The following is a 116843-nucleotide window of genomic DNA, read 5'->3' on the forward strand; positions in this document are numbered from 1 at the left end:
AGCAGTCTTAATTTTATCACTTGGACCAATCCCTTTGGTTACAATGTGTCATGTTGACATGTAGGATATAGTTTTTTTTAATTATTGATGTGGTATAAATTACCATATTCATAATTTATAGCATGTAATATATTATTTGTAATGTGGTTTTAAAATTTTAAAATTATTTTTAGTTATCATCAAATTTAAAAAAATTAATATAAAAAACCGCATATCTCATGTAAATCCTACAATCCACATCAATAATAAAAATTATTTTTTTTTAAATTCTAAATAACTTGTTTTTAGGCTTATATGCGAAATGATGAAAACGTCTATTGAAAAATAAACTAAAAAAATAGATAGATACATTAAAAATTATATACATTCTCTTTGTGGTTTCTTAGTTTCTTAATTGTTTCATATGATTGTTAATTAAATATATTGAACCAAGAGTGTCTAATTCTCTGGCAATAGCATTCTTTGAGAATCATTATATAATGAATACTTTAACCAGATATATTAAACTTCTCACTTATGTGAGGGGCAATTAATCCAGCAGGCTTAAATTCTTGTGAATTGAAAATGATTTAAGATTTTTTTCCAAAGCCTGGAGATTTTTTTTTAAAATGCAAATTATTTTATATATTTTTTGTAAAATGAAAAATATTCTGATAGTTGAATGCTTTGACAAATATTTCAAATAAATCATAACTTATATGACTGTAATCTGAGTTTTTTTTTTCTTTCTTTAAAGGTTAAACTATATATATTATTGAATATTCATGAGTTTTTCAATTATGCAGCTTGCTCCTCCTCTATAAAAACTGATGCTATAGACAGCCGCCTTCTTCTACCAAACGGCAGCTACACCCTCACTGCCAACAATTGTATCCTCTGCAGTTGCAGCTCATCAACTTGGCAGTAAGTTATAACTTAACCTTTTTAAGAAAGAAAATATATAAACATGTATAAGTTTTGTTATATGCTTATTCTGAATCTCTACTTTATTCATAGGTTTAATTTGATACATACATGAACTTTGTTAAATTTGGACAAAATTAATCTTTTTGAACAAAATTAATCTTGACTCAAGCTTATCTTCTGGCATAGGTTCAGTTCACCATCATCTAGTATGAGCCAAGTTGTTTTATATAAATTCCAAACTAGCTAGACCGCTGTAGGATATTAAATGAATTGTGATAAATTAATGCAAACATGGGTTTAAGTCAGAAATTAAGCACAATTGCATGCTTCCACTTTTGTCAGCTTAAGGTATACTAATAATACTGAACTTGAATCAACCTCTCATTATTTGAAGCTCAACTAGTTTAATTATCAATCTTAACATTTAGCTTTGTGCAACTTGGTTGGTATTTAGATAAGTTTCAGCATTTAGCTTTGTGCAACTTGGTTGTTATTTAGATAAGTTTCAGCTGGGTAAAAATTCCAATCAAAAGGAACCATTCTGGTATGAGACGTTTACATGAACATGTTATTCAAACTAAACCTGAATATTAGAACTACTTAAATCAGTGTGCAAAATCTTGGGAATGCCATCTATTCAAGAGAATAAAGAGAAGATGTGAAAGAGAATATATATATATATATATATATATGCTATTATATTATATATTTCATTTATGATATTAATTTGGATTTAAGATAAAGCCATGGATGGATGGTTTTCAAGTGAGGTTGATTGTTTGTTTTGGTCTTTCCACACCAATTTGATCATATATGAATTTATTCGTTTTAGTCCCCAACTGACTTGAAACTCACACGGCACTGTATGTGGCCCAAAAACATTGAATTAGATGAACAAGCAACCCTATTTGAAGGACCATTATTAGTGGTGGTTTTAAACATGAATTCATGATTATATAAATTAATTGATATATCTTTAACCTGTATATAAGATACTTTTTAATAATATTATTGTCATATAAAGATTATTTTCATACTCTATTCTATTGATGTCAGGCTTGACTGTCATGCAACTCAAGGGATGAGCAAATCCACATGTCCTGTGACCAAATGTGGAAATCTCTTGATTGGTAACACATCAAACACATCATGTGGAGTTTCATCATGTTCTTACGCTGGATACATAATTAATAACAATGCTAATAACTTTACAATCCTTACTAACCTCACTACTCCAACAACATGCAACAGTAAGTGTTTATACAGTGCACTCATCCATGCAGTTCTCTATCTCTTTGTTTTTCTGCTTAATGTTTGAGTTATAATGTATTGTTTTTCAGATGGTAGCTCACCTGTTTCACAGCCAAGTGGAAGTTCCAAAAGAATAGGGTTTCAGAAATGTATATGGATGGAAGTTCTTGTGATGTTTTTCTGGTTTCTTTTTCCCATGAGAATGATTGGATGAGAAGTGGTTATGCATGCCTTTATTCAGTTAATGTATTTTTACCAACTTGTTTTCTGATCTTTGTTCTTTGTTATTCCTTATTTGTCTTTGTTTTTGTAGGCTGACTGTTCTGCAGCGTTTAATATGTTTTGTTCTCTCTCTCTTTTTAAATTTTTTTTTATGGTAAGGTCAAATCATTTTCTTCTGTTTCTTAATTTAGTACATAACAATATAAAATCATAATATTAATTCATGATTTTTTTTTTTGGCAAGCAGCTGATATGCCTGTCGGTACCATGATAAATATATATATATATATATTACAATATCAACAAGTTATAAATGTCAAAGGCGTGCTCAACTATTTTCATCTTAAAGAAAAAACAGTTCATTGCAAAAATAAAAATAAAAACCCAAGATTTTGGGTCAATATTTAGCAAAAATAAAAATAAAAATTGTTAGGAAAAAATGGTGAACTTGAAAAAGAATCCGAGCAATAACCATTACTTAGTATAGTGGTATGTTACTAAATTAAATGGGTAGACCTAAAATTGAATTCTTGGGTCGACAGTATTGGTACTGTATTGTGCACATACTATAATATATTATATAAAATACTATAACGATGTATATTCATTGTATATTCAGAGCATGCTTATCCCTCAATGTTTCCTAGAGGGAGGTAGTGAATCTTTAGCGTTTTTCATACTCGACTCCGATTTGATTTAGTGTATCACTATAAGCAGGGCTTTTTTGATTAACACTCGATTTTTGTGAAAAATCCAAACAAAAAAATATTTTATTAACAAATATAGCCTAAAATGAAAAAAATAAAATACAACATAAGCATTGTCCATTTGCATCAAATGCATCTCAAGGCAACCCAACAAAGCAGCATTGTGATAATTGATTTAATCATCTTCCTAGCTTTTTGTGGAGCCCATCCAACTCTAGTCTAACTTTTAGGACCAGACATGGTCAAAGCATAGATGATGTCAATGCCGATATTGTATGAGCAGTAGTGAATAATATATTCTTTTTAATTGGTTAAAGAATAGCTTTTTTGGACAAATTAGGGAACAAGTATATTTTTATCCATTACATTATATTTAATAGATTTTAAACTCAACACTCCTCAAATATAAATAAAATAAGCAATCACTAAATTATGTTCTCGCTCTTGGTTAAACAATTGTTTATACATACCAATCTAGATAATTAACTGGGTATAATTATACATTTCCATTTTTAAAATGAAATCATTTATAATTATAAAATTAAATAAAAACACAAAAACAAATTCCAACAACTAAAATTAGATTTAATAAAAATAAATAAAACCAACAAGATCCTATAGTTGGGTATTAATCATTTTGGTTTTTAATTTTAAAAAATTTATTTTAGTTCTTGAATTATTTTTCACTGTTTTTTGCAATTTGAACTCACATAAATGTCTTGTCATAAATTAGCTGTTGGGGTGTGAAAAAAGATAAGATAAATAAATTTATATAATTTATGTATTAAAATAAAGTGAAAATTGCCAAAAACCCCCTCTAAGTTTGCAATATTATCAAAAATACCCCGTTAGTTTTGCACTCCCCAAAAACCCTTTCCTTTTTAATTCCATGTTTTTCGACCCCCCAAGCATGTAACGGATGTTAACGGAGTGATTTTCAAATTTTATAGACGAAAATACCTGCATGGGGGAGTCGTGTTCTAATAATTTCGGTATGAGAGGAAGTGGGGGGTTCAGTGAGTAACCCAGAGAGGAATTTATTGGAGCCTTTTAGTTATTTTTCTCGACTAGCGTCTTGATTTTTCCAGTTTCAGAGCGTCTCGAAGTTGTCTCTACGGTACGACCCTCTGTAGTGCGCTTTTCCCTTTCCACCCGTGTATCTCGAAGGAGAAGTCCCGTAAGTAGTTGGCAGTTTTCATCGGTTTGATCAGGTATTGAGTATGGTTTTTATGGTAACTCATTACATTACAAATAAAGATTTTTCGGTTTTAGTTTTGTGCTCTGTTTTTGTTGGAAGATATTGAAAGTCTGAGGGGGATTTCTGGTGGGGTTTTTGTTGAGTCAGTAGAGGCGATTTCTCGGCTAGGGGTTTTGTGTTGTTTTGTGCTTTTTGTCTGATACACTATCAAAATAGTTTTTCGATTGTTATGATTTGTGTAATATTTATAATGTACATTTCACTTTCGTTTGATATGGTTGCGAGTTTTACTAAATGAGGGTTTCACGTTTGAAATGAGATGTTCGCGTTTAAATTTTGTTGTCTCGTTTAAAGTATTGTTGTCTCTGTTTAATAAAGCGAGGTTCTCGTTTAACAATTGATATCTCCATTTAGGCGAAGGTTACTGGTTTAAAAATCTTATATTTCCGCTTAAACAATTGTCAATCTTGCGTGTTGAATGTGTTGTTATTGTCGCGAGGCTTGTGACTATGGCGGTCGACCCTAGTTAATGGGCGATGCTATTTGACACGGCGGTGGAGACCTTGGCTGAATTGAAAGATAACATGACCCTCGACCTTTGGGGAGATCATCCGAAGGACACCGTTTACGGCAGATTATTTGAGCTAGAAGCTATATACCAAGAGAGGGCCCTTCTTGATTCTCTCTTGCAAAGATGCGATGGCCGCACGATAAATTCGAGGATTGGGGAAAGCTTGCGAGTTTTGAGGCCTCGAGGGATGTGGCCCTCGTTCTTGAGTACCGCGTTGCGATGGCGGCGCGATGCGTGTTCGAAAGAAGAAAACCCGGCTTAGCGTTCGAAGGGAGGTATTTATCAAAACCCTACGAGAGCGCAAAGACTCCATCAAGAGCACTCTTGCGCAACTTGTTCGACGGAGGGGAAGAAGATAATTTTGTCAAACTCGATGGTGTACCTCGTGGAGTGATCCTCTTCCCAAATACATCATGCTCGGTTCCGAGCCCGGATGCGTTGATTATGTCGATGATCTACCCGCCATGAGGGCGATACTGCGTGGGCGCGGGCGACGCGAGTGGGTCGATGGAGGACATTCCTGAGCGACCGCTCGAGTGCAAGATAGATGCTTGAGGAAGAACTAACACATAATATATTAAGGGGTGCTCGGTCGCGCTTAACGTATGGTTTTCTGGTGACTCGGAGCGAGGAAAGAAAGTCCGTTTCGTGAAGATCCTAAGGATGCGTGCTACGGTGAAAGTAGTTACTAGGGAAGCGGCTAGGTTGAAACCAGTTTGTCATCACTCAAAGAAAAAGAGGTAATAAATCATGGACAATGTTTAACAGAAGTCTTTAATGTTTAAACATTTTATTTAGCGTTTAACTTTATTATTCTGAGTTTAAAATTTATTCATAAAAGGTTTAAATATTTCAGTTCTCCGTTTAAATATATTGTATAATGTTTAATATATAAAAAACTACTGTTTAAAATATAATTGTTATAGTTTAAAGCTGAATGATTTCAGTAGAAATTGTTTAGTTTACATATGTTAGTTTCTCGATTTGGTTCGGCGAGTGTTGAAGAAGAAATATTTGTTGGGGTCGACCGAGCGGATGGATGCTATTGCTCCCGGGAACCACTTGCTCGAGGCGGGATGAGAGGGGCGGCCTCTATCGTGGCGCTCAGCGCCGTTTTTCCTACTTCCGAGCCCCATCACGCGCACGCGTTCCTCGGCCGGGAGAAGCCCTCCCCTATCCCGCCCAGATTACGACAACCCCCTACCACGACAACGACGGTCCCCCAATTATGGCGCCCACCGACCATGGCAGCCCCTCCGGCCGTGGCGGCCCCAGCCCGACTACCTTAGGCGAAGATGTCGTCTGCAACTCTTATCGCGAGGCGTGCGGATATTGATGATCGAGTTTCCTCGACTTGTCGCTCGTGTTGAGGCGCTAGAATGGCGTTCGCGATCGATTGCCAGTCCCTCGAAGAAATGAACCACCCGGGACGGACGAGTCGATCGGGATTTGACAGCAGCGACATCATCGGGGTGGCCGTTCGAGACGGCAACATTCGAAGAGACTTGCGAAAAAGAGGAGAACAATCACGCCTCTATCTCACGCGCTACGGGTGACGATGAAGCAATAGGAACACCATCGGGTCGGGCGATGTTGTTCTCGAGTCTGTCGCCGTAGATGACATGGCCATGGCGGTAGAGGACATCGTAGATGATGTGACCGTTGCGCGGTTGAGAAGATCGTTTACTCCCTTGTTAACGAAATCCCCGACTCAGTGGAGCCAGGTGCCGAGATACTGCATCAAAAGATGGACACAATCCCTAAAAACAAAGAACAAGCTAAGGGTGTGTCTCCGGGTTGATGTTGTTGCCGTGCTGCAGCTGAGAAGATCGTTGAATTATTTGCCGTGGTCGTGGCTGTGGCCGACAGTACCGCATCGAAGCAGGACACAATCCCACAACAAAAAGAAGCATGTTAGGGTATGTCTGCGGTTGATCGTCGTGCGTCGTCCCCGCGTCGAAGCTGACACAGTACTAACAACAACAACAACCATGTAAGGATGTGTCTGCGGTTGATCACTGTCGCGTCCCGCGATCGAAGGAAGATGTTGCGGTGCTTGAACACCGTCGAGGCTCAACGGCGATTGCCCATAAAGACCCTGACCGAGCAGCGAGGGAGATGATCAAGGCAATCAAAATTGGGACAAGGCGGCTCGGCAAATCTTCGTTCCGAAGAAGAAAAAATGGGGTGGCCAATCGCGTCTTAACAAATACGAGCAGGAGTTGATGAGGATCTTCCTTAACTGCCATATGGACAGGTAAGTTTAAAGTTTTCATGATAGTATTTAAAGTTTTTATGATAGTGTTTAACTTTTTTGTGATAGTGTTTAAATGTTTATATGTTATCATTTAATTTATCTACTTAACGTTTAATTATTTATAATATCATTTGAACATTGATAATATCATTTAAATATTTAGAATATGGTCTAATTATATCGTTATCGTTTAATCTCAAGACTAGTCGTGTGGAAGAATGATGTCGTCGGCACTCCACACGGGACAAATTATACACTACTGCTGAGGGTAAGGAGATGGTCGCGAGATGGCGTGATGGGACGCTTTTGTGTGCATGTACAAAAAGTCGGCGAGTAGTGTCATATCCCTACAAGAAGCGCGCCTCCATCACAAGACCATTGGCGCTGTTTATGTCAAAGCAGGACGACGCACATGAAACAACTATGGCTATGATCGGAGATCTTTGTCTGGCTTTTGCATGAAGTTCGAGTGTCATCCTCGATAATAATGAATGGCCACTTCCATGTAAAGTCGTTCTTGACAATGACAAACAAGAATACTGGTATTATTCTTCATGCGCGAGGTACGAAAAAGCGCGTTGGACATGGTAAAGTTCTTTAATTATGTCCGATTGATAGTGTTTGTTATTTAATCGGTATCTTAATCTCAACTTGCATATCTCGACAGTGGAATCTATTCGACACGGCTGTCGATATGCAGTTCGGCGAGTCGGTGACCGTAAAGTACGGCTGATTATACGGGAATTTCGACTTGGGCAAGAAAAGATAGTTTAACTTGTTGCGTGATTACGGCTGATTGATTCTCAAGATGAGGAGGATCACGAGACATCCTTTAAGATAGAGTTGATCTTCGAATTTTTGTCTGACTCCAGCGAATATCATACACAGGAAGCAGATGAGGAGGAGGAAGAGGAAGAGGAGGAGGAGGATGAGGAGTGGTTGTCCATGGGAAGGGTTCTTCCTTGTCATTTATGAGTGTGGAGTCCCAGCGAGGTTGGCGCTTCATGTCAAAGAAAAAGTGAAAGCAGTACGAGTGGGACCGAGATTGATCGATGACAGCGAGCGGGTGTTCGGATATTTATGTTACGTGCTTGCAGAATTAATGCCGTCGTTAATTCTTATGCGCGAGATACTACTCTCTTGCCACCTGCCACTGCCACTGGCAGACAATTCGATTCAAAGCGAATAAGATCAATATTTTACGTAAAAGACTTTTGAGAATTTACACGTTAATATGAATAGTTAAGCAGGTTAAAGATAAAAGTTAAGCGGAGGCGACAATTATTAAACATATTTGTAATATATTTAAAGCGAGATAATAGCAAATAGTTAAAGCGATATTTAAAAATATACAAATAGATAACCATAAAGCGAGAAGAACTTTACAATCGAAATGAACTCGTTTTCGATGGGATTCGATCAATGGCACATGGTCATCTCGACAACAAAAATCGACTACAGCTCATTTGAAGATGGAGTGCACTTGACCAATCCGATAGAAATCAACTTCATTTTCTATTGGAAAAATCGAGTTTATATATTTCGGGGTATGATAAAGCTTCACCCTGCGACTGCGTTTCACAAAGCATGATTTACATCTATCATTACCACAAATGAGTATCGCCTAATAAACACCCGTAAAAATGGTCAAAGCGATAGCAGCGAAGAGATTCTCACCGTATTACTGAAACCGTGACTGAAGTCGAACAAAACCAAATGAAGAGAAATGAGGAGAAAGTACAAGATGTAATGCAACTTCAGGCATTGTCTATCGAAAACCAATGACCCTGCAGAAAAGTTGGACGTGATGTGATTTGACGCTTTCCCACCATTTTCAAGGGCAAAAAATGGGATTTCATAACATGGACCCATTTGAAGTGAGCAGTGAGGGATAAAGGGAAGTTAAACACTAACGGAAGGGTTGTCCGGGGTGTGTAAAAGTAGGAGGGGGTTTTTTGGGAAATTTTGAAAATTACGAGGGGTAAACAGTAATAATTATAAAATTAAATAAAAACACAAAAACAAATTCCAACAACTAAAATTAGATTTAATAAAAAATAAATAAAACCAACAAGATCCTAAAGTTGGGTATTAATCATTTTGGTTTTTAATTTTAAAAAATTTATTTTAGTTCTTGAATTGTTTTTCACTATTTTTTGCAATTTGAACTCACATAAATGTCTTGTCATAAATTAGCTGTTGTGGTGTGCAAAAAGATAAAGATAAATAAATTTATATAATTTATGTATTAAAATAAATAATGTTGCTAACTTTAGGAGCCATTATCTTAACAAAAAATAGTTATCATATGTCCATCAAAATTGTAGGAGCATAGAAGAGTTATTAATATATTTTTTTCCTGTTTTTTTGCCTTTTGCAATAAATAAATAAATAATAATAATATACCCTCACACATATACCATAACTATCTTTTTACATGGAAATGAAAAGTCCTGACATTCTCTTTAAATGCGTTTGGATGGAAGTGATCATCCTCATCTAAAGAGGGATGTTTACTGATCCCAATGGAAACCCAAATATAGGGTATCCATTGAGCTAGCTTTATTACCTTTAAAAGAGGGGATTAAAAGTTTCCTCACCAAAGCATTAGCCATTACCCCTAATATTGGGGGTCATGGCCATTCCTAATCCAGCCAACCCTTTCTCCTTTTCCTCCCATCCCAAAAATTTCACCAACCGAAAAAAGAGACCGGATTCCTTACCGTGATTAACCCTCTTGTCGGAAGCGCCGGAATATTCATCATCGACTGGAATCTCCAGATCTGACCAATTTGAGAAGTTAGCCATTTTAGAAAGCTAAGGTTTCAAACATCATTGATGATATTTTTGCTTGGGTATAAACCTTGTTCCTTTTCAATTTTTCTCAGATTTGTTCTTGGTTTCATGTTGTTTCATCTTGTGGATTTCTGTTTGTTCTTGTTTGTTGAATTTGTTGTTCTAGTACATTGTCGTTGTGGTTTCTTTTCGTCATTGATGTTTTGATGGTTTTGGTTGGGTATTGTTGAATCTTTTGGTATTGGAAGGTGGGATTTTGGCTGCTTTATGTTTTTCTCTTATTTTTTTTTGTTTTTGTTTTTTTAATTTTTTTGAGAGTTGTATTGTTTATAGGCATTATTGTATTTTTAGATGAATGTGATGCAACAATTAAACAGGAGATTCTGATCTTGGGTGAAGATCACATTTGGAGAGTCCTTGTTTCCAAATTATCTTAGTTATACTAGATAGAAGGAGATGGAATCTCGTAGAACATGCAGTCAAATTGGTGATGTTTCTTATATTTTTCCTATCATGTACTATAATTACTGTTCCTAATTTTTTGGATATGCTACTTAATTGCAGAATAGTAATTGATTTTCATTGCAAAAAGTATTATTAAATATTTAATATAAAACTAATTTATTGCCTTAAAAAAATTAATGCCATTAAATCTTTTCTATTTATACAGCTATTTTTAAATATGTGTATAGATTTTTAACAAATAATCATAAATTTTATTTATTTTCATCTTTGTGACATCTGGTTTTGGGGCTTATGTATTTTTTCATTTTTCTTATATTTGTAAAATTTAATGCAATGTTACATTTGTATTCATTAAAATTTAAATATAAAATTATAACAATTTTTGAGGAAAATTATTTTTAAAAATATTAAATGATGTTTTTTTAATAAATGTCTGTAAATCACAAAGCCAGCAACTTTTGAGATGGATTCAAACCCTCAATTAAACTAACGAATTGAACTAACGTAAATTAAATACAGTTCTCCATAAAACAGTTAAATAATGATTTTATTTAACAAAATTTTGTTTCTTTATTTTTTTTTATACAAGCCTATAAAACCTGGTAATTACATATATCATCACTCTCTAGAATTTAAAATTAAAATAAAAACTAAGAATAGAGTTTGGTCACCAAAATCTAATTAAATAAATAAAAGAGAAAAAAATACTAAATAAATGTTTTTTTCAAATAATCCAACTAAATCAATTGTATTTCATCAAAAAGGTTCATAACCCATCATTGTCTTACAGTAAAAAAGTGATTTTATTAAATTTTTCTAGATGCAATGATAATAACGGACCTCTAATTATGACTAAAATCTCGCAGCTATTGTTTATATTGTTGCATTTGGAAAAATAATAATAATAATAATAATAATAATAATAATAATAACCAGCAATGAGCCAAAGTGGAGGAAACTCATGTAATGTAATTCCATGGTTTTGTGGGGTCATATATGCAAATACAAGTTTAGCAATAAAAGCATGGAGTGGTGATCACTTGGTTGAAGAATGGACACTGATTTGGTTCCGTTTGCGTCTACGGACGAGCATCGTTGTCATTAGCGCAGCTTCTCTCCTTCTTCATCTCTCTCTCTCTCTCTCTCTCTCTCTTGGTGGTTTCTCTCTCCCCGTTTCCTGCGCTTTGATTCGGTTCGGTTCGGTTTCGTTCGGTTTCTTGAAAGCCAAACCTTGCCCCATTCCCAGAGACGCACGGGAAAGTCATTGATTCGAATCTTATCCGGTTCGCTTTCTCGACCTTCGGTCTTCTTCCACTCTGCTTCTTGAACTGTGTTTTGGTTTCAAGAATTTCGTCGCCGGAGGTAATTTTTGTGTTTTTTCTTTAACCTTGTTTTCTTGTGTTTTAAATTTCTTGGATTTTCGGATAAGTTATTTGGGTTTGCCTGTCTTTTTATTGTTTTGAGTCTTGATTTGACATTTGAGGCTTGTTTTTCACTGTTGTAGATTGCTTTCGACTTTCGTTCTTGAAAGGAAATCTTGAAAGACGATCGATTTTGCTATAAAACCCCTTCTTTTAAGGTTTTATAAGAAAAAGAGAGAATTTTGGTGATTTTAGTGGTGTGATGGATTAGAGGGGCGTTTGATGCATTGTTTCTTGGAAAAAGAATGATATGTTTGAAAGGAATAGTGTTTTTAATAACTGCATAACTAGTAGTAATGATTACTTGGGGTGTGGTTTTGATGGTTTTTCTTCCTCTAGTAAAGATCAAGCAATCTGTTTTGAAGACCTTGGAATTTTGTTATTGTGCGATTTTTTATGGCGTTCCATTTGAAGAGATGCTGTTGTAGTCATTTGGGGTTGTGATTCTCAATTTAGATTATTAACCAGAGAAAGACAGGGAGAAAATTGTTTTTTGATTTGGTATAGTGTATGATGGCTTTATGTTAAGATGCAATAACAAAGATCTCTGAATATCTGTTAGTAAATGATTCGATAGAGTTTGTTTATTCAACTCCCGCTTTATAGGATCATATAGTTGATATTTTGTTGAGTGATGGAACTTGTTTGCTATTGCTTTGGGTCATATATTATCCATCATTTTTTGATATATGATCCTTGATTTTTTAGTCGAGTGCCTGATTTTGAAATTTTAACTGTTTGTTTTTAGTTTCCTGTCAATTGACATTTTACTTTATTTATGTCAAGTGGGCCAATTGAAATTCATCTTAATGAAGGCTGTTCAGCAAAATGGACTTTTCTCTGGTTTGGCTGCTGGTGGTTTTGATGGAGAAGCAAAAAATAAAAGGAAATATTTCCCTGTTTCTAGATGTTCAGTTAACATCAAGAGAAAGGATGTCAAGGGGGTTTCCTCAATCAACACCCTGAAGAGTTCTTGTTTAGGTAGTCACCATTCTGAGTTGTGCTCTTCTTCAGCTGCATGCAGAAAACGTGTTCTGACTGTGAACTGCAGTCAGTCCTGTTCAGATTATGATAAAGGTCCCTATAATGCCAATACCCAGAATGCTGATCATCTCTTTGGTAGCTTCAAGGATGGCATTCTGTAAGTTATATAACAATCATCTTTTTCTCATTTAGTTTTGGTTCTTGGTTTGCCATCATTAAGGTCTTGCAATATGTATTTTCAATATTCTAATTTGTGACTGCTCTTTAGTTGTATGATTTGTAGTTTGAAATTCCATCTGCTTACTGGACTTGTTTTGGCTTTGGTGCTTAGATTTTGTATTTGTGATGATGAAAAATGATGAAAATTTGCATTGCTCTTTTACCTACAAATAAATATCTGATGTCTATTTTCTTAGATAGTTGCTTTCAGCATATAATTCTTTTCTATTTTTGCTATTATTTTTCCAAGGTTTTGAATCAACATTTAATGTTGGAATTAGATGTCTTTGTAGGTGAGAAAAATTTTGTGGTCGAAGCACATAACTCATCCAATATCTATTTTCTTAGATCAGCTGCTTTTAGCATAATTTTTTGTTTAATATTTTCTATGATTATTCCAAGATTTTGAATCCATCTTTGGCATTTGGAATAACATGGCTACGTAGATGTGTCATCATTCTACAACTATAATGTGCTTTCTTTCTTTAGTAAGTTGTTCAGAAGTCCTCTCGACCGAGCAGATTCTGGAGATGTTAAAAGTGAGCTCGTACTTCTTGCGTTACCGGCTGTAGTCGGACAAGCTCTTGATCCACTGGCACAACTTTTGGAGACAGCATATATTGGTAGACTAGGTAACTCACTTGTCCTATGACTTCTTATTTTGTATTCTCTTAGTTCTCTTACCACTGAAATGCTTTATATCTTGGAGAAATCTATATAATTGAAGAATGACGTTGTGCTTTACTCTTATTGGCAACCAAATATTTCCTTCTGATTTTTATTTAAGTCGTTGTTGTTGTTGTTTTTCCCCCTTGTATGTGTGTGTGTGTCAAGAACCAGTTTTCAAATCCTATATCTGCTTTTGGCTATAGGTCCCTTGGAGTTGGCTTCTGCTGGGATTTCAATTTCAATTTTTAACATCATATCAAAGATCTTTAATGTTCCTCTTCTTAGCATCACAACGTCTTTTGTAGCAGAAGACATTGCAAAGAATCCTACTCGACAACATGGTATGGATAAGATAGTAGGCTTGCAACTCATACTTTTCATTTCTATAAGAGGACTTTAAAATTTTTCCATTTTACAATAAAAACCTCTTTGGTCAAATTGATGGGATTTTGTATATCTGGCATCCGATTAATCACTTCCAGTGGAAAATTATGAGCATGGAGAAACTTTAAATGAGGTAGGAGCGAGGATGCGATTACCATCTGTCTCCACAGCTTTACTTTTGGCTGCAGCCATTGGTACCATTGAAGCTTTAGCCTTATATTTTGGAGCTGGTATCTTTCTCAGCATGATGGGCATATCAACTGTAAGTCATAAATTAGACACTGGTGGGACTGAAATGTTCTTTTTGTTAACCAACATAAATTATTCTCAAGTCATGATTCCCAATATATCAATGTTCATCCGTTCCTACATGCCAATAGAAAATCCATATGCATCCCTGAAGCTGGCTGATATTTATTATGAGAGTTGATAATGTTTCATTTGTGCATTTAATTTTATGTTCTCGTAATTATTTGTTGACACGCTTTTTCTGAACAGATTTCGCCAATGAGATACGCAGCACAGCAATTTCTCTCTCTGAGAGCCTTGGGTGCTCCTGCAGTTGTTATTACTCTGGCTGTTCAAGGCGTTTTCCGTGGTTTTAAAGATACAAAGACACCTCTGCTGTGTATAGGCAAGTGTATCAGATAAATTCTTTACTTATTTTGGTTGAGTTAGATTTATATTGACCTAACAGTCATGCTCGCATAATTCCTTATTTTCTCTTATTCCATTGGAGTTAATTCTTGTATGATATGTATATGAAAATTTTGTTTTGGAATATGTCGATCATGCCACTTTGGCATTGTGTTCTTAGAATGCCTAATAACCAGACCAAGCTCTGTGATTATTATCACTCTATATTGCAAGAAAAAACTCCTGTATAGGCTTCTAGCTTACCAGGGTGTGTTTCATGCAAAATCTTTTCATGGTTTGGTTTTCTGTTTGTTTTCCTGAAATCATATTATTCATCAAAAAATATATACTCTTTTTTTTTTAAATAAAAACATAAGCTAAGTTTATCTGAGGAGTATTTAATTAGAAAAAACTAAGGCAAAATAAATTAGGACTTGCCAATAGAAAATCAAACTAAGCACTTTAAATATAAAATATGAAAATGGAAATTAAAACAAGCAAACCAAGTACAACTCTAGTGTTGTATGTTCTCTAGAGCATAATGGTAAAACACGGCCTTCTCAAAAGAGCAACCTTGATGATGTTATGTAGTTCCTATTGGTATGTATTAGTTGGAGATTTCATGGGATCAGATACTTCAGTAAAGGTATGTGTCATAGGTATTTTCTTATGGTTGTATGCAGTTAGGATATACAATCATCTTGATTTTGTAGTATGCTTTGGAGATACAATATAATGCTAAATGCTGGCATACTTCATGCTAGAACTTAGCATGATTCTATTTAATTCATTGCTCATTGGTACCTATTGTTGGAATTAAAAGAAATAGGAAAGAAAAAAATTTCATATTTGTATGGTGCAAACTGCAAAGTGTAACCTCCTTAAGTTTGTTGTTTTAGTTATCTTTTGGACTTTATTCTGAATGCTTAAATCAATCTTCTTGTTCGTTATATACTGTTTAAAAAAGTCATTAACATTATTCCTTATGCAGGGCTGGGCAATCTTTCTTCTGTCATTCTTCTTCCACTTCTTGTTTATAATTTTCGCTTGGGTATAATTGGAGCTGCTTTTGCTACCATTGCTTCTCAGTATGCCTTCTACTCACTTAACCTTTGTATGATTTCAAATTTGTGATTTCTGGTTACAGGGGAATTAAGTGAAATGCTTTGATAATATTGAAATGAAAAACTACTGGTTTTATCCCAACCTTTTGCCTGTATTTGGAGAGCTTATATGAAGATTTAAGTTTGATTTTCGACTTGAAGTAGAAAAGAATAAAAAGGAACAACAATTACGCAAGTGTGATTCATAGAAAGTGTTAGATTTTTTTCACTACTTGGCAGATGCTGCTTGGGGTCCTTTTAAGAATTCGCACATGATTAGGTTCCTAATAGTCTGTTACCTTAGTTTGTAGTAGAGGGTGCATTTTATCTGTGGAATTTATATATTTATTAGCTTGAGCTCAATATTATATTTGGAATGCTTAATTTTTTAAGCTGATAAGTCTGAAAAAGCCATCTTCCTAAGTTTTTTCCAGTAATAATCATATGTTTCCCAAGAGCTCTGTTATAAAATAATGGACATACTGGGCATGAAGTAAGACTTCTGCAATCCAAAGAGATCATATTTTCAAAGTATTTGGCTGCATCACTTGATTTGAGACATTCTTAGTTGTACTTCAGTTATGATATTGACTGTTTATTGAATACCTTAATAAAAAAATGTCTTTCTATAAACTTTGATCACTTTGTGAATCTGTTCAGCTCACATACAATGCCTAGTTTGCGTTACATCTATAAACTTATAGCACATGCATTTCAAATTTTCAATACATTGTTATCCCTAGCTAACTAATTTCAATATTTAGCTTTAGTTTTGACGGGCCTTCTGTATAACGATTTGTCGGGCTTTCTTGGTGTACATCAACATTTCATATTTTGGTTTTCCATGCTCTTTTATCCAATGCATATTTGTGTATCAACATGTAACATTGCACAACCAGTTTTGTTTTAGTTTGTTATTAACACTTAGACCGTATTAGCTTCTAGTGTAACAACTTCTAGTGTAAGCATGCGCTATGAATGTTATAAAGCCAGTTGCCCTCATATTTATGAAGGCGAGATGTTGTTGCCTACAATCAGTCGACAGTCAGATACATTATACCTAAGGTTATCTTAGTCACAAATTTTTAGCTTTGCACTCTGTGTGTGTGTGTAACGTTACATCTTAGGTATTTAACCAAATGAATGCAACAAACAAGTGGCAATAACTTGTGACAGTAACTAATCTCTTGTTTATTTTGTAATTTCTTATTGGTGATTTGTGTGTGTCCCCGCGTACGCGCTCACATGTGTGTAACATCACATCTTAGGTATTTAACCAAATAAATGCAACAAACCAGTGACAATAACATGTGACAGTGACTAATCTCTCATGTATTCTATATTTTCTTATTGGTGATAGGATATTGGTATAGTTATAGTCCTGTGATTATATGCATGCTTTGGTGAACTGTGTGTTTATTTTGCATTAAGCTTTCTTAAATGGTTGATTTGAATATTTTGTGATTGATCTCCTGAAATTAATGTTCTAGGTATATTACAACTCTTTCGCTTATGTGGTGTCTCAGTAAAAGAGCTGTTATTTTACCTCCCAAATTTGGTGATCTACAATTTGAGGGGTATATGAAATCAGGTAAGTCTTATTATTCACAAATTCTTTGACTGTTCAATATCAAAAGCACATTGGCATAAGTTTCAAACTTGTCTCGTGAATAATCATAGGTTCTTTTGCATGTGATACACAGACATTGAAGTTGAGCATTTGCCAATTGGATCTTTAATCTGTTTCTGAATGTAAAATGAATATCCTTTTGCTTTGGTTAAATTAAATTTAGTTAAATCAAGTCATATCTATTTTTTAACCCATAGAGTGTAAAGGGCTTTCATTTAAGGAAAATTTGCAATAATTCAGTAGCTGCCTATTGGGAACTGATATGGGTACTTCAACTGCTCTCATATGAAAAGATTGCAATGGATGCTTTGTGATTAGTTGAACCTTAAGCTGATAGCATTGAGATGCATGTGAACCGGGAGACATGGGCATGCATACCTAGTGTGCATTGTATTGAGATGCATGTGAACTGGGAGACGTGGGCATGTCATACCTAGTATGCATTGCATTGAGATGCATGTGAACTGCGAGACGTGGGCATTTCATACCCACTGTGCATTCAATACATTTGATCTTATTTTAAAATGTTTTTATTAGGTTAATATTCAGTTGAAAAGGACTTGTAGATTGTTATCGTTATAACATGATCTATGTGAATAGTAATTGTGTTGTCTTCACCATTGCAATTTAGTGAGACATAATTTATGATCTGCCTGTCTTAAGCTCTAGCTGTGCTAATTGTGCGCTGACCCATTTTCAAACATAAAGGAGGTGTTTTGTTGGGTTTGGAATAAATTGCAATAAATTGAGGGGTTTTTTTTTTTAAAGTTTTAATTTGGTTTGGAGGAAGAACTTGTATTCAAAGTTGGCCAAGCTTTGACTTAAGGAATACTAATTTAAATAAATAATAGTATATGATTTTTTAATATTTATAATTATTGTATTTTTATTTAATTAAATTTTTTAAGGGTAAAGGAGTGCTATTCCAAGTTATTCCAAAGGTGGTGTTTGGTTGGACAATTTAGAAATGGGTAGGTATAAATTAGTTCATCTCAGCTTATTCCCAAACCAAGCACCTCCAAAATAAATATGAAGACAATATCTATGCCAACAGAGTTTATGTTTGTCATGAAATTTGTGTTAAAAATTTGATGTTACCGTTTTATGTGAACTTAATGTTTAGGCTGAGCTTTCAGTAAAATATATTTAAATGTGCAGTACTTTTCATGGTATTTCATCTTCTTGACTAGCTTATGTGGAGCAGATGCTTTGGGGGGATTTTTCCAGACGAAAAGAGCTTAAGTTGGAGCTTATGTGGAGCATATGAGTTCCCAGAGTTGTTTATGGATTTTAAAGAGTTATAGTTAAACTTTAATTGCAGGACCAAACGCAAATCTCTGTTAAATGGAGCAATACTTTAATTGCTTAATATTTGATAAAGTTGAGTATGATAGGGATTTCAATAAAACAAAAATTATTGTTTATGCTAGTGTGTGTGTGTAAGTGAAATCAAAGTTCCATCTGTCCACTAAATTGGTGAAAATATTTAAAGTATAAAAGATTACTAGCATATCATTGAACTGTAGACATATGTCCAAAATAATTGCCAGGTTAAGTGATGGGCATTTTCTGTTCTCCCTCGGATCCCCTTTTTTTCCCTTTTTTTTTTAATGCATGTAAGCTCAATGATATTGCTGCCTTTGGTGTCTACGAAAAACTTGTACTTGTTATGCAAACTTCATCGTCCTTGTGCCATTGAAACTAAATTTAAGATGGTCATGTTCGTTGCTAATATTAGCAGAATTACATGATGAAGGCTTAGAGATGATAGCACGGTCTATTATACTGCCAAGGAAGCCTACGTATGTGCATTTGTTCTATTCATATACGTTTGCATGATAGCTTAATAATTTGTGCACTATTTCGTTATTGTAACTATCATTTCCTTATGAATATGAATTATCTGTTCTTACCCTATTTTTCCTTTTGGCAATTGCAAATATGGTTACCTTCTAGAAGAGCAAGTCTTGATTTGTTGTTTTGAGCTCAGGGGGTTATATGCTTGGAAGGACTCTTTCTATCTTATTGACCCTAACCTTTGGAACATCAATGGCTGCTCAACTTGGGCCATTGGCTATGGCTGCTCATCAAATATGTTTGCAAGTATGGTTAGCTGTATCCCTCCTTTCAGATGCATTGGCTGTTTCTGCTCAGGTATGCTATGTATTGCACTTCTATTCTATGTAAGCTTATATTTGTACACTTGTGTGCATCTTGGAAATAGTATATATCTATTTATATTTATGTTGAGAAATCTAGTCTATGCTACCACATTTGGGGTGTTTTTGGATGGAGGAATAAGTGATGTAATAAGAAGCTCCTCAAAACTTTGCGAAGCACCCATCAATACCTTATTCCTCTCTATGAGGAGTAAGGACCTTTTGTCCCAAATCCTGGAATTCACCTTCCCTTAATTTATATTTTTGACAGGGTTGGGTCATCTCTACAATTAGTCAATTACTCGAGAATTATCCCAACAAGTTTTCACACAACCCCACACTTTTACTGTCAACCAATTTCACAAGCGAATCAAAGCAATCACATACTTTAAAATGTAGTATAAAGCTAAGAAAACTGAATTAATTTCCTAAAGATTCACAATTAATAGATTGGAGATCTTGTCTATGCAAAGTTTGACCTCAAATAAGATAAGAATTACTTAAACTAGAATGTGTATGGGCTTCTAGATTTATCGATAAACTTAACTTATAATTGAATTCAAAATAACAAACCCACCACATCTTTCACATTTCTACACACCAAAAACTGAAATTATTAAGCTACTTCTAAGACCTAAATTCATGAAACAACATGATTCCATGTCAAATAATAATGCAGGGCTATACTCTGCATTAGCCTTAACTGATAGAACGGCTGAAATTACCACAATGATTGATCTGGCTTCTTGTTTCATTGCAACATAAACACTATTTTAGAACTACAGATCCATGTTAGATTGTGCTTCAAGTCAAAGTAAAGAGTTTAATTAGTTGTTTTTTTATCAATATACTAAAATTTTGCAAAGATGATACTTTTTAATGAATTAATTGTGTTGTCACTTTTAAGATATGAAAGTAATCATATATTTTCATCCCCTCTTGGTGATTGTGTGATTTCAATGATTTAGTGCTTTTAATTATATGTTTAGGTGTTGTCTTGTCTTCTCGTGTTCTATGTTGTCCTTCTGACATATCTTAACTTTTATGGTGGGATTTAATTTGTGATTTACATCATATCTGCTCATGATGCTGTGTCCTTTTAGGCACTTATTGCGAGCTCTATTGCAAGATTTGATTACGATAGAGTGAAAGAGATTACATACTATGTCTTAAAGGTAATAACGATCTATTTTTTTTTCTAAATGCAATTCAGTCTACATTTTTCTTACCATAAATGTCTCTCCAATCAATTTTCCTAATTCATTCTTACATCTATCAATTGTTCATTCTTTCTAATGCAAATGTATTTCCTTTTTCAGTTGGGAGTCTTTGCTGGTATAGCCCTGGCTATAGTCATTAGTGCTTCATATAGCAATATTGCGGAGTTATTCACCAAGGATGCAGAAGTGCTTCAGATTGTTAAAAGTGGTGTACTGGTATGCATTTTTATATTTGATTCTAAATCCCATGGATTGTTTTTCCAAGTTCCCTAATTTATGTTTTAATTTATTACAGTTTGTTTGCATCACTCAACCCATCAATTCTCTTGCCTTTATTTTTGATGGGCTACATTATGGTGTTTCTGATTTTTCTTATGCAGCATATTCTTCTGTAAGTTGCACTTCAGATTTTTTGTTATATCCCTTTTATATTCAATGAAATGAGATTTCACTTATCTCCTTTCTTTGGCTTTGGCTATAATGCTTTTTGCTCTATAGATGATGGTCGGAGTAATGTCTTCAATTTGTTTGCTTTATGCTCCTTCTTTCTTTGGTATTGCGGGAGTTTGGATGGGATTGACCCTTTTAATGGCTTTGCGCATGGTTGCAGGAATTATGAGGTATGCAATTAGCCTTTGACGTTCTAGAAGACTTTCTTTAGGTTTTTGCATTTTTAAATTTGTTCATTAATAAATATCAGTATTGCCTGCTTGTCTATCTTTATCTGGATGTATGCTCTAACAGTTGCTCATGATCTGGATGTGTATTCTCTAACAGTTGCTCTGGTGATTGTGTATGAATTAATCCTTCTTAGTGTTAAGCACAATAGATATGGTTGGTTCTTCACATGAGCTAATTGCTAAAATGTAATGCACTCATTCAGACTCCATATTTTAGGTATTCGTCTGGTTTCCTTTGGGACTAGTAGGAATGATGCTCCTTTCTTTCTCGGCAAGCTTGTAGTATTTAATTTTCATAAGCCTGCTCTGTGATGAAATGAACCACTGGGGCATCAGACATAAAGACATTGATCCCCAGTTCCTAATTGTTTGTAGGGTTGTATGTGTGAAATTTGAATTCCCTAGAAAGGCTTACTCTGCCCCATAAGTTTTCCCATTTTAGTTGATCTATGCCTAACATCCTGAATGTCTTTCTCTTATCTGATCACAGTTATAACTGTCACTAATTTATTACTGATTTCCTTAGTAAGCTACTTACAATTGATAGATTGACAATCAATTTTCTGGGGGATTCACCAATAATAATTGGTTTGCATTTTTTTTAGTTTAATGCAGAATTCGTCATCATCATCATCTTATGAACTGAGCATTGAATTAAAAATGCAGGCGTAATCTTATTGGTTTATCCTCAAAGTTCTTCAGGCTGGCAGCATTGCTGATGCGAGAAAGATCTGAAATAAAAATAAATAAATAAATAAAAAGATAAAAAAATTTAGAAAAGGAGTCAAGAAACATGGACTAAATAGAGGTTATTTGAATTTTTGCTTCACCTGCCTCAGCCAAACCTTTTGTATTATCTGTAGACAATCCAAGTCCCTGTTACTTTCAATCTACCCATCACTCCAAAAATTTTCTACACTAGTGTGCCACCCTCAATGCACTGCTCTGCCAAATGAGCCTCACAATCTTGGAGTTGCTTTTTTTCAATGCTGTTTAAAAAGATGTTACACGAAATTAATTTCTGTCTTATAATTTTCTATTTTATACTAAATATATACTAAACATAACATGTCTGAGCGCTTAGGCTTGTAATGATCTTCTGTTTTGTTCATCCTGCAATAATTCTATTATATTATTTGCCATTAATCTCTTAATTGGCTCCTATAATAGTCCCATGATAAGCAGAGTAATGTTCCCATTATGCTTCCTTTTATACTTGCTATAGGAATTAGAAACTACTGGAAAGTTTCTGTGGCCTCCCCTTTCTGTCACTAGTTCATGTTCATATTTTTTCTAGATTGGGTTAACTTGTTACATGTAACATGTGCCCTGATCGGCATTTTCCTTTTTATCTAAGTTAGTTATATAACATTTGTTTTATTAATGGTAATAAAATCATTTCCACTTAATCACATTCTTATGCATTGTTACCACCTGGAACCAGAGATGCAATTATTCTTTTATCCCGAGCATATACTAAGTTTGGCGTGTTGCTTGTATATGCAATTTAGTGGTATATGCAAATGAACAAAAATGTATTCTTGCAGATTATGCTGGAAAGGAGGCCCGTGGTGGTTTCTGCAGTCGGCCACTGAGGTCTCCAAGGTTGGTAAAAATTTTATTGATAATTACTTCTTGTTTACCTATTTTCTCTGATTTCTAGATATAGATGGCCTTGCTATTCATATTCATATTTGCATGCAGATAGTCCTTGTGAATTTTGTCGTTTTTACTGCTGTAACATACTCTTCGTTCCAGGTTACCAGTTGAAACAGATTAATTGGACAAGTACAAGTACATATCACTTGGACTAAGACGTCTCATATGGGTATGGAAACTATTATTGCAAACTATCAGTTCATTGTTAAAATTAGCTAATTCAAAATTCTATATGTGGTTCTGATGTTGTTATAAATATATGTTAGGAATGTTATGCAAGCATATTAAGTTCTGTTAGGAAGTGACATGCTCCATGTTATCTTTTATTTGGGAAAGTCATAAAAAAACATCATATACAACCAATTTATTCTATCCCCAACATAATAATTGCACAACAATAATTCTCTGGTGAAAATGAATATGTTGTGTGATTCTAGTTAGTTATCTTCTGTGTAGAAATGCAACTACTAATCTACCGCGTTACTGTTAATATCAGATGTGCCTGAGACGGAAACATCCCGGAGAACTTCTTCGGCTTCTCAGATCTCCTGGCGAGCTTTTGTAATGTGAGTCATTTGATTTGCATGATTGCTAAATTATCCGATATTTAACCAGTAGTTCTGAAGTCCTGGGCCATTTCAGTTCACTTTTGTAGCTGTGTTATTTAAGAAGTTGATGTACAAACTTTAGAGTAGCTTAATGATTAAATGACGCCATTTTGATTAGATAACTAATGTTGTGTTAATTATATATATATATATATATATTTTGGGAGAAAACAAATGACAGGATTAAAGAAATGTGATGGTATAAATAAATGCTGGTCGGACAATTTTCAGAGATTTTGAAAGCCAATGGTTCTAAAAAGTTTAGCTAAATTGGATACTGAGGTTGGGGATTGGTTTTGATTTCTCGAAGTGTGAAAATTATTTATAATTGATCTGGCTTTAATTTAATAAAAACTAAAGGAATTATTAATGTAGTATTGACAAATGGATACTGGTATTTATTTATTTGTTATGATCAGCTTTTTTTTTTGGAGGGTTTTGGCTTTTAAAATTTGTTTTGGGAAAAATTTTATGTCAAGCCAATTGGATCTTGTTTTAATTAATATTAATCATAAAAGTATGTTAAAATTAAATTATTGTTTGGTAATATATTGTATCGATAATTGTATGTATTCATTAACTTATTTTTAAAAAAATCTGGTTAGAAAAAGCTTTATGAAATAGCTTAGTTATTATTTTTAAAAAAATATTTATTTCAGTTGCTTTTTGGGTGCTGTGACAAATTTAAGGTTATTATTTTATAAGATGAACATTTTTGAAAATAATTCCCTCAGTCATTTTTTACTTATCCATTTTAATTTATTTATATCAATTAATTGGTAATCTAAAATTTATAAAATGTACAATTGATATGATTTATTGAAATTTATTGAAAAACGTATAGTACATTAAATATAAAAAGATAAATTTAAATAATTAATATTTTAATGCTTTATAAATTTATTAATGGATAAATAAAAAAGACTAGAAAAAAGTTCTCAAATTGAAACAAATAAAAAAAACATGGATTAAAAAAATGATTGAAGTTAATTATCAATTTAAATTATATAAAATCTAAATTTACCCTTATTTAATATATACTTTAAAATATGTATAATTAAATATAATTTATTAAAAATTATAAAAATATATTAAATATAAAAAACAAGTTTAAAAAATAATATTTAATACTTCACAATTTTTTTAAATAAATAATGAAAAAATAAAAAAAAGTTTCAAATAAAATAAATAAAAAGGATTGGAAGGAATATTTGTATAGATGCTTTTTTTTCATAAATGCTTATTGCATGAGTTAAAACATTTAAAAATAAAAATAAAAACCAATCCAATCCGGTCCTAAACCCAAATAAAACAGTTAATGCTGCAGAACTTGATTGCAGTTAAACAGAAAAATAAATATATCAGATCAGTTATCACCAGTGCAATTAAACAAAAAATAGTTCGCAGGGCGTGACCAATCACAAAACCCACATGACAAAAATCAGACCTATGTACCATTTCCAACAAGAACAAATGGAGTGTCTAACAAAGTGCCTATACACCTCTTCCTAATTTTCAATCAACTAACATCAATAAATAATAATGATATCTAAATTATATTTAAAAAAAAATAAATAAGAAATAAGAAATAAGTAACTTAGATGGGGATGCTTGACATTGATGGCCTGCATTTGCTCTTTGATATCCTGGAACAGAACATGAACATTATCAAAACAGATGATAACATAAAAAGCCGGAAATAAGTCCTCAGCTCTTGCATTCCCAGGTCTAGTCCCTCAAGCTTCCCTCCTTTACTACTACCTTCTGTTCTATCCACTGCATTAGCATCTATGGACACCCACTTGCTTAGATCATTAAAGGTGGCCTGACGGGCTAGATCCAGCCAGCCCGGGCCGGTTTGGAAAAGCATTAGGAATGCCGCACACCAGTTTTCAATTACTCTCTGAATGACAGCAAGAAAATGCAGATTAGCTAGCTAGTCGTAATGAAATTCTAGTAAATGCAACCTTTGTGACTTTGTTTTCTAAGACTACGTACATTGAAGGTGGCTTCATCAACTGGGTTGAACATTTTGAAGCAGTCTTTGGAAGACGCGGAGGAATCTCCATAAATCTGCTTGACAAACAAGGAGGAACTTTATTTTTTGGATGATTGGAACATCATCAATAGCAATTGCAGTTTAGTTGTTGAACTTACCTCGAAAGTAAATGCCATTGGTACTTTTACAATGTCATGCATGTAATCTGTGGAAGTCCCATGTGCAAGATAGCTGAAATTAAACATTTGTGACTCTGGTTATTCTTTTAGAAACAATTAGTCTTGCATAGGTGACATCAGTTTTAACGGTACAAACCCAACTAAACCTCCGCCAGACCCAACTAAGCACCTATTTTGACAGTGATGATAGTTCAGGTCGTCCAACAATGATCTCATTAAACGTGATATAAGTCCATCAGGTGTTACATTCTTGTGATCATATGGCATGAAGAGAGCCTGGAACACCACCGATTTAAGATTCTCAGTAGAAGTAACAAATAAAATAAACATGACATCAGATTGCCCTTTTATTGCATATAGGTTGATGTTCAGGCAACTAATCAAAATAGGCAACAATAGACTTGTATAACAATGTCTTAGCTTCTTGTATATGTCATTAACATAAAAAATAAAAAGTTCACAGACTTTGAATAAATATACTGATTTAGTTCAATGAATGTAAGTAACACCTGTTTACGATGACAGGACAGCAATGAAATGGAATCGTTCGTAATGTAGAATAAGCAAATAAAGATACATCAATGTATACTAAATAACATATGCTTTCCAAACTCACCAAACCTATCAATGAGATCCAGGTGAGTAGGCCAATATTACCAACTATGAAACTTTACATGTAACTGCTATACAGAACCACATGCATAAGGCATAAGATGATAGCCATGGCTTCAAGTTCAGTTGTCAATACGCTACAATTTAGTGGATGCCAAGGGAGACAGAGTGACGGTAGATCAAAAGCATTATACTATACTGATGAAAAAAAAGGTAATTAATTGTGTAATGTAGAATACCAAATTAGAGAAGCACCAAGAAGAAAATGGCCTACCTCCATCCCTGAGTGAACATTCACCCATACATGTGGATCAAATGATTGGGAGAGCTTCCGCATTATTTGTGTCTCTGGCTCACTGAAAGGACCAGTCCCAGGATTTTCCTCATAAGGATCATAATCCTTAAGAAAAAAAAAATTATAGTTCATTGCCTGTTAATAATTACATCCCAAATTCATCCTCTGCCATTCAGTAGACTATAACCTCTTGCATAAATTTGATAAATATATTCTGAATCACAACTTGATTCAAAGAAATATTGAAAAAGAAAAACCTCAGAATTATATGCATATGTCATGCTTGATGCATGCACATGGTCAATGATGTCCAAATGTTATATACAAAAATAAAGCCCTTGGTCACATGTTGCACAGAAATCTATCAATATAAAACAAATTCTTAAAGAATATATAGAAAACTGACCTTTTCTTTCTTTCCCCAGTCTACACTCCAATTTCTATTCAGATCAACTCCCCTACCTGCTGACATATCAAACTGATAAGTTCACATCATAGGTTATAATGTTAGAGAACCTTAAAAAGTCAAAATGTATCATACTGACCATTTCTTCTTTCACAGTATTCTCCTGCTTCCACAAGTTTGCAGCCATTCAGATTTTCCATTGGCACCACCTAGAAAGTGAAAACTATATCATTCCCAGTATATTGCTTTCTTTCTGATACGTTACTCCAAAATCAAGCGGTGCATGGCATAAATGAAAATGTGTAAAAATAGCCCAATAGAAGGCATGAATATTTAGTAAGGAAATATGTACTTGTTAATGACTACTGAGATGAGAAAATACAATTTGAAAGACATGCAAAAACCTAGATATATGGATAAGTAGAAAATAAGGGAAGAGTGATCAAAAAGAGGAAACAGGGACGCCAATCAGGTTTTGTCTTGGCCATGTTGACTGGCAGCAGGTCAGCAATCATAATCCTTTAATTAAACCTGGAAAAAGTATGGGATCACAAGAAGATACTATGGGAAGGCACATCTGGAAGATCTATTGTGTTAACTAGGTGGTTAGATGGCTGGTCATCAGCAGATAATAAGCAAACTATAACCTCAAACAAACCCTAACTTAAGACTTCAAAATCCTTACCATTGACTTCTAGTAGGAGAACAAAACTGCAACAGAAATAACCATGAACATTGCAAAGAAAAATGCATGCTAATAAGTAATAAATTACATGTTAAATAGCACACCAAAAACCCCTTGGTATCCTGTTTACCTTTATTACAAGATTATCAAGGAAACTGTTTAACAAGTTTAGGTCTGAGCCTGGCATTGTACGTTCCCCAGTTAATATAGAAATCAGGCGAAGAGCAACTTCAGATGTAATAAGCTCTCTGCCATGCTGCCCAAAGGTCTGGAATACAAGTAATGTTTCTGTCAAAAATATGAGCCATCAAAATGTGAACCAATCCACATTGAAATAACATAAATGTGTCACGCATACATTGAACAAACAAAGAACTAAAGGAAGAAAAGCTGTTTCAACCCTTGAACATAATATGCTTCTTTAACTAAAAAAGGAGAAATTTAAAGAAAATATTTTTTTCAATGAGAATTAATCTATCCAGATCAAACCAAATTAGTAATGAATTAGTAATTACACACTCACAAGAAGGATCCGAAACTTAAAGTTGCCATTTTTCGGTATCTTGCCACTATTGTATGTCACTACTACTATATCAGCAGCATAGCCCTTATCTTCTGCCCTTATCCGATCTACCTGTTCAATGTCACACCAATTCCAAACAGTATGATCAACCAACAACAAGGAAAAAGATAAGCACAAGTAAGAGATTGAGCTGAGCCACATTACTCACAGTTAATTTTTCTGGATGACGACTAACCAAGGCTTTGACATCTTTCAGCAAAGAATCACTACAACATTTGGAAATCATAACAAAGGATCAACTCATCAAGCTTTACAGCCAATTAAATCCATTTCCTTCAATATGGTTGTCACACATTCCAAATTTAAGGAAAAAAAAATTGCTAATTTTTGGCTGATTTATCATTTATGAAATTCCATGGTTGAATTATTAGGACAAAAAAATAAAAATAAATAAAAAAACTAGCCTGAAAAACTCAAATTCAAAGGCGGAATGAACAATAACACCAAAGAAATCCAAAGTTCCTCCAAATTACACAGATGGATCTAGAACGAGATATACCAGGAATGGTAGAGATGGCGCGGGATCGGGGTGAGAGAAAGGTCGGAAGTGTTGACGCCATTGACGAAGCACAGGAGGCGCAGGAGGCCAAGCAGATACAAGATTGGCGAGAGAGGAATGGATCCCATCTGTCACCTCCGCTCAATCAATCACCAAACACCATCTCTATCGTAGTGAAGAGAAGAAGAGCAGCAAATTGGGAATTGGGAATTGGGAATTGAATGGAAATTAGGGCAAATTGATGAAGGTGGATCAGTGCCGCCTAAAACCGTTGAGATCCATCCAGCGGTGAAATTTGGAAGTCTTTGGGTTTTTTTCCTGGCTGGCATCAGCAGCTATGCAGCCCTATCCCACCGTCTATTCAATCCTATTCTATTCTATTCTATTCTATTGTATGATAATTATCACAACACTATTCTTATTTTTGGGCATCCAATCATACCTGATATCTCTATTGAATGTATTATTTTATTTGATTTTTTTTTTTTCTTGGATCCTCGGAATATATATATATATATATATTGATTACAATAATAATTAAGTAGCTACTGTGCTAATTAAGATTTAATATAGTTCATTAATTTTAATTTTGCATAATGTCTTAGTTTTGTAAATTATCTCAATAAATCTTAGTCGTTTAACCCTATTTCTACCGGACTTATAACACTATAAAAAAAAAATCAAAATCTAAAATTAATAATGAACCCTATTAAATTCTAATTAACAATTACTGTAGCTACCTAATATGTATTGTGCTCAATTGCAGGCATTTTACAAATGTCCGCAATTGACATATATATATATATATATATTTTTAATAAGCGCAACAAACACGATTTTATAAAAAATTATAAAAAAAATAAGTATAATATTGTACTAATTATAATAGTTTAATGATTTCTAAAAATTTACTATTTTGAATGAGCTAATACAAAAGAGGAATAGAGGATCCGTGAAAAATGGATGAATACTATAACACAGTAATAAATATTATTTTACAAAATAATGCGGAGTTTAAAGTTTTTTAAAAGTTGATGAACACTATAACACAGTAATTTATAATATTTTACGAAATACATGTTTCGGATGAACTTTCACTAGACTATCCACTGGGTTTATATATGCTATTGTGATAATTTTTTTTTTTTAATGATAGATAAAGATTTGAACTTTGGTGATTGTATGGGTTAATTTCAATTTACATAATTATTAAAGATTTTTAAAATAAATTAAAATTAAAAAAATAATAATTTAGAATGAAATGGGAAATTTATGTTATTCCTTGCTTTGACAAGAAGACCGGGTAGGAATACCGAATATCTTCTTTAAAAAATAAAAAAATAACGAAAATTCAATAATAAAAAAAAACAATCGACAGGCACTAAATAATAAATTAATTAGAAAACCTATTTAATAATTAAAAATATATAGAACAAAATTAAATTAATCTGAATGAGAATATACAATTAATAATAAATAATTTACTTTATAATTATTTACAAATTCCATCAAGAGTAGGCATGTTTGTATACCAAATTTGTGTACGTACACACATCATCACAAATACGTAGACTACATAAAAATACATGCAAAAATCACCTACATGAAAATACATGATCAAAGAAAACCAATACCCATTTTTGGATTGCTATAGATAACAAGGACTAGAATCGCCAACGACCAAATCGTCTATTGATATATGGGTCAAAGATAGACCTCTTCACCGAATGGTGAGAGTTCGATTCTCGGCTGAAGACATATTTCTGAGAGATGTGAGCGGTGGTTGTGTGCAGGTTGTCCAAGCGGCCATATGTGTGCGAGCCCCGCTTTCACTTGCTCCACCGAGGCTTATACACACCCCTGATGGTTTAGCAAGGCCTTCAGGCTGTCTGTTCCTCTTGTCAAAAAAAAAAAAACAAAACAAAAAACAAGGACTGGAATCAAGCCCTGCATTGAAAATTATATGTACATACGCTCTCAAATTAATAGTGTTCTTGTCAACCCTGACAGAGCTATTAGAACACATATTTGAACAACAGAATGTCAAAGGATTGCAGAAATACACAAAATTGTTTGAATTGCTGCAGATAAATTCCACCAATTTGTCTGCAAAAATTCTGGAGAAACCTGTTGCACAAACCAGAGTATAGGCAAGTGGGCAATTGAATATTCTAATAAATTACTGGGAAAAAAATGTATTATTTTTGTTTATTTTTGACGACGGAAAAAATCCCTCATGTGTTGATGTATATCTCCGCGAACAATCAATCTCATCTTCTTTGAATCTTCCCATAGTAATCCACCAGCATCTCTAGCAAAATCGCACGCAGCTTCGAAGACATCCTGTATAGGAGAAGTAAAGATGACTATAAATTAAATTTAGATTACTGGCAAGGAAGTTTGAAAAGTCACCTTGGATGGGAAGTCTTCATAAAGATGAGAAGGAATCATTTCAACCCTATTCCTGTCAGTTTCCCATAGCCTAATCTGCATCAACAAATATTATCAATCAGAGTTCTTGAGACTTCATCAGTAAATCATACGAACATTTCATTTATGGGTTGTTGCAGTGTACCACATAGACAATGTGCAGTCGTATCACTAAAACTAGAATATGACTTAATGCCGCTTAGCGAACACAAGAACCAGATGAACTTGGACAATTTACAGCAATATCACTGCACCAGGAATATAGGTGTAGTTTGCCAAACAAGAAAATGAGATGCACCTAGGCAACTTATAGTCTTGGTGTCTGCTCATGCAGTTTAAATAGAAATTGATGTCGAAAAAATAAGGAAAAGATCAAAATTTTGATTTAAAAAATTTTAAAAACTAAAAAGGCATAAACGAAGGAGATAAGATAAGATGTATAATGAATGTTAAGCAGAAGATGAAGCTCGAAAAGGGCAAGGAAAGAATGTTAAACAGAAGATGGAGCTCAGAAAGAGTAAAGAATGTTAAACAGCAGACAGCTCCAAAAGGTAAGTGGTGGAAAAGCACTTTTACTCTCTATATGTAGCTAACTCCATATCTGTTGTTGCACTTCATATTCCAGCTGAAGTGGAGTGCTTTATCAGAAAAATGGGTTTTTGACTATAAACAATAGGCCAAGTTACTTGGCATGCCTAATCCTGCCTAAATTTTATGCAAATTCCCTTCTGAAGTCACACCTGATCAGTAACGTTCTCTGGGACTGAAGGCGTCTTCTCTGCAACCCGAGGATGTGCGTTTTGCTGAAGGAAGGAAACAATCTGAAGACAACATATTGAACTTCAAGAAGGATGAAGCTATAATAGAATTTATTCAGGGTAATTTTCAAAATATGACCTAATATACACCAGCATGATAACAATGAAAAAAAAAAACTCAAATGTGAAACTTAGTTCAGAGAAGTTTGCAGTGAAAGCAGGATAGATTCATGTCATACATAGGATGGCTGTAAGTTATTTATTTATGAAGTTATCTGGAAAGCACTAGAGAGAATAATTCTTGCCTGCTCAGCTGTGATACCATTCTCAAAAGCATTATATAGACTTTCTTTTGTTATAGCTCCAACAATAAGATTTGGTAGTTGATATTCTACCCTGCAATTGGCAGATCAAAAATTGCTATGACTATTTATCATATTCTACTCAAAGCAAGTTATTCAAGCTTACAATTTTTAATTGACAGCAAGCTAGAAAGAAAAATTAAAATTAAAAAAATTAAAAATATATATAAATTGCAATAACAACTGACCAATTACACATATAGTAAAACATGGGCGATCAACTGGACTAAGTTTGTCACAAGTGAAGGGTATTCACTAAAGGGGCCAGGATCAAACTTCACAAAGAAAAAAGCCAAAAGACTTTTGGAACATTAATCAAAATACACAAAGAAATCAATTGCTCTCAAAGGTGAGTATTACTTGGAAAAATATAGAGTAGCTGGTTTTCTTTTCTTCATATATATGATACATATAATTGAAAATAGGCGCATTCATACATCAGTAAATTGCTTATTAGCAAGCAGTGAGACAGTTTTGAGGCAAGGAAGCTTCATCCATGTGGGAATAAGTTGTGTACTGTGTTGCTTTTGCCACCCAACAGGAGGAAAGCATTGTAAAATGGGCTAATCCATATGACACACAGTAGAAAATAAATGACGTATGCATCAGTTTGAGGATTAAGTATATTGTTTTGGTTTAGGAAAAACTTAATCAAACTCAGATAATCACAACACACTACCAATCCAAATCTGCAGCTCAGAACAATTAAATCAGGTTAAAAAAGGCATCTATAAACGTGAGGGGAAAGAGATTAAAAGGACTCTACTGCAACAAAACCAAACCAAAGAAAAATTAATCTGTATAAACTAAGCCATTTCCATCTCATATTTCAACTCCCCCCTCTTACTCATGAAAATGTATTTTCAATATCATATGATGATTATGTTTGATTAAAGTCAAGTGCAAAGGATAAGAGGTCACTGCAAATCATGAGCAACAAGCTGGTGGATAGCTGCCAGCCTGCCAGTATGTAGTAATCCAATGACTACACTGTGACTAAACAGTTCAGTATCTAACGTACACAACACATAATAAAATTTCTGGATACCATCGCACACTATAATACCTTGAAAAGAGCCGTAGAATTTCACAATGCAATTTGGAGGATGAGTAAGCATACATTCTGAAGTTTGTTTCCACCACAACAAATCCCTGTATGGTTCATTCAAATGGATCCAGTAAATTTATCTTAGGAATTAAACAGAATACATGTTCTAAACAAACTAACACGAGTATCAATTGCATGCTTTTTCTGTTGTGTGTGAACTTATAGCATAATCTGTGGATGGTAGTGGAGGCTAACAAGAAATAACAAGGACCAGAAATCCAGCACAAAACTGCGGTGTGTGAATTGCATGAAGATCTTAAAAGAAAAACATAAACCTGTTTGCGGGAAGATGAATCTGACAAGCTGACTGAAAGGTTAGTTGCCAACTTGGTAGGTATGAACCAGCTCTCTTTCCTGCCCTGCAAAATAAGAAAACCATTACTTCAAACCATTAAATCATACAATATGACAATCAATTAAATTAGAGCAGAACATCATACGCACTTGCTGGAGCTTTACCAATCCAAGGTCTGCCAGGTCTTTAATAGCACTCCTTTGGACGTCAGTTAGCGTATTTAGATTGTATGCCTGCCACATGATGATAATTATAAAGGTTGAACAATCAAACTATAATTATAAAAAGAAAAAAAAAAGAGTGAAGTTCAGTTAATCAAGTAAATTGGGAACTGCATCACATCTCACTGCAACAACAGCAGGATACCTTAAAAAGGAGTTGAAAGCATCTCCAGGTTGAGTCCAATATCAAGCTAGATAATATGACAGATTTCCTTGAAGGTTAATTCTCCAAGTTAAAATCAGATTTTTCTATTTTTCCTTGGATTCTTTTGCAAATATACTCAACAAAAGTACTTGTGCATTAATATCCTCATAATATTACAAATTACACATTCCCACGTAAGCATAAATGTGTATGGACAATATTCTAGAGAAATAATCATCAACTAAAATATTTTCTTCTCTAATTTCAATGTTTTCTAAATGACTTGGGATAAAATCGAGAATCCTTGACCCTGGGGTACATAAGTACAAATTATTATTTCAAATTTCTGCAGCTGTTCATGAGCAAGTGAAAGAGAGTATGATGCAATACACCCTTTCATAAGAGTATATGTGCACTAAAAAAGAACTCCCACCTTTGTGCAGAAAAAACATCAATGTTAAAAAATAGTCACTTATGCAATGAAAGACATCATAACACAATAGTATCAAAATTAGAAGCTTTATGAATGGTTCAAGTGTTCAAGTTAGGCAAAGAGGAGTTCTTAGCATTTTCGAGTTATTTCCCTTCAAGGGAATCATTTGGCAAGCTAATCGAATTCATTGATTACCTCGCCCATTGTATGAAAGCTAAGCTCGAGAAGAAACGAAATCAAATCTGTGGGATCCACTCCACGGTCCTACAAACCAGATGGCAAACCAAGAAAAGAATTTAAGGAAACCTTGAAGATATATTATATAAATAAAATTCACAGATCCAACTAAAACAAGTGAAACAATAGGTAAGCATCACATCATTCTTAGCATCATAGGTATCACTAACCAATCTCTATCATCAATGCACAAACATCATACCTCAGCGGTTGAAATATATTCCCTTATTATGTACCAAAGTTGTGCATTTGTCTCCATCAGCTGCATAAATAACAAAAACAAGTAATTGAAGTAAAATCATAGTGAGATGTTCAACATTGAAAGACAGCTCCACTAAATATTACCAGGAACTGGAAACCATTCTCAGTTAACCTAGGTGCTTCATTCTCCCTACAAATGCCATACCCACTTCAGGAATTTCTAATGAGGACCTTAACAAATAGAATACCAACGAATTAGTAGCAAGAAAAAACCTTGCACTCAGAAGACCTCTCTGGAAAACTCTCATCATAGAAGGACTGAAGCTTGTTGGTCTTTCAGCTTGAGCTGAGCTTATAAGTTGCAGCAAGAAGCACTAAATTCAACACACAAAAAGCCACAGAGAATCAGTATACATGAACGTCTTTTTGAACAACTAAATAATGACCACAAAATACAATCATGGAAAGCAATATCAAAAACAAAATGTCAACATCTAAAAATATGTCAGGAAAAATACAAGGAAGTAGAGCAACCTCCCATTGCTCAAGGGCATAGGCCTCCAGATCTTCTGAAGTCGGCAATCTCACAGTGACACTTGAAGGCATTGGCTCTCTTGGTAAGCTTCCACTGTCGTTACAAATTTAGTGATATAAAACTGGAAGTATATGAGCATTTTAATAAAACTGATGAACAAAACCTAAGTGGTGCCAAAGTGTACAACAAATCAATGTACAATATTCTTCATTGAAAGTAAGGATAGCAAAAACCTCATAACAAAATCAAATGCATTCATGAAGGGGAGAAGAAAGCATCCTCTCAAAAGTAGTAAAAGCAAATGCAATGCAGATGCCAGTGCATTTTATGTGCTGAATATGATCAGTGTCTTATATTATGGTGTGGTCTTATCATTGTTTCAAGCTTCTATGCATTCAAGATACACAAAACTCTTTTAGAAGGAGCTAAAATATATTGAGTTCTGTTAAAGGAATCATTACAAAGTTCAAATCAATCTCAGGTCTGCCATGGGAAACATATGAAACTTAGTCCACCAAACTGCTAAACTAGCATCCAAGATCCGTAGAACATGTGAGAAATAAGATTCTTCAACTGTCATTGATCAGCAGAGATAACATATGATGATTGGTTGAATAAAGGATAGAAATATAAGTGGTTCAATCAGCATTTTAATAAATCAAGTTAGCTAGGCCATAGCCACTTCAAATATACTGAATCAAATTTCCCTAATTTGAGATATACAAAAAAACAGGTGTTTGTATGGAACAATTAAGATAATTCAAGTTCAAACCATTTTGCGCAAATAAAAAAAAAATTAGTCTTATTCTTTCAATAACTTAGCATGTAGATGAACATCATAAGTTCCGGTCAAATCATTATAATCCTGGATGGCTTTACTACCCTTACTAAAAACCTAAAACAATTTAATTTGGAAATATATACTCTACAGCTCTTCAATCCAAACATCTAGGAATTACGTGACAAGTTTTGGGTGGAAGTACATAAATACTAAAAGCTAACGCATCTCAGTATCAACAACAAGAATCCATATACAAGAGCTTTCAGTGCTAGCCATGTTCTTACAAATGGAATATTGGAATAAAGACCAGGAACTGAAGGAAATAAAGTAAGTTACCCATGAACTAAGTATCTCTGCATGTTGCTCTGGAATTTGGAGTTTAACTTGTAACTAGCCTCCTTTTTCCTGTGCACCCAAAATAATTCAAAATCTAAGGAATAGCAAATTTCTTGAAGACCAAAACAACTCTCATGCATAGACTATTCCTTCCCTTAAACATATCAAAATCTAACATCATAAAACAAAAAACAAAAAAGAAATGCTCACCTTAGATCAATAAGATAATGTAAACAAATATTTAGGTATTATGTCACTTAAGAGAAGGCAGCATACCAACGTTACAACGTAAAAATTTCAAAAAAGAATTTGATAAAATGAGAGCAAGGAAATATGTGTATGCTTCATGCTTTTAAAATATAGTTTATTATACTTAACAAGGGATGCTAGATCTAATCAGAGACAACACTTGCATACCTCAATTCCTAATTATGTCAGGTATATAACCATCCTGATTGCCTTAAAATACCTAATAAATTTTTAAAATTCATCATACTCACAAATGTATAATACTTAACAAATAAAAATTCTCATATGTAAACGGTTGCCATTCATGGCATATTTTCTTCCTTAAAAAGCCTGTGAGTAAAGAAACTATAAATAATATTTAAAATGATCATCAAACATTCAAAACTAAGGGCAAAAGAAGAAAAAAAATGCAAGATAAGGCAACCTTCATTTTTTTGAAGAATTTATTTCAAGAGATATGTGTTTCAGTCTCATAGATAAAACTAGATAGATCAAGAATAAACAAACAGTTGGTACTTTTCAATAAGTGAGCAAGCTGCAATAAAAAATTTCACTTGTAGCAGCGATTCAAGATTGTGAACTAGGTTTGCATATTACCTATCAATAACTTCAATAAATACTTTAAGTTGAAGCAGCCTATCAATAGCGACTTTGTGCTTCGAAATTCCGTCAGAGAGCACCCATTCTTCAATGGACTTGGCCGTGACAGGGGTATCAATAAACAGTAACTGCAAAGCATACTTCTTTGCTAGAGGTGGCAGTGACCTGAGAATATGGAGTCATTAGTGAGCAATTTTCATATCCTTACAATTTGTGCATCTTCTAAGTATTCATATGTTCTCACAGAATGTAAGCCAACAATTACCGTTCTCAAAGCAAGAATTAACATCTACTTGGTAGTAGAAAAAGAAAAGAGAATTTTTTTTATATATTAAAAAAAGGGGAAAGAAGAGATAAAGCATGGGGACATGAATTATCCCGAGACAGTTACAACTGACGTCCATATTACAAGAAACTTTACTACTTAACTTGACAAAGAGAAACTTCTGAAATCGATTAAATTATCATATGGCAAATGCAGGAGAGAATAGAAGTAAAATGCCCAAAGAGGAGATGATTCAACATCAGACAAAATGAAAGTTGTTTCAGGTTATGACCTTGTCATCAGAATTTTAGGGGCTCACCAAAAATGCCCAAAATTTTGCAATTCAATTTCCCAAAACATACCGATCACAGCAATACATAAGTCTACAATTATCAAACAATGAACTCATGACATAATATCATTCACCTAACACCAAAAATACCTACTTGAAGGGAAAAAATTAATCAATTCCTTGAATAAACAATCAAAAGAACAACAGAAACAAAAAAATCCAAGTAGTGACAATACGCACAAAACCAAATTCGGTAACTCGCCAATCCAAAGATTTCATTGACATAGAAAGGAGTAATATATGGCGAGACCTGAGGACGGCCTCGCAGATGAAGGAGCTATCGTAGAGCTGATCGAGCTTCATAGCTGGCAGCGCGGCCACCATGTCCATGAAAGTTCTTCGCCACGATCCGTACCTGCGGCATCGTTCAACGCAGGAGGCCGATTACTGGAAATCTAGGGCTTCGTTCCCTCTCGATTTCGCTTCCCAAATGCTCAACTGCGCCGCCCAAAACCGTTCCTAAATAGACTGTCCGCTTCCAAATCTGAACAAAAGAACACACTGAATGTGGAGGCAAGAACTGCAAAATTACACACTTAAAAGATTCGAGCAACAACAACCAACACACTAGAAACATAAGATTCAAGCAACAATAACAACCAACACAATAGAAGCATAAGATTCAAGAAAACCACAGAGATAGAAGGGAATTGAAACCCTACAACCATTTAACAAGATCAAGAGATGAGAGAGGAAAAAATCAGAGAAGGGAAAGTAGAGAAGAAGAAAACACAAAAAAAACCTGGGTTCCCTCTCCCGGAAGCTCCAGCCTCCAGGCGTGGCCACCAGCTTCTGATTCCCACCAAAAGAGCACCATTTTTACCTTTGCTCTTATGCTTATAGAACTACTCACCAGTCAATAGGGGTAACTTATGTAATATCACCAGGTTCAACACAGTCAGAATGACTCTAGTGCCCTTCCCTCTCATTACTGCTGAACAGTAACTGTGGGGTACACTTATGTAGTAAAAAGCATGCATCATCTGTGCTGCTCTTGCACAAAATGGCGGAATAATAATAATAATTCATATAAAAAAATATTTTAAAAAAAAAAAAAACCAAAGGTTCACTGCTGAACACCGTTGGCGCTCCGCATAACTTTAGTACAGAAATTTTTAAATCCTGTGTTAGTGATAATAAATCTCTAATTATAATTACGGATTTATAAGTAAATTTTATTATTAAATAAGAATAAGTATTTATAGATCGTATGCACGACTTTGACTGTATATAAATATATTTACTTCTCACATTTGTGTAATAAAAATTTAATAATTTGAGATAAATATGATTTTATTGTTAACATTATTGCACTCTCTATCTAAAACTTTATCTCTTCATTGTGGATAATTAGTATTTTAAAAAATAGATTTAATAGATAGAATTCATTTGAACTGTATTTTATGATAAATTTCATGAAATAATACATATTGTAGGTATAAAAAGCTCATAATTATTACTTTGATTTTTTTTTATAAATATTTATACATAAGATAAAAGTATCTGTATAATGAACAAAAAAAAAAAAAAAATTTTAAAATTATTACAAAATTATATATTTTATTGTATCCAAGTGTTCAAACTACATTAAATGTGGTATGTTTTTAATTTTTTAAAAAGTTATTTATTATCATTAAATGTGGTATACCACTAATTATGTTCAATGTTTCCGTATCTACTCAATCTTGCTTGTATGATGATGTTTTTAGAACCGGACAGAAAAATGAACCGGCCAAACAACTGATTCATAAGTCAATTGATTGGATTGGATGGCACGATTTTACTGAACTGGATGATGGAATAATTATATATATTTTCTTTAAAATTCGTAGCTTTAAAATTATCATTAAAACTTTGCATTTATTATAAATTTTAAATTTAAAAAAATAACTTAAAATTTTCTTTTTAAACATACTCAATATTTTCGGACAATTAAATAGAAAATTAGAGATAATTTAAGGTGTACACAACTAGAGATGAAAAAAAATATAATAATAATAATAATAATAATAATAATAATAATAATAATGGCTACAAGCCAATTTACAATCTCAAAGGCTCTAGCAACCATTCAAATTTATTAGATCTATCAGGTCCTAAATCAAACGTTACGAGATCAGTAGTTGATGCTTAGCATTCTTCGCAGGATATATAAATCAGGTCCACGGAAATCAACTTGATCCCAAGGGAAGAATGATCTAAAAAACACAAATTGAATCACCAAAAAAAATGAGAAGTATTTTGATCTGAATTTTGTGATTTGAAATTCCAAAAAAAAAGAATTAAAAGAAATTGAAGAAAATGAGAAGAGGTTGAAGATGAAGAAGAGAGAAGGGCACACTTTAGAACCTACCTGGCTTGATCCAAGATCTGATTGAAGAATGGAAGATTACTGTGAGCCTGTGACAGATGGGAAATGGCCAAATGGGGAAAGCTTCACAGTTCATAGAATAAGGAAAGAAACGCCGAAATAAAAACCGGGCGTAAATTTTAAAAACAAAAATTCAAAACAGGATCAAACCGATTATGGTCAAACTAATCGATTCACCGGGATTTGACCAGGTTTGATTACCAGTCAACAAGCTCTATAGAACCTGAGCGGACGGAAATTAGTGGTTATGTTAATTCAGTTATGCAAACATTAGTTTTATCATGTGATTAAATCCATATTTTATCTATATATTATTAATAATTTAGATTTTAAATTCATGGGTTGGAAATATATTATTAATAATTAGTATTGATTTTCTTCAGATATCTCATACGTTCATCTGATTTGATACAAATAATTTCTTAGTGAATTTCTATATAGACAATTGATTGTAAAGTTTCCATCAATGTTTTTTAAATTTATAAACAGTTAGGACTACTTATCATAACTATTGTGTGATGAACCTCATAAGAACAAAACATTTAATCACATAAATGTTATATAATTTACTATAAAAATATAATAAAAAATACATTATTTTTAAATCTAATTTTGCATTAAACTACATGTGTTCACATAATTAAAATCTAATTTTTTTTTATGGGTTCTTAGTTATGGAAAAATAAATAAATTTAGCTTCCACATCTTACATATTGTTCCATATTATTTTTTAAGGTAAAATACCCAATTTAATTTCTCTAATATAGTCAGTCCACTCTTTTGGTTCCTCTAATATGATTTGTCTCTAAAAGATCCTGAAAAATATAAGTTTCTTCTCTCTAATATAATTTGTGTTTAGGAGGGCTCTGTGAGAACTTATATTTCTCAAATATTTAATAGATAAGTCTTCTAGGGACAAATCATATTAGAGGGTCAAAAAGACAGATTGACTATATTAGAGGGACTAAATAGAGTATTCTACTGTTTCTTGATCACTAATTACTTTAAAAAATAAGATTTTTTTATACAACAATAACTATTATTAATTCATATTGGTTTCGCTTTAACATCCCTTATTTTTAATTATAATCCCTAAACAAAATTGGGAAATTCTCACAAAATACTATATATATATATTAGGGATGGGAATGTACGAGGTACATGTGAATAATATAATTCCCAAATTCAAACATGTTTAACCGAATCCCATTGTTTTATAATTATTATCTAAAAATAACTTATTAAAAACTCTTATATAAATTATAAAATATTTGTTAATATAAAAAAATACAAAATAATATATTTTATGCAATCATGATTACAAAATAAAATATTTCTTGTCATAAAATTCTTGATATATTTAAGGCTTCAAACCTCTTACGTCTAAAGAATAGAGACAAATTCGAAGCTGGAAAGAGAATAAAAAATAATTTTTTTATTCTAAATTTTAAATTGAATATATGAAATTCTCTAAAATATTTGAAAATTTTAAATTGTATAAAGATCAGAACAAGGTGAGGAAAGAGAACAAAAGATTTTTTTTTTTTTATTCTAAACTCTAAATTGAACATAAGAAATTTTTTTGAAATATTTTAATTTTTAAAATAATATAAAACCAAAGGGTTTATAGTTTAACTTATCCAATATGAAAAATGTATTGATTAAATTAAATATTTTGTATATACATATATTTTTAATCTAGAAATGTAACAATTGGGACGTGGGCACATTAGATATTAAATATTCAACTGTATACTCTCATTCAGTGTCGAGTCTATGCACAATGGATCTTTGGATTGTGTGAGATTTGAATACTCAACCCTCCTTATACAAAGAACGAATATCTTATCAATACAATTACATGAGCATATATATATATATATATATATATATAAAATTAAATTAAAATATCAAAATCAATGATGTTGTATAATATTGTATATATATATATATATATATCTATATCAATGTATACAAAATAAAATTAAAATATCCAAACCAATTATATAATATAATATTGTATATATATATATATATATATATATATCAATGTCTACAAAATCAAATTAAAATAGCAAACTAATGAAAAAATATAATATTGTATATCTATATATATATATATATGTTAGGTGATGAGCTCCGTTTCTATTCATCCCATAACATTCATATATTACTTGGAAATTAATTTTATAAAGAAATCAATAATATTAATTTATAATGATTTTCCTCTGGTATCCCATATTTTTTAGTAGTTTATATATAAACAATCTTGGTTAAACCCTCCCACATAAATAAAAAAAGGTATATAAATTTTTTTATCAAGATGTTCCATTGCAGCATAGAGTTTGCTCATATATAACAAATAAATAGTTATAAAAATTTATATCATAAAATGATAACCTTATCACAAATATTGCATGAGTAACATTATACAAATCACACACTTTAATTACACAAATTTTATACTCTGTATTATAACAAATATCATAAGAAAATATTTTTAAAATTTAATTTGACCATAAAAAAATATAAATCATTCATTAGGTGGTTTCATGGCTTTAATGACACTAATCACAAGTGATTCTAGTGCTTTTAAGACACAAAACATCTTTTCATTATCATCATGAAACTAATTCTTAATTGTGGCATTTAAATATATGATCTCACACATTGCCATATTTAATTTATGCCCTATCATGCCTCTATTTCCCTTGTTTTACCAAAAAAAAATCTTTTTATATTAACATCAATGCTATTACTTTTGAAGGGGCAACTTTGTCATTTTCAAGACTTCACTATGGAGAACTAATTGAATGAAAATTATAATAGAAAAAATGGGAATGATAACAGAAATGAAAATTATTTTTGCTTGAAAAGGATCAAATGAAAACATAAAAGTAATATTTAGTAATTTTATTAATGATTTATTTTTTATAGTAAATATTGTTAAATATCAAATAGCCACAATATAAAAGGGCATGGTATTATTAAAAAGTCCATACACATTAGATACATGACTTTATGACTTATTTATATTTTTCAAATAAAAAAAATGATCAATGAAGTAATACTGTAATAGTTGAGCGATTAATGGACTTTGACTCCCATGTAAGAGGTATATGTTTACGTGACTTGTCCACATTATTAATGTATATATATATATCGATCAGTAATTATTTTTCAATAAATAAATTATTTCATTTTTTAATAAATAAAATAACATATCATTTATTTTATTTAAAAATAAGAAGTTATTTTGATAAAAAAAAAGGGGAAATATTCTTACATTTAATATTTAATTTACAATAATCTACATTTTAAAGGTTATTTATATAAATAAAAATCTAAATTAAAGCATCAATGTAGGAAATGACAACTAAAATAAGCTCAAATGAAGGGGTGGCACGGTAATATTTGATTTATAATAAATACTCACAAACAACAAGTAATTTCGCTGTTTTTCAGGGAGGGAATGTAATGAAGCCAATGGTAAAAAAGTAATTTCTCTATTTTTCAGGGGGTTAAAAGCAAACAAACTACTTATAAAAGCAATGCTCTGGCCGGCCCGTTCACTGCCACCACCGCCATGGCTCCATCCGGGACCGGCAGATCGTCTTCATCCTCCGGCCAACGCCGGACGATCAACCCATCCATCGGAGCGACTCGCCGGAGAACAAACGAGATCTCCGATCCGGCAATGGATCGGCTGCTCAAATCCGCCAGGACCTCTGGATCCCTCAACCTCTCCAACCGCGCTCTCAGGTTCTTCTCCTCTTCCTTCCTCACTGGATCTCTTTCGCTCCATTTGAATATCTTCTCTTCTTCGATCGATCAAGAGCCATTCTCTTTTCTCATACAGAGAAGTTCCTGATGAGGTTTACCAGTGCTTGGATGCTGTCGGTGATGGCGAGAAATGGTGGGAGGTATGCTGGTTTCTTTGGTTTCTCTTTTGAGCTTCATATCAGCAATGGTTTCTGGTTTTACTGCTATTTTTGGTTTTCCTTTAAGGCTGTGGAGCTGCAAAAGCTTATTCTGGCTCACAATAACATCGAAGCTCTGAGAGAGGATCTGAGAAAATTATCATCGTTGGTTGTTCTGAATATCAGTCACAATAAGCTAGCGTGCATTCCGGCGGCCATTGGAGAGTGAGTGAAATGGTTGATTTGGTGATTTGCTTCTTGTTTTTGCCTATTGTTCTGTTGTGAATTTTGTTCTTCTTGTTGTTTGTCAGGCTTGCTTTGCTGAAATCGTTGGATGTGTCGTTCAACTTGATAGTGAGTCTTCCTGAAGAAATTGGTTCAGCTACTTCTCTAGTGAAGTAAGTTTCTCGTTGTGGCTTCTTATTTATTTAAGTGTACATTGAGTTTCTGGTATTGAATGCATAAATTTGCAGACTCATCTCATTGATGCGAATTTTTATTTGGGTGTAATTAAGCTCTATGTGACAGCAATGAACGTAAAGGATAACCTAATTGACAGACAGAGCTCTATGTTGTTTCTTTTGTAAATTATAGACAGCAATATCTGTTCCTTCTTTATATGTATATAGCTTTTATTAATGTGTGTTATGTAGGTTAACATTGTGGATATTGTTAGAAACCATACCAACAATTAACAGAAGAGAACTAGGAATATGTTGATAGATCTAGAAACTCAAGAAATAGTCTAAAAATTACAATGGGTGCTATTATCCTTTCATAAAGTGGACAAGATGTTGGAGCTGCTAGTATAATCCAAAATGCATAAGTGATTACACAAAAGTATTTCCAGGTTATAAATATTATAGCACTAATTGAAGGGTTATATATATATATATATACTACACATTAACTTTGTGGTATTGGTGCTTGTTTTTGCCATAGACATGACGGCTACTTCTATGGCTGTATGCTTATCTCCTGGCTCAGTTAAACATTTTCATTTTCTAATTTCAGACTTGACTGCTCAAGCAACCAGCTCAAGGAACTTCCTTGCAGCCTTGGAAGTGTGTGTAGAGTTGTCAGAAATTAAGGTAATGCTTGTACTTTGGAATTTTTTCCCTTGCCTCTTTTATGATTTCATGGGTTACCTTTATTTCCATAATTGGAGAACTCTATACCATTTATTTAACTATAATTTACACTTAGGCATCCAACAATTGCATACCTGTACTACCAGAAGAACTTGGCAATTGCTTAAAATTGAGTAAATTGGATGTGGAGGTAAAATCTGGTCTTTTATTTCTTGAAGGCATAACATCTTTCCTTGCTATTGATTATTCATTACATGATGATGAGAAATATATATAAATTGTGACTTAGGGTAACAAGCTGGCATTGCTATCTGAAAATATGCTCCGTGCATGGATGATGCTTACTGAACTGAAAGCTGGTATTTGGTTTTTTTCAAATTAAATAAATAATTTCAACACATTTTTGAAATTTCTGCTACATAAGTTGCAGAATTTATTTGAGTAGTTTTGTGCAAATAATGAATAGTTATCTCTGTTTTGTGTCTGTGGTGCTCCTTGCAGCAAGAAATTCTCTGACCTGTATACCTGATAGCATAGGAGTTCTTTCACAACTCATTCGCCTAGACTTCCATCAAAACAGTGAGTAAAGTCACTGCCTTTGCATTGGCACAAGGATGTCTGAATTTCGGAAACTACATGGTATTAAATAATGGATGTTGTCCTGATTCATATGACTATCTGCCCTCTTTCTCTTTGTTTTCCAGAAATTTCATCAGTTCCATCTTCTATCAAGGGTTGTTTGGCACTTACTGAATTTTATATGGGGTAGGTTTATACTTCATATTCAAAGATTCTTGCCTTTTGTTTAACTTATAATTTTGCAGCCAGTAAATATTGTTGATATAGTTCTGATATTTCTTTCTGACACATGGTTTTCTATCCTAGAGCCAATTTACTTTCTTCTCTTCCAGCTGATTTAAGCGCCCTTTCTCGGTTAGGAACTCTAGACCTTCACTCCAATCAGGTAATTATTTGCATATTTGAGTTTTATCTTTGACTTGTCATGATGGATTTGGTATTATTTTGTAGTAATCTCTGATGATTGAAGCAAATTAGCATGACTGTAGCTTTTATCTTCACATGATAGTTAACCAAAAATGCAGTAAACCTTTTGCTGTTGTAAATTGTAAATGTATTGAAACCATTGTTATCTATCTGCATGGATTTTCCTTTTCCTTCTTATGATTTCTTGTGACCATTGTGTGGCATTCTAGTTGAGTGGTAATATCTTTTGTTCTTACTCTATGAAATGCTTCATTGCTTCTTGAAAGAATCTGTTGAACAAGCAACTCATCAAGTGTTGTTTTTCATGTGTGCTTCCTCTTTAAGAGGTTGGAATAAGTCATTAATATTTGATCATCCAAGTTTTTGTTTATTTTTTCACTATGTGGTGTTCATTGGCTGATGGTAAATAATGCATTCAGTTGAAGGAGTATCCTGTGGAAGCCTGCAAACTACATCTCTCTGTCCTTGATTTGTCAAATAATTCATTGTCTGGCCTGCCTCCTGAGATTGGTAAGATTAGCAAATTTCATACTATAGGTTTTTATTTCTTTCTTGAGTTAATGCTGACATGCATATTATTTTATGCATGCTGTTATACCATATATCAGATTTATTGGTTTAAGTTACTACAAGTTATATTGTTTTGGGCTTCTGACTCCAATTTACATTTGCATCATGTCCTAGGCACAATGACCACCCTAAGAAAGCTCTTGCTTACAGGCAATCCTCTTCGCACTCTTCGAAGGTACACAGGGAAGATTCTCAGTGTTGCACATTGTTTGTGATTTAATTTTATAATTGCTTTTTAGAAAGTTTCATGGTTAATCAGCTCATTGGTGTCTGGACCTACACCTGCATTATTGAAGTATTTGCGAAGTCGGCTTGCATCCACTGAAGAAGAAGGTATAGCAAAGGATAAAGTGCTTTTTGATCTTTTGATGGATTATTAAGACTTTACTTCTTGCAGTGGAAATTCATTGCCTATCAGTACAACTGTTCTAGTCATCCAGGCTGCTTATTCAAGGAGCTTTGAAGTTTGGTTAACTGTCATTTTTAGGAGTTTTACAGGACAATTCTTGACAATGAGGATTTTTTTTTTCTTTAATGTAGTGTCCGGATCTGGCACCAGTCCGATGAAAGATGAGGTTATTACCATGGCTACTCGGTTGTCATTGTCTTCAAAGGTAGTTCTGTTTGTTTGCATTTCTTGTTGACATTTTTCCTCTCAGTAGATTTTATGAAAATGTGCCAACCAATAAAAAGCATAGCAAAGGTATTCATCCATGTGGCAGAAATTGTAGGGGTTTTATTTTTCCTTTTGGTCATTGAATCTAAGTTATTTGTTGATTGAGTGAAATTGTCAGAGCAAAGTTAAACAGTATTATCTTTTACCTGGTTATGTAGAACTCTATATTAGTGTAATTGGTTTATTGTACATCAGTGACTGTTTATGTGCTTTTCATACTGATATCTGGAAAGTTGAGAATAAGATTTTAAGAACATATTTTTGAGGGTCTTTATTTGTTTACTTTTGGCAAACTTGATCAACGGTCTTCTAATTCACACTTTGATTTTTAGGAGCTATCTTTAAGTGGGCTAGGACTGACCGATGTCCCTCCTGCAGTATGGGACACTGGAGAGGTTGTTAAAGTTGATCTTTCTAAAAATTCAATTGCCGACCTACCAAATGAGTTTTCTCAGTGTTCCTCTCTTCAGGTAAAGTATATTACACAGACCAATCCATCCATAATTTCTGTGCTTGGTGGGTATTTGATTGAATTTTTGGGGGCTGAATGTGACATCCCAAATTCAAGGATTTTAGAATGAGACAGCAGTTGCACACCATTGAAAAATACATCACAGTTATGCAAGGCCTGTTCCATAACTTGGTGAAAAAAAATCACTCATATATCTTAAGTTCCAAAATTCACCATTAGTTAGGCCACCGGTGAAAGCTCACACATGCTAAGTTACCCACCGCTTATACATTTGCCTTTCATTTACTGAATCATGTATTGTGAATTATTTGTATTGAAATAAGTCACATTTATGTCCATGTTCATTCATAATATGACAATGAGTTCCCTTCCAAAGCATGAACCAAATCAATGAATACTATCTAAACAATTTGTCTAGTTACTTTCTGTTAAGTTCCCAGCCATACTGTATCAACATGGCATGGTACCTACTAGGAATCCATTTTTGTTAATTTATCTTACCATTTATTGAGTGCTGGTTAACCAAATTCTCTATTAGCAAGGTATAAACATTACCAATATTTGCCCCCATTCTTATGACATTGAACTTTCAAATTCTCATCAAACTTCATCAAAATTGTAGCCTCATGGCAAGGTACCTATTAAATTTTTTTTTATTATGTTATCCTGGTATTGATTGGGTATCAATTTACCAATAAATTTCCCATTGGCAAGGTTTTGTAATTACTAATATTTGCCTTGTTGGCAGGTTATTCTAAATTTCAAATTATTAAATGTATCCCATTGGAAGTGTTGCTGAAATCAACAACTTATCCACCTATTCGTTGAATATTGATTGTAATTTATAATTTGATGTTTATTTAGTCCAATCATTTAAGAGTGTTGATATTCAAAATTCAATACGCTGTGTCTGATAAACATCATGAAGGTTTTTGTTATGCACAAAGGTCCAGAAATATATTTAATCCACTTGTAATAATGCTTTTTTGAAATAAATCCAGCCAATAAATAACCATGTTCAATCTGAACATTTTCAACATATAAAGAATGAAGATGAGAGCTATCATATGATGGGAGGCTAAGTGAACTGCTTTTTCATCTTGAATTTATTGTCAATGCCATCTCTATACTCTTACTAGGTCAGTTGTTTCCAATAGTAGCATGTCTGATTGAGCTGAATATCTGCCAAGATGTAGCATCTATATGTGATGTACATATTCTTTAAATTAATGATATGTGAGATATTGCTTAACAGGCAAATCTAAAAAGCTATGCAAATTATTAGAGTAATTAATAGTCTCATATTGGTTAATTTGGTAAATAATGGATCTCCATATATAATCTTGGATCTTTCATCCTATTAGCTTAAGCTTTTTGTTTGAATTGGACCCGGATAATTTATTTGGTTCATATCTAACATGGTGTTGGAGTTTGGTTTGTATGGTTGTTAAAATAGATTAGCATGTATTAAGGGGCATATTAGAATAATTGTACATCCGTGAACTTAGTAAATATGGATCTGCATGCATAAGCTTGAGTCCCTAATTTTATCAGCATAAGTTTTTAAGTTGAGTTAGATGCACATAATAAATTTGGTTTGCATCTGATGCAAATAACTACTTGATGCCTTTAATTTTAACTTTGTTGAACAATGGTCAATATTTTTTTTCCTTTATTTGAGATTGAGACTATTATTATTATCTGAATATGTAGGCTTATGAAAAGTGTGAACTTATTGATTTCCGTTGGTATGAAGATGTTCATGCAACTATGCAACTTAGCCGTTCGTTTAAATGTATGCAGGTTTTGATTTTGTCTGGTAACAAGATTAAAGAGTGGCCAGGCACTGTGTTATCTTCCCTTCCAAATCTTTCTTGTTTGAAACTGGACAGCAATCCCCTTTCACAGGTAATATTTATCATTATGAGAGGCTTGTCCTATAAGTTATGGCATGATCAAAGTGTCTTTTTCTCTCTTTTTTTATTTTTTTTATTGTTGTAAATTCTTATGAAAACAAGTTCAGTAAGAGATTTGTGTTGGAGTAACTAACAGTCCTACATTTTGGGAGGTATTTTGGGTCTATTTTGTCAAGCAAGGTCTTCAGGAATAGTTGAAAGCTGTGCACAATGAAACCAATTTATGATAACTGACTGGTTTCTTTTATAGTCATCATTCCATTTTTTGGGGGGTTGACTCGTCAGTCTCTTTGAAGACTATTGTAAATTATAAAATTCTAATTAGCAAATGACTGGAGTCAATCATTAAGAGCTCGTGGTTATTGAGATATTTTTCTCTTTCGTTTAATAATATCCTTCTTTTTTTTTCCTTTTTCTTTTTTTATTTCTGCTCTCAGATTCCTTCAAATGGCTTTGAAGCCCTTCGGAAGCTTGAAATACTGGATTTAAGTGGCAATCCTTCTTCTCTTCCAGACCCTCCCTTATTTTCTGCCTTGCCACAGTTACAGGAACTTTACTTGAGGTTAGAATCAGCAGCAGCCAATTTGTTCCTAATGTACATATGTTTTTTGTTCTGACTTTTTATTGCTTAGGCGAATGCAGCTGCAAGAGGTTTCCCCAGGCTTGCTGAGCTTGCACCAGCTACGAATTCTTGACTTAAGCCAAAACTGCCTGACATCTTTACCTAAGGTACTTTCCTAGTCAACAACTAACTAAATATGTTGCCATACAATTACCACTGATCTTTTCACATATTTCAATTTTGTATGATGTTTTCATTCCTTGACCTATCCAGATATTGAATTTCAGTTTTAGTTCTAGTTTCAGTAGATGAATGTAGTTTGAGATAGATGAATAAAACCCTGGTGTTATTATACTTTCTGTTAGAATATCGCAGCGTTGTTCAGCACCACTTGATTTGTGGTATAGGTACTGTAATTGTTTAGTTTTTGTTATTGGTACTCTTCCATGCTATTTTGTTTGTTGCATTAGTACTGTCATTGTTCAGTTTTTGGTATTGGTTGATTTTTCATTTAACATGTGCAAGGACATGCTGGCATATGTGTATATTAGATGTGTTAGATTGGATCATGTATAGTGGTAATGTTACTAAAAAAATGTTTAGTGGTGTTATTCTTAGGAAATATCTTATGCTTAAAAATACTACCTGTATTTCTAGCAGTGTTGTTATTTAAAATCATCTGAATGGTTGGTAGTATTATTACCTATGTAATACTCCTTGTTTAGAAATAGCGAGTGTCTGCATTGGGTGGCAAAATCAAGAAATACCCATGGAAAACATAATTCCCAAACAGCCCAACCTCACTGAGTCTGTCCCAAACTCATCAAATGTTTTAAATATAAAAAAAATCATTCGTCTGTAAAAACTTAATGCACACTTATTCGAATAATCATAAGCTTAGTAAATAAATTGATCTTAAAAATATAAAAGAAGATATTTTGTACAAACAATTACAATATAAAGAATATTAAGAAAGATTCAAGTGTTAAGGTGTTGCCTAGAAAATATGTTTGTTCCTCAGAGTATAAAAATAAGGTTAAGAAATTTCAAAAAATATATGTATAGCTTAAAATGTAAAAAAGAAGTTTAAGTTTTGGTAATAGACTGATTGGCAAAAAAATTCCAAATAATAATGGTAATTAACTACACATTACTCTATATACATATAGATATACATCTATGTATATGGAGTCGTGGACATACATAAATATCCAGAGATGTATAAATGTATTATTTGGTTTTCAAAATTCAGGTGAAATATGTATAGGAGTTTGTTTCGGGTACTAAGGGTGAAGTCCCATATTGTTTTGGGGTTTAATTTTAAATCTCAAACCCTAATAAGGTTTTTAAAATGAGCCATATTAGAGTTCGGATAAACCAAATACCCACCAAACCCATAAAAATTACCATCTCTAATCTGCAATCATGGCTTTAGTCTTCTATGATTATAGCATATTGTCTTATGAACAACAATCCCTTCAATTCTTAATATCGTAGTAATATATCTTGGTTCATATATGTCAGTTTTTACTCGTTCTTTTTACTATTTGCTAACGTGCATGAGGTTGTTATACACTTAAACATAGATTGATGTATCTTTTGTTGATTGGAACAGGAAGTCAAACATTTAACTTCTCTTACGGAGCTTGATCTGACTGACAACAATATCTCTGCTCTTCCTTCAGAGCTGGTCTGCTTTCTCAGCCTTCATTTAGATATGATTTTTATAGTTAACTTTTCATTTCATATGGTTGATTGAATTACTTGAAGGTAGAAACATATATTATTCCTCCCAGCTTGTGTCAAAAACATATCTAAATATCTTCTGTTATATTTAGTTTTATAACTGAAATGCACGGAGTACAATACAATGTCACCTTAAATGATAAAAAGCAAATCCTAATACCCTGCATCATTTTATGTTTATTCTTCCACTGAGCCAAGTCTTGAATCAAAAGCCATTCTCATAAGTATATGTAACCAGACACTTGCACACTTTCAAATATATTAACAATAGCTTATGTTAAAATTTGAATTTTATAACTGATACAGAAATTTCATGCTTTAAATAGTGAAGTTAAGAGAGCAAGGTAGCACTGACAAACACACTCACACATGCAGAGGCATTGGTAGTTGTCCCATTTATGATAAGGCACTGTCCATGAAATTTGTCTAGATGTTTATTTTTAGATTCTTTCGTAAAATGTATTACAGACGCTTGCGCAAATCAGAAAGTTCAAACAAAATTTCCTGTTTCTTAGTGTAGATGATAATCATTTTTAGTGCGCTTTAAAATTTAAGACTTCCAAACTGCAGGGTTTACTGGAACCAAGTCTGCAGGCTTTGAGACTTGATGGGAATCCACTGAGAAGGTAACATCTATCTCTAATCCAGTTGTCTATTTTCAATGTTGAACAAAGAACTTGTACACTATTGTTAGATCAAGAATGCAGTCCATTCATATTTATTTTGATATTATAGCGTTGTTTTTCTTGCTCAAGGATTTCTCTTTCAATTGCAGCATTAGACGCCCAATTTTGGATAGAGGAACAAAAGCCATTCTCAATTATCTGAAGGACAAAATTCCAGAGCCATAACTCATTTTTTCCGGTTGCTGTTGTTTGATGGTATGTTAATATTTGAACCCCTCAAACCCACGTAATGATCCCTTTGTTGTTCCATTTTAATTTTATTTTTTTCCCCGAGCAAAACTTGGGAGCAATGCTGGGTAATGTGTAAATTGGTCTAACACTTGAGTGATTTGTAAAGATGATTGTTTCGTCTTTCACTACAATTACATCATGCAACTTACATGAAATACCATTTGCATGAACTTTATTTTCAAGGCATGTGGACAAAGCATACACTGCTAGAACATTGCTGCAAGATTTTCTTGATGTAAAGATTAAAAAAAGAAAAAAGAAAAAAATGGTGGGTATTTTGACTAAGATGATAAGGTGATGTATGACTAAATATCAGGTAAATTTTTAGGTTTTTCTTGCTTACGTTCTTCTAAGTAAAGATGTTCATCTAACCCAAGACGTGATTGGGATGAGTTTTCATATTGTTGAACTCATCTTAAAAAATAGAAACCGATGAGAAGTAAATCCATTTTGGTTAGGATTGGGGGTGGAAATAACCTAAACTCAAATTCAGCTGCACCAAACCACTACAATATGTAACCTTGTCCAAACTGGATCATACCAAGTTTCAAAGCCTCAAATTAAGTTTAAGCTAACCAAGAGTTTCTATCAGGTTTTCATTGTTGTATGAATTTGCACTACCTCAAAAAAGTTAGGGATAAGCCCCATCACCCAACCAAACACTGAAGAATTATAGATTTAATTATTTATTTAAATAATTAAATAATTAATATTAAAAGTTATATTGTGTCAATTTAAAAAGCAAAATGTTACTGACGATTGTTGTTCAATTAGTGACCGTGTTATGTTTTTAGCAAAAGCAGCTGAGCTCATTCAGTGAAAGTACTACTTTTCCTTTCAGAAAATTTTGAACTTTATCATTTCTGCATTGGCAGGTTCTAATTTTATTACATTCAAGTGAAAAATAATGACCAATTACATAAAACAAAACTTCCGGTGTTTTAAAAAACACTTAAACGACCAGAATCAATCTTCTTTCTCTTATCAGAGAGGTACACATTCTCCTCCAACCTTTTCAAGCCATGAAATTGGCCTTTTGGAAAAGTTTCAGTAAAACCATCAACTATTGATTATGTTCTCCTATTAGTTCGAGCCGCAGTATAAATTGAAGAATTGCGAAGATTTGTCTTCAAGAATTGAAGCAGTACACTATTTCTCAGACTTCTTCTGGTACTTGCACTCAGGAAGTATACGAACAATCGGATTAAATCTGTTTGACATGATGACAGAAGCTACTAAAATCGGGTCCTTCGGTTGAGTTCTGATGTACATGACTTCAGAGCTTCTCTCACTTGATGATTGCTTGATTCAACTGAAAGTACATCCTCAAATAAGCTCTTTGCCTGATGCAAAAGCTTCATCTTCTCTTTGGTGTTATGTGAACGCAGATGCGAACGATGCTGCAATGCAATGCCCCATCTGAACAAAGCTGCACATCATGCACAATATCTCAGACAATATATATATATATATATATAATTATGCTTGTCAGGAGAATTCTCTGCTTCAAATCAAAACCATGGCAATTATGGTAAATTTGATAAAAAAAGGATGACAGAATAAATTGGCTCAGGTTTGTGCATTTTCAATTCTAGGGTTTCTATGAATTTGGAACCCTAACCAGTCAAGGATAAGCTTAAATAAAGCTCGATGTGGCTATTGAATCCAGATAAAGTTTCTTATGAACATCACAATTGTCTTCATATGGTTTGCAAGAGAAACTTGCAAGATAAGAAATAAACAAACAAGTCATACCATCTGGTGCATAAGCATTACTTCTAGAAGCCATTGCATCAAATTTGTCAATGGCTGCTAAGTATACCCTGTCAGCATCAAAAGCTGCCTCCTGAAAAACAAGAAAATACTATACTTGTTATTCACAGAGAAGACTAAAAACACAGCCATCCATTGCAAAGCAGACAAGCTCAAACATAGCTAAGAAAAGATAACTCAGGTCAATCTATAGCCAAACTTTGCAGTATAGACCATTAAACTATGAAAATTTGTGAGAGAGGAGGCCAGCCTTTCAGTTCTACAAGGTAACATGGATCATTCTGCATGTTATAAGAATTCTACATCCTACCCACCGATATCGCAAATTGTTCTTTCAGTCAACACATTCTCACCGTGACAAGAGGTTATTAATGAGATAATTCATGGATGTGCTTACCGGTCCAATGTCCGCAATCAACTGAGCACGGAATGAAAGAGCAAGACCCCAATTATACAGAGCTCTCACATCATTTCCATCAATTGATAGGGCTGATCTATACTTCCTTCCAGCTTCAATGAGAAGTTCTTCACACTCTTCACACACATCAATAAGAACAGATGCAGCTTCCACTCTACTCTGGACAGGAGCATCCAATTTCTTGTACCTCCACCTATGTCCTTCCGAGTCATCACTTCTAGCCAATATAGTTCTCAACTCTCGACTATATTTCAGTTTGAGCTCTCCGTGAAGAAGGTACGTGTTCCCCAACTGACCAACAGCAAGTAAGCTCATTGGTTTTATGGCAACAGCTGTAGATAATAAGCTTGCAGATCTATACAAAATGGAATCCACTCTTTCCTCATCAGCTTGACCCATGAAGCATTGACTTGCTTGTTTTATAAGGTCTGAAGCCTCCTTTACAAGTAGATTAAACTCTGTACCTTCTTCCGTTTCACAAGCGGATAGGCGATCTACTGGTATAGATTGGCTTCTTGGATCAACAGCCTCTTCTCTCGATCTAATTCCATTATAAGGTTTGCCTGATCTACCATGTGCAAGAGTCTCTTCAGATAACAACAATTCCTCAGAATCCATCCCATAGAAATCATAAGCACTCTCTGGTTTCCTCTTATGAAGAGCATGATCAGTGAAATCATGAATACTGCTATTCGATGTATGTGACTCATACCTTTGCTGAACATACATTCTCCGATAGCTACCTCGCTTAGACGAGAATTTTGAACTCCTATTCAAATGATCAACCTCCCCGTCATACGAAATCATATGGCTACTATACTTATCCCCTTCTCCATAACCATAGCGCCCTTTTCGATTCATCTCATCATCAGCACGGAAATCACTATCATTGTTATTAGAATTCTTGAAGTTCTTAGCATAATCAGATGCAGTCTTCTTCAATCTCCCCAATGGCTCTCCAGATTCATCAACCATAGAACCACCAACATTGTTTTTCAGCACAGAATGCAAGCTCTTATCTTGAATCCCATCTCTTTCCACCATTGTCTTCATTTTCCCAGCAACATCTCCTTTGGCACTCTCACTGGCCTTCATTGATTGCTTCACTGAATCCTCACTTTCTTGAAAAAGACCTCCAAGGAACTGAACGAATTGGGAGCCAATCTCCCCAATCTCGCCAAAATCCCCCTTTTTTTTACTAGACTTGTGATTTGATTTCCTCCCAACATCCACCATTTCCAAAGAATTCTCCAAATCCTTCTTGGCATTCACAATCAAGGATCTCACATACTCCACAGCTTCCAAACAACCTTCCATCTTCCCCGTCTCCACCCCAGCTCTCAAATCAGCCATCTTACCATCCAAATCACTGAAAAACAACCCCAAATCCCTAACCCTATCTTCCGGAACCCTAATCGCATCCACAATCCTCCCAATCCGTCGAATTGAACCACCCTGAGCCACTCCAGCCGAAAACCCAGAAACAAAAACAAGAACCGAGATCGGGAAGAGCGCCAACAGAGACAATCTAAGCCTGGAAACCAACAGAGCAGAAGCAAACCCAATCAAAAAGATGGAAGTGTGCTTCTGATCACCAATTCCGATCGAAACCATGAAATCACGCACAGGATCTAACTGATTGTTCTCTTCCGGAAGCTCAAGATCGTCCCAGCCGCCATAATCGCCAGGAGTTGAGGATAATGAGCAGAGCACGGTGAAGAGCTTACGTCTTCGGATCAATCTGAGAGAGGAGGTGGGGAAGCAAAGGGAATTGGGTCTCAATGGGGGGAAGAGAAGGGAGAAGGATGGTGGAGAGAAGGAGAGGCATCTCCATGACCATGAGAGGGTAGTCTCCATTGGATTTGGCGGAAGGAGACGAGGATTTCGAGCTCAGTGTTTGTGCTTGTGCTTGATGAATAATAATGTCACTCCTATTAACTGTTTATAACTGTTATATATATATATATATATTTTTTTTTCCTGAGAATAAACACCCCAATTTAAGATTAGGGGTGTTATTTAGAGAAAGTGAAGAGGTGATCTCGACTTTCTCCTACTTTGACTGCTCATTTTCGTGATCGGGTAGTGAGAGACACTACCCTCCACTTTCAACTAAAGAGGATTTTGAACTCAGCCCACTTCAGTATTTTTTTTTACTGAAGTGAGGGAAGAAGTGAGTCAATTTATAAAAACTAACTTCTTTTCACTTTTAAAGTCTTTTTAAAATTTATAGAACTTCATCCAACACCTAAATCTTTCGATTCTATTTTCACTTTTTGACAAATGAACACAGAAGTCCTGGAAGTGACATCACTTCCCTCCACTTTAAGAAAGTGGCACTTCTCTCACTTCTTGACTTCCCCTCACTTACAGTGAAATGAACGCCCGATGTGAATTGATGTGGAGTGTATCCGTAAACTCAACAACATCATGCCTTCACCTTGCATGTATTTTGATCCTGGTCTCTCAGAAACAAGAACCTTACACAAGAGACCTAGTAGTAATAGGATTAGAGGTCCTTGGTATTTATCTATTTCTCGAAGTTTATTATTATTATTTATTTAAAAATTTAAATTAATTATATTTTTATAAATAAATTGTAAAGAATTGTTTAATTTATTAGCACCAATCTTTGTAGATAAATTTCGTGTGTCTTGTTGAGGAAGTGGGTTAAAATCGTAGATTAAGCAAATGAAGGGGGTACAAATGTTATAGAACTTAGAGTGACAATGACTTATCTACATTTATTAAATACATAAATAAATTCTTAATATTCTTTCACTGTTGTGGAGAAACAATACCGGATATTAGACCTAGTCAAGTTATGTAATTCATAATTTTTTTTTATAATAGAATATGAACAAACAACATCAAAGACATACATAGGCATAGAGTTAACCTATCAAACCACATTTGGCTCTTCATGGGTGAAGAAGGGGTCTTGCTCTTTTATTTTAGAGGCTTTGATTTACCAAATTGGTTGAAAGGATAGTCCTGTAAGGTGTCATTTTTCTTTCTGTTTGAGTTCTGTTTTGTGACTTTTGTCTGTCAGTTTTTTTTTAGCTGGCTTGACTAGTTCTCTTGAAAAACACAAATTGATGTTCGAATACATTTGCTTAATGGCACTAACACTCTATTCAAAAGATATGATGTTAACATACCAACAAGCGTAATTTCTCAAGTTTGCCAAATGTTTTTTTTTTTTTTCAATTATTTGTCAGATATCATCACTTTTTTTAAGATCAATTGCTTAATTGTATGACTCTTATATACACGTACGACCAGTGAATATCGAAGCTTTATCTGGTACTATGTGTTTCATCCTAGCTTTTGCACAACTTTCCTTTTTTGTTTGGTTCTGCGTTGAAATATAAGTTATGTTACCGTGTTTTTTACATTAATAAAATTATGAATTTTCCACTTTAATGAAAAACAATAATAGCTGTACATTGAGTTTTTTTAATTTTATTTTCTAATAAATGGCTATAAATCAACTTATTTTAGAAAATAAATAATTAGTATATTGTTTAAAATGCTAAAGTGAGTTCGGTGATATATTACTCTAGTTGTTGTATTATTTGAAAGATAAAAAAAACAAAAATAAAAACAAAATAATATTTAGTGAGTTTATTTTATTTTATTTTTGACATAAGTAACAAGTATCTTTTTACATGGGGTTGTCAATAGATAGATAGGTATGATGGTGTAATAATTACGGTAGCTTATCGACCCTTCGAGATTTATTAAATTGGTCAGACTGGGACAATTAGAGTCTTACCAAGTGAATCTTTTCAAAAAATTTTCAGGATTTAAATTGAATTAATAAATCCCTCTATCATATAATCTTAGAGATGAGAAAAACAACATTCTCCCATAAGTGACTCAATGAATGGTTAATAAATAGTATTGCTATAGTATTTATGCAGTATTTACACAACACTGTCAACCAAAAATTCAACCTTAAGTCTGTTTATTCATCATTCAAGTAACAATTCACTCTATTAAGCAGGGGTTGTTATGTTTCAAGTGAGTCATGATTGCTTAAAACACACATTGAATTAGATTTTTTTTTACATTTATTTTGTGAAAATATCCAATATATTATGGTTAAAAATCAAGAATCTCTCAATTAAATTAGAAATTTAAAAAAAATAGAAGAAATTTTTTTCTATTATTAGTTTTTACAATAAAACTTAATTGATAATAGGTTTAAGACATTAAGAAAGCGGATATATCACCTGAAATAATAGTTATAGCTTCTTTTGACCACTATTATAACTTAATTGCGATGTGTATTTAGAAAGGGGTTCATTCCACTCATGATCGCAAATGTTTGTAATTTATACTACTGTGGCTATAAATTTTTTTTTTAATACAGAAATCACTTATTTTTTTCTTTGTTGCATATGTGCCCATAATAACCTATTTTAAGGTGGTTTCAGCGAGTTTGCTGATGCGGTGCTAATGTGAGCACTAACATGGCATCGGAAATAGCCTTAAAACAGGTCATTATGGCCACACATGCAACTAAATAAAAGTTAAATGATTCTTGTGTTTCTAAAAAAAAATTTTACAGCCACATACGATATAAATTACAAACATTTGTAGTCACGAGGGATTCAACCCACTTAGAAAGTTAAAATGAACAAATTTGTTTAATTCAAAGATAAAAATAAATATGTTTTTAGTTTAGTTGTCATTTACAAATATAATAACCTTATCACAGGTCATTACTATTTTTAAACTAATAATAATAGAATGATATCAAATTTATCTGTGTCACAATTTTATTTTACGGGGAATTACTTTCTATAGAATGCTAATTCTACAACCAAAACGACTATATATATTGTACACACTTTTTAAAAGATAATTTGTAGAAGAATTATCACCTCTAAAGTTCTAAAGAATCTAAACCCATTTATATTACTTGCCATCATTTAGTTAAAGCTTTCTCTGTTACGATTCTCTTTTCTATGTTCCACTATCCAGCAGATTAATTTAAAAGTTTCCTTTTTTTTCAGTAGCCATTATTAAAGCATAGTTAAAAGCATGATTTCTCTTTCAATTAATTAGAACAAAGTGAAATATAATTTATTAAGCAATATTACATATAAAAAATTTATGGCAAGTTTATTATATATTGGAGTTATTTATTTATTGTTTTTACTTGATGATGTTGAATAGTTCCATTACTATATTGATATTTTATAACTATGAATATAGGAAGAAATGGTGAATTTTAATATTTTTATATAAATCAATGATCAATTGGCTTATTAGTATATATAGTCCTTGTGTAAGATATTTATTTTAAAGAAAGATCTAAGATTAAATCCTAAATCCCATATTAAATAAAAACACAAGTGCATAGATATATTAAGATATTAACTTTATGTCTATATATAAGGGGAGAAGCTTATCACTTATATATATATATAAACAGACATCACTTATATCTTTTAATTGTAGATTAATCACTTTTATTCTTGCTTGTTTTATTTTTCTTTAGCTTTAGTTTTGTTTTTTAATCAGTTTTTAAATTGAATTTAATTCATTTAACATTGTACAATTAATGAATAAAACTACTAAAAAAATTCTAATTAATTTTTTCTTATATTAGATTAAATTTAACTAGTTTGATATAATGCAAAATAACTAACAACCTCTTAGTCTATTGGCACTTAAATCTTATGAGTATGAGTAAAATCACGAGTTCGACTGATCCATACTACAGTTGAAAAACATGTGATATAATTGAAAAGGCCGTGCATACCCGTTACATGGTTTTTCCACAATATATAAAGTTTTAAAAAAACATAATATTAAATAAATAAAAAATAAATAACACATCCTCTACCATTTAAATTCATCATGAAACAAAAACACAAACCAAAGAACAGAAACACAGCTAGCAAAACGAACTCCCAAGTCCCAAACCAAAGAAACAATCATAAATATCACTAAAAAATATATAATAAATATACATATAATTATATATCAACCCATGTTAGCTGAAATCAGCTTTTGAATAGTGACATTATCAGTCTTAAAAGACTTAATCAAAACCTCAGAATCAATACCACTTCCAAACAAAGAAGTTGGCAGAACCACAACACCAGGATTAGCACTCCCAAAGGCTGCAACAGCAACCACATCCTTCTCCTCCTCTTCATTCATCTGAAAATGAACCAATCCTTTGGGAAATACAAAAACATCCCCTTCTTTAATAACTTTCATGAAGACCTTATTCTCACAATCAACAAAACCAACCCTTAGTTTGCCTTTTCAATATGAAAAGAAGTTCGGCAGACCGAGGATGAATATGAGCAGGATTAATGCCTCCAGGACCAAACTGTAAAAGTGCAAGTGAAACACTCTGACCTTTGAGAGCTTTGAACTCTGACTCACTGGCTTTTGTCACCTTGAAGAAGCTCTCATGCATGGGCATTGTTTGGTTACGTTGCATGGCTTTTCTTAGGTCTTTGAACGTGAAGAAGTTGGCATCTAGGGTTACTCCTTTTGGGAGGATGAAGTCTGAAGTTATGTCTGGGTCTGAGGCTAAAACTATGTTGATGAGCGTTGTTGTTAGAGTGATTGCTGAAATTAGGGTTGCATGAGAGGAAGAAGAAACCATTTTTAGGGTTTGTTTGTTTGGAGTTAGGGTTTATGGTGTTTATATTGGGGAGGTTGAATTGGTAGGGGTTTTTATTTTTATTTTTATGTTATTTTTTTCAAAAAAAAATAACTAGATGTTGAGAGGGTCAGTGGACAGGCGTGCCTATATTCAATCATATAAACATGCTTGCTAGCTGTTATATATATATATATATAATAATAATAATAATAATAATAATAATAATGAGTGGAATTCAGGAAATTTGAAAATGTAGGTTTAATTTATTAATTTATAGTTAAAATACATTCATCATATGTTTTATTTGTGAGTGGATTGACACGTGGTAATGGTCAACCATGTTTTAACTTGAGCCAGCGGTGTATATATATATATAATATTACTATTTATCCATTGTTTTGGCTTAAATAACGTGCATATATAGTATTATTTAAATGAGTTTCAAAGTGAATTCACTATATGAGTTATATCTTTAACCGTGTGAATTTATTAACTCAAATGCGGATTCAATAAATTTATTAAGTGTGTATGTGACAGCATTTTATTGCTTCATGTATAACCTAGCTAAATTAATAAATCCCTAAAAAATTAATTAATAACCACAAATAATGCATCTCTATATCTTTTGTTATTTTATAAATTCATAAACAAACGTCCTTGTTATCTATGGTAAAAAGAAAAAAATATATTTTTTTTATTTTATTAATGTCAAAGCAAACGAGTACATAAATATTTTTTTGATAATTTTTTCTTGGTTATATAGTAAAAAGAAAAAATAAAATATAATAAACCAACATCTATTTCTTGTGCCAAAAAAATTATTAATTAACTTTGATTTATAATGATTATTATAGTAGCTTCACATGCCTAAATACTTTTTAGATATGAATAATTCATGTCCTCTCTGCGCTCCTGCAGGAGATGCTTTGTCTTGAAGAAACTTCTCATTGTTCTAACGTGATTTCTGAATATATGTAATTATTCCATATATATATATATATATATTAACGAAATGCGACAAGTGGGTACATAGTTTAGGACTTAGGCACAAAAGGTAATGATGATTTGCCCATACACGCTCACTTATTTGGGTTGTAAGTTCTCACCTACAGAAGAAGAGGACTCTTCGCATCACTATATTTGATGGTTTTCAAATAAAAACAATAAGCAATATCTAGCAAATCAAGTATTTTACAATGAGATATTAGTATTGTTACTGTAAATGCTATATTAATTATAAATAAAATGTTTATTAATAATAAAATTAAATTTTCACCATCATATTTTTGCATGTATTTTCTAATGTTTAACGTTGTTAATGTATATTGTATTTTTGTTAATTTTCCATCTCCATAGTTTTGTACAACACAAAATTTGTACTTATTTATCAAATTTTCTCAATGAGAAATGCTTTACTTTTTAAAATAATTTATATGCGAACATTGCAAATCAACTAATCTGAGCATGACATATTATATATATATATATATATAATATGAGAAAAAAGTTTCTGCAGACATCCGTAGATGTCCACAGGTAGTAACAGGGTTGTTTTGATTTTCTTTTTTTTAACTAGAGGTGTTAGTAGAAATATGGTTCAATGGTTGTGATTTGTTTAATTAATGTGTAAATAATTGATTGCACGGTTAAGATTAAAATATTATTCATTACAAATTTTTTTAACTAGAGGTGTTAGCAGGAATACTATTCAACGGTTGTGTGATTTGTTTAGTTACTGTGTAAATAATTGAGTGAACGTTTAAGATTAAAATAATGTGCACATTGTTCATAAACAGGAAAATACTGTGCATCACTGTTTATAAGCAGGGTTGTTTTGGTTAACTATAGTGTTAGTAGGAATAGCGTTCAATGGTTGTGATTTATTTGGTTACTGATATAAATAATTGATTTAGTGATTAAGATTAAAAATATTATGCATCTCATTTTTTATTGTACGCTGTTCATAAACACAATGTGTGTGCACAATAATTACTGTTTACTCATAATAAAAAAACCGTTGGATCTCAATCAAACAATTAAAATCAATGTCTATAGATTAATAATTTATAGACAGTTCACAGAATATTCATCCTATATATATATCATCATCTACATTTATTATAAATTTTATAAAAAAAATAATAATTAAATAATTAATTATATATGTTTAGTCATCATTGCATTAAAACATTTTAAAATTACTACATGAACCAAGATAATATTTTTCAACTAAAAATATTAGAAAATATACCAAGCTGATGATCAATCCAGAATTCCATTCATTTAGAATATTCATATTAATTAAAAGAATTTTGATATGACTTTGTGATAGTATTTTTTTTTCTTTATTTCTTTTCCTTGGTATTCTACAGCTAAAATATTTTGAAAGTGTTGTTTTGAAACCTCTTTTTTAATTAATCTTAACTTTTTTTTCCCATTCAACCTTGTTGTGCATTCGAAATTAATCCTAATGTATATAAAAATTATTTTACATAGTAATAATCAAATCCATATGATTATTGTTTGAAATTATAAATATTCTTATCCTTCAAAGTCTCAAACCATGGGCTTTTTACAAAATGATTTTTCTATGAAAGTCTATCTACAAATATGAATGTTTATTTGGTTATATCTATGTGCTAATTTGAACTAGCCACGTCAGCTGCCACGTCACCATTATTCAATCACATCAACTTGATAATTAATATTTTTAATTAAATTAATATCATTAATAAAAAATAAAAATAAAAATGAGCATGGTGGAATAGATTTTAAGGATGAAATGACTTTTGAGACATGGTTTGAGAATCAAAAGATTAAAAACTTTTCAACTAAGAGGATAATATAAAAACTAAGAAATAACTTATATATGATATTAGAGTGATTTAACACACTATAACAATATTTTAGAATTATGTCAAATTATTTAATCTTACCCATTAATTACACTAAGTTTTCTATATAAATATAAACTTAATAATCATTTTATAAATTATTAATTACAAAACATGAGCCTTCCATGGGTTTTTCATTACTAAAGTATTTCATTGTATAAATGTTTAATTGACAACAAATGACAATCAAGTTTAGCTTTCTCCAACTTAAAATCTTTTTACACTATTAACGAAGATTAGATATCAAAATCTATTATATAAGATGAAAGTGAGTAGTATTTTTATAAAATTAGTGTACACTTTTAACATGCGGCATGTTATTAAAAAAAAAAAAAATTAAAATCCAGTTCAAAATCTAATAATAGTTTTTTTAAAAAATAATTATAAATTTTATGAATTAATAGAGATAAAATGTGAATTTCATAAAGAATAAAATAAAATAAGTATGACATCTATTAATCTTTGCCGTGGCGGAACCATAAATAAAATTAAGAGGTGCTGAATTTAAATATTAAAAATTTATAATAATTAATATTTCAAAAATATAAAATATATATCCATCTAAAAAATTTGGTTTGTGTGTAAAAATCCAATCATATTTACATAATTAGGGATTAACTCAACAAGTTAAGCACTAAATTAACAAATAATGCAATTAAAAAAAAAAATATATCTAATTTAATTATTAAATACAACAATTATTCAACAAGTAATCTAATGAATAATCAAAAATTTCATAACAAATATCTAACATTTTTTCACAACAATTTTCATTATAAAACAAATATTTAACAAATATCTAACAATCATTCATCAAATATAAATATTTTTAAACAACAAATAATCACACAAAAATTTTAAAATTAAATTAGATATAAAGCAAACAAGAAAAAAAAATGATAAATCCTTATAATGAAAATAAAACATAAACTTAAAAATAATTGATCAAATGTAAAAAAAAAACTTACCAATCCATGCGATATGTAATGTTTATTTTAGGGATTGTAAAAGATAAATTGTATTTTTATTTTATTTTTATTTTTGTTTATTATTACTATTTTATATTAATATCCTAAATATTAAAAATTATGTATTGATAAATTTAATAAAAAAATTCTATATATAAAATTTAAAAACAAAAATATTTGAAGATTTATGTTTGGCTAGTCATAAGTAATATGGTTATCACTCAACATCAAATTTATTTAATATAATAATTTTATTAATTTTACTTAATTTATTTTAAATAGTATGAGTTTAGAATTTCTTTTAAAGAAATAAATAATAGGACTTTTCATATGAATTATAATTATTAATGTTTTAATTATATATATATATATATATATGATGGTGGAGCAACTCTATATATTATGGGCTTGTTTGGATTAGCTTTTGGAAAATCTAAAAGTGTTTTTTTATAAGTTAAGCACTTATGGGTTCAAAAAAAGTTATTTGTATTGGTTTTTCTGTAAAAGCAAGAAGTGAAAAAACCCGAAAACATGCTTTTTTGGAGCTAATCATATCAGGTTATGAAAAAAATTTATTTTTTTAAACTTTATTTTTACGAACTCTACTTTTTATAAAAAACTAATACAAACATAAAATATAAAAAAATATTTAACTTATTTTGAAAAAACACTTATTTTATAAATATTTTTATTAAACTGATTTTTTTAGTAAGTCAATCCAAACCAGGTATATGATGAACCATCACTCTCACAGGTCAAGATCTATACTATATTCATTGTAAAAACAGACAAAACAGAGGAATACAACCTTTCAGCTTGGTAACATGTTATAAATAAATAAAGAAAAATAAAGAAAAACTCAATTTGCAAACGGATCACGTGACACGTAGGCATCTGTTGGCGAGTCAAGAATAGTGGTGTTACTCTTACGGTGGTGGGGCCTACATTTCTCAAATCCCAACCATGATGATGTGTTAACCACAAGGCAACCTTATCCTGTAACAACCTCTGTCCTTTTTTTACATCTCTCTCTCTTTCTCTTTTATTTATTTATTTCTTCAGACCCTTATCCACTGTGTTTCACACTTTCACATGGATCCTATATTATTTTATTTATTATAAACAAACTTTTCATCCAAACCCCTACAATTATTTGTAATTCAATAAATTCAAAGATAATTTAATTGTCTAAAACATATAAATATAAACGATATAACAAGTTATATATAACCTAAATTAAATTAGTCTTGATTATCAAAATTTATTTTATAATTAATTTTATCAGAATAAAATTTTAACATATTTAGTCCAAATTTCAAATTTTGGATACTTATTATTATAGGAAACATATCAAGCATATATAAATTAATAAATTAATTTATTATTACATCCATATGAACCATACAAAAACACAGATAAAAATATCTAAGTCTAATCAGAACTAGAATAGAAATAATTAGACCAAATTAACTTATTAACTGTTTTATTGATAAAAATGACAAAATGTGATACATAATCAAAGACTTGGTCGATAAGAATTTATTGTCCAGCCTGCGTGCCCTCAGTTGGTGATAAAAAATACAGGTTAAGAATCTAAACTAATAATTGACGATTTATTACTACCAATGCTTCTAACGAGTCTTAAATTCAAAATTTTTGAATGTCTCACTCTCATTTTATATATGGAGCTAAATGTCACTAAGCTACGAGCCAATTAGTAGATCAAATTAATTAGTTAAATATTTTTTTAGAGAAGAAACTATGTAAACATATATTATTTTTTAATTAACAATAACATTTTATCCAATTGGCCCAATCAAAAGTTTTTATAAATCTTTGCATGCAAAAAAATTTTAAAATATAAACTTTTACAAGGACAAATACACAAATCTCCCAATATAATATTATAATATAATAATAATAATAATAATAATAATTATTATTATTATTATAACACGCAACCCCCAAATCCTTCTATAAATAAGACCATCATTCTCACCATCTTCTCCTCCGCATTCAAAACCTAAATCCATTTCCCCCAAATTCCATTTCAAATCAAAATCAAACCCCAAAAAATGTTAGCAATTTTCCGCAAAACCCTAGCCCATCCTCCCCAAGAGCTCAATAGCCCCACAATCTCCAGCAAACCCCCTCGCCCTTCCAAGCTCCCCGACGAGATCCTCACCGCCTTCAACGCTTCCCATCCTGTCACCGCCTTCGCCGCCACTTTCCGCGGCGGCGCCGCCCTATCCTCCGCTGGTGGAGACTTTAATCGACGCCGTCTTTTCTGTGCCCTAGATGACATCTATTGCGTTTTCGTCGGTTGTATTGATAATCTCAGCTCGCTCATCCGGCAGTACGGTCTCTGTGGCAAGATCACCGATGAGGCCTTGCTCGTTCTCGAGGCTTATCGCACGCTTCGTGATCGGGGGCCGTACCCGGCCGATCAAGTGGTGAAGGATTTCCAGGGTTGCTTCGCCTTCGTTGTTTATGATAACAAGACTGGCACTGTGTTCGCCGCACTGGTAATTTTCCTTTAATTTTTTTTCTCTCTTTTTTTTATTTATTGATTGTTTTTTAGTGTAATTAGTGAAATTACTTGCTGTCTTTTTATTTATTTTATTTATTACTTTTCCACGTCGTTTTTTTAATGTTTTTATTAAAGTTGTAATTTTTATGAAAAAAATATCATAGAAGACCAGTATACATTTTTTTTTTTTCTTTTATAATTTTAATGGAAAAAAAAGATGGTTGTTTTAAGTTGAAAATAAAACATAAATATAATTAGTATAACAACCATGCGTCGAATCCCGGCGTTGAATTACTGTAGTAACACTGTAGTTTACTGTAGTATAATTTTTTATACAGTGTTTCAGATGGTGTTTACTTGTCGTTAGAGAGTGCTTGTCACATTCGGAACAAAAAGTTTTAGTGGTAAAAATTATATAAAAATTTGTATGCCAATAATATATACATATATGTATATAGAAAATGGGATGGTGATGATAAAAATCAAAATTGGTAGATTTTCAGAACTATATGTAATCATTAAAATGTCATAGAATTAGTTGTAAAAAAAAAACTACGATATTTGAAGGAGATTTTTGCAAATAAAAAAGAAAAAAAATAGGAATTAATGTGTGTTTATTAGGATTATAATGTTTGATGTTGAATAATATGGTGGTGCAGAGTTCGGATGGAAAGATACCAATGTACTGGGGGATAGCTGCTGATGGCTCTGTAGTTATGTCCGATGAGTTGGAGATTGTCAAGGGTGGTTGTGGCAAGTCTTTTGCTCCTTTCCCCACCGGTATGTTTCTCCATTTTTATTTTACGTTTTTACAGCGGATAAGTCCCAATATTTATACTATTTATTGCGTGAGACTCCTGTGTTTTATTATCGGTAGATAAGTTATATAATTTGTACTATTTACCACATGAGCTTTTGTGTGGGACTCTTGTGTTTTTATCAATGGGCTATATTAACATTAACCGAATTATAACTATATTCCTTTAATCTTTGCATCATAAAGGGCCTTTTTTTTGGGAATATATATATATAGCATAATAAACAAATATGGTTTTTAATTGCATTTTTGACATAAACATTTACTTGTACAATGAGATTAAATTGGATATATATGTGATTGTGGATGTTCAGGGTGTATGTTCCATAGTGATGGAGGATTGAGGAGTTTTGAACATCCAATGAACAAAATGAAGGCAATGCCAAGAGTGGACAGTGAAGGTATGATGTGTGGGGCTTGCTTTAAAGTGGACACTTTCTCAAAGATCAATAGCATGCCAAGAGTTGGTAGTGCTGCTAACTGGGCCTCATGGGAAGATGCACACTAATAATTAAACTTGTGTTTATTTATTCAAAGGTTTAGTGCAATGCATCTGGACTACTAGTACTGCTCTGTTTCTTTTCTCTTTCAATAACATTGTGAATTTGTGGTAATTTCACTATGTGTTTGTAAATTTTGTGTAATTTGTTTCTTTTTTGTGTGTTAACAAAAGATGTATGTTGTCTGATTATATGTATTTTGTTTAGTTGTCTCAATATTATATAAGAGGATGCAGAGTGGTCCTTTCCTTTGTAAATTACAATATATGGTGTGCGCACCCTGAATCTCTAGCTAGCTCAATAGTTGTTTTACCGCTTGAATTCACCTTGTTTGCATTTGTGTTGTTTGGGTTTATGTTTTGGATAAAAGGAAAACAGCTGATTTATTGACTAACAATAAAGAAGACTACACTGCAGAGATAAACAGCAAACATAAATAAAAAACAAAAATGGGAATCAAGGAGCCATCTTGGGAGTTCTATTCCTTTGTGATCCAGGCAAGCATTGCCTTGCCAAGGAATCCAAAAGTTCATTGAATTCTTTAGAGATATATCTCAAGTTGATCCTTGACACACAGTTTAACAGTGTCTTGATACTATCAATGGTGTTTTGCAACCTCTTAAATCACTATAATTGCTTCTATTGATACAAACCAGTAAACTTTGGTAATATGTTAAAATGTCATTAGGTTGAATGCATATTTCCTTGCAGATTTTTGAAAAAGGTGGACAAACCACTTCGATTAATAAAAAAAGAGCAAATACATACACCAACGCCACTCTACAACATTGTCGAGGCGAGGCACAAAATAAAACTAAAGCAACAAGCCACAAGAAGTGGAACAGAACAAACAGCGGACAGACAAAAAGGAAAGAAACAACGCTGACACACAGACCGCCATACAACGCCTGAATTAGACAGCCAACTAGCCCGTGGTCTGAGTCTGTGTCTCCTCAGAAGGAAAATCTCCTCCTGCCTCCTCAGTGGGAATGACTCCTCCTGTATCCTCCACCGAGGGCCTGCAAAGTCCAGACTTCTGCGGATGGCATCGAAGGAATTCACCAACTTCGCTCTAGGACCCTCAGCAACTGTAGAAAACCATGGCAATAGCATATGATCAATTTTAATGGTAAGAGCATATGCAGATAAGCAATTAGCATTAAAAATGCAGTCATTTCTAGCAATCCAAATGTTTCACACAATTGCTTTCACAACTAGGTCCCCCATATCTCTACAAGCAGATCTCACAGAAGATATTTAGAGTTTTAAGCAAATGTTAGTATATCTGCATGATGCATGAATGTTATTAGACTCAGTTGTAGTTGAGCAACATTCTACTAAAATAATAAATTTTTAATCAGCTATTATAACAAAACCTAGAACAGTCAATGATTCTTCAGCCCAAGAGGCATCACAAAGTAAAAAAAAAAATCATAAATAGAATAATGAGAGCAAGAAGAAAACTCCCTCATCCTCATGAAGTTTGAATCTCTCTTCAAACAATCTTTCATGCTTTTAATGGCCATAAAAGCAACATTCTCCAAATGAGCCTTGCTTGATATTTCTGAAGCTAAGTCTACACCTAGTTCCCCATAATGCTCATGCACAAGTTGCTAGAAGTGCTTTCAATGCCTTGTCACCAACCAATATTGTTACTATTGAATTCCCTTGTCCATCAGCTACCATCAGAGAAGCTCTGGATACTGTTTAGAGAAAAAAGCTTGCAAAGGATTCAACAACATTCAAGCAAGAAGCAAACTTGTTGCACTTCCAAATAAAGGCCACAAAACAAGCACAATAAAGGAGGACCAGCAAGCATGTAGATCATAAAGGAAAGCAAATGTAGGGAGTTTACCATGTAACTTCTTCTTAATAAATTTTATACTCATAAGCCAAGTTTTATCAAAATGAACCTCTTAACATGCCTTAGACTTAATAAATATTAACATGATTGCCTTGCAAGGTGCATATTAATAAATGTGGGTTTAAGACCCAATAAAATTACAAACAGCTATGGATCCTCCCAAAAGTTGGTGGGAGCTAAATTACAAACATTTATGTATATGTTTGGTCTAATGATATTGGCTATCCTACACAAAGCTTTTTAAAAACCAAAGGATTGTAGAATTTAAACCAAATTCCAAATGTTAAAGCAACCATACTTCATTTGAAATATTTCCACCCAATGCTTCTAATAATCATTCAGCAGAGGGAATATATTTTCAAGTGTAGTACAGTTCCAAGCTATAGAGTGGACGCTGGACACCACTTCAATTTCTACCATTTGATTATAAAATTTTTTTAGCAATCTTAGAAATCTTGTTAAGGACAATATCAGGAATGACACTAGAAGAGAAGATTTAATTTGGAATGGAGAGAAAAACACTATTGATGAAAATTATCTAGCCATCATAACAGAAATTAATGTGGTTCGAGATAGTCCTATACACTTTATCAACCATAAACTGATATTGATTAACAATGATACTAACTAATCTGGTTAATTTGGACGCTCAATTACTTAAAACAAAAGCCAACTAATTTTCATCCCTAAAATCCTACTATTGGCTATTTGAGAATTTTTTTTTTTTTAAATAAGCCACAATAGAATATAAATGACAGATTTGTTGGGATTAGAAAACTCACCAATGAGATTTCTATAGATGTTTAAACACATGAGGCAAACTCTAACAATAATCATGGAAGCTCTAGTAATAATAATAAGAACATCAACAAAAAAAAGTAAATGATTACAATTGTTACTAAACCTATTCAAATCGTGAATCATTCATATTAAAGTCAATTATGTTATCGGTAGCTTATTGTGGCCATAGTTATTCCTAATTTTTCTTTTAATTATGTTTACATTATATATATATTAATCTGCCTTTTCTTCAACATTGTGATTTAATTAATTTTTGCCCTTGCCCAAAAACAGAACACTCATATTAATGAAAATGAATTAAATGTTGGAAGGTCCTCCAATTAAAAGCAAAGCATGCGGTCAGATGTATATATATATCAATCTATATCTATACATACTATTAAATAGTTGTATAATCTACTCCGAGAGCGTTTCAAGAAGCAATTTTAATTTTTTTATAACATTTAAGTTTTTATTTATATTACTTATAATATTAATAATTGAAAAATATTAATTACACATACTTATTTATTCAATAAATGTCCATGAGATCTTTGAAATCCAAAATATAAAATAGTTTCTATGCCTAGTATATATCTATTTACAGTAGATGTATAAATTGCTCTAAGAGTAATTCAAAGAATAATTTTAATATTTTCATTTATATTAAATATGGTATTAATAATTAAAAATATTAATTGCATAATAGGCATTGATTTTAGGGAAAATTAATGTTTACCCCTTGTAAATTTCAAATATTCCTAAACAACCCCTCCAACTTTGGCAAACCCCGGATAACCCTTCCGTTATTGTTTAAGTTCCCTTTTACCCCCTACCGTTCACTTCAAATGGGTCAATGTTATGAAATTTCATTTTTGTCCTTGAAAATGAAGGCAAAAAAACCGCTCAACCACATCATGTTTGACCTTTATACATACAATTTTACATTTTTTTTTGCCTTTCTGCTTGCTTTTTGTCAAACAAAGTTTAGAAGGCTCATCACATCTTCTTCTTCTCCTCATTTGGTTTGTTCGATTTGAGTTCTGCCGGTTTTTTGATAAGGTGAGAATTTCTTCGTTGCTCTCACTTTGATCATTCTGCGGAAGGGAGGGAGTATATAAAAATGCAGGTTTATTATGGAGAGTTTTTATGGTATTGCTAGATACAATGGGGAGGGACGAGTGCTAATGCTCACAACGCTGACTTCTTCGGAATCGGTGTTAGCTGAGATATGTGAGCGATGGTGTCTCGATATTTCCCGTGTTAGGGTGAACATCCGATGGATATAAAATGGTTTGTCCAATAGAAAACGAAGTTGACTTCCAGCAAGTGTGTCACGTGTACTCCATCTTCAAATGCACTGTAGTCGATCTCGTTGTAAGATTCTTGTCTTTTATGTTTATCTAGTTGTATAAGTTAATTATTGTTTAACTGTGCCAGTCTCTGTTTCAAATATATTACGTTTCCATTTAAACATTATCTTCTTCGTTTAATTTATTTTGTATCTATTTAAATATTTTACTTAACGTTTAAATTTTTAATTTATCATTTAAACACTTTATGTCTATGCTTAAAATATTGATCGTTTTCGTTTAAACTGAAGTCTTGGTAGGAATTTGGATTTTGCAAGCGCTCCGGTCCCACTCCATGGCGACCCTGACGATGTGGGATGCCTTCCTTTCTCGTCAAATCAATCTGAAGTGTTGTTATTGGATATCAGACAACGTTTTGAAGTCGTTGAACATTTTAGGGATGCACTTCGAAATTTTGCAATCAAACAGAATTTTGACTTCAAATTCATAAAGAATGAAAAACACTGGGTGACTATGGAATGCGCTGCCGATAGTTGTTAATAGCGCCTTCATGTATCAAAAGAATATAATAAAAATACTTTCAGAATCAAGACAATCAACTCGTCACACAGTTGCGGTGGTGGAATAGGAATGGCGTCACATCCGAAAGCATAAAAAAATGGGTAAGCTCAAGGACCGGCCCTTGTACAAGGCCATCAACATTCAGAAGGACATATTACGGGAACATGGTGTCCACATTCCATACAAGCAAGCTTGGTTGGGAAAAGATCATGCCTGGGTGATCCTCGATGGCACCGACATCTCCGGCTATGATTTGTTGCTTTGGTATGTGGATAAGGTTGTTAAGACAAACCCCGACAGCATTGCGATTGTCGAAAGAGACGGTGAGCGTTTTAAATGTGCATTCTTTTCTTTAGCCGTGTATTGTGGGATTCAAGAGGGCTTGCAAGCCGCTGTTATTTCTCGATGGTACCCACCTCCTTGGAAAGTATCGAGATACTCTATTGGGTGCCACAGGAAAAGATGGAAACAATGGTTTTTTTCATGCGTCGTCTTCGGTATTGTCGACAACGAGACCAATGCTAACTGGACTTGGTTCATTTCCAAGTTAGGTGATGCTTTATACGATGAAGGATATTATCAAGTGATAATTATATTCGTGTCAGACAGATCTAAGAGCGTTGTGAACGCTATTGCGAGAGTCTTCCATTCTTCCCCCCTTTCTCCCATGCATACTGTCTTCGACACTTGGAGGCCAATTTTATGAAAGCCATCGTCAGACTTGGGAAAACATCTAGGGATGAGTGCTGGTCTATATATTTTTGTATTGCGTGGGCATCCACGGCTAAAGAATTCGATGATACCGTAAATGAACTGCAGGCCATATCACCCGAAGCATATCAATGGTTGATTCATAAATCGGATATGTCACATTGGTCGAATTATATGCTCATAGGTGAACGTTGGGGCAAGATGTATTCAAATGTCGCGGAGTCATTCAATGCGTGAATCAAACAAAGCTCGGCATTTACCGGTGACGAAAATGGTCGAATCCATAAGGTATTCGAATGTTGATTTTATTTACACTTAAGAATTGGTCTTTTCTTTTAAAATATTTCATTACTATTCAAATATCATTTTCTGTGTTTAATTATCTCGCTCATCGTTTAACTTATTATCCTACGATTTAAACAAATGTGTTTCTGTTTAAATATCAATGTATTTGCTTAACCTTGTTTAAGTGTTCGTGTTTCTGTTTAAAAATCAATGTCTTTGCAAATTGATGAAATGTCGTGATCAAGCGAACAAATGGGAGACCTACTTATGCCCAGACATACATTCGAAGGTAGAGATACTTGTTTTAGAAAGCTGAAATCTTCGTGTTGGTCGTTGTGTTGATGATCGTTATAAAGTGATTGACCAATGCAGTAACTCTGTAGATCTTGCCAATAGAACTTGCTCATGTCGCAGATGACAAGTTTATAATATCTCGTGTAAACACGCTTGCGCTGCAATAATACAGACAGACACCAACGTTCATCGATTTATTAGCGGCTACTTCACAATCGACAATTATAAACTGGCGTATAAGGAAGCTATATTCCCCATACTTGACAATAACAAGCTTACGAATGAAAATTGTGAACTGCGTTTGCGACAGCCTGTGATGAGAAGACAACTCAAGGCGCATAGACAAAAAGAGGATCCAGTCGCAAGTGTCTGAGGTCCGCGAGTTACATTGCAGCCGATGCCACGCCTCCGGTTACAATTGTAGATCTTGCAATGAAACTGTCACCGACTAGGCATTATAAATAAACAAATTTTTAAAAACAAACAAACTTAATTGAGTGCCAACTTTTGATATTTAAACAGCGAAACTCTTATTCTTAACAGGTAACACATATATTTAAATAGAGACATTGTTTGTTTAAAAAGAGACTACTTTATTTTAAACGTAAACACTGATATTTAAACAATAAAATTGAAAGTTAAGCAAAGAAAGTGAAGTATATAACTATACATACTAGTAAATGAACACTAGTAAATTTGCATTGAAAAATTTGTCATGTTCTTCGAAAACAATAAATTTAATTAAATTTATAACGACAAAACTGTTTTACGTTTGAAAACAAACAATATCATGTCAATTCTATTTCCCTGCAGTTAAAGACCCCCCTTTCTTAGTGATGCTAGTTGCGCTCCCTTCCATAAGTATGTGGGCAACATACTTTAATCTCAGATAAGGGATGTTCGTTTGCGATAGCCGTAGCTTTTCATCGTCGAGTAATTGCTCGATAAACCGCATGACATATACGGCACAATCGACACTTCTTCTTTTTTTTTTGTCGTGGGGTTTCAATGTCGTGAACTAGTGGGTACTTTGTGGTCACCGTCTCGCCGAACTCCATATCGATACAAGTGTCGAATAGCCTCCGATGTCGAGGTATACAATTTGAGATTAGAATACCGATTATTTACCAAACACTATTAATCAAACTCTATTTATCAAAGAACTTACCATTTCTCCCTCGTCTTTATCGTACTCCACACTCTGGAATGAAGAATAATTAATGTATTCTTGTTAGTTATTGTCAATGACCACGATATGGAAGTTTCTATTCATGATTATCGAGACGATGACAATGTCAACATGATGCAGGTTGCGCGCAGCATCTCCGATTATAGCGAAAGTCGTGTCAGCCACGTCTTCCTACTTTGATATAAACAGCGCCAGTGGTCGTGTGATGGAGGCTTCCTTCTTATAGAGATATGGTACTCTACGCAGCGACTTTTGTATTATGCATACGAAAGCGTCCATCACATCGTCTAACACCATCTCCTTCCCGTCAAGCAGTGTGAATAGACTGGACCGTATGGAGTTGAGAGAATCATTCATCCACACGACAGTCCTGTGGTTAAACAGTAACAGATATAATCAAATGATGTTATAAATATTTAAATGATATCGAAAATATTTAAATGATATTGTAAATATTTAAATGCTAACTACATAAATTAAAGGTTAACATATATATTTAAACAATAATATAAAAACTTCAAACTTACTTGTACATAGAGCAGTTGAGGAAGATCCTTATCAACTCCTGCTCGAATTTGTTGAAGCGCGATTGTCCATGGTATTTTTTCTTCTTCAGAATAAAGTCTTTCCGAACTTCTTCATATTGTTGGTTGGCAAGGATCATATTTCTTGTTGTTTTTTCGGTTGCGTTCCCTTTCCCCTTGTTAACAGCTGTTTTGGGATCATCGTGTGACACTGTTGTTGACGGTGTTCAGTGTTCAGCACCAACATCATCTTCCTTCGATGCGGGCACGATGACAGCATCAACCGGAGATATATCCTTACATGCTTCTTGTTGTTGTGGGATTGTGTTTACCTTCGATGCGGACCGCTTGGTCGCTGGTTCCACCGTGACTATGATTTCGTTGTCAACAGAGTCAACGATCTTCTCAACCGCGGCCACGATAATAGCATCAACGGGAGACACACCCTTAGTTCTGGTTCCTGTTCTTCATTGATTGTATCCACCTTCGATGCCAAGATCGACAACCGCGGCTCCACCGCTGACGGGATTTCGCTGACAACGTAGTCAACGATCTTATCAATCGCGACAATGGCAACATCATCTACGATCTTCCCACCGCGGACAACCATGTCATCAACGCGATGCACTAATAACAACATCACCGCCGATAGTATCGTTATTGCTTTCATCGTCACCGCGGGTGGATAAAGAGACATTATTGTTTTCCTTTTTTCAAGTCTCTTCAAATGACCGCCTTTGAATGGCTATCTCGACGAAGTCATCGCCGCCAAATTCGACGCCCTCGTCCGTCCCGGGTACTTCATTTGTTTGGAGAGAAAGCGCAGTCGATTGTGACCATCCTTCCAATGCCACAACTCGAGCGATAAGCTAAGGGAACTCGATCATCAATATCTGGCACGACTGCAGAAGATTTGTAGTGACATTATCGCCTAGTGCCATCGGTGGGGTTGCCATGGTCGAGGGGCCTGTGACAATCGGGAAGATTGTCGTTGTCGTGGTCGGGGGGGTTTTGCAATCGGGTGGGGTAGGTGAGGGCTTCTCTCGCGCCGAGGAATGCGCACGCACGCTGAGTCGAAAGTAGAGAACGGTGTCGAGTGCGCACGGAAGAGATTGGCCTTTCATCTTGCCTTCGAGAAAGTGGTTCCGAAGCAATCACATCCACTTAGCGGTTTGCCGGAACAAATATATCTTCATCAAAGATTCGCCCTGACCACTCAGAAAACTAACAAATGTAAACAAAACAATCTCAGTGAAATCATTCAGTTTAAACAATAACAAATACATTTAAACATTTAACTTATATATTTAAACGGTATCACATGTTTTTAAATGGAAAACAAAATTTTAAATGCCGAAGAATAATTTTAAATGGAAAATAAACACTATTAAATGGTAAATACTATATGTAAACATTAACTACTATTGTTAAACACATTGTTCATGATTTATTACCTCTTTTCCTTCGAGAGATGACAAACTAGTTTTTATCGTCGCTTGCTTCCGGTAACTACTTTCATCGTAGCACAACATCCTGGTGTCTCTGCCGAAATGTACTTTCTTTCCCGTCTCCGGCCACCAGAAACCAGATGTTCAAAGGCGATCGAAAGCAACCCTTAATATACCCTCGGTTGGTCTTCTTCCCCGCCCCATCTACCTCGCGACTCGAGCCAGTCCCGCTAGAAATGTCCTCCATAAGCCACTTGTGTGTTGCCTGCACCCATGCGTATGGCCCATGCAAGGTAGATCATCGACATAATCAATGATCTAATTCGAAACAAAGTATGAGGTATTTGGGAAGAGTATTATACCCATAAGGTACACCGTAAGGAGTTTGACAAAATTTTCTTCTTCTCCCCTCTGTCGAACAAATTGCTCAAAAGTTCTCTCGATGGAGTCTCCGTGCCTCGTAGGTTTTTGATAAATACCTCTTTCGAAAAGTCGAGCATGTTTTCTTCCTCGAACACGCATCGCGTCTCCATCATGACGCGCATCAAGAACGAGGGGCCACATCTTCAGTGCTTGAAAACTCAATAGACTTTCCCCGATCCTCGAATTTATCAGGGCGCCATCGTAACTTTGCAATAGAGAATCAAGAAGGGTCATCTCTGGAATACAGCCTTCCAAATTTTTAGGAAATGTTGGAAACGGTGTCCTTCAGATGATCTCCCAGTGTCGAGGGGTCATATGAACTTTCAATTCAGCCAAGGTCTCCACTACCGGTGTCAAGTAGCATCGGCCATTAACTAGGTTGACCGCCATAATCACAAGCCTGCGACAATAACAAGAAATTCAAAGAAGATTCACAAAGTTTTAAGCTTAAAAATATAAGATTTTTAAACAGTAAACGCCAATTATTAAAAATGAGATATAATATCAGAACAAAATGATCTAGTTTCTTAAATAGTAACAACAATATTTAAATGGAGACATACGTTTTTAAACTAAAACTCATTTTTTAAACGGAAAGATCATTTGTAAAACCACAACCATATCAAATGAAAGGGGAAACATACGTTATAAACATTACACAAATATAACAATCGAAAAACTATTTTGATCGTGTATACATACGAAAATATAAAACAAAACAAAACCCTAGCCGAGAAATCTCCCTGCAGACTAACGAAACACCAGCCGAGAAATCCCCTTGCAGACTCCAATATCTTCCAATAAATACAGAACCACAAAACAAAACCGAAAAATATTTCTTTATAACAGAATAGTTAATATAAAACCATAATCACAACTTCTTTCAATACCTTAGATTGCAAACTAATGAAATGCCGAATACTTGTGCATGACTTCTCTTTCTAGACACCGGTGGAAAGGGAAAAGCTGAAATTACATAGGATGTCCCGGTAGAGACAACTTCAGAAAGGGAAAAGCTGAAGAGGCGAGTTGAGAAAAAATAAGTATACGGCTCCAGTAAAGTCGTCTCTTGGGATTATCCTAAGAAAAACCCCCTACTTCTTCTCAAACCGGTGAAATGATTGCAGTGCCATGACTTCCTATGCAAGGGGCAATTTTGTCCATAAAATTTAAAAATAACTCCGTTAACCACCATTACATGCTTTGGGGGTTTGGAAAACATTGAGTTTAAAAGGAAGGAGTTTTTAGGGATTGCCAAATTAAGGGGGTGTTTTGTGAATATTACAAACTTAGGGTTTTTTTTGTAATTTCCACTTGATTTTATTATGGCATTAAATATGTTTTACATTAAATATTTAATAAGATGTTTTAATGGAAACGATGGTAATCTCCAATTGGAGATGTTTTTAAGGGAAGATTTTATTTTTTATTTTGTTTTTTTGCATATATTTAAAGTGGCATTGATTTCATCATGCCCATTAAATCGGTTTTATATTAAATCCTTCCTTTTTTTTGGTTTAAAAAATATTTAACAATATTTGTTTGATATTTAAATTGGTTTATATTAAATATTTAATATAATGTTCTAATGTAAACGGTAATCTAATAGGAGAGGGATTTAAAGAAGTTTTTTAATTTTTTCATATATTTAAAGTGACATTGATTTTATCTTGGCCATTAAATTGGTTTTATTAAAATTTTTTTCCTATTTTTATAACCTTATGGTTTAAAAAATATTTAAAAATATTTATTCGGTATTATATTAAATATTAAATATGCAAAAAAATATAGAAGACCAATAGATAATATTATTATATTAATAATATCTTGTAATCAAAACAGATGATTTCAATGAAGATTTTTAAACTCTTTTTTAAAGAATTTTCCCCACATTATGAACATATAGAATTTAATGGAATTTATTTCATCATGGGCAAGTCAGTTTTATATTAAACATTTAATAATACCTCCTCATAGGAACGGATGGCCTTTAGAAATTGAAAATCTTTGCTAAATGTTTTTTGAATTATTTGTTTACAAAAGAATAAACAACATTTATTTGACATTACATAAAATATAATAAATAAAAAATAATATGTTATTAATAAAAAAAAATTATAACTAAATGAATAAAAAAATTAACGACATTTGTTTGGTATTACATTAAATTTCAACATGGGCTTTATTTTTTTAAAATTACTAGTAGTTTCTTATTTATTAAATTATATAGATTGATTTTATGAGGAGATGAATAGACAATTGTAGAAGAAGATGAAAAATTTAAAATAAAAGAAATTAAATGATGGTGTTAATATATATATTTGAATAATAATTATTTTTCTTGGTATAAGTTTGTTTTTCACATAAGCGGTAGTGAAAAGCCAAGTAAATGTTATGCGAAAAAAATTTTAAATTTATTTTTTTCAAATTATCTACACAAACTATTAAATTGGATATATAATATTCTATTTATTAATTATCATCAATTAAGATATTTAACTTTTCTTTAATTTAACTAAATCATCTCAACTATCTTTTTAAAACTAAAAATAATAAATTAAAATTTTTTTTTATTTTACTATAATTCTTAATCATTTATATTTAATGTCTAAACTACTTTTTTTTTTATCTTATTTAATAATTTATTTCAAAAATACTAAATTTTTTAAGCTTAATTTAATGTTTTTATTACAATATTGTTAGAAGTTTATTAAAAAGTTTCTTCTGATTTATTTCTATTATATATTTTTATTTGTAGTCTTTAAATATATTCATTTCTCGATACTTAATCTTCAAACTTAGTTTGATCAGCTAATTTGTTAAAAAAACCGAAAAAAACAAAACAAAACCAATAAAAAAAAACTTTGCCATGAAATTAGCAATATTGTAATTGTAAATTTTTTAAATTGCAAGGATAGAGAGCTTAATTTGTTTTTAATATATTTTTATTCAAATTTGATATTCTTTCATTATTTTTTTAGTTTTTATTTATATAACTTACGATATTAATAATAGAAAAACTTTAATTGTGCTTATTTATTTATGTAATAAATGTCCATAAATTTAAAGTATAAAATAATTTTCATTGTATGAGTTATTTAATTATATTATTTTTATAGAGTGTTTCAAAAATCAAATGTAAATTTTTTTTATTACATTTAAGTTTTTATTTATATTATTTATGATATTAATAATTAAAAAATAATAATTGCATTTATTTATTAATACAAAACTCCGATGTGAAGCCGGGGAGAATGCTTAGTATATATATACTATTAAAGTAGATGTATAAGTAGGTTTGAGAGTAATTCAAGAAATAATTTAAATATTTTTATTTATATTAAATATGGTATTAATAATTGAAAATTTTAATTGCCTAATAGGCATTAATTTCATCATGGGCATATTAAAGTAGATGTACAAACTATTTTAAGAGTGATTCAAAGAATAATTTTAACATTTTCATTTATATTAAACTAGGAAAATTCTCTTGCTTCGCTTCGGGTTTTTTTATTTCTTTTTTCTTTACAATTTTGATGGTTGTAAGGCAATATTACATATAGACATAATTTGAAATAAAATAGTTTAATTAATGAAATTTTAAAATCATGCGGAGAGCTTTTAAAAGAATAAATAAAGCAAATGCAAATGAAATAATACTTAGCACAAGAACTATTCAAAAAATAAAAATAAAAAATAGAATAAAAATGAAAAGGTGAAGGAAATTTAATTACACAATAATAGATATCACAACCTCTTCTTGGAATAAGAACTTTAGGGAATTAGAACATAAAAGAATCACCTTTTTATGGATATATGGATAAATCTTTAGAATATTTTATCATGGATTAATTCTTGTTCTATAAACTTTAGACTATTTTACCAGTACTCTTTTAAATCTTGTAGATTCCAATCAATATTTTCTTCCGAAATTAGAAGTACATTAAACATAAAGATAAATTTTAACATTTTACGTTTAATAATAGTTGTTTTTGTTTAAGTTATTTTATTTCCGTTTATCAATCCGGGTTTTTTTGTTGAAGCTAACACGCTTTTCGCTTAGCGCCCTTGCCATCGCTTAATTTACTCGCTTTTTGTTTATCCGATTATGTTAGAGCGCATTGTTAAATGTTTTACTTTTAATTTGTTGGGTTTCAATAGTTTTACATTATATGTTAATGCGTATCTGATTAAGTTTACTAATTTTTGTTTAATAGTTTTGGTTTCTGTTTTATGAATACACTTTTTTTACGCTTTAACAATAGGTTTTTGTTTAAGTTATCTTGTTTCTGCTTAATAATTCGGGTTTCGCTTAAGGTATCGGATTTCGCTTAATAGTCTTGCTTTCGCTTAACAATAGTTATTTTTTTGTTTAAATTACCTTGTTTTCTTTTTATCAATCCCTGCTAGTGCAATCAACCCCATGATAAAATATTCCAACAATTTCAAATTTATCCATACAAAAAAGAATCGACATGAATCGGATGAATTTGAATTAAAAAACACACACATACCAATTAAGAATCTCAAGGGGATCGACATAAGTTCTAAATCGCTCCTTCCTCTCTTACAAAAAACACCGAATACCCTCCCCTCCTCATCCTCCTTCCGCTCGACCGATTTCTTCGGTTCTCTAAAAGTACAACACATCTCTCATTAGTATATCGATTCTCATCGGGCCTCTTCCTTTTCAAGGCCGAGCCTTTCCCACCGACTTCATCAGTCAAGGCAAACCCAAGAACCCATAGCAATGTAGGTGGTGATGAAAAATAGTCGAGGCCACTAGAGATCCTCGGGTGAGGCTCAAGGTCTTTCAAAAAATATTTGAAAGATGGGAAAAAACTGGGTTATTTTAAAAAAGATGATGTGCTTTTTTTCCACCATTGTTGAGGGTAAAAATGGAATTCAATCGAATGAATTAGTATGCAATTAATCGAAAGGGGAAAAATGAAGTGAAACAAAAATGAAGAGTTGTCCTAAGCAAATTCAAAAAGTCGTAAGGGGTTGTCCGGGAATTTTTTAAACTGTTAGGGGGTAAAAAATAATTTTCCCTTGAAAATATTGAACATGTTTTAATGTTAATTTAATGTTTTTATTATAAAATTATTAGAAGTTTATTAAAAGTTTCTTCTGATTTATTTGTATTATATATTTTTATTTGTAGTATTTAAATATATTCATTATACTTAATCTTCAAAATTAGTTTGATAAGTTAATTTTTTTTTAAAAAAAATACAAAACAAAACTAATCAAAACCAAACAAAAAAAAACTCTGCCATAAAATTAACAATATTGTAATTATAAATTTTTAAATTGCAATGATAGAGATGCTTAATTTGTTTTTAATATATTTTTATTCAAATTTTATGTTTTTTCATTATTTTATTAGTTTTTATTTAAATCTTTATTTATATTACACTTATTTATTTAAAACTTTAATGGCACTTATTTATTTATATAATAAACGTTCATAATACCTTTGAAATCCAAATATACAACAATTTCTATTTGTATGAGTTGTCTGATTATATTATTTTTATTGTCATGCTCCGACCCTCGCCGGGCACGTGGTAATTGCCGCGGCAACAAGGAGTGGGCCCTACATTGTCCCACCTCATAGTCACCGTAAGGCTCAAACAAACTTGCTATCGCAACTCATTGAAGAACAAGACAACTCCACTATAGAACCAGCTAGAGTTCCAAATACAACAAAAAAGGTACACATACAAAATACAGGAACAATACACAAACTCATTTCTAGTGGATCCGTAAAGTTTACATGCACATTGCACACTAATCTAAACAAAGGAAAAAAGGCAGGTCATTCTACTGCTTGTCTAGCACAACCCAGCCAACATCGTAGTCTGAGAAAGGAGAAAAGAGAGTAGTGAGTAACAGACGTTACCCAGTGAGTGGTGACAGCATAGATATAACAGAGTAATAAAACATTTCAGATAGTATTAACCACAATAATAATAACATATAAAAGTAGTTTCAAGTATTCAACAAGTGAACATATATCACAATAATTCATAAATGGTGATGGTAAGTAACATTTTCAAACACATTGAGCACCGCTCAAAATACAGACTGGCCTCAAACAATTCCCAAGGTAATTGTAGCCGTGACTAGCTACGAGGCCACCAAGGTGTTTTAAGACTTTTAAAATAATGTTGCCTTCCTTGGTGTTAGCCACTGAGATCCCTGTGTAGTGACCCCTTGTTTCTCACATATAAGATCCCCTGTCAATGGCTCCGCGCACCTCTTGACCAGGATAAACTCAGGGTTGACCACGCCACCTCCAATCAGGCCAGACCGTGGAACCCCACACTGCAGTGTCGGACTAAAGTCCGCTGTCGCTATCAAAATCCAAATGCCGCAATGCAATTCTTTCCAATTCCAACTCGAGGAAATCAAGCATATGATGCGTAAATACGGAAATATACATTAATCTATGTTCCATTTGCATGTAAAGTACATTTACATGTAAACATGTTTTTTCACAATAAATACGCATAAGTATACTAGAATCATTTTGCCCAATAACTCCATGCTCAAACTATTTATATATAAATAGCAAATGAAATCTGGTTTAGCATCAAAATTTATGATATAAACTATATAAAGAAAATGCTATAATACTCTTATTAAATCTATGCAATTAACAATTAAACCACTCACAACCAGTCGTCTCGCCTCGAGACACGCTCACTGATCGGCAGTTTTCTTCCCCTTGGAAGATGCCTCACCACCTAGAATCAATAAGGGAATCTAAGAACCAAAGAATACCAAAATAGAAACTAAAATGCATGCAAATACTTTGGTATATGTTGAACATGTAACTCTAGAGTTTTAGGGGAAAACGACATCATTTTAGACCCAAACGACCTTAAACCAAGGTAAAACTACTTCTAATGGATTCCAAGTAAGAAGAGCTTCGATTTGGACCAAAGAAATACAATAAAATGCCAAGGTTTTTTTTGGTGCTACAGTAACTTCGGATTTGCTATATTATTGCTACAGTAAAATCGGACCTTATTTGATAGTTTCTTGCCGATTTACAACGCTAAATCATAAAAAAATTTTTACAAACATACACAGAAATGAATCACTAGATATAGGGCTTCGATTTGAGCTTAAAAACAACTCAAACCAAGGGTATTTCTAGGGTTTCAAAGATTTTCAAAAAAAATTAAATACTGAGAAAAAAATACGAAAAAAAACCTTGAATCGAAGTCTTACGAAGCTTAGGAGAATGAGAGGAAGAGAATATGAGTGTTGATTCGCCCAAAAAACTGACTTTTGTTTTTAAAAGAAGTGTCTTGGCCGAAATGAAGAAAGAAGGAATGAAAACAAAGAAGAAGAAAAGAATGAGGAATGAGAAGCCATGTTGCTTCTTATCCTTTCATTCAGATTTTCAATTTTTGTTTTATAGAGAAAATAGAAATTACTAAAAATACCTTTTATAAGAAAAAATAGAAAGAAATGAGTCTAAAAGATAGTTTTGCCCTGATTTTCGGTTGGTCAATAATGCTACTAATGTAAAATGACCATTTTGCTCCTAATACATGCACAAAAATCTAAAAATGCATAAGATCAAAAATCTAGAGTGTTTCAATAAATAAATTTATTTTTATTGTTATTATATTTAAATTTTTATTTATCTTAATCCTGATATTAATAACTAAATAAATTTTAATTACAGTTATTTATTTATACAAAACTCAAATGAAAGGGGAGAAATACTATACAAACAAAAAGCATATGGGCGGCGTGCAACTCACATTCATGACATATATCTGTCATCACTATACCATCATGAAAATATTATATTTTATCTCAATGAAAATGATTTTAATGCAATATGTATATATATATATATATATTAATAGAACAAGTAAATTTTCAAATGTGGTGGCGCATTCTCCACCTCTCTTTTTTTTTATATTTTCTCCATAAGTAATATATAAATATATAGAGAAACGTGAATCGAAATTTTAAGTTTTATTAAAGATTTAAATGAAAATTTAATTCTCCTCTCATCTAGTATTATTGATATATTTATAAATATAGATAAGACTGTGTTAGTTTTGATTTGTTATTGGAAAAATTAATTTTTAATTTTTGAATTGTTTAATTAATTAGTTAGTTAAAAATTTTTCATATAATAAATTATCTTGAGCTTTAATTGGTAAAAAAACAAGGTGTTTATTATTAGTTGTCTTCATGGTGGAAGACTTACTGGTCTTTGACTTCGAAAATAATAATTTGAAATAAAATCTTGAACAAAATCTATCATGTGAATACAGTTGTACTTCACTTAAGAAAACAAAGATTTTTTAAGCAATTTATATTAATTAATCATTAATGAGAATAATATACTTTTGACTTTGAAATATTTGCTTTTAATTATTTTAATTGTTGTAATGGTTAGGTCCCTACATGATGAGTATACCCATACCCATACTTATTCAAATAGGGTAATACCCTCTTTGATCAGTCCATGTACGGGTAAGAGCATTATTTGTTATTTTTTGAACGGGTAAGGGTAAGGGTTACATGTACGAGTAAAGGTCTTGATATACTCTACTCATACCTTACCCGTTGCCATCTTTAGGAGTTACTGTAAAAATTATATGTGCGTGACATGCGAAGTGTAAAACTAAGAAGAAAAGGGAAGTGAAAAAGGGAGTTAGGGCTTGAGTATAGGAGAATGAGCGGCTTTCTTAATTGACCGTTCTATTGATGACACGTTTTATTTGAGAGCATTTTATTGATGCCTTTAAACTTGTTTTACTTTAATTGAATCAAGTTTTATGGCGTGTGAGTTAGTTGTGACATCACCTGTGAGTTAATAATTCTTTCAATAAAGAATTCGAACCCTCACCATTTTATACGCCACACCAAGAGATTTATTTTGATGCGGCTAATCACTTGAACTAAGTGATTTTGGTAAACGTTGTTATCTTTTTGTTAACATAGTAAAAATGTGTGTTTCATTAGCTTTGATAGTATTTTACATCAGATCCTATTTTCGTACTCATAGAGAGAAAGAATGGATATTCATATCATGAAAATTTCATAATTTAGCACGATTATAATAAACGTGCTGAGGTCATATTTATTACACGTTTTTAATTTTCACACAGTGCTACAATCGGAAGAAATCCTGAGAATAGTACTGGGAACAATACTCCCTTACAAAAACCTTGCTGATTACAAATTGAAGTAGATGATTTGAATACGGTAGCTATAGTATTCATTTCGGTTTCTACAATACAGTGCTGAGTGGTACCCTACCAAACCCATTTGATTTTATACCACACCTTCAGTTTCAACGTTTAGTCCAAAATCACCAAACCCATTTACAGCATTCTTTTAAAATTCATGCTGTTAAAAGCATGGACACTGTCTTTTTTATGTTGTAGCTTTTTATATCACAATCTGGTAATAAAGTTAGCATAAATGTCAAAATTGAAATTGGAATAAGTGAAATTTTAAATTTTTGAATCAAAGTACAAGTTGGAAAATTTTACCGATTTTGTTTTGAAATAATATAATTCTAGGACTGGTCAAGCAATCGAAGACTACAGACTGGAATCCTAAACACATAAAAAAAAGCAATTGTATATATATAGATTTTATACAATTTTATCTTTTTGTCAGCAAGCAAGACTGAAATTCACCTAATATAAACAAACATAGTTTTATCTAGTCTAATCAAATTTAAACTAATTAATAAGTAATAATTAAAATTTAAATAAAAAAATTCCATATATATATACATATTCTAATAGAGAATGCTTATTTTATTTTAAAGTTTTGAAATATGACATTTAGTTTTTTTAAAGTGGAGCACTTCACTATCATTTGACACATTTAGTTTAGTCCCCTTAACACTTGTCAAAGCCCCTCATTTTTGACCAAAAGATTTCACATTAACTAAATCCAACAAATTCACTCATTTTATAAATTGAATCAATGTCACTTTCACATTCACTATGAGCTTAATATATATAAGATATCATTAATATAATTTTAGCATCTAATCCTTGACTAAGGGAAAGTGGATTAGATTTCACATTAATCAAACCTTCAAATCCACCATTAAACCAAATTGAATTTCCAAGTAATAACTTTCTTAAATATATTGGAGTTATTGGTCAAAGTACACAACGTGCTTGAATTTACTTTATTAGCTGAATTTTATTTCAAATATATATTAAGTAATTTTTTTCATTATTATTTCAAATTTTCTTGTCTTAATTTTTATATTTTTTTAAGTAAAAATTCAAAATATTAACATAGATTAAAACGCCAAAGAATTATAATTCAACTGTATTGACTCTATTATGAAAAATGTTAGTGTGAGAAATTCAAGTCTTATAAAACACAATGGTATAATTGATCTTCGCATGTGAGTATAGATTTACGGTTCAAATTTTATGTCACTGGGTAATAGACAAATAATTCTCAGCATGTTCGGACTATTTGTTGTATTTGTTAAAAAAAAAAAACCAATTAAAATACGAGACACGGTGTAGTCAATCCAAGCGGATCTATACGACTATGATTAAATTTATTTATTATATTAACTAAATCCCATAATGTGGTCAAGATCTTGGGATCGAGAGCTGGCAAGATGAACGGCGATCCATTAGCCGTCTTATGAAATGGACGGTTGATCAACGAAGACTTCGCGTTTGTGTTCCCATCCGTTGGCTTCTCTTTCGTCCTCCGCGTTGGTTGTGACATGACAAGACTTTTAAAATTATGGTCTGAGTTTGGTGCCATCATTTCAATATTTATTTATTTATTTATTTTTGGTTTTTCTTTTATCCTTTATATTTATAAGTAGAGGTATTGGATTAGTAGAGAGTTTCTCTTCATTCGTTCTTTGGTTTTGCTTTTCTTTTAATAAGGTATTCCCCTTTTTTTAACTTTGAATACTTAATTATTAGTTCATTGATTGAAAACAAGCTTGATTGATTGCTTGCTTGCATGAATTATTTCTTGATGTGTGTTTTGTTTGTGTTCCAAAAAAAGGCAATTAAAAGAGAAAATAAGTGAGCATTGGATTTAATTATTGTTGTTTTTGTTATAGAGAATTCATTGATAGAAAACAAGCTTATATATGATATTTGTATGAATTATTTCTAGATTTGTTTTCATATATGGTTGTTATGTTTTCAGTATGATTGTTATAATCTCTTTCAAGATGTGTTTTCATATCATTATTGTTAATATTTGCTCATTGTTATTATCATGGATTAATATTTTCTCCAAAATGATCATCATTATTAATATATGTTTAACTTCTTCACAGATTCAAGGAAAAAAACCAACATTAATAATCATTTGGATCTCATTAGTACATCACACAAAAAGATATGAGTTTCTGCTGTTTTGATGCATTATTTGCCGGTATAAAAGATAAGGTCACTCCTTATTCTCAAGAAAACACTAATTATGGTAACCAATTTATACCTTTTCTTTTCATTATATATATATATAATAAATTAAATCATGTTATTTTATCTGAATTATATGAACCATGAAATTATTTTTTTCTGCAGAAAACTCACCAGTCAAGAAGAACATAAAATTCTTTACTTACAATGAGTTAAGTTCAGCAACAAATGATTTTCATCCGAGCAATCGAATCGGCCGAGGTGGTTTCGGAATTGTATACAAGGTATGAATATTAATGTAATGCTAGCATTTTGTTTGATTTTTCGATGAATTTATAGATTCTTAAATTAAATTTATAAATGACAGGGAGTTCTCAGGAATGGATCAACAATAGCTGCAAAAGTACTCTCTGCTGAATCAAAACAAGGAGTTAATGAGTTTCTGACAGAGATTAACACAATTTCGAATGTTAAGCATCCGAATCTTGTTGAGCTCGTCGGTTGCTGTGTTCAAGGATCGAGTCGGATTTTGGTTTATGAATATGTTGAAAATAATAGTCTCGACCGCGCATTACTTGGTAAATTAATCTGTGAAACTGTTAAATATGCCGAATATAATGTTGAATTATTGTGAGGACTTATTATATAGTTTGGATTTTTATAGGTCCGAAGGGGAACAGATGTAAATTGAGTTGGAGCTCAAGGTCTGCAATTTGTTTGGGAGCAGCAAAAGGGCTTGTATTTCTGCATGAAGAGACAAGACCACATATTGTGCATAGAGACATAAAAGCTAGTAATATTCTTCTTGATCGAAACTTTGTACCGAAGATCGGAGACTTTGGTTTGGCGAAGCTTTTTCCTGATAATGTTACTCATCTTAGCACACGGATCGCGGGGACAATGTGAGTCTTTCGATATCATTTCGTATGTAAACTCTTATTCTGAAAATTCGGCTAACCAAACAACGAAAAATTGTCCACCAAGCTCATTAATTAGAAAATTAAATTTTAATTTTGATTAGAATTAACAATATCAAATAAGGAACACTTGCTAATAGTATCATTTTAGCATGAGATTTATGTGAACCAAATTTTAACATTTCTGTTACTATAATTTCATGCAGGGGCTATTTAGCACCCGAATACGCAATGCACGGTCAATTGACTAAGAAAGCCGATGTATATAGTTTCGGTGTCCTCATACTCGAGATAATCAGTGGCAGAAGTACTTCAAAATCCACACATTCAGACACAGAACAAGCCCTATTAGAATGGGTAAGCATTCTTCTTAAAATGAATTTAAAACAACAACTGAGAATATCGATAATATGAAAATTAATCAAAGTATGCAATGTACACAGACATGGCAGCTGTATGAAGAAGAGAAACTGACAGACCTTGTTGATCCAAACCTTAAAGAGTATCCAGAGGAGGATGTTAAGAGGTTCATCAAAGTAGCTCTTTTCTGCATACAAGCAGCAACAGCAAGAAGGCCATCAATGACTCAGGTTGTGGAGATGTTGTCAAAGCCAACGATAAGAATCAAAGAGAAGGAGCTGACGGCCCCCGGCCTCTGGCACAAGTCTTCGGCAACCAGCACAACAAGTTCAAGCAAGTCACAGGCCAATGATACTTCGCCTATGTTATCTGTAACTCCATTGACCGCACCTTCGGTCACATTGATGTTAGCCAGGTGACGCATGTATATCACCAGCCAATATCATTGATTCAATAGTTATCCCTGTTTGTTGTGTCCATTCTTTAAGTAGTTGTACAGGAGCTGAACTGTAGAACTCAATCCTTCAGTATACATAACCATATAATCTTAATAGAAAGCAACATAGAACTTCTCTACAAATGATAATGTAAACCAAGAGATCCATATTTCACACGAGTCTCTAATGCAAATAGGGGAACCAAAGCTCATGATAAAGTCATAGTAAACAAGGGGGCAAACAGCATTTGACTTCTACAGTAAGAGATTAATGGTAAATGCACCGGCAGGTGCTTATTCTGCAGCAACTGCCACTGGTTCTGTTGTTGTGTTGCTCTCAACAGGTGGTGCGGTGGCTGCCTCTTCCTTGGATGACGGTTTGCCATTTGCTGTGGTGGTTCCTTTCGGGGAACCCTGTTTCTTTGCGGCAGCGGGAGCTCCATCCTTGGCAGGTGCAGGAGCAGGGGGTGGTGGTGGTGGTTTCATGTGTGGGGGGAGATTGTGTTTCAGCTTCAGAAGTATTTGACGCATTCTAGAAAGATCAGTGGGCTTGCCAGGCTTGGGGCCCTGAATGACAACAATTGATGGCTTCTTGTCTTGATCTTTCTTCCCTCTCCTCTTCTCGATGTTGGGCACCTCATTGGGGATGAGTTCCGCAATTGCTTTCCAGTACTGCTTATCTGCATTTGTGTGGAACTTCTCTTGATTGGCCAGAAATAGCTAGAACCATAGAAATACATGTTGTTTAGTGGTAGAATTTTGGGAGCAAAGTTTTGGTCATTTCCAAAAAGTAGATGCACCTAGCTTCCATACCTTTTCTCTTTCTCTGTTGTGGATCTTGTTTGTTTCACAATTCACCTTCCTTTTCTCATAAAAACCCGTCTTGTATTCATCAGCTTCCTTGTAAATTTGTTCCCTCAGTTCCTTTTCTCTTTCCTCTTTCTGCTTCAGAAGTTCAGCATTTTGGCTGCATGATTTAAGAGAGGATTATTCTTTTCACTCCAACATGCAATCAGAAAGCAGCCAAAGATGATATAAATTAAAATGGCCACATAAAACTACAATATAAGCATTAGACACTGTCAACAGGTGATGCATCACCACGACTAATTGTCATCTGCTGCATCACAAGTTAATCAAGCACAAGGCACAGCACACAGGAAAAAAAAAAACATGACTCTATGCTGGCCACATCAGAGATGCATAAATTCATCAAAGGAAAAGAATAGGAAAACCTTGTATCATCTGCTAAGAAACACCTTGATGCAAACAAAGTCTCACATTAAGATTTCAACCATATCGACTGTAGGATTCAATTAGCCATCTGTATCATATCATTCCTGGGGGAGGTTGATCTTTCCTCAAAATGTAACTAACAGCTCACAAAGACTAGTTCACTACTTTAAATTGCCCATATTTTAAAACCATTCCTGGAAAATCTCCCATGTCTTAGAGTAAACCTCAGCTAGACATCTGATCCTCTCATTTTCATATTACTATGGGAGCGTTTGTTTCATGGTTTTATGGGTGGTTTCCTACAAACTCCTGGAGAGCAAATCAAACTCCCATGTTTGTTTCAAGATATCGAAATAAAAACATGTTTTCACAGGAGCTAAAAATCTCATAGAAATTTAAATCAAATTCTCATCTTAAACTGATTGAACACCATAACCATTACAGCTGGATCCATATACCAAATTAAAGTCAATCTATGACCTAGTTCTTCTAAATGTTGTTTCCCACCATATTCAATATATAATTCAAACCATGTTCCTAATATTCCTCTGTAGCATATCATGCCAACACCAAAAATCTTTCGGACTTTTGGTTCTATCTTTTAACTGTGGTATCCAATCGACATGTTATTACATACCTTGGTGTAGTTGTGCCCTCAACACACAGTATTTAGTTATTCAATCCTCCCAGTTGACTTTTTTGTACAGAATGTGAGCTGACACATGCTTGAATTTAACACTACTATGTCTGAAAAAGCCATTGCTAGATATAAAACAATGTATTTTAGCTCATTACACAAAAATATACTACATCCAGGAAAATCTTAACTGCCAACTTAACACATGCAAAAATCGATTCTCACCCAATTATATTAATCAGATGTAGAGATCTTAAAGTTAAATCACGGAGAAATTGAATGACAGCAGGATAAATCAATTACTTACAAGAGGAGAAAAAAATTCTATAACAAATCAAAGAGGTCCAGTACTACTTTAAGGAAATGAAAAAAAAAAGTTACATATTTATGCTTACTCTCACATGATCATTTTAGCAACATCTATACTTAAGCAATTCATCAAAACTATTAAGTAATCTGAAAATGAGAAAATAACAACAATTTGCAAAAGAATTCAAAATCCATCCAAAGAAACAGAACATTTCTACTGAACCTAAATCCACAAAGAAAAAAAAAACAATAGAACACTAAACCAACAAGCTTTGATCATTAGAGAACAAAGGGAAATGAATTAGCACCTAAAGAATCCAACTTGATCTGTGATTGAGCACAATAAATACCAAGCTAAATGACTTATAGCGAAGGTATCATCATTCTTAAATCTATTCAAACATCAAACTTGTGATTTAGTAAACAATCTACATCAAAATCAATATTTACCAAACAAAAGATCTATTGATAGTTCTACCACAATCATCACTCTGGGACATAAAAAAATCAAAGCCATCAAACAGATTGATTTATCATCAACAGATAACCAAAACAGAAGCAGATCTAGCAAATAACAAGCCAATAACTTCACACGAAGATAACCAAAACGAATTATAATCTAAATCTTCAACAGATCTAAACAAATAGAAACGTAGACGAATCAGATCTAACAAAAAAACAACTCACCGACGCCATTCCCGCAGGAGGAACCCCTCCTCCGGTTGCATCTCACCAGGCGGAGGCAGCGTAGGCTCATCGGAGAAGATCGCATCATGATCAGCTCCACCATTGGCTTCTGGCATCTCAAAAGGGGACGAGAACTCCTGATGTGGTTCAGGACTGTACCCAAACGGCTCCGGCGAGGGAGGGAAGCTACCCCCACCGCCGCCACTGCCAACGGAGACATGGTGAACATGGACATCGCCAAATCCATCGTCCGGCACATCCTTCGGCGGATCCTCTTCCGCAGCGAAGGCCGAGAAGGAGTCGTAGCGTTGGGAAGGGAGGCGGGGGTCATAGCCGATGTAGCCATCGTCGTCAAAGGGGCGGGTGGTGGCGGAGTTTGGCGGCGCCGCCTCGTGGCCGTCGGCGCTGAAGGCGTCGAAGGAGTTCGACATGGCTTCGATCGAGATCGAGATCGGGATCGAGGAAAATTTTGGGGGTGATTTCGCGGTGGAGTTCTTGCTCGTTGGAGACCTTTTTTATTATTATTATTATTATTATTATTATTATTATCTTTGAAATTGGGAATGCTTTGGGAGTGAATGGGAAAGTTGTTGCTTTGGGGGTTTTTTAAAATTACCATGTTGCCCTCGTATTAAGAGCTGAATTACCATCCGTTTGGTGGCAATGGCAAGAAACTCGTGGGATTCGTTTGGTGTGATCTCAAAAAACGAAGGTCCATTGGTATAATTCTGATTAAGATTTACTCCATTTTGTGTTCTTTCCATTATTTATTTGCTGTTTTGAATTCAAAGAGAATTATAATTTACTTCCTTTGATCTTTTTTATCTGTCGTTTTTCTATATTTATTATTATTTTTTAAATTATACTTAACATTTTATTTAATTCTTTTTTTTAAATTAAATATAAGAGAGAAATATAAAGATATAAATTAGGGGTGATTTTGAAAAAATAACTAATTTTTTAAAAAAAAATTTGTGAAATAACTAAGTTTCTTTGGTACGTGAGATTTGGTTAATGACAACAGAGGAACGGAAGAAATATATGATAAACTTTTATTACTTAATACAGTGTCTATAGAGTTAATAAATTTCTAAAAATCCGATAAGTTACAATAACTGGTGTATTTTTTAATAAATAACAATAATTAGTGTATTTTTTGTACATATCTGTCCTTTGATAAACCCATAAGTAGAGGATTTTTATTGCCTATTATAAAAAAAAAATAATTGAATGTTAATGTTAATAATAAATTAAAGTGAAAATTGCCAAAAACACCTTGTAAGTTTACAATATTGCCAAAAACACCCCATTAGTTTTTGCACTCTCAAAAACCCCTTCCTTTTTGAATACAATGATTTTTTTAAACCCCCAAACATCTAATAGTGATTGATAGAGTTAATTTAGAATTTTTTTGGACTGAAATTGTCCCTCAAGTGGGAAGTTGTGCAAGTGTGATAGTGTTTGACTATAATGCCTCGGTGCAATGAGCTTTCTATTTAAAACGAGCTTTTTATTTAAAAATACGATGAGTATGAGGTCCTGCTTTAAAAACGAGTTTCCTGCTTAAAAACGAGTTTCTATTTAAAATGAGTTTTTGTTTAAAAATGAGTTTTCCTGCTTAAGAAACGAGTTTTTGTTTAAAAACGAGCGCTCTGCTTAAGAAACGAGTTTTCTGCTTAAGAAACGAGCGCTTTTTGTTTAAAAAACGAGGTCTGCATTTAAGAAATGAGTTTTTTCATGGGCAGTATTTATCACCCCCAAAAATCTCTTTATCGAGATTGGCGGGCCAGTGAGACAAAAGCACGCGGCTCACAATCACTACCACGCTGCATGAAAAATGGGATTTCAAGTTCGGAGAAAAAGTGCAACCTTTCCGATGCCTTCGCCGACGACGAGGGAGTACGCGGTCTTCCCCGAGGTCGACGACGAAGAAGATAAAAAGAGATAAGGCCGACGACAGTGGGAAGACGACTGAAGACGAAGACTAAGACGGCGAGATCGAACCCCTCACTCCAGCGCCGCTTCCTCCCTCCGCTCCTCGTCACCGACTTAGGCACCATGGATCCAAACCCCGGAACGATCCCTAACCCTAACCCTATTGCTATCCATGTATGCGGTCTCCGCAATGAGAATGGTTCCGCTCAAGTTCACTCGCACTTTATCCGGACGCCGCCACCAAAGACCTCACCACTCCGACCGCCGAGGAACGTCGCCAACCTGGATCGCCAACGCCGATAAAGATTTTCTCCTTTAAGACCCCACACGAGCAGTGCACCTTTCGAGATCGCCGCCAGATCCGGAGCTCAAGACTCAAGCCGCTCAGCGTGATCGCCGACGTACGAGATACTCAATGTCCCCTACTCAACGAGGTCTCTGCTTAAAAAATAAGCTCTCGCTTTAAGAAATGAGTTCTCTGCTTAAGAAATGAGTTCTCTGCTTATACGCTTGTTTTGTCTTTGTTTAACCATCGATGCTTTCCGCTTAATATATTGCGCTACGCTTAAAAAGTGCTTAAATATCGCTGTTTCTATTTAAATACGTACGAGTGCAACCTTTCGACGCCTTCGCCGACGACTGAGGAGCATGCGGTCTTCCCCGAGGTCGACGACGAAGAAGATGAAAGAGATGAGGTCGACGATAGGGAAGACGATGAAGACGAAGACGAAGACGGCGAGATCGAACCCCTCATCGCGCCGCTTCCTCCCTCCGCTCCCTATCACCGACTTAGGCACCACGGATCCAAACCCCTGAACGATCCATAACCCTAACCCTATCGCTATCCATGTCACGGTCTCCGCAATGAGAATGGTTCCGCTCAAGTTCAAATCTGCTCTTATCCGACGTCGCCATCGAAGACCTCACCACTCCGACCGCCGAGGAACGCCGCCAACCGGATCGCCAACGCCAATAAAGATTTCTCCTTTAAGATTCCCACACGAGGCAGCCACCTTCGAGATCACTCGCCGATCTAGAGCTCAAAGACTCGCCGCTCGCATGAGATCAACGACGTACGAGATACTCAACGTCCCTACTCAACGAAGTTTCTGCTTAAAAATGAGTACTTTTGTTTAAAAAATAAAGCTCTCCTGCTTTAGAAAACGAGTCTTTGCTTTATACGCTTGTTTGTCTTTGCTTTAACCATCGATGCTTTCGCTTAATATATCAGCGCTTACGCTTTAAAAAAAGTGCTTAAATATCGCTGTTTCTATTTAAATATGTACTGAGTGGCCAAGATTAATTGGTTTTTATATCCGAGGATTAATTTATCACGTAAATATTTGTTTTTCTCGCTTTAAATATTAATGTTTTTGTTTAAAAATGAGTTTTATGTTTAAAAACTGAGGTTTCGCTTAAGAAATGAGTTTTTGTTTAAGAAATGAGGCTTTCGCTTAAGAAATGAACTCTGCTTAAGAAATGAATTCTGCTTAAGAAACGAGTCTCTGCTTTAAAAACGAATCTGCTTAAGAAACGAAGACATACAAAAAGGAATGCAAAAAAGAATGAAAAATGATGCAAAAGCGTTTAAGAGCAATGATGAATTTCATAACGCAGGTAAAAGGAAGTTAAACAACAAGGAAGGGTTGTTCGAGCGATGCAAAAACTCACAGGTACTGCTTTTGGGTAAGCTTTTTGAAATTATCGAGGGTAAATGCGAATTTTCCCTAAATTAAATTATAATTTTCATTATCGCCTTCATTGCTTTATATTAGGAGACAATTACTTCACAATAGGAAAATGATATTTTTTTTTTCTCAAATAAAAAAAAGTTGAATTCATTTTTACAATAATTTTTGAAATTACTGACAGTTGTGACTTATCTATATTTACTTAAAAAATATATATATATAATTTTAACTTTTTTACAGCTCTGCTTTCGATTTGGATTAGTCCGTTAACACAAATATATGAACCTTGTTGATGACCTCAGACTAACTCTCTACAAAAAATTGTCCTATATTTTGTATTTTGACCTCTTTAATCACCCTTGCGGTTAAAGGCTCCATACCTGCTTCCCTTTTAATATATTATTACAAAGGTGGGTTATTTTTTTTTTAAATTTATCATCTAAAACATTTAAAATTCTCACATAACATTGATGGAAACGATTTATTTATCTTGCTTAATTCCTAACAACCAGTTAAAATTGCAACCAAATGTTTATTTGCAAATCATTTTCATTTTGACTTCAGGCTTGGCTGATCACCCATCTTAATTCCAAACGCACCGGTTCCATATGCTGTCAAACAGAGCATTAATAGAGCAACCTAATTTCTAAGGTAATAATATACCCCACAATTGACACAATTCTTAAATAGCTGTATATTCAAAGAATGACAACACCACCTGTTCACCAATTTGTATATATTTTTATAGGAAATTGACTTAAGGCTGGCAGAAGACATTCAATTCTGGAAAGTCTCATTACCTCCCATTTCCTTGGCTGGAAAGTCGGATTACTCATTTCTCATTTCCCTTTGCTTTTTCCTTCACAAATATGAATATAATTAAACAAACAGTGAGGCATAATTTAATAAGGATACAAATGGCATAAATTTTAAGCAGAATTAAAATGGTGCTACCAATTGCTCTATTTAGCTGCCAACAGCTCCTTAAATCGACTGGTGACGGACTCCTGGAGAGGAACATAGGGAATCCGAGTTATCACCTCTTTCCCGAATGCAAAGACGAGAGCTTCTCTTGCGGTCTGAAGATCAATACCACGAGTCTGGAGATAGAACAGCTGATCTTCTTCAAGGTCACTGATGGCAGCACCATGCGAACACTTGACATCATCTGCGATGATTTGGAGGTTAGGCTTTAAATTGGCTGTGGCTCGAGGTGCCAAGAGGAGTGTTCTTGTCAGCTGCCCAGCATCGGTTTGTTGTGCATATCTAAGAATTAGAAGCAAGAACATGAGTCCTAAGAATCACATTTGTCTATGTGAGATCATGGTCACAAAATGTGAAATTAGACACTACTATGATAATAATGGAAGAATATAAGAGACATTTCAAGTGAGAAATTAACATTACAAGCATCGAGCAGAATACCTGTTCACCTTTATGTTGCCATCAAATATAGCATGACCTGAAGAATCTGATACAATGCATTTGTGAAGCTGTCGGGAAAACCCTCTTGGATAATCAAGGACTAATTTGCTGTGTAGATCTTGTGTTTGATTGCTCTGTGCTATATGAAATGCTGACATTTCTGTCACAGTCTCTGGGCCTAATTGTTGAATATGAATATTATGTCTGCTTAACCTTCCTCCAGTACTTACCTCAACAAGCTCATAGGTACTAGCTGCTTCCTGCAAAAGATGGAACACAATATCTCAAAAGGTGTTTATTTTACGGTTTAAATATTTGAATTCTGCATGCTATAACTTATTTATAGTAGGGCGACAGAACCAACTTTCATCAAAACAGAGGAATATTTTTCACTTTTACTGAACAACTTCAGGAAAAGATGAACACCATTTAATCCCCACTCCCAGAAAGGACTACAAAAATCTGCAAGCATTTGAGAGATAGAAGCCATCACTATGTTGTACCAGTTAGTAACTTAGAATATGCCGAGTCCCATTAAGAGATCGATAAAATTGGAAAAGGTCCTTAGATCACCTTTATTGTTCATTATGAAGTGGCCCGTACTTTGGGAATGCCATGGTGTGGTTTTGGCTTAATACATTGACATATCATTTTAGTTTGACTATTCATCAAATACCATGCTGTCAACTACATAAGTGATCAAGAGACCCGCATCGCCAATAGGATTAATTAAAGCCAAATAGGCCAGATGTGGTAGCGATTTTCTTTCTAGTTTTAGTAATGCTGGCAGGCTTTTTGAGTCAAGTGAAAAAAATGCACTAGGCAGTAGTATGGACAGTAAAATTCCACTGATCATAAAGGACAGGCAACTGGAAGGACAAAAGTGATGATTAAAAAAGTGTTAAAATTTTGACGAGGGACTGAAAGCAGAAAAAGCAGCCCGACCACACCGGACAATAATATTATTGTTCTCAGATTATGATGGAAAGATTTTATAACCATTAAGGAATTTCTGTTTTGCTGTGAATAGAATAGAACCTATGTCACCGAACCACACACGCAAAAGACATATAGCGATGGGAGATATTTCATTCAATAATGGCCTCAGTTCGGGGCACCATTGACTAGGAAAAGTATTTTACCTTCTCTCACTGAAAAGACCAAAAGAGGTGAAAAAGCATGTTGGTGATGAATGGTAATGTAAAATTCTCGCAACCTTACTGTTCATGTCATGGTAACACAGGGATGACATCCTTGTCATTGCCCCTATGGCCTCCATAGATTTAAAACCTAGCATCCACTGATGCCCTGATGATAATGACCTTAAATCCATCAACAAATGCTGACCAACTGCGATTGGGCTTATTAACGTTGAAGTGTCTATTACAGCACAATGATAAACAGTCTACTACTACTTCTTTAACCCCATTATGGACTCTTTATCCAATAAAAAAACCTTTACAAATAAAACCTTCAATGACTCAAGTAGGTCATTATCAGCAGGTGTTAACATTGCCCAATGCAAATACTCAGTTGATGGTGCCTGCTTAGCTTGCAGTAAAAACTGTCAATATAGAACATGACAATTATGAAGGTGGATGAACTTATTATATATGTGGCAACCTAATTCAGTGATCCCCACATTATGCAGTTGATATGTACTTTCAAGAATTAGGTACATTGATTAGAATGCTTTCAAGAACTCCAATATAAAGCTTTCTTTGCCATGGCTGGGTATCACCAACTAGCAGATTGTAAATTACAATTTTCTACAGACAAAACAAAACTTTGATAAATTGCCTAAAATTAAGGCGGCCCTATGTTGGGTTTATCACATTGATTGGACATGAATCCTAGAGTGGAAGCTAAGAAAGAACACAGCTCAGTCCTTTTACAGAAAGCAAACATACAGCCATACCATTTGTGGCATTTGCCTTTTGCTGATTCATTTGACAGAAGTTTATGCCATTTATTGAACACTTCATAGTCAAGAACAACACCTTTGCATCCCTAAATAGTCTAGACCATAGTTCCTATCAAAACCATCAATCAATGTAATAACCTCGTGAAAGCACAGGTAACTAATTAATCCCAATACAAAAGACTAACAAGCTGGCTCACATATCCACAATCTTTAACACAAAAAAACACTCGCTAAAGACAATGCAACATGACAATTCTCTATAATAATCTAATGCAAATAAAGAAATTTTCATTAAAAAAAAAAACTCTTCTTTTATCCCTAAATCAAAAGATTAGCTTCAAAACCGATAGTAGGTACCTGCCGAGCAGAGGTCCACTTAATATGTGCGGCATTCAAAGACTGCCTCTGCACATACGAGTGTTTCACCATCCCACCTTCACCAATCAAGATCTCCATCGCGGAATTCGCCCAGTAGCACTTCCCCTCACAATCCCCAATGCCCAAATGCTCCTCCAAAATGGTCAGCTCCGCCCTCTTTTCCACCACAAGTAGCACTCTTGGATTCGAAACCGGCAACCTCCCACTCCCCACCTCCTCCCCTTCCGTCGAGCAAAACACCAAATGCAAAGGTTCCTCAACAACTCTCACACCCTCCGGCACATAAACAACCAGGACATCAGGGGTGCCAAGCCCATTTAGGTCCCAGAAGAGGTCACCATCCCGAAACTCAGAAGCAGTCACGGCGAGGACGCGGTCAAGGACGGGGCCGGGAGGAAGAGAAGAAAGGTAACCAGCAACGACGCCAGAGGGGAGGGAGGAGAGGCGAGACAAGGAAGGCACAGGATGGCCATCAGCGACGACGAGAAGGTTAGGAGAATGAGAATCGAAGCCAGGGTCGGAAGGAGGGTTTGGGGAGGAAACGGGGAGAATTTGGGAGGATTTGAGGAAGGAGGTGTCGGTGAAGCGGAAGGGCTCGTCCTTGCGGGAAGGCCATGGTTTGGAGAGGAGGGATTGGGAGGAGAGTGAGCGGAGGGATTGCAGGGAAGGAGGGGGGGAGGAGGGGAGGGAGTCCTCGAGCTTCTCAGCGATGGAGAGGACGAAGGGGTCGGAGAGGGAGGCACGAATGGGAGCTAGGGTTTTGGGTTTAGGGTTAGGGTTAGGGTTTGGGGAGCGGAGACGAAGAGGAGGGAGGAGAGAGGAGGAGAAGAAGGTGATGGCCATCGTTGATCGTCGCTGAAGGATGGAAGGGTATTGAGAAGTTGGGCCTTATTTTGGATTTCGTAATGGGCCGGCCCGGATTTTTAGCTCATATTACTTATAAGTCCTCAGACGTTTTTAATTACTAGTTAGTCCCTGGGCATTTTTTAATTGCAATATAATCCCTCAGCATAAACAACCTCCTAAATAGTCCAGACTGCTTAGTGTTTTTATTTTGGGAATCTAGCTTTAAAGGTTATGATTTGGCTCTTTGCTTTTAGTTTTTATTGTAATTTGATCAACTGAATATACACTATTAATAATTATCGCAAGTGTCATACTACATGGTACATTTTTTTTAAAGAGTTAGTATTTGAGCTGGCATATACCACGTGTCATTGTCGTTAATGGTATATATTTAAATGATCAAATTATAATAAAAATTAAAAGTAAAAGATCAAATGGTAACTTTTTAAAAATGAGTGACTGAAATAGAATCACATCAATAAATAAGGAACTATTTTAAGTTGTTTACAAGAATCATTCGAATTAAATATATACACACAAATAATGTATTAAATGCAAGGTTATATATATATATATATATATATATATATATATATATATATATATATATAATGCATTTAATCTTATAAAAATAAAAAAAATTAATTCACATTTTTTAAATCATGTGGTCAATTTCATTCATATATATGTCTCTTTATTCTTATTGATATTTTTCTTTTTCTCATTCATCTTGAACCTTAATTTTTTATAAATCTTCCTAAATTTAATTTGTTTTTATATGATAATTATCATATCATTTCAAAAAATGACAAAAGACAAAAGAAGATTAGCTTTCTAATCTAAGCTCAAGAGATTTTTTTAAAAATTCTAATTCAAATAAAATATTTGAAAATTTAATATTTGAAAATCCTCATTAAATAAACATCACCATGGAATGAATTCAACAACCAAAATCATTAGTTAAGCGGCCTAAATCCTATGCACTACCTAAAAATATTTATTTTGTTATTTTTTTAATATTTTGGTTTTTTCAATCTTATGATAATGAATAAATATGTTTGTATATTTAAGAAAGATAAATATATTTATCTTTAGAGTAACCAAAATCTTCAATATAGATATTAATTAAATAAATCCTAATGACTTTAATTTTTATCTTAACTTTTTAAGATTAATTTAAAAAATAAATAAATAAAAGTACATGAAAAATGGGGTAAGTGAGATCACACAAAATCCTCACCACCATCAAAGTTTCCATTGATTTCATCCCTTCCATTCATTTCCATGTTTATGATCTTCAACCTTTTCTTCAAGCTCTAATCAATGTCATCCATAGCCAAGAATTCTTCAAAACCAAAGAAATCTCTTTCTCTTCTTTTCCTCCTCCCAACTTCCTTCACCTTTGCCTTCCTACTCTTGGCCTTGACTAATGGCACTCTCTCCTTCTTCTCTTTACCATCACCCTCCATTAATGAACTCAAACCAAGCTCTTCTCCATTAATGAACATGTCCATCTTGATCTCCAAACAAAGAGCATCCATGAATGTGAATCCCAAGAAGATGATTATCAACTCAAAACTCAAGTTCCTCAAACCAAACAAGCACTCCAAGCTCTTCTCAGCAAGAGTATCCAAGTTCATCAACTCCTCATGCAACCTTCTCTTCTTTATGACATGGATATCCTCATCCACTTACTTTGGACCAAGAGAACTTCTTTCAATGGAGAGTGTCTTCAAGTTCCACCCAAATGCATGCCTGCTCATTGTCTCAAACTCCATGGACACTCCCAAAGGTGCAAGAATACTTAAACCCTACAAAGACCAAGGCTTCAAAGTTTTAGCCATCTCACCAGACTACTACAACATCTCCACCTTCTTGTTCAGAAAAACTCCGGCTGAATCCTGGTTCAAAAAGTTTATCCAAGGCAGCATTGATCCAGGTGAAGTCTCTATAGGCCAAAACATGTCAAACTTGATAAGACTTGCAATTTTGTACAAGTTTGGTGGGATTTATTTGGACACTGATGTAATACTTATGAAGAGTTTGCATGGATTGAAGAATGTGATTGGAGCCCAGACTTTGGACGTGCATGGGAATTGGAGTAGGTTAAACAATGCAGTGATGATATTCGACAAAGGGCATCCACTTGTTTTGAAGTTCATTGAGGAGTTTGTGAATACATTTGATGGGAGGAAGTGGGGGCATAATGGACCATATTTGGTATCAAGGGTGGTGGAGAGGGTGGCCGGAAAGCCGGGGTTTGATTTCAGTGTGTTGCCACCGCCGGCGTTTTATCCGGTGGGGTGGAAGAAGATGGAAGGGTTGTTTGAGAGGCCTTTGGATGGAAGGCATGCAAGATGGGTGAAAATGAAGGTTGAGAGAATAAAGAAGGAGAGTTTTGCATTGCATCTTTGGAATAGGGAGAGTAGGGAGTTCAAGGTTGGAGAAGGGAGTGTTATTCAGAGGTTAATTAAGGTTTGTTGTGTTCTTTGTGATCATTTTCATGGTGAGTTTTAATTGTGAATAGAGTTCATGAATGAATTATGGACAGATTTTTCAAAAAACAAAAAAAACAAAAGAAATGAGTTTATGATTAATGTAATATTGTGGATTAGTTTCTTTAATTTGTTTGGATGATGGGGTTTTGTTTTAGTTTAATTAGTGATTATTATAAAGTCTTGAATTGTTGGTCATTTTTTAGCATTTATGTAGGGGAAAAAGTGTAATTATAAATGAATTTTAGAGCCCAGTGTTTTTGATAATATTAGTATTTTGTTAAATTAAAAAAAAATGGTTATATTAGACAAAGCGGCCGGATTCGATTTCATCTAAAAGTTTAATTTAAATGGATTATATAAAAATTTTTACTTTTAAATTTCATTTTAGATTTTGCTAAATTTTAATTGCAATATTAGATGAGACTTATTTAACTTAAAATTTTAGTTTATATTATTGGGATTATTATTATTATTTCTAATACATTCCTTTAATATTAATAAAAACTAATTAATTTTTATTAATTACTCCATGATACATTGACTCTAATTTCATGGTTTTTAATTTAGTCATTGCTCTTATTAGAGGATGATGATAGCCTATCCAATCAAACTCTTTTGACTTTTTAATAGTAGGTGTACTACAATCAACTTAATTGGGACGCATTGGGAAGACAAGCTTAATAATTTATTCAATTATTTATTATTGAATAATTGAATAATAATAGCACAAGTTGGAGCTCCTTCATTATAAAACCATTGTATGAATCTTGCAAGTTTATCAACCAAATTAATTAATTCCTCTTGACTGGTTTTTAACAGCTTTTGCAAGCAACTTCAAGTGAATCTTATGAATTTCAGTGTATGCTTTCATTTGGATTAGTGCCAAAATGTAATTCCAAAAAAAGAATAGCTAAAATAAGAAATAATATTTTTTTTATTTAAGTTGGCAAGCACATGTATAGTTAAGAGTGTGCTCTCAAGACAATAACAATTTGAACATATGTCCTTACTTAGTTAACTCAGAGATTGGATTGCAAACCAACTCTTATAGTCATGAACCCTTAGTACTACTTTGTTTAGAGTGTTTCAAATTTGAGAAATAATAATTTTTCAAATCAAGTCTTACTCACCAGGTAACCCTGTTGGACCCAAGATCCATTGGTGTTTTAACTTAAAAAATATATAATCCAACTGTGGCAATTATATGAATGTGCAAGTGAAAAGTTACTATGGTCACTTCTAATAGTTTTTAAATGAGCCAACAACAACTTATGGACGTTTTTGATTTTTTTTTTTTTAAATAACCATGTTGTTGTTTGATTATTATTATTTTTAAAATCTCATTATTGTTATTCATCCTATGCTATTACCATAATTTAATGTAATAATTTTCGAAACAAAAGACATTCAAGATTGGAGATGTAGATGGCGCCGCTTGGAGTATATATAGCTTAATTAGTCTATAAAAATTGTTCATGAAATCATTTTTTTTAATTTCCTCAAGGTTATTTTGCTTATTTTTTTCTTTATTTTACATATTAATGAATTATTTTCAGTTATATTGTAATGAAATACCAGATAAAAATAATAGTGAAAATATATATTCATTGTGCCATGAAATATTTTTCCATGTGCGTACATATATACATTTAAATTTTTAAGATTTTGACATGCAAATTTGTTGGTTGTACAAAGTTTTTGGGACAGTTTCCCTTGGAATTTAACTCGCCAAGCTAATAAGCAATTTTTCATAAATTAACTAAGAAAACAAGTAATGCAAATGTTTACTAAATAGATAATAGAGAAATTTATCTGTTTTACAAGAAAACAAGTAATGCAAACGTTTACTAAATAGATAATAGAGAAATTTATCTGTTTTACAGCTCAGTCTTGTATATATAATATGAAAAATATTCTTTATTTTTTATTAGTTTATAAATTAAAATTATTCTAAATATTCTAACCATCATTTGAAAAGAACAAATATTATAATAAAAAAAAACTATACCCAAACTGTTATTCTATTAATGATCATTAAAAACCAAAAGAATATATTTCATAAAATTTCAAAAATATAAAACTACTTTGTGCAACAATTAATTAGTAAATGGTACTCACACTAGTCAAGAATTGATCATCCATCCCACGCATCATCACCCGATAGCATGTAATTCGAACCTACATCAAAGACCCATTATTAGTATTTTTGTCAAACGAGATCTGAACGTCTCACACTGTGTCTTTTATAATTGGGCCAATATGGCTAGATCAAAATGTCATTTGGGCTACAAAAATAACTTGGATTTCGATGATTTATAATTTATTTTTTTATAATTATTTTAATGATAGGGTAATTTACAATAAAAACATACCAAATAAAAGAAGGACGTGGATTTTGTGCCAATGGTTTGGCAATTGGCATACTAGAGAATCAAATTATCTATTAATTAATTTTATAAACTTTTCTTTACATTAAATAATGTTCTTTTTTAAAAAAAAAATTGCTTATATAGTCAAAGCAGAGTTGTGGGAGGGCGAAGGGGACATGTCCCCTTTGGTTTTGGTTGTTTTTTAAATATATATATATATATATATATATATATATATATAATTTTAAAAAATAATATTTTAAAAAAATAATTGTGAAAATTTATTGTTTGAATTTTTAATATTTTATAAATTAATTTATATAGTATTTTTTTTCCAAAAAAATATTGTTTGGCCATTCAATTTTTTCGCAAATTATATATATATATATATATATATATATTCTAAAACTATTATAGTTTTAAAAAAAAATATATTTATAATATTTTATATTTTAGCTTTTTAATATTTAATAAATTGGTTATATTGTGATATTAAAGATTTTTGTTCGGTTTTATTTGTTTATTTTGTGTGTAGTAGTTTATTTTAAGTATTTCATAGAGTTCGTGTTTGTAGAATAGTTGTTTCTGCGTGTTTTTGCAAAATACATGGCCTCCGATCGTGAAGAAGGCTGTGTGACATTTTCAGGGGCACATGGACATTCATAAACTCTGTGGGTGCCCTTGTGGTTTTATGGTTTTATGGAGTATTGTAGTAGTACTACAGTATCACCAGAAAAGCCACAGGGGGTGGCACATGACAGTGTGTAAAATGCCACATGGTTGTGTGAACATTTCACACGACCGTGTGGATGTCTTTGACGCCTGTGTGAAGCTTTTTCCAGAGTTTTGAGGCAAGGATATAGTAGTCTTTTTAATCCATTTATCTTCCCTTTTAACCCTTCTTGTTCATTTGTTCTTCATTTCTCCTTGAATGAGAGCTCTCACCAACCCTCTCCACGTCCTTTGCTTGTGGATAGAAGGATTATCCCTCACTACTTCTTCTACTTCTTCTTCTTCTTCTTCTTCTTCTTCTTCTTGAAATCATCAAGATATGAGTTGTTCTTCTCTTTGCTCCATGTTCTTCATCTTGGTCGAGTAAATCTAGGGTTTGTGGTGAATGATAGTTTTTGAGCCTTCAACCTTGCAATGTCTTCTTGTTTGATGAGTAAAATGTTGTTAAAGTATGATCCTTTTTGCATTTTGTTGAAATCTTGAGTTGTTATATATTGTGTAAATATATATTAATATTATCTAATAATAATTAGATGCTTTTGTTCGGTGTTTTTTATAAAATATATTTCTTATTATCCTTATAGTTATAAATAGAAAAAGAGATAAAATAATTCTTTTTTAAAAGAAGAGATGTGTTTGTAGCCGTTGTTCTGACACATCCCAAGAACGGGAAAAGGAAACAGGAAAAGGTGTCTTTTCACATACTCAACGGTTGGATAAAACATCATTTGAGATCTTTTAAATAGTCAAGTACAAGAATGGAAAAGATATAAAAAAAATCTCCTCTCTAATCTTCAATAATCTCCTTATTGTTTTCTGATTTTTTTTCATTGGCTGGTTCTGGTTGAGGAACAAGATTGAGTTGCAGCAATCGTGTTTTTTTTTATTAAGCATTGTATCCTGGGGTTACGTATTTACAAAATACCGTCTCAATTCATCCTATTTCATCAGATCCGGGATGTGATATGGTTCCGAAGGATGAACCAGATATGGACAGTTCCAATAAGATTGAAATTTCTTGTAAAAATACTAGCCCCTCTTAGTTCATAATGAAACTAGTAAATTTTGGATTGCATGGATTACTTAGTACTATGCACTGAAGGGAGGAGCCGTATGAAATGAAAATTTCACGTACAGTTCTGGAACGGAGACCTAAAAAGCATCTGCAATTTAGTGGGGAAATAACTATCCTAAAGAAAGTTTCCTGGAAATGCCTTGCCTAAAATCTTTGTCTTCTCATTCATTCAAACTTTTTTCACATCTTGATTTTTGTCTTATCCATTTTTTAAAACTTATTTACAACAAGTTTAGGATAGTTATTATCGTCATGGATTCTACTTTCACAAAGCCTCAACTTCAAGATGTGGAAAGGCTTGAGAAATTCAATGGATTAAATTACAAAAGATAGAGCATGAAGATGATTTATCAGTTAACAATTGCAAAAGTTGTTTATGTCCTCACCACTGCTTATCCTCAAGAAAAGTCATCTAAACTGAAGATGCCACATCTCAATCCTCTTCTCAGATTCAAACTCCAAATACGGAATCTCAAACCTTATCTCAAAGCAAATGGATTGAAGATGATTACGTGTGCAGATTCATGATTCTGAATTCTATGAGTAATTCCTTATTCAATGTGTTCCACTTATACAAAACCACCATGAATTATAGACATCACTCAAACACAGGTATGTTAATGAAGATGCAGGCAATAAATCTTTCCTAGTGAACAAGTACATCGACTTTAAATTTGTTGATACTAAGCCTATCATTGATCAAGTAAATGAACTCAATGATATCGCCACTCAATGTGTCGATGCTGGGGAATCCATATTGGGAAACTCCCATCCTCATGGAAGGACTACCAAAAAATTTTAAAACACAAAAAGAAGTCTTTGAATTTGGATCAACTCCTTCAGCATATCCAAATTGAGAGTGAGGCAAGAAATAGAGATGCACTTGACAAAATAGAAAGGAACAGTGTCCATACTGTTGAAGGAAATTCAATGAAGAAGAACTTTGTGAAAGGTAAAGGCCCTTCAAATTTCAAAAGAAAAAGACAGGATTTCAAGCAAAAATGGCAACAAGAAGAAAAAAGGCCCATGTTTTGTATGTGGCAAATTGGGTCACTTAGCAAGGGTATGCTATTTCAGAAAAAGCAAACAGCCCGAGGCTAATGTGATAGAAAAAGACTTGGTTGCAATGCTTACTGAAGTTCTCATGGTCAACTTAGATGAAAATTGGTGGCTTGACTCAGGAGCAACATGTCATGTGACTCCACACAGGAATGTATTTAAAACATATGAAGCAATTGCAGATGGGAAGACTGTCTTCATGGGGAATTCCTCCACTTCTGCAGTAATGGGTGTTGGAACAGTAGAACTTCCTCTTTCTTCTGGGAAGGTTCTTACTTTAAAAAATGTTCAACATATTCCTGGGATGAGAAAGAGCCTTGTATCTGTTAAAAGGCTTGATGATCATGTGTTCAAAATTGTGTTTGATTCTCAAAAAGTGATCATCTCAAAAAATGGGTCTTTTGTTGGAAAGGGATATGCCAAAGATAGTGTGTATCTTTTAAGTATTAATAAAGCTTCTAATTCTACTTATATTGTTGATGATTTTAATTTTTGGCATTATAGATTAGGACATATTGGTTCTCATGATATGCAACGTATGATATCTTATAATTTAGTACCTAAAATTTATGCAATTTTATCTACTCATACATGTGAATGTTGTGCTCAATCTAAAATTACAAAAAATCCTTTTAAGTCTGTTACTAGATCATCATGTTTATTAGAATTAATTCATACTGATTTATGTGATAATAAAGATCATCTAACTAGAGGAGGTAAACGTTACTTTATTACATTTACTGATGACTTTTCAAAATTTACTTATATTTATCTACTTAGATCTAAGGATGAGGCATTCTCAAAATTTAAAATTTTTAAAGAAGAAATTGAAAATAAAACTAGTAAAAAGATAAAGAGATTAAGATCAGATAGAGGAGGAGAATTTATGTCATCTGAATTTATATCATATTGTGAATCATGTGGAATTGTTAGAGAATTATCTGCACCTAATTCACCACCTCAAAATGGTGTTGCAGAAAGAAAAAATAGAACATTAATATAAATGGTAAATGCAATGATTATTCATTCTAAGTTACCTCTTTACTATTGGGATGAAGCAGTATATATACTGCATGTTATATTAGTAATAGAATTTTACATAAAGGTTTTGACAAAACTCCATATGAGCTATTAAATAATCAAAAATCTAATATTAGTTATTTTAGAGTATGGGGATGCATTGCATATGTTCTTGATTCTACTCAAAAGAGACCTAAACTTGGCAGTAAAGCTATCAAGTCTGTATTCTTAGGTTATTCGATGCATAGTAAAGCCTGCAGATTTCTTAATCTGCAAACCAATAATATTTTTGAATCTCCACATGCTATCTATTATGAACATTTAAATATTAGAGATGCCGATAAGCTAGAATTAGATAAAGATTTATCTAATTAATTAGAATTAAACTCAGATATTTCAAATTCAAAAATCTTAAATTCTTTTAGTGATAATGATAATTCAAATATTCTAAATAAGGATGATATTTTTGAACCTTCGGGCATCCAATTAAGGAGAAGTAAAAGACAGAAAATTGAAAAAGACTTAGGTCATGGAATGTTCACATATTTAATAGAAGAGGATCCTAAGACATATAAAGAGGCAATGTCTATGTCAGATGCTCATTTATGGAAAGAAGACATGGATGATGAAATTGATTTAATAAAAAACAATAATACATGGACTTTAATAGAGATTCCTCCTAACACAAAAGTTATTGGCTGTAAATGGGTTTTAAGGAAGAAATATAACCCCGATGGGAGCATTAATAAATATAAAGCTAGATTAGTAGCTAAAGGTTATACTCAGAAAGAAGGTATTGACTATTTTGAAACTTATTCCCCTGTCACAAAAATTACTCTTATTAGAATTATGTTTGCTATAGTTTCTGTTTACAATCTAGAAGTACATCAGATGGATGTCAAAACAGTTTTTCTAAATAATGAATTAGATGAGGAAATCTATCTAAATCAACCTGAAGGATATATTATTAAAGGAGAAGAGCATAAAGTATGTAAACTTAAAAAATCTTTGTATGGTCTTAAACAAGCTCCTAGACAATGGTATAAAAAGTTTAAGAAAGAAATTAAGAAGTTTGGCTTTTTAAGTAGTAAAGTAGAAAATTGTATCTTCATTAAAAATACTAATGAATACAAAGTTCTAATTACACTTTATGTTGATGATCTACTTATCTTTGGTTCAAATATTGATTGTGTAAATGAAACAAAATCTTTTATGGCTCAAGCTTTTGATATAAAAGATTTAGGTCCTGTTGATTTCATTTCAGGTGTTAAAGTGATTAGAAGAGATAATGAGTTTATTTTGACTCAAACTCACTATGTTGAAAAGTTACTTAGAAAATTTAACTATCTTGATTGTAAACCAAGTAAAACACCTATTACGCCTCACCTTACATTATTAAGAAATGATGGTGCATCTATTAATCAAGAAATGTATGCTAAAATTATTGGTAGTTTAATGTATGTTATGAATTATACAAGACCTGATATTGCATTTGCAGTTAGCATACTTAGTAGATTCACTAGTAATCTAATATTGATCATTGGAACCAACTTAACAAACTGATGAGATATTTAAAATATACTTTAAATTATGGATTACATTATAAATGTGATAATACTATCTTGGAATGTTATAGTGATGCAAATTGGGCTTCTAATAAAGAAACATCTAAATCTACTAGTGGTTGGTTATTTACTTTAGGAGGATCAATAATTTCATGGTCATCAAAAAGACAATCATGTGTTGCTTTATCTTCTATGGAATCTGAATTTATTGCTATGTCTCTTCCTAGTAAAAATATTTTATGGATCAGGAGATTTATAAGAAATATTCCTTTTATTGAAATAACAAAAGGACCTATTACATTATATTATGACAATCAAGCCGCAATTTATAATACTAAAAATAAGAGGATGTCACAAAATAGCAAGCACATTGCTATGAGATATAATCATGTTAGAAGTGTTGTAAAACAAGGTAATATTACAATAGAGTACCTACCAACTGATCAAATGTTGGCTGACCCCCTAACTAAGCCATTATTAGGTAAAAAGATTAAGAAAATCATCGGAGTTATGTGATTATTACCGATCAAAGAAGATAGACTTGATTGAAGTCTACTCTATCACATTGATGTCAATTAAATTGAAAATCATGTGCATAAGAGTTCAAGGAAATTTTAGTCAAGCATCTATCTGAGAAATGTCAATGGGAGGTTGCATTTCTAGTGCATTTATATATTTAAAGAATATTGGGGGTACAATAAAAAAAAAATTTAAAAAAATAATAAATATTTTTATGATAAAATCTCATATCTTGTAGATGCACTGTTAATCCACAATGGAAAGGATGAACTTTATGTTCTTAACAGACTCATAGTTTTAAATGGAGTGATAAAGCGGTTGTGGACACTCTTGATGAGTTTGCCTTTGCAAACAGGGAAGTGAGAGGCCGCTTCCTATGGGTTATCAGTAAGACCCTAGCGTATTTGCTAAACAGGATAAGCGCAAGGCCCATATTAATGTGCAGCCACTGCAGAATCAAGTACCAATATATGATGCGGGTGTGATCTAATCATACTCAACCCAAGGTTCAAGGCCTAGTCCACCTTGGGGCATGCATTATATAAAGCCAATATCATTTATTTTACTATTACTTATCTTATTACTAGATAATAAGTGGGGGATTGTTATATATTATGTATATATATATATATATATTAATGTTATCTAATAATAATTAGATGCTTTTGTTCGGTGTTTTTTTATAAAAATATATTTCTTATTATCCTTATAGTTATAAATAGATAAAGAGATAAAATAATTCTTTTTTAAAAGAAGAGATGTGTTTGTAGCCGTTGTTCAAACACATCCCAAGAACGGGAAAAGGAAACAGGAAAAGGTGTTTTTTCACATACTCAACGGTTGGATAAAACATCGTTTGAGATCTTTTAAATAGTCAAGTACAAGAATGGAAAAGATATAAAAAAAATCTCCTCTCTGATCTTCAATAATCTCCTTATTGTTTTTTGATTTTTTTTTTCATTGGCTGGTTCTGGTTGAGGAACAAGATTGAGTTGCAGCAATCGTGTTTCTTTGATTAGCCATTGTATCCTGGGGTTAGTATTTCCTAAAAAGCATCTGCAACTTAGTGGGGAAATAACTATCCTAAAGAAAGTTGCCTGGAAACGCCTTGCCTAAAATCTTTGTCTTCTCATTCATTCAAACTTCTTTCACATCTTGATTTTTGTCTTATCCATTTTTTAAAACTTATTTACACATGAGTAACATTCATCCTTGAAATCGTGGGTATTGTAGACTAATATAGCACCGGCAAAACTTGCTTGTTTCCTAGTTTCCTTGTTTTGGTTTAAAGCCAAGAACCCTTAGGAATTTTTTAGAAACCTTGAAAGCCAGTTTTGAGTCAACCCTAGGGCAGGTTTATGGTTGCATTGCATCTTCAAACTTAGGATTTCATTTATGTTTTCTTTTGTTTAGTTCTTCTTTGTTACTTGTGTGTGTGGTTGGTTAAGTGATGAAGGCTCGTCGCGAGGCGAGGAGCCGGTGGAGGAGTAGTTTGCTTGGAGTTTTTCTCGTCTGAGTTGTGAGTGGGTTATGTGATTGCATAATTCTATTAGAATATGATATATATCATTTAATTATCTTAATCGTATGAATGAAAATGATCCATAGTTTTATCGTATTGAACTGAGGCTTTGACCAATTTGGAAAGATTTTCCATGTTATTGTTGTATTTATAATATTCTTGACATTTGAGTGAAAATATTAAAGACCATACTCATATTTTAAGATTGAAATGATTTATAAAACTGTGTTTACAAATTAATGTGCTTTTACTACCAATACTTGTGAAAATAATTTTCATTCCCAGTATGGGGATGTATTCTTAGATATGGACTTTTGGTGTGATATGCATATTTTGTATTATTGAGCTTCCATAAGTTTTGATAGTGTCCGGACAGAGCCCTTCCCTGCTGCAGTGGGTGGTTTTCACGGGCACCCTGTAGAGGTAGCTTGAATATCTAGATTTATTGTCCACTTCAGGTGGCACGTAGAGCCCTGATTGAATGAACATCGAGAACCCGGAGTCACCACATGGATTCCCGGTTGATGAACGTCAAGGCCATGATAACCTTGACGGATTTGAACTTATCCGCGGCCACAACTAGAGTATAGAGAGGTTTTAGAGCACTGCTGGATGATCAAAGTGTCAAATTTCATATTTTGAGAAACTTGATATTTTTATGCAAATGAACTTTTGAGACGTGATCTCTTTTACATCTTTTGGGATATTGTTTTGATGACGAGTTTTATGTGTTAGGGTTATTAAAACTCGTTTTTATGCAAATCTTTGAATTTTAAATTGTTGAAACTTTCACTTGAGCAAAAAGA

General features: G+C 33.0%; 12 protein-coding genes across 13 annotated transcripts in view; 6 read left to right on the plus strand and 6 right to left on the minus strand.

Moving 5' to 3' along the window:
• The window catches only part of LOC120271704 (chitin elicitor-binding protein-like), a 3811-nt gene extending 1440 nt beyond the window's left edge, over positions 1–2371 (plus strand). The window contains exons 2-4 of the mRNA XM_039278384.1: positions 786–903; positions 1963–2156; positions 2247–2371. Coding sequence (XP_039134318.1) covers positions 786–903; positions 1963–2156; positions 2247–2371 — 437 coding nt within the window. The remainder of the gene's footprint in view (positions 1–785; positions 904–1962; positions 2157–2246) is intronic.
• A 9054-nt stretch (positions 2372–11425) lies between these two features.
• On the plus strand, positions 11426–23867 carry LOC120271980 (protein DETOXIFICATION 45, chloroplastic). Its single transcript, XM_039278676.1, has 16 exons — positions 11426–11735; positions 12581–12935; positions 13487–13629; positions 13870–14007; positions 14149–14312; positions 14549–14684; positions 15678–15774; positions 17280–17380; positions 19410–19573; positions 20682–20753; positions 20898–21014; positions 21094–21189; positions 21297–21418; positions 23026–23083; positions 23237–23306; positions 23634–23867. Exons 2-15 carry the CDS (start codon positions 12604–12606, stop codon positions 23246–23248), a joined length of 1752 nt encoding a protein of 583 aa, XP_039134610.1. The 5' UTR covers positions 11426–11735; positions 12581–12603; the 3' UTR covers positions 23249–23306; positions 23634–23867.
• A 1242-nt stretch (positions 23868–25109) lies between these two features.
• On the minus strand, positions 25110–29368 carry LOC120271981 (metallocarboxypeptidase A-like protein MCYG_01475). Its single transcript, XM_039278677.1, has 11 exons — positions 29004–29368; positions 28653–28710; positions 28445–28555; positions 28052–28189; positions 27376–27445; positions 27237–27292; positions 26810–26935; positions 26060–26199; positions 25903–25975; positions 25744–25818; positions 25110–25648 (listed from the first exon to the last, which is right to left on the minus strand). Exons 1-11 carry the CDS (start codon positions 29129–29131, stop codon positions 25343–25345), a joined length of 1281 nt encoding a protein of 426 aa, XP_039134611.1. The 5' UTR covers positions 29132–29368; the 3' UTR covers positions 25110–25342.
• A 1567-nt stretch (positions 29369–30935) lies between these two features.
• LOC120272141 (general transcription and DNA repair factor IIH subunit TFB2) lies at positions 30936–39040 on the minus strand. Its single transcript, XM_039278898.1, is given in 16 exon segments — positions 30936–31346; positions 31416–31490; positions 32174–32254; positions 32497–32587; positions 33620–33705; positions 33937–34020; positions 34106–34189; positions 34951–35019; positions 35195–35254; positions 35338–35383; positions 35467–35567; positions 35728–35821; positions 36846–36914; positions 37692–37859; positions 38562–38644; positions 38646–39040. Coding segments are annotated over 16 exon segments (1356 nt in total). The 5' UTR covers positions 38676–39040; the 3' UTR covers positions 30936–31211.
• Positions 39041–44252: 5212 nt separating this feature from the next.
• Positions 44253–53712, plus strand: LOC120272410 (plant intracellular Ras-group-related LRR protein 6). Its single transcript, XM_039279234.1, is given in 22 exon segments — positions 44253–44444; positions 44542–44605; positions 44691–44827; positions 44914–45000; positions 45617–45668; positions 45670–45693; positions 45809–45883; positions 45983–46052; positions 46195–46272; positions 46398–46458; positions 46579–46657; positions 47118–47208; positions 47383–47443; positions 47528–47601; positions 47809–47882; positions 48277–48414; positions 50220–50324; positions 50770–50894; positions 50965–51061; positions 52510–52584; positions 53211–53266; positions 53416–53712. Coding segments are annotated over 22 exon segments (1875 nt in total). The 5' UTR covers positions 44253–44268; the 3' UTR covers positions 53492–53712.
• A 703-nt stretch (positions 53713–54415) lies between these two features.
• LOC120272337 lies at positions 54416–57665 on the minus strand. Its single transcript, XM_039279155.1, has 3 exons — positions 55728–57665; positions 55313–55403; positions 54416–54986 (listed from the first exon to the last, which is right to left on the minus strand). Exons 1-3 carry the CDS (start codon positions 57603–57605, stop codon positions 54793–54795), a joined length of 2163 nt encoding a protein of 720 aa, XP_039135089.1. The 5' UTR covers positions 57606–57665; the 3' UTR covers positions 54416–54792.
• Positions 57666–61748: 4083 nt separating this feature from the next.
• LOC120271705 (germin-like protein 9-3) lies at positions 61749–62199 on the minus strand. The gene is made up of 2 exons (XM_039278385.1): positions 62022–62199; positions 61749–61945 (listed from the first exon to the last, which is right to left on the minus strand). The coding sequence occupies exons 1-2, from the start codon at positions 62197–62199 to the stop codon at positions 61749–61751; spliced, it is 375 nt and encodes a 124-aa protein (XP_039134319.1).
• Positions 62200–68249: 6050 nt separating this feature from the next.
• On the plus strand, positions 68250–70381 carry LOC120271850 (stem-specific protein TSJT1-like). The gene is made up of 3 exons (XM_039278529.1): positions 68250–68772; positions 69437–69557; positions 69909–70381. The coding sequence occupies exons 1-3, from the start codon at positions 68323–68325 to the stop codon at positions 70100–70102; spliced, it is 765 nt and encodes a 254-aa protein (XP_039134463.1). The 5' UTR covers positions 68250–68322; the 3' UTR covers positions 70103–70381.
• Positions 70382–90360: 19979 nt separating this feature from the next.
• LOC120272144 (putative serine/threonine-protein kinase) lies at positions 90361–92628 on the plus strand. Its single transcript, XM_039278900.1, has 7 exons — positions 90361–90408; positions 90813–90958; positions 91063–91181; positions 91265–91475; positions 91562–91799; positions 92021–92171; positions 92258–92628. The coding sequence occupies exons 2-7, from the start codon at positions 90877–90879 to the stop codon at positions 92591–92593; spliced, it is 1137 nt and encodes a 378-aa protein (XP_039134834.1). The 5' UTR covers positions 90361–90408; positions 90813–90876; the 3' UTR covers positions 92594–92628.
• A 99-nt stretch (positions 92629–92727) lies between these two features.
• On the minus strand, positions 92728–96004 carry LOC120272145 (clathrin light chain 2-like). Its single transcript, XM_039278901.1, has 3 exons — positions 95480–96004; positions 93424–93577; positions 92728–93330 (listed from the first exon to the last, which is right to left on the minus strand). The coding sequence occupies exons 1-3, from the start codon at positions 95908–95910 to the stop codon at positions 92905–92907; spliced, it is 1011 nt and encodes a 336-aa protein (XP_039134835.1). The 5' UTR covers positions 95911–96004; the 3' UTR covers positions 92728–92904.
• A 3665-nt stretch (positions 96005–99669) lies between these two features.
• LOC120272516 (protein ABCI7, chloroplastic) lies at positions 99670–103719 on the minus strand. 2 transcript variants are annotated; one of them, XM_039279355.1, is made up of 4 exons: positions 102812–103719; positions 100531–100790; positions 100060–100371; positions 99670–99964 (listed from the first exon to the last, which is right to left on the minus strand). In XM_039279355.1, the coding sequence occupies exons 1-3, from the start codon at positions 103673–103675 to the stop codon at positions 100068–100070; spliced, it is 1428 nt and encodes a 475-aa protein (XP_039135289.1). In that variant the 5' UTR covers positions 103676–103719; the 3' UTR covers positions 99670–99964; positions 100060–100067. The 2 variants fall into 2 exon arrangements, with proteins under 2 accessions (XP_039135289.1, XP_039135288.1); XM_039279354.1 differs by having other exon boundaries at positions 99917–100371; positions 102812–103718.
• Positions 103720–105021: 1302 nt separating this feature from the next.
• On the plus strand, positions 105022–106201 carry LOC120272517 (lactosylceramide 4-alpha-galactosyltransferase-like). The gene has a single exon (XM_039279356.1). The coding sequence runs from the start codon at positions 105179–105181 to the stop codon at positions 106193–106195; it is 1017 nt and encodes a 338-aa protein (XP_039135290.1). The 5' UTR covers positions 105022–105178; the 3' UTR covers positions 106196–106201.
• Positions 106202–116843: the final 10642 nt, after the last annotated feature.

The sequence above is a fragment of the Dioscorea cayenensis genome, chromosome 11 (assembly GCF_009730915.1).
Source record: "Dioscorea cayenensis subsp. rotundata cultivar TDr96_F1 chromosome 11, TDr96_F1_v2_PseudoChromosome.rev07_lg8_w22 25.fasta, whole genome shotgun sequence".
NCBI classification, from domain to species: Eukaryota; Viridiplantae; Streptophyta; class Magnoliopsida; order Dioscoreales; family Dioscoreaceae; genus Dioscorea; species Dioscorea cayenensis.

Coding starts and splice junctions, on each gene's coding strand:
- LOC120271980 (XM_039278676.1), top strand. CDS start 12,604: ATGAAGGCTGTTCAGCAAAATGGACTTTTCTCTGGTTTGGCTGCTGGT. Junction 14,313..14,548: donor GCATGATGGGCATATCAACT/GTAAGTCATAAA, acceptor TTTTCTGAACAG/ATTTCGCCAATGAGATACGC. Junction 21,015..21,093: donor TTGTTAAAAGTGGTGTACTG/GTATGCATTTTT, acceptor AATTTATTACAG/TTTGTTTGCATCACTCAACC.
- LOC120271981 (XM_039278677.1), bottom strand. CDS start 29,131: ATGGGATCCATTCCTCTCTCGCCAATCTTGTATCTGCTTGGCCTCCTG. Junction 28,556..28,652: donor GTCATCCAGAAAAATTAACT/GTGAGTAATGTG, acceptor GACATTGAACAG/GTAGATCGGATAAGGGCAGA. Junction 26,200..26,809: donor ATGTTCACTCAGGGATGGAG/GTAGGCCATTTT, acceptor GTGGTGTTCCAG/GCTCTCTTCATGCCATATGA.
- LOC120272337 (XM_039279155.1), bottom strand. CDS start 57,605: ATGGAGACTACCCTCTCATGGTCATGGAGATGCCTCTCCTTCTCTCCA. Junction 55,404..55,727: donor TGATTGCGGACATTGGACCG/GTAAGCACATCC, acceptor CTTGTTTTTCAG/GAGGCAGCTTTTGATGCTGA. Junction 54,987..55,312: donor TAATGCTTATGCACCAGATG/GTATGACTTGTT, acceptor CATGATGTGCAG/CTTTGTTCAGATGGGGCATT.
- LOC120271705 (XM_039278385.1), bottom strand. CDS start 62,199: ATGCCCATGCATGAGAGCTTCTTCAAGGTGACAAAAGCCAGTGAGTCA. Junction 61,946..62,021: donor ATTGAAAAGGCAAACTAAGG/GTTGGTTTTGTT, acceptor TATTTCCCAAAG/GATTGGTTCATTTTCAGATG.
- LOC120271850 (XM_039278529.1), top strand. CDS start 68,323: ATGTTAGCAATTTTCCGCAAAACCCTAGCCCATCCTCCCCAAGAGCTC. Junction 68,773..69,436: donor GCACTGTGTTCGCCGCACTG/GTAATTTTCCTT, acceptor ATGGTGGTGCAG/AGTTCGGATGGAAAGATACC. Junction 69,558..69,908: donor TTTTGCTCCTTTCCCCACCG/GTATGTTTCTCC, acceptor GTGGATGTTCAG/GGTGTATGTTCCATAGTGAT.
- LOC120272144 (XM_039278900.1), top strand. CDS start 90,877: ATGAGTTTCTGCTGTTTTGATGCATTATTTGCCGGTATAAAAGATAAG. Junction 90,959..91,062: donor TCAAGAAAACACTAATTATG/GTAACCAATTTA, acceptor TTTTTTCTGCAG/AAAACTCACCAGTCAAGAAG. Junction 91,182..91,264: donor GTTTCGGAATTGTATACAAG/GTATGAATATTA, acceptor TATAAATGACAG/GGAGTTCTCAGGAATGGATC.
- LOC120272145 (XM_039278901.1), bottom strand. CDS start 95,910: ATGTCGAACTCCTTCGACGCCTTCAGCGCCGACGGCCACGAGGCGGCG. Junction 93,578..95,479: donor CTCCTGCGGGAATGGCGTCG/GTGAGTTGTTTT, acceptor TAAATCATGCAG/CCAAAATGCTGAACTTCTGA. Junction 93,331..93,423: donor ACAACAGAGAAAGAGAAAAG/GTATGGAAGCTA, acceptor CTATGGTTCTAG/CTATTTCTGGCCAATCAAGA.
- LOC120272516 (XM_039279355.1), bottom strand. CDS start 103,675: ATGGCCATCACCTTCTTCTCCTCCTCTCTCCTCCCTCCTCTTCGTCTC. Junction 100,791..102,811: donor AGTGGACCTCTGCTCGGCAG/GTACCTACTATC, acceptor CATCTTTTGCAG/GAAGCAGCTAGTACCTATGA. Junction 100,372..100,530: donor GGCAACATAAAGGTGAACAG/GTATTCTGCTCG, acceptor TCTAATTCTTAG/ATATGCACAACAAACCGATG.
- LOC120272517 (XM_039279356.1), top strand. CDS start 105,179: ATGAACATGTCCATCTTGATCTCCAAACAAAGAGCATCCATGAATGTG.